The 144,179-nt window shown below is 35.5% G+C and overlaps 1 protein-coding gene and 1 pseudogene across 1 annotated transcript; one reads left to right on the forward strand and one right to left on the reverse strand.

Moving 5' to 3' along the window:
* The first annotated feature begins 56,165 nt into the window (after positions 1-56,165).
* Positions 56,166-106,837, forward strand: LOC122912791 (zinc finger protein 133-like). The gene is made up of 3 exons (XM_044258972.1): positions 56,166-56,477; positions 102,231-102,399; positions 102,625-106,837. The coding sequence occupies exon 3, from the start codon at positions 103,639-103,641 to the stop codon at positions 105,556-105,558; it is 1,920 nt and encodes a 639-aa protein (XP_044114907.1). The 5' UTR covers positions 56,166-56,477; positions 102,231-102,399; positions 102,625-103,638; the 3' UTR covers positions 105,559-106,837.
* Positions 73,937-74,496, reverse strand: LOC122913581 (annotated as a pseudogene).
* Positions 106,838-144,179: the final 37,342 nt, after the last annotated feature.

The following is a 144,179-nucleotide window of genomic DNA, read 5'->3' on the forward strand; positions in this document are numbered from 1 at the left end:
TATTCTGACTACCACAGTCCTGGAATTGTATGCTTTTACTCACCAATCAAACATTAACTGAGAGCCTATTAAAAGCAGAGAGCTGGGGCGCCTGGGTCGCTCAGTGGGTTAAGGCCTCTGCCTTCGGCTCAGGTCATGATCCCAGGGTTCTGGGATTGAGCCCCGTGTTGGGCTCTCTGCTCCGCAGGGAACCTGCTTTCACCCCTCTCTCTCTCTGCCTGCCTCTCTGCCTACTTGTGATTTCTCTCTCTCTGTCAAATACATAAAATCTTTTTTTTTTTTTTAAGATTTTGTTTATTTATTTGACAGAGAGAGATCACAAGTAGGCAGAGAGGCAGGCAGAGAGAGGAAGGGAAGCAGGTTCCCTGCTGAGCAGAGAGCCCGATGCGGGGCTCGATCCCAGGACTCTGGGATCATGACCTGAGCCGAAAGCAGAGGCTTTAACCCACTGAGCCACCCAGGCGCCCCTACATAAAATCTTAAAAGCAGAGAGCTTTGGGGAATTATAATAATCTATGCTATATTATTTGCGCAAAAGTAACTTCCAATTTATTTCGGGAGAAAGGGACTTCCACAGAGAGAACGGAAATGATGTAACAAGTATTTTCACATTTAGACCTGGAGCTATTCTTGACACTTTTTTTTTTTTTTTTTTAATCTGTCCCCAGCCCTAAGCATTCAATAACAAGTCTTATTGATTTTACCTCCTAAATGTCCTCAAGCTTATGTTGTTATGACCCTGACCTTGCAGTCTTTGGACTGCAAAGCTGTTAAGTGTAGGAGTACCATCTCTCTTCCTTATAGATTGAACACAGTGAAGCAAAAGACTGATCATTGATTAAGAAAGGGAGTTACAAAAAGTGCCCAGGCTAGCACAGCCATAATAGAAATGAGAAGAAAAGGCACGACTTCTTCCCATAGGGTATATCACATTACATGGTATATTTAACAGAAACTACTAGTTTTGTTTGTTTGTTTGTTTTGTTCCTGAAATAAATAAATAATTAAGTAAATGAATCATCTTTTGGAAAACAATGTCAGATGCGAACACCATAGTGATTCAAAAATAGATGTACTTTTATCTTAGCTTAAGAAATATGCTACAAAAACAAGCCATGTTCTGACGGTACTCTCTTTCATTTTGTCCTGGAATGATTTATCCAAGTAATTGTAGGCAAAGAACATTAATATGTGGTGTTTCTAATTTTATCAGCTGGGAACCGAGCCAGAGCAAACTAAAGTGAAATGCAAATCCAAATGCTAAAAGGTATGACTTTCTTAACAGGATGTTATGGGCAGCATTGCAGTGTCCCATATCTCCCAGTGTCCCCCACCTTTGCCTGTTTCTGGAATTTTAAAGTAATAAATATTGTGACTTTACTTTCTTTATGAGAATGTATTGAAACTGCACTTTTAGTCAAAAGGATCCCAGGGTTTCCCTTCCCCAAAGTGGGAGGTTTGATGCTGAGAGAGCTACCTACCAACAATGTGTGGGTACTCGTTCAGCAGGTCATAATCTGCACATTTTATTATACCAACTACAGGCCTTCCAACACACCCTGGAGCTCTAATTCATTTATTTCTATTCATTTTATGAAAAAAAAATTTTGTTAACTTCCTTACAAATAAATAGGTATATCCTGCTTTTTTCTGTATTACAAGCAATCCTATAATAAACATATTCTCCAGGTCCCACCATGCCCATATTCAAAATGTTTTCTGGAGTAGAAACCCAAGAAAAATTGCAAATCCTGCTCTGATCTTCCAGACCAAATAGGGTCACACTCTGAGCTACTGAGGGTTAGAACTCGGACATGTGAATTTTGGTGGGAGGCACAATTCAGTCCATAACAGTAAACAGGTTTGCTTATCTTAACTCCCTGTCATTGCCCTCCTCCCCACCAAGACCCGGAAGGATAGGACACAGGTTGATTGAGTTTGCAGACATCCACTTTGATAGTTACGGTGGCATTTATACCATAGCTCTGCTATCCATTCTGGGATACCTGCCTCTGAGAAAACCCCCAACCAGGGTACAAACTGAGATCAACAGGTAGGTGCCCAAAAAGAGAAGAAAAAAAAATTCATATTGATTTTTCTAGGTATGGCACAATTGTTGACTGGCATACAGCATTGTTCATTTGTATCTTTTTCACTAATTTTTAAATCAATCTTAAATAATCTTAATAGAAGTTTGGATACATTGCAATGAAAAATAAAATGAAAATAATTTTTGGGGCTTAATTTTTAATTTCCAGTTATGTGGAGTTTTTTTTTAAATAACACTTTATTTTATAGTTCCAATTTTACACTATTATAATATTTTTGTTATGCAATCTTATGATATTTACTCTTTGCTAGTTTTTGAAGTTTACTTTGTGACAATACCTTTTTCAGTTTTTATTAATTTTCATGGGTATCTAAGGATTAAATAAAATATAATTTATTCTTAAAGACTAATTTTAGTTTTGCCACATTTAAAAATTTTTCACCTTCAGTCATGGTGAAGCAATTATTAAAAGCAATAATAATGACATTGATATTTCTACTTTGGATCATCTTTTCCAAATATATCTACAAATAATACGGCTTCCTAAAGAAAGGCAAACCACTTGAGATGCCTGGGTGGCTCAATCAATTAAGCATCCAACACTTGGTTTTAGGTTAGGTCATGATCTCATGGGTTGTGAGATTAGGCTCCACGCTCAGCACGGAGTCTGCTTCATTCTCTCCCTCTTCCCCTCCCACACTCATGTTTGCTCTCTCTCTTTAAAAATAAAAAGGTTTATTTATAAAAAATAAACCTTAAAAAAGAAGGCAACTACTATTAATGTTTATTATCTTAACTGTAGTTTCAGTATTTGTCAATGATTGAAGAAGAAAAAGACCTTTTATTATTTGTCTTTGAAATAAGCAATGATTCCATGTTTGGGTTTATTTTTTATAAATCAAACTTTTAAGGAACAGAGCAAAACTTTCCTACTGGCTCTATACGAAGAAGAAATCATGGCTCCTATAGGCCAATTTCTTACTCAGAACATCCCACAAAGTTTGCTCTAGGAATTTTTATCACCAACTGGGGGATATTATTTATTGTTAAGCTAAAATAACCAGTATTATTTATAATATTTACTGAGAGCAAAAGAGACATAAGAATTGAGTGCTGAAAATGATTGAATTTGGAAATATTTCTATTGGCAAAATTCAGTAGTTCCATCACTAACCATGGAAGAAATGTCGTATTTTTCTCCCAGAAGGAGTCAAAGCATCCTGACACACAAAGTACCTTTGAATAAATTCAAACTTGAAAACACACTGGGTAAAAACTCCAAGTTAATGTGAAAACTGAATCTAAAATATCTATAGTACACTTCTGCCTACACTTACAACCTTTCCTGTTTTGATATTTGGGAGGAACTGCCTCAAACTAATTTGCTGTTTAGAAGTAATGAACTGTTACATATAATATTTTAAAGAATTGCTAATTATGCTGATAATTTACTCATTGCGCATGTAAGAATTTGACCTTTACAGTTGTCCACTTTAGGGTTAATTTTTCCCCATACATTGTTTTGTAGTTTTATATTCTGTGAATCATTATAATGCATAAAATGTAAAAATTAAAAAATAGTGATATTACAGTTTTTGTGAATTTTTAATTGTATATAAAATCTGGGAAATGGCTGCCAAGGGCTGATTGGTTTCCAAGGGAGTTTTAGGTCAGGTAGGAATTGTTAAGTGAATTTGATTTTCTGCATCTATAATTGATTTTTTCTAAACACTATAATAGGTAAGACATGCAGATTAATTACCTCAATCTTGATTATTTCCTATTATGAAAGAATGTTTATCTTTAACTCTAAAATTCAGAATGCACATTTCTAAGAATCTCCAGAAAAGCTAATCCCTGCATAATCCAATAAGCAACAGCACAGATGGTCGACATTAAAAGGATATTGAAAGCAACCATATCTACTTAGTTCATACTACCAAAACCAAGATTTGCGGTCCTTTATCAGAAAATACACACAGACAAAAACAAAAACAAAACAACAAAGCCAAGCGTATTTTATAGTGTTTGCTCTAGTTGAAGTGGTTAAATCCAGCCCTGACTATGGACTTGGGAACTGTGCGTGTAAGTAGCGATTCTGTACAACTGACCATCTGTTCTTGGTACAAATGTGCTGAGTAATGGAGGGGTGGATTGCAATGGATGTAAATAACTATCATTTGGAGATTTAGCTCTTGTAGTTTTTACACAGTAACCATCTTATAAAGTTCCACTGAAACCTCTGCCTAACATCTATGCCCTAAAAACATTCTTCACTTAAAAATATGAGAAAAAATAGTTAATAGTATATTTCACAGTACTAACTCTCTTCCTCAGGACAGGATTCCTGCACTTGGTGAGTTTGGATAAGTCTATGTAACAAGATCAGTGATGGATGGGGTGGTTCAAAACAGAATGATCTGGCAAAGAGCACCTGGGGGTCGGGGTGACGGAGATGGTAGGCAGAATTGGTAACTTGATTTGGAATGTAACACCAACTTAAATAAGTAACATTTCTAAGTATCAATTTCTTTAGGTTTGGGAAGGAAATAGTGTTACTTCAATAGTGTTACTTGGGATTGTGTTTGGAAATGTGCTTTGAGTGCCTCCTACAGGCAGCAGGTTAGATTGAAGGCTGATACCACCCATCCCGGGTATCTTCAGAAACACAAATTTCCTACCTAAAGTCACAAAACCTCCTATTATATTCCCTGATTAACAAGAGTTGCCACTGTGGAGAAACAAATACTCAAAAGACATTTTCAAGGAGGATTTCCAATGTGGTTAATGAGCGCAACTATAAATTTTACTTTTCGAACATCTGTGAAAACATATGCACCTTATCTGTTTCCAAATGTCTCTTTCACGGGTACCTGGGGTTAGGACTTCAGCATATCTTCTTGATGAACACATTTCAACACAAAACAGGTGATAATATACTCTTTTGTATTTGCTTCTCTCCTTCCATGCATTTCCTTTTTTTTTTTTCTTCTTCACTGTTTGTTGCCCTGGAATTGTACCTCCCAATAAAACTTTGTCATATGCAAAAGAAAAATAAGAGAGAGAGAGAGAGAGAGAGAGAGAGATGAATTTTACACATAAACATAAACTTTTTTTTTTAATGGCAAAAAGCACCATATGTAAATTCAAGACAAATGGTAAATTAGGAGAAGATTTTATAACAAATATTACAACAAAATAGCTACAATTTGCAATATATAAGTAGGTAGTTAAACATGGAGGAAGAAAGACCAAAACATGAGAAAAGTGGGAAAAGTGAAAAGACAATGAAATAATAAAGATGTAAAGAGGCAGATTCTCTACTTCACTCATAATAAGAAATATGCAAATCTGCACTTCTCTGAGAAACTTTTCTTAACTGGAAAAAAATAAGTTTGGCAATATTCTCCTAGTGAAGCTGCAAGAAACGACCTCTCATACATTGCAGGTGTTAGCGCAAGGTGTTTAATCCTCCTTTTCCTGCTGGCAGAACCAGCCCTGCCCCTGGGCACAAGATCGACCAGTGCAGTACAGGAGGGATTTCAGGCATCACTGGCCCCTTAGCAGGAGATTTTCTTCTGTGTACAACATCTACAACTATGCAAAGTTAGTCTGCTCTCATGACTTACTGAAAGTTATGAAATCTTTTTTTTTTTTTTTTTTTTTTAAATCTTACTTTCAGGGGCATTTGCTAATATCAACCACTGACCTGCTTGTGCTTCTGATAGCAGGATTTCCATAAAAGGGTGCTGGTAATCCCTTTCAATTGCATTGATTATCTTCTCCATCTCTCAATTCCCACAGTGTTTATTGACTATGGCTCTAAAACTTCATGCGCTAGCCTTTTGATATTACAGAGACTCATTTTATACTACTTCCCTTTAATGAAACTAACAATTATCAAGAAATTTTCTCTAACCCAACCTAAGCTATTCTTTGTTCTTGATCATAAATTCAATTAATTGTCAAATCATCACATTTTATGATACAGTTATGACTTTTATTTTCAATACTTTTCTTTAAGGTTTCCAATTATATTTAACAAAAATATTAGGCTGTTATAAAAAAAATACCAAGGTAGGAAATTATATTAATTTAATAAGGGCCTATTATCTTTCATATTACTCTATAGTTTTCTATAAGTGTCAGGCATAGTTCATGTAAAACTAAACTCATTTCCTTTTCTTCCCAGGTGCAGAGCTATATATATGATGCAATGTCCCTTTTGAAAAGATGTGGCCCTTTGACTGAGTATTGGCCCATGGGGTGCAAAGGAAGTAATGTGAACTACTTCCAGGCAGGGCCGACAAGAATCTCAGAATACATGATCTTTCTGCCTTTTCCTCTTTTGTGACTTAATGCCACACACACACACACACACACACACACACTAGCAGAACCATGAGTTCCTAGATGCTCAATTAACCTCTCAAAGGAGAAGAGCTACCTGACTATCAGGAAAACTTGTTTTAAAGTTAAGAAACATGAATCCATATTAAGCTATTACAGATTTGGGGCTACCATTAGAGGAACAATCATTAGCTGAACTTGTACATGGTCATCATGAAATGAAAACAAGAAGACAAGCATCTTGCCAGAAGATAGGCTGAAAATCTTAAACACTGACAGGCACTAGATTACACACATCTAATGGAGGACTTATTTGAATAAGGCTTTGTAGATATTTCATTGATCTGGATCTTAATAAAAATATTTTGTCTTTAAAAAAAAGCAAATGACAAAAGAGAGAGAAAGGAAGGGAAGTTACAGAAAGGGGAGTAGGAGTTAGGGCATATAAGCTGTCAAGTATAAGAAAAATATAGAAAAATTTGTGTAACTAAATGAATGAGAACTAATATTAAGTACACTCAGTTAAAATGCTTAGAATCATTGTGTTTCATTTTCACAAAATCTCCTCTGAAGTGCTTGTTATTACAGTTATAAACAATGAAGTCCTTTTGTTTTTCTCACTGGTTTGATGTTACATTTTCTTGATTCCATTTTTCTCCTAAGTATCATAAGTGTGGAAAGTTGTTCAAACTTTCCATGAACCTCCAAAACATTAACGTTCTATAGAGCATTTGATGTTAAGTCAACTTTTAGTTATTAGAAGTAGATATTCTGTCTCCAATGATTCTTTGCCACATTTACAAACTTTGCCTCTATAAGTACCATGAAAGAACTCTGACAATTTTCAAAAAATTTGAAATTTGGTGTGAAGCCTAGAGCTGTATTCTAATTTGGGGACTAATTAGTGTCCTGGAGCCAATTCCAACATGGGGAGGGGCAGTTACCCCAGGCCACCAAGCAATTCTCCAGACACCAGTTGTAACTCAACTGAGACAGCATCTGATTCCACAGGTTAAGGGCTCAGTCCTATAAGACTCCCCATCCTTGGGGCGCCTGGGTGGCTCAGTGGGTTAAGCCGCTGCCTTTGGCTCAGGTCATGATCTCAGGGTCCTGGGATCGAGTCCCGCATCGGGCTCTCTGCTCAGCAGGGAGCCTGCTTCCCTCTCTCTCTCTGCCTGCCTCTCCATCTACTTGTGATTTCTCTCTGTCAAATAAATACATAAAATCTTTAAAATGCAAACTATTAAAAAAAAAAAAAAAGACTCCCCATCCTCCATCAAACACCAGTCACAAGCCCAGGTTCACACCTGTGCTTCTGACCAACCAGCTATAGATTGGAATTCCAAAGACCCCTTGTTTGGACTTCAGAGGTCTGTTGCAAGTCCAGGTTCTTACCTATATTTTGTATTGACTGGATATAAATCCAAAGTTCCCATGATCTCCTCCCCCTTTGGATTCAATCAATTAACTAGAGCAATAGACAGACCTCTGAGATGCATTTATTTGTATTTACCAGTTTATTATAAAAGGATACAATAAAGGACACAGACAGACACCCAGATGGGAGGTACCTAGGGCAAGGTACAGGGAAAGGGTGTGGAGATACCCTGCCCAGTCTGGGTAGTCCACTCTCCTAGCACTTCCATGTGTTCATCAACTTGGAAGCTCTCTAGAACCCAGCCTTTGGGGTATTTATGGTGGGTTTGTTAGTTAGGCATAATTGATTAAGTCATTGGCCATTGGCAATCAATTCAACCTCCAGCTCCCATCCCCTCCCTGGAAGTGGGGGTAAGGAATGAAAGGAGGTGGGAATGAAAGCTTTAACCCTCTAATCACAAGGTTGGTTTTCCTGGCAACCTGCCTGCATCCTTAGGTGTGGTCTGGAAAAATAACTTTATTAACATAGATAGCTCACCTCATTAACCACCTCATTAACATGAGACATCTTTTTAGCTCTCATCACTTAGGAGATAGCAAGGGTTTCAGGAGCTCTGTACCAGATATTGGGATGAAAGCCAAACACATACATATATATTATAAATCATAATATCACAAGGACAAAGAGATGAGGATTTCTAGATAAAGAGTTGGCAAATAGATTATTAAACTGTTACTACACTTTAATGGATAGCTTAAAATAGTCTTTCTAGTTATTTTCAGTGCTAAATCATTTAAACACAATAGCAATCAATACAGATTTGTGTGATCTATTTCAGAGTTTCAGCTTTCTTCCAAGATTAGCCTTTAAATGCTTAAAAAACATTTCTATTCCATCTAACACTTTATGAAGACACTTTAACATTAACTTATCAATAAAATAAGTACAATATTTTCATGAGAGTATATGACTCTATGAATTGCATATACCCAATTATTTTAGAGAAATGGATAATGCTATAAACTTTAAAGGAAATAGTTTTTTTTTTTAAGATTTCATTTTATTTATTTGAGAGAGAGAGAGAGAGAGTACAGGAGCAGGGGGAGGGTCAGAGGGAGAGGGAGAGTCCATGCAGAGCTCCATTTTAGAACCTGGGATCATGACCTGAGCCAAAACCAGACACTTAACTGACTGAGCCACCCAGCTTCCCCAAAAGGAAATAAATTTTATTTTTTTACTGTACAAAATCAAGTCACAGCTATCTTTTCTGGGCAGTAATTAATGTTGGAGACAGTTATTTCTTCTTTTTTTTAATGAGAAAAAGTTTGGAGACAAAGTATCTGTTCTCAGATTCATTTCCAAGCAGCTTCTAGAAGGTACAATGGATTTGTAGCTTAACACACCATTAACCAGTCTGACTCCTTTCCTGTATAGATAAAATTAATACACTGCATATTTTTCATGCTGGATTGAAGACTCCTTTGGAGAGAAATAGGCTGGTCTCATTCATTTGACTGCTAATATCTTACTATCCTTTGCAATATTTATAAAGTGAAAAGCTCAGTACCCTTACACCATGCTGTAAATTTACCAAAGGGGCTAGGTGAATGGATGCCTTCTTCGTGGTTAGAGGGCAATAGGTTTTTCCAATCACTGAGATTTATGTTTATGAAAGACTAATTAAACTTATTCCAAAGGAAAAATATCTGTATATTTAGAAATTTAAAAAAAAATTAAAAAACGCTAAGCAAACTTGCCAGCAATAAATACTGGCAATATTTGTAGTAAAAGTAAAAAATATATAGTACATGACATTAGAAATATGAAAAGGCTATGGTTTTCAAAATTATTTTGTATAACTTGAGACATGTTCTAGTTTTTACTGTAATGTTAGTTAACAACTTTCTACACTTACTGAGTACCAAATACTATGTTACACATTATATAAAACATTATCCTATTCAACCTTTGCAACTATTAGCTCAACTGTTACAATGGAGAAAAACTTTTTCTTAAAAAGTGCTTTCTTTGTGCATATTATATCTCATATACTATAATCAGCATTGTATAAATATTAATCACTTAAACCTCATCACAATCCTTTAGAAGTAGGCACTTTTATTATACCCATTTTAAAGATGAGGAAACTAGGGGCCAGAGAGGTTAAATCATTTCCCCAAGGTCATACAATGACTCCTAGTGCAGTAAGAATATGAACTCAGGCAGTCTGACCCAGACTACCACTTAGGGCAGTGTTTCTCCAGCTTTAGTTTTCATTATTGCCCCTGTAAGGAGCTTTTTTGGCCTGTGTTTTTCCTAATTTCCCCCATTCTTTCCACGACATGTTAATAATATGTTTTGGGTACTGTAAGTATCTTTTACACTCAGAAGAGTAAAATTTGGTTTAACACTTAGAAACAAATTTTTACCTTTAAGGAAGACATAACCTCCATTGTGAATGTCTGACATAGAGAGATGGAAGATAGTTACACCAATGTCTTTTTGCAGTGTCACTTGGTCTCGAACAAAACAGACTTCCTTCCCTGCATCTGAATGTTCCAGGCTCTGCTTTAGTTCTCTGGCCAAGCCTTTTTCCAGGAAACAAGGAATTCAAGAGGCTCAGGAAAGCACCATCCCATGCTCCACTTTTGAATTGCACGACAGAGTCAGATAACTACTATTCCCAGAACGAATGGGCTTCCTCTTGTTCCTAGAATCTATTCGCGCCTCTTTCCTGGGGCTAAATTTGAACAGATGGCAGTATGTGCACCCTTGGGCTTATGTGCAGTTGTCACAAGATCTTTAGGTAAAAGTTTGGATGTATAAGCTAGGATATTTATATAAGCTTAAAACAGGTCTTCTTTGATGCAGGGCAGAGCAGGCAGAAGAAAAATTAGTGATCCATAGGCTAGAGGATGGCAGTCAGATTTACTTTTATGACCATTTTCAATGCATAATTCTAAGGAGTTTAAGGATTCTAAATTTGAATGTGGTCTTCAAGACTGTTGTGAAAGAATATGTATTAAAGTAGGAGGATAGACTATATTTTATTTAGCAGTTTGTTATCTTAACTGATGTCTCAAATATTGTGACAAATATTAGAGTATATAGACCTCCAATTATACTCTTACTTTGGAAAAGCAGGGGACTAATTTAACTCCAGCAAACACACATTGCTTATCCTTACACAGTGTTGTTTCTTTAAATCAAAAGACAAAAATATGTTGATTGAAATAGATGAGCACTGAATCTAGCATTCTTGTACTGAAGGAAAGAATTGTCCTCCCCTCAACTGCATTTTATCGATCATTAATTGGAGAAGTCTTTGTAAATTGTGTGTGTGCACAATAAATGATGGAAGGAAGGGGCATCGTAGAGTCCGAGGATAAAGTTCAAAGAATAGCATGTAATGAAGCATGAGGGACTCTCTCTTTTTTTATTATTATTTTTTTTAAATGAGGGACTCCTTTGCAAACTCATCAATGATGCCTTCGGAAATAGTGTCCTAAAATGCAGTTCTTCTCACATATTTCTGAAACTATTGACTGTGTTTTGTTACCAGTATTTTTCTCCCAAGTATTTGTTGGTGGTAAATAAGTTCAGTGATTTCCATTTACTAACTTGTCTTTAAAGTGTTATTTGTGAGACTCGGCAACCATGTTTATGAATTTCTGCTATTATATTTTAATGGAAGGTATCAGAAGTTCTTTAGATAGTCCATCATGTTGGAAATCCATCTTGTCCAACATGTTGCTGTTAGAAATTAGTACATGGTTGATCTGAAAAATGTTTCTAGTTTCCAACAAAACACAACTTTAAAAATCAATATCTTATTAATTCTGTGGTTAGCAAGAACTTACGAAGAATTGAAAACAAACGGCAAAAACAGCCAGAGAGAATAGGAAAGAAAAGGTACATATACACAGGCAAACTTTTCTTGGTAAATAAAGATCTTCCAACCAAGAGAGAATAATATTTCCATTAGATGTTAATATACGTTCATTTTGAAAAATGATCTTAAAGCCCTCATCACACATGAATAGAAACCCACCCGCCAAATACTGTAGAAGGCAACAACTACATGCCTTGGGGGAAAAAAAAAAGGGTTAATTTAGAAATTTTCAGAAGTTTTCCATATTCCATTTAAAAAGCCTTCTATCTGATCATTTTAGATAGAGTTTTTTATTATAAGATTGTGATTTTATGAAGCTAATATGGAAAACCTGGTTACATCTCACTCTCTTAAAATTATTCTCAATTCTATAGGGGGAGGTCAAACTGAAAGATTTAGTCAGATTCCACCTTTTTCTTAAAATCTCCTCTCCCATTTGTTGCTAATGCAAGATTCCATCTCTTCCACTAATATGTTAAAACCTATTTTAATGATATAGCTCTGTATATATACTATGATACACCTTCTGAAGAAAACACACCTTTTTTTCTCCCTAAATCTCAGTCTTTGAAATAAGGAGACAGGATGCACATTTTTCTATTGTGTGAGAATTCATAGCTCATCCTCTCAAAACTACTCCCTGTATTTTTAGCAGTAAATGACCACGAATATTTCTTGATATTTAATATTGAAAGCACAGTTTTAAAAAAAACATAATCAACAAATATCTGTCTGATCAACCACAAACATCTGTGGGAGAATGGGTAAATGTAATCCATTATTTACATGGTAAGCTCATGTTGTCTTCAGAATCTGGTAGCTTAAACAAATGTAAGGTGATATAAAATTTTCTTGTTGTGTATTATGAAAACATTGGACAAGGAAAAAGAAAACTACACATGTGAAATAGTGAGTAAAGTGAATTTTGTGACTCAGCTGACATTTAGGAAAACAGATGGTAGTAGAAATGCAGCATACTATTTTAAAAGTTCCAGGTCTCTGAAAGCATTCTGATTTGGATTATATTATGAAGAACCATTTGAAAAGTGAAAAATTTGTAAGTTTCTACCTGTCTTGACTAACCTGGAATCTCCCCAGAATCTGTCAATTTGGGAGCTAGTAACATTTACAGAAATGCTATACTGCTGGTAAATAAATGATACTCAAAGGATAACTGAAGACATTTTTGTTATTACATGATAATAAATAAATAAATGATACTCAAAGGATAATTGAAGACTTTTTTGTTATTATATGATAATAAATAAATAAAGATACTCAAAGGATAACTGGAGACATTTTTGTTATTAACCAAAATGTCTGTTTCTTCTAGTGTATAATTTCACACCTGGGAGTGGCCTATATGCTCATGGGTGCCCACAGTTCGGTGGTCTGCTGGGACCCACGGGGAGGAAAAATCAGCTAATGAATACTACAGCTGCTATTTTTATTCCCTTGTTCTTTGTCAATGACTCATTTCAACAAATCTTTGAACACATGCTGGGATTTGTGAAGTCTCATTTTTAAATAGTAAATTAAATAAAAAAGAATAAGTTGAGATGTGCTTCAGAATAGTTTATTAAAAACCAAAATATGACCAGTTATCTTTCAGAAATAGTGCCATACTGACATTAATAGCATCCAAAATTACTTATGTTCATTAACTACTGAATTCCAAATGTAACAATAAATAGGACACCACCCTTGCCCTGAGTTCATAATTGATATTTTTCTAATGTAGTCATTTAGTTACTTTAACAAAATACTGGACATAGAATATCAGTCCCAAATCATGAAGCTACTGTTTCATAGAAAAATTTATGGCTTTGGGTTAGCACGTGATATCTGACTGAACTGAACCTATTGAGATACACACACACAGACACACACACACACGCACATGCACACACATGCACGGGACACAGGTAACATCCATATTTCTATTTTCTTCAGTTTACACTCAGATATCCTGAAGTCCAGGATTTGGGTTTTTGTACCCAAATTTAGGAACTGGAATGATCCTTACCACCTCTTATTTAAACTTACTGCTATTAACAAGAGCAAACACATACATAAAGTTTACGTTGTGTCTGACACTGCTCTAAGCACTTTACATATATATTACACATTTAATATTTTAACAACCAATGAGATAAATAGTACCATTATTCATTTTTTACAGATAAGGTCTGTTCTGTTTTAAGGCAATCAGTTCCTTCATTCTTAATTTAATTAATTTATTCCTTTGACAAGTATTTATTGAGAACCTATGTTTTGCAGGCATTGTACCAGGCACTGAGTGCACAAGGACAAATATATGCATTCTCTTCCTTCACGGAGTATAGAACCTAGTGGGAGTATAGAACCTAGGAAACTAAGGACCCCAAGATAATAAGTTCTGCTTAGATGTAAGCAGAGAAGTTACTAGAATTATTAAAAGGGGGCTCTCTAAAGCAGACCCACGAAGTTTCACAAAACTTTAAATCTGAAAGACCAAGCAGGAATTAACTAGTGGGAGAGGTTGGTATATGAAAGGCAAAGGGTGTGTGGACCGTGGTGGGTGGAGTGACCATTCTAAGCAGAGAGAAAAATATGTACAGAAGACATTTAATTATACTGAAACAAATTTTGACCTGTTGCAAATTGTAATTGTGATGAAATTTTAATTGGAAGGCTATTTAAGGGTAAGATGGTCAGCCAGGTTTCTAGAAAGTGTAGATGACTGACCCCCAGACCCACCTCAAAAAAGCATTTTTGTCCATTTCTTGTCTGGTTCACTATTAACTGCATGATGAGATGAAAATCATTTCTAAGTGAAGAAACGGTTAACATCAACAAGATGGTTAGTTTGGTAAGTGAACTTATATCCAGGAAATAGGATTCTTGGAGAAAGAGGGACAATAAGAGCATCATTCTGGTAAAAGTTGGGAATTTTTTTTTAAGATTTTTGAATTGAGGGATTATAAAGGTCATGAAAATTAATGTTCTTGAAGATTCTTTTTTATGATAAATTACATTCTCCAACTTGATAATGGTTTAGGGTCTAACTTGCTCTACTACTACCAATATAGTGTCTCTTTTCCTGTCTCCTGCTACTAAAAGACCTGGGGATATACTGCCATGGCTTAATAGAGCATATTTTTTAAATACCAATTTACATAAAGTTTTTACACTTCTATTACTCCATGACTAGAAATGTCTTCATACTAAATACATACAAAAACGCACACAACCACAAGTTTAGAAGCACTGGCTTTCTACTTGTAGGCTTTACTTTGTCCAATTCCAGAGACTGAAATCAACTCTGGGAACCTATAAAAAAACCACCCCAAAAGCTCTTCATAATGTCTTCTCTGTCTCCCTAGATTTCCCATGGCTGGTGGTAGTTACTGACACAATACATTTTAGCTTACTCAGGCATGTATAAGGCATGGTTCCCTGTGATCCCTACTTCAAAAAACACATTTTAAATCTATCCAAGTGGATTTCTTGATGTCCTGTCACTAATTGTGGAGGGCAGCCCATGTGGAGATTTACAACACACATACAGCTCTCTGAAGAAGCTTCTTCATTAATATATCTCTCCACCTTCATGACTCTCTTATATTCTGGAAGTGAGTAAAGGGGTTCCAATGTCATGGAACAGGCTTCTCTTCACTCCTTTTGTAAATAATGTAGGGAATTCTCTCTGTAATCAGAGAGACCTCGACTGATTACTTCCGGCAGGGCATGCTGATCCCAACACACTAGTCCTCTGTAGAAACCACTAACAAATTTCTTTGTCATATTATCTCATACTATCTCATACTCATTTTTGTGTACTGACATTTATTTCCTTGGTGGCAGAGTCAAGACTAAGACTAGAAAATTGCCATTCTGAATATCTTTCTATATAACAGTTCAAAATTAAGTAGGAATCATATTTAAATGTTCTTTTCAGAATTCTCCTTTAGTGTATATTTCTCAAGAACTATTAGATCATTTTTTTAACTGGGCAAATTATTTAGAAACTATTCTTCATAAATCAGCACTGAGTTCCAGACCCTTTTTCTTTGTACCTGTGAGACTCAAAGAAATGCTAAGTGAAACTGTTTCCAGTCAACTGAATAGGAAATTCATGAAAGGGAAATATATTTACTAGAGGATTATAGACTAATAAAAAGGCTTAGAAATCATCTATATTCTTCTGTTGTAACTTTGCTAAGATAACCCTCTAAAATTACTATTGAAGAATTACCCATGTCACTCAGTGTAACTAAATTACATAGCACTGATATTGAAATTGTTAAAAAACAGGAAAACCATAGCCAACAGAATATTTAATATTGTTACAAAAGAAATTTAATCATGGTAATATTTCAGCAGAAAACTTTTTCTTAGCATGAAGCCAATCTGAAAAATAGGGTTCTTTCTTAAGCAAATTCACAATCTTTATTGAAACCTTTGGAAGGAGATAGTTTCGGAATTCAGAATGTTGTTGTGATTTATAAGGTAAAAAGGGCAAATACCATATATTATATAACTCCCCAAAGAAGTTTGATATGTTACTCTGCAATCAATCATGAATAATATTAGTGTAATAAAATGTACACATAATCACAGTAAGTGGAGTAAGATAAAAAAATAATCTCATGAAACTTTGTTTGAAACCTAGCCATGAAATGAGTTTCAAAATCTTTGGTTAGAAGAGACATTTGTTACCTAGTATTAATATAAAAGTAGCTAACTGCTACACATAGGTATTGCTTGCCATAGAAAGAAAACACAAATCATAAAGAAAAACATATAAATGAAAAGCTAGAATACAAAATAGAAAAGCAAAATAAATATTATATTTCACACAAGAGGGCTTAGATAAACACCTCCAAAATTATGGGTAAGGCAAAATATGTGCTGACGATAATTGTCCTCCTGTCTATGTTTTAGATTTTTGTGAACTCTTTTCAGTGATTTTGAAAATTAGCATGAGGCTAAGTTAAAACATAAGCACTTTTGAGATTTTTTGTTTTGTTTTGTTTTGTTTTGTTTTGTTTTTGTTTTTGTTTTTAACAATAATGAAACATGATAGTATACATTCCTTACTTCAATAAGCTTTTACTAGTTGGGAAAGTCAATGTTAGGATTTCTTCCGGACAACAAAATAATCTGTAACACGGTTTCTCAATTTCCTTTAGGTAGTTTATCAGTGAGAAAGTTTTGGAGTTAGTGGAGGTGGGTCTTTGGAGTTCATGAAAATCCTCTTATAGATTTATTTTGGTTTAAATCACCAACTTGTTAACTTTTTAAAAGGTTTTTCTAATTAACATAAATGTTCATTGATTGAGTGAATAAATGAATAAATAAACTAAACTAATGAGCATCACATGGGAGAGCTGATCCTCAAAGTACCTTTGAATGTAAGAGAATGGAGACAAGGGGGACCCAACTCTACAAACCAATACATCGTAATAAAATGTTTATGAAAATGGGTATTTCTTTGTTTCCCCACTGAAACTATGCCTAAGGCTGTTGTAGCTTTAACATAATTTTGACAAGAACCAGCTAACAGTATGTTTAGTCACCAACGCATGGAAACTACAAACTGTGTGTAGGAGACACAGTATCTAACTAAAATATGGTTACAAAAATAGATTTGTTGGAAGCCAAAATTCTAGGTCCCTAGGAACTTTGTTGTAAAATTTCTACATTTAAACCTTACATCATGCAATTCATTCATTATTTCACAAGGTTTTATGAAAACATCTCTTGTTTTTCAATCTTGCTCAAAGAAAGGATGCTGTTACATTTTTGGGACATCCAAACAATCCTAAAGAATAACTTCTATGTACACTGATATTATGAAAAAGGCGTGTATAGAACTTGGAGAACATTTTTAGAATAGCAGAAGTCATCAGTGAATGCAATGTTTTTGTCTTCTCTATTTTGAATAATTTACAATATTTTTTATTTGGTATCATACCTAAAAATTGTCTTTGGTTAAGTTTACATTTTTCAAAATAAGTGATGAAGATCCAAAAAAAAAGCAAATATTACTCAATCTTATAAATTTTTTATTATGCCTAAACCAATAAAGTTCTATAATAGCTCACAAAAAGAATACTTTCTTATTTAGTGATAATGCTTCTGTCTTTTTCTCTCCTTTAGTCTTAGTAGAAAAACTGGCATTTATCCTTTTTATACTATTAATGGATATTTAGTCTATAAACAGCTTTAGCATATTTTTTACTTGATTTAAGTATCGTAAAGTGAAATTACATTTGCAATTTTTCATTCTACTTCTATTAGTTTTGAGGATCTTACTGAGTTTGTTAATGTGTTAAAATATTACAAATGCAGCTTTCATAGTAGTTAATAAAATAGGAATTTTATTGACATTACCATTCTTTTTTAATATCAAGAAATTATTTTTATGAAGCTATTATACTATATTATAGCTTTTTCCCATTGTAATAGAAATATACTTTCATAAAAGAATGCAACCAAGAAAATAAAATCACTCATAATTCTACTCACACACAGCTCCTCTTAATATTTTGTAGTATTATAAATGTGCATATAATCATCGTGTTTGTAATTTCTTATACAAAATTGGGGAGATTGGTATTCTTTAACATCCCCAACATGTCTGGTTTGGAAGTTCGCTCTACCTCTTCAAATTGTGTTTTTTGCCTTTGGTATGCCTTGTAATTTTTTCTTTCTTGCTAGACATGATGTATTGGGTAAAAGGGACTGTCCTAAATAGCCTTTAGTAATGCAGTAGTGGGTGTGGGGGCAGGGGAATTATTTTAGGCCTCCGTCTTTTAGTGAGCCTGTGCCTCTAAAATTATGAACTTCACAAGTGCTTCTCAGTTTTTTTATCCTCCTTAAGTGGGGAGAGGTGGCTAGACTAGACTAGGTTGGGTTTGGGTCAGTTAGGCTTTGATAATAACCTAGCAGGTTAGTCCCTCGTTACCTGGTTTCCCCTGAAGTCAGGACTTGTTAATAATGTGCCCAGGCATATTCCAAAATGGCTCCTTTTCCTCTATGTCCAAAAGCTTAAGGGGATTTTTTTTTTCTTGTATATTTACTGTGTGAACCTGGTTAAGTTCATAGACGTATATCTCATAAAACTGAGGACGTTATAATGGCTGGGTCTCCCTAGAGCTTTTCACTCTGAGTTGTCCACACTGAGCCTCCAGTAAATCCATCAATAACAGTGCAGGTTTTCCTACCTGGGCACTGGTTTCCATGAGTTTCTGTTCTAGTTAGCCAGCATTCTCTCCGTCTCTCCAATCTTGGGAAGAGCGGTTTGTCATGTGTGCTCCCCACTCTTACAGATTGAAGAGGAGTGGTCATTTTTCAGTCAGTTCAACTCTTTACTTATTGTAGGGTTGTGGCCCCTTCCGAGCTCCTTACATGTGGACCAGGTGGGCTTCTTTTTAAATCTTGAGTTTATGAAGGGTTGTAGTAATCACTTTTTTCTGGAATTTCTTAAAGTATTTGAATCCACTAAAATTGGTTGTTTTAAAGTTACATTTCTATTAATCTATACTAATTTTGTCTCTAACTTATGCAATTAAGACAACTAAAAAAAAAAACACCTAAGAATGTACATAAGGTCATGTATATATGGGAGTCCACAAATAAAGGCAGAGAGGAGAGAGAGAGATCATTAAACGTTAATTATTATTTAAAGAAACATTAGTAGATGTTCTTGAAACATTAACTCAAAAATCATTTAATTTAGAACTAGATAAAATTAGAAATAATCTACACCAACAATTTAATTTACAAAAGGAGAAATTGGAGAGCACATAAGTTAAGTGATTTATCCACAGTTAATATGAAATTAAGTAGCAGATTTGAAAAGAAACCCAACTCTTGCTGGTCACTCATTTTCTTTGACCTGCCATCTTTTTCTGTCTGTCAGGCAATGATTTTCGGACCTCTAGAGTTAGACATGGTTCCTACAAAGGCCATTATATACAGCCATGAAAGTGCTTAAAATCATAATAAAAGTACTCTACAGCTAATAACTTCTTTGATGTCAGAAAATATCATGTTGCAATCAAGCAGGGAATTCTGCATCTGTAACTGATAAAGAGTAGTATGTATGTGCATGGATGTGTGTGTGTGTGTGTGTGTGTGTGTGTGTATGTGTGTGTTTGAGCGTACATGTTCCCACATATCTACACCAAATATCTTTTATTTTGTCATCTACGTCTATTCTTTATTCTTTTCCATGTTGGTCTTTATCCTAGAAAGCTGACCTGTATTAAGTAGATCAATGAGCTACCATGCCTCTGGCTTCCTCTTGTTTCACCCAGTGGGTATTACTAGTAGGAGCTCAAAAGGAAAGGAGAGTAAGGTAGTATGTATTCCTCTGGTTGTGTAGTTCAAGTGGACTCTGTCTTTAGAGGAAAGATTTTTGTTCCTATCAGGGTGACCATTATACACCTCAGAGTTAATCAATATATATATGATTGTGTGTGTAGTTGTCCAGATCAAAGGGAAATGATTTTAGGACAAGACAAAAATAATGATAAAATAAAGGTTTTCAAGTGTTAAGTGTCAGGGAAGAGGGAGATGACTATTAAGAATAGGATATTATAGTTGGTATAATGTCTGGACATTTCTTAATTGACACATAAAAGCTGCAGTGGGAGGGAGGAGTAGGAAATAAAATGAGACTCACACTCCATGATAATTTCCCAGTTGTTAGTAGGAAAGATATTAATGGAGTTCCTCAGGCCAATGGATTTACTAAAGAGAAGAAATAATTAACAAGGGAGCTACAGGGAAGTCATCTACTAGGAGCTACAGGGTTCTGGTTTTTAGGAAAGTAGGGATCCCTCCACTTAGTTTCCATTAGGTTGTTGGATTTTTACAATCTATTCAGAGGCCCAAAGACCATAAGCAATTTGTAAAACCCGTGTTTTCAAAGTAATCAGAGTTTTTCATCTCACGCTTGATAATTAAATCTTTTATAATCCTGTATTGTCCTCTTCATCTTAGTTGCTAATGATTCTGCTCCCTATTCCAGTGTATGGAGATTTTTTCCACACCAGCAAGAAATTCCCAACACCAGTTGGATGTCCTACAGTACAATTCAATTTTGATACTATCCATGTAGCAAGAGCTTTAGCTCTCACGGGTTAAAAGTTCAAGACTCTCCCCACTTCAGATGCCAGTCAAAATTCCAGGTTGCCATCTATATGTCTATCTATAAGTTCCAACAATCTCTCCCTTGGGTTTCATTAATTTGCCAGAGCCTCTTACAGAACTCAGAGAAATGCATCACCTATTAGATTACTGGTTTACTATAAAAAGTTGTAACTCAGGAACAGCCAGAAAGAGCAACATAGGGCAGAGTATGTGGAAGGGCATGGAGCTTCCACACTGTCTTCTAGTGTACCATCCCCTCTCAATCTTCACAAGCTCTCCTGAACCCTGTTCTTTTAAGTTCCTTGCAAAGTTGAAGGAAGAAGGAAGAGAATGTGGCCAGACAATGGGACTATTAGGGCCATTAAATGGTACTCAATACCAACAGAGTCTCTTTTATCTACACCTTTAATTCTCTTCCATTTTCTCCAGCCTTCATCCCCTCATATGACACTGAATGGACTGCTCTCAGCTCTAAGCTATACCTTTAACCTCATTTCCCTAATCTTCCCATGAGCTCCAGCAGAAAATCCAGAAAAATATATAATTGAACCAGCTTGGCCTTAATTCCCTAATTCCCTTTCCAACCCAATCACTGTGAACATGAAGCTCCTTTTTAAAAAGAGAATAGGTCTTTCACAGAAACAATTTGTGAGGATTATGCCAAGTAAAATCAATAGCTAACACAGGGTCTTATTTTATTTTTATCTGAAAAATTAGATACTTTTATCCAATACATAAGTTTAGAATAAAGATAAATTAAATCATGTATGGGAAGAACCTGGTTTACTCTGGGGGTTGAATAACTATTACCCTTATACTTCTTTCTCCTTCTCACTGTCCTGGACAGTTGCTGCCTAAGACAAAGAATCATTAGAAGAAAAAGAGAAGAAGAGGAAACTTTGCTATTACACCTCTCTACTTTATTTTTCTGCCCTATGTTCTAAACATTTTGCAAATCACCTATGATAATGGAAATAGACCAAGATGATACTCCTCTCAGGAGTTTTACTTCATGCTTTCTTGTCTGTGTTTTTATTGCATTTTACATTTTGCCCAATTATAAGATTATAGTTTCGTCACAATGCATTATAGTTATTTGTTTGCCTGTCTTTATCCCCTGGTACACAGATAGGTGGTAAGAAGCATGTTTTATTCATGCACTAATCCCCATTAGAGATACACATGATAAATAGTCAACAATGAATAAATGAATGAGCTCTACATGCATGGAGTTTATGCTGCAATTATGTATCTATTGCATTGTTTATAGCAGATGCATAATAATCACCTCTGTTTTAAAGGTGATGTGTTACTTATGAAGAGATTACTATATGACACTTGGTACTAATTTCTTTTCATCTATTGATTCACTTAATTCTGATAACTCTATAAGACATATAGTATGATTTCCACCCACCCTTTCCTACTCTTACCCTATCCTTTAATTTTTCAAATACAAAAACTTAGAATTAAAAAGGTCAAGTGATTTTCCCTCAGTACCAAATTAGAAAGAATCAGAGTCAAGATTCTGGAATATTTTTCAGTATAACATTTGTCTGAATGTCATATACTTCACGTAGGGAAATATATAAATAGAAAGTACTGAATGCTACTGCAGGTTTTGTCAGGGAACATCATCTGTAGTTCATGAACTGAGAGCATTCTTCCCCCCGGGGCTGGGGTGGGGGTTACTAGTTACTTAAAGGATATAAAGCAATTGTTCTGTTATTGCAATGCTTCTACCTTGTTTTCCTGTTTTGTTTTGTTTTCATTCTTTACTGAAATATACACCTTTATGAAAGTACTTTTCACCTGATTCTTTGGCTTTGTCCCAGGAAACACTTTAAAACTCATGTCATGTAGCCCATCTTGAAGGATCTATCTTAGAGAACTTGCAATTCAACACAATTATGACAGCTGGTGAAGTCAGCCTTAAGAGAAGAATAGCTACAAATCAGAAGGAAATAATTCTGAATTGATGAACCTCTTTCCATCACGGCAAATGATGTTCTCATTCCTTCTCAGATACAATAATGTCCCAGTATGGCCTTCCACAAACTAAATTCATGTGAGAGACAGATAAACATTATTCCATATGTTTCTCTTTACAGTAGGAAATACTCCTTCTCAAAGATGAGGAGGTCTGAATGCTGATCCAGGATATCACTTCCAAGTAGGAAGTTACATAGGTAGGAATATATATACATACATATATATATATATATATATATTTTTTTTTTTTTTTCCCATCTGAGCTTGTACTCAGTAATTCCAGAGTTAGAATGGTCTGGGAAGAACACATCCCAGAAGATCAGAGAGCACCTGTGTCTCTAGATTGACACTCTGGACCACAGAATGGGTTTTGTTTGTTTGTGCTGTTTTGGTTTTATGTGATATCTTTTATTTTTCCAATGAGTGGATTCTATCTTGGGCAGTATTAGATTCAATGTCAAAGTTTCTTCTCTGCATTTTACTTTTCTAAAATGGTGAAATCCTATCTGTTCACCTTCCCTTTTCAGTTCAGACAATGCTAAGTTGATGTTATATTTTGGCCCTTTGACCACAGCTCACAGTAAAAATGCATTTTGCATTTATATGTATCTCTACTCTAGATAAATGTAACTCCAGTGGAACAAATTTTCACTTAATAACACTTACCATGACTATGTGTGATATATTTAGGTATTTTCTATCTTATCCTACTCTCCCTTTCAAATATTATAAAATAAGTTATAACCCCTCAATTGACTTCATCATCTATTAAAAGGTCTTGACCCTACCAAAGCAAACTTGAAAAAGAAAAGCAAATTTGGAGGCATCACAATTGACTCTTAAAGTTATATTACAAAGCTGTAGTAATCAAAACAGTATAGTATTGGCACAAAAGAGATACATAGATTAATAGAACAGAACAAAAAACCCAGAAATGAACCCACAACTATGTGGTCAATTAATCTTAAACAAACAGGAACAAATATCCAATACGAAAAAGATAATCTCTTCCACAAGTGGTACTGGGAAAACTGGACAACAAAAGCTAAAGAATGAAACTGGACCACTTTCTTATACCATACACAAAAATAAATTCAGAATGGATTAAAGGCCTAAATATCAGACATGAAAACATTAAAATCCTAGAGGAGAACACAGACAATAACCTCTTTGACATTGGCTATATAGCAAGTTCTTTCTAGATATGTCTCCTGAGACAAGGAAAATAAAAGCAAAAATAAATTATTGGGGTTTCATCAAAATAAAAAACTTCTACACAGTGAAGGAAAAAATTAACAAATCTAAAAGGCAACCCACTGAATGGGGAAAATATTTGAAAATGACATATCTGATAAAAGGTTAGTATCCAATCGGATAAACTCAACACCAAAGAACCAAACAAACCAATTAAAAAATGGGCAAAAGACATGAATAGACTTTTTTTTTTCCCCAAAGAAGACATACAGATGGCCAAAAGACACATAAAAAGATGCTCAACATCGCTCATCATCAGGGAAATGTAGAGAAAAACTACAGTGAGATATCACTTCACATCTATCAGAATAGCTAAAATGAACAATGCAAGAAATAAGGGGTGTTGGCGAGGATGTGAAGAAAAGAGGAACTTTAAACTGGTGCAGCCACTCTGGAAAACAGTATAGAGGTATGGAGGTTCTTCAAAAGGTTAAAAAATAAAACTACCCTATGATCTAGCAATCATACTACTTGGTATTTACCTAAAGAATACAAAAATACTAAATCAAAGGGATACATGTACTCCAATGTTTATAACAGCATTATTTACAATAACCAAACTATAAAAACAGCCCAAGTGTCTGTCAGTTGATGAATGGATAAAGAAGTGATGCACACACACACACACACACACACACACACACAGAGGAATATTATTCAGCCATAAAAAGAATGAAATCTTGCCATTTGCAATGATATAGATTATGCTAAGTGAAATAAGTCAGCCAGAGAAAGACAAATACCACACAATTTCACTCATGTAGAATTTAAGAGAAATAAATGAGCATGGGGGGCAAAAGAGAGCAAACCAATAAACAGGCTCTTAATTATAAAGAACAAACTGATGGCTACTAGGGGGGAAGTAGGTGGGGGGCATAAATAGGTGATGGAGTGCACTTGTAGTGAGCACGAGGTGTTGTGTGGAAGTGCTGAGTCACTAAATTCTACACCTGAAACTAATGTTACACTGTTTACTGACTAACTGAAATTTTAAATAAAAACTCAAGAACTGGAGGAGATTATGCTAAGGGAAATAAGTCAAACAGAGAAAATCAATTATCATATGATTTTGCTTATTTATCGAATGTAAGGAATAACATGGAGGACATTAGGAGAAGGGAGAAATGAAGGGGGAGAAATTGGAGTGGGAGACGAACCATGAGAGGCTATGGAGTCCGGGGAGAGTTTTAGAAGGGAGGGGGGCGGGGGGAATGGGTGAACTTGGTGATGGATATTAAGGAGGGCACAGATTGCATGGAGCACTGGGTGTTATAGGCAAACAATGAGTCATGAAACACTACATCAGAAACTAATGAAGTACTATATGGTGACTAACATAACATAATTAAAAAAAAAAAGCCTTGGTGGCTCAGTTGGTTAAGCAGCTGCCTTCGGCTCAGGTCATGATCCCAGGGTCCTGGGATCAAGTCCCACATGGGGCTCCTTGCTCGGCAGGGAGCCTGCTTCTCCCTCTGCCTGCCATTCTGTCTGCCTGTGCTCGTTCTCTCCCGCCTCTCTCTCTGATAAAAAAAAAAAAAAAAAGCCTTAAGAAGAATAAGTTGAAGATTAGGAGTTATATGAATTTGGTTCCATCTCCCATTTACTATATAATACAGTAATATAGTATATATTATACATAATATATAATATAGATATATAATATAATATATAATATAGTTATATAATATAACCATGCTGTTTAAGAAATCCATCCACAACCATCTCAACTGTGAAATAGTAATTAGAATAATGTCATTGCAACTGCCCAATAGAATTATTTTGACAATTAGATGCAGAGACATTTTAATATTAGCACAACAAGCTTCATAACTTACTGAATTGTAAATTGTTTCTGAAAAATAATTATGCCCTAATAACCAGAGTCACTCATTGTATATAATTAATTAATTTCTCTTTTATGTATCTTGAATGGTACTAATTACCATTCTTTTTTGAGGATTGAGAAAATAATTATTCAAACCCTTTTTAAAAAAAATTCTGTGCTTAGATGGGAAACCTCAGTCATGCCTGTAATTTACTTATATCCAGATTCACAAAAGATCCAGTATCTCTTAGTCAATGCATCTTTTCCAAGATAAAGGCAGAAATCCAAGTACTTACTTTTGTCCAAAGATTCCAGGTCTGTCCCTGCTTGCCACTGCCCTCATCCAGGTGCCCACCCCAGGATAAGGTGCATGATGAATTTACCAGAGAGAATGTCTTCCCTCTTATGCTAACTCACCCAAACTAACCTCAGCTCCCAATGTTACAGTGATGTGGATTCCCTCATTCAGCCACTTCACAGGGCACAACCTGTAAAGATAACAGTCAGTCATAATAGATTGTAGAAACAATGATTTTGTGGTCCCAGACCCTCTTCTTTATCTTAAGTATATATCTTGCTTTTTTACAAAAATAGAGCTTATATCTGAAATTAGTAATGATTTTCCTATTTCCTCACCATGTAGAATAGTGTAACTGAATGAAAATACTCAGTTTTCACCGTCTAGGAATTTACTATCTAGTAAGGGAGATAAATATATACTATAACTTTCCAGCAAAGATACATTTTCTTACATTTAACCTCTCTTTAATCTGAGTCTCACAATGTTTCAGTATTTATTTTTCCCTTAAAAAGAACAGTTATTAGATGCATGAAGTGTTTTATCATCAGTTGCTTCTCAGAATCAAATTAAGAAAATGTATTACTATAATACAATTACAATACAACATTTAGTTTGCACTGTCTAGATTTGATTTAGTTTATGAATCTAATGAGAGAGACTTTGAATAATGGAAGTCATGAGAGTTATGATATAGATTCTTCTCCCGTTTTACCCTGCACACATACTATCAGCAAACAAAATTTACAACTGTGGGACAGAAAGTAAGTCATCTTTGTGTCAGTCTCATTTTTTTCATCTATCTGTACACACTGGTAAAAAAAAAGAACACTTCAAATCCACTTTGAAACAATTTTATAAGGATTTAATATTCCCCAAACAATGTTGAAGTGGTAGGGTACAAATGATCCTCAGTGAAACTCCAACGATCCATGTTAAACAGACATAAAGCTCATCTCCATGCTCTTCAATTAGCATCCCCATTTCTTAGGTAAGTAAGGATTTGACTGATGTATTGAAACCCAAAACTGAAACTTGAAAATATAAGGCCAAGCCAGAGGAGGAAATTATGAAAAAATATTTTTACTTAATTTATACAAAAGACTAATGCTGTCTAAAAACATGAGTGCAAAAAATTGGTAGTCACTCTTGTAGAAAGATTAGCATATAGACTTACCAACAATCATAGATTTTCCAGATCCATAGTCAAAATAGAGTCTACTCTTGTGGTTTACAAATATTTACTTCCAAGTAACACATGTTTAGATATAATTATAACTCTTTGAAAATGATGCATGAAATTATCTATATTCTTTTATAAACACACACATTCAGAATGCTATGGAGTGATGAGGAGTTAAAACATCAAGCAACTTGAAGATACTCTTATGACTGCATTAAGAGGAAAAATCTAGCTTAAAGGAAAGCCTGCTTTTTACTGTGTTTTTATGTGGTTTCATTCCCAATTTCTTTCAAATTTGGGGGAAGAATTCAATTTTTTTAAGTGGTGGCTCTCAGCAGGGAGCTGCCCTTGGGATTTTGGAGGTCACTGCCATTTTCTGCCAGAGAACCCTTTCTATACGTAGTTCACAACATGGCCATTTGCCTCTTCAAGACCAGCAGGTGGATCTTTCTTTCCAGTCTGTTAAGGTGGAGTCATATAATATAATGAAATTATGGAAGTGACATTCTTGACATTCTATCACCTTTGCCATTATTAGTAGTAACTTACAGATACTGACTACTTGAAGAAGTGGGGAATCACAGGGGCAAGACTGATGATGGGGTGGGGTATGACTCCTCAGAGTTCACTTAGTGTGTGTCTATCTCAGAAGACACACATTTCTCCTGTTTCCTTTCATCATATTTGGGTTATAACATAAAGCAGGAGTGACTACAGCAGCAGCAGCAGAGCTGGGACATAGACACAAAGGAGATGAGTCACACCAGTATATTTTTCTGCAGGTTCCTGGATCATGGCAGGAGAAGGGTGAATAATGCTTGGGGAAACAGATGATCCAAAGGCAGATGTAAAGCTTGCTTTGTGTGGGTCACTTAGCCATGAGAAGTCTGTGTGTGCACGGTCTATGGTAATAAAGGCTAAAAAAAAGAAAGGGATTTAGGTGGAAACTATTCTAATTGCACCACAGAAAGTGCTGCAGATTTACTGGGATATCTGCTAAAATGAAAGATTTTACAATAGACATCTAAAATTGAATTTATCACAGTAGTGAAATTCCTCAATCAATGTCAATGCCCATAACACTTCAATTGCCTGTGTGAACAGAATAGGTTAGGTTGAAATAATCCCCACAAAGTAGAAATTTCTTTGTGAATTTTCTTTTCTTTTTTTTTTTTTTTAACTCTCTTGTCATAACATCTGCTGCAGAAAACAATCTCAAACCTAAGTCTCCATTTTTGTTTCATCCTTAACAGGTGCATTTGAAAAATCTAAATGTATCATGATCATAGCAAAGTTAGTATTCATTGAGTTTTAAGGTAGATAATTATGTAGTAGTAATAACCTACAGGAAAATATATTGAATGTTTTATTCATCAGACTGGGTGAAATAGCTGTTAATACCATACTCAACATTTACTCTTAAAATATTGACTTCCTATGTGCTAAATACCTTGCATCTCATGTATTATATCTGATGGCAATGACTAAAGTGAGAGCACATAATTTTCTCAGGCTATGCTACCAGGAAGAAGTAGAACTGGTCTTCAAAATCCAGGTTTGTCTGAAAAACTAGTGTTTGCCACAATACCTATTATACTTTGAACCCATGTAAGATAGATGTCTTCCTTCAAGGATGCTAGAAATGAGAGAGAGGAAAAGGGACAGATACAACAAAGAAGAACTACAAGTCTTGTCTCAGCAGGGGCTAAAAAGCTGGGCAGAAGGCTGAAAATGTCTCATTGGCATGAGAAATTACAGTTGAGAAATGTTGTACTTGAATAGCAAGAAAATCTAAATGAGGGTAAATTAAAAACTGTAATATTTTTGCTCCTCAGTCTTAATATTGGCAAGATTAGTGAAGCAATTACTTGTTATATGGAGTACTATAGATTTTCCTCAATCAAGTTAAATTATAAAACCATCTCAAAGGATATTAACATACTCATTTACTTAACATCTAGTAAATGCCAGACCATATGTTAAAATCTATCTAAAAGGCTATAAAGACAATTCCTTTCCTCAAGTGGCTTACAGTCTAATGAGTTGAACTAGAAAAAAAGTCATGGCTATGTAAACAAGTAAATGAGAACACAAATAATTGCAACCTCTTTTTTATCCTTAACTTCAATATTATCCTGGAGTCTAGTCACCATTGTCTCTTGGTTTGATGAAGAGTAGATATATACTCCATTTCAGCATTTATTGGAATATTGTCTATTGTTTACAGATAGTTCCTTACCTGCAATAGTAATATTTACAAAAGTTTCCTCATAAGTAATGCTAGGTCTTTGGAAATGTAGAGCATGTGTGTTAGGAGAACAAAAAATAAAATTTTCAAAAATAGTTTAATAAAGTTCTTCTAGTAATTATGTTTACATAAACAATTGGATATCCAAACATAAATACGCACCAAATAGAAATGTGGAGTGGGGGATAAAAATACCCTCAGGGGATAAAAAGTATCATTAGTTCATTATTCACAGGAATAGTGAGAAAATAATGTCCTTTTGCTTGAGGCCTGCGTTCTAACACCTGTGATGTTAAAATTGTGACCTTGAGACTATTTCTTATATTTGAGTCCTAATCCTTAATTTTAAAAATAATCATGCTAAATCATGATAAGGGCTTCTGTAAGGATTAATGGTGACAAACTAAACTATTCATTAAAGGCTACTTTCAATATTTACATGTCATTAAAAGCTCAAGAGAATACAGGAGAACTTTGTCACCTCAAAGTTAGAAGAAATACAGTTTTATTTTTGTATCTCCTTATTTTCTTTGCATTGGCTTGTGAATTGCTAGCAAATATGAAATGTGTTTCCAGACCACTCTCCCATTGCCCACCATCTTGTCAATTTATGACACTAACTTCTGTTTTTGAAGCAATTGTTGAAAAATAACACGAGATTCCTTTAAGAATTTCATGTCCTCACTAATCAAGTATTTGTGGTCTTCCAGAAAACAAATAGATTATTTCTGTGGAAAATAAACCAAAAATCTCTTAGGAGAGTCCATTGAATATACAGACCTAACAAGGTGAAAAGACTAAAGCAAAACAAAACAAAATAAAACAAAGAGGGGCATTTGGGTAGCTCAGATGATTGAGTCTGACTCTTGATTTCACCTCGGTTCGTGATCTCAGGGTCCTGGGATTGATCCCTGCATCAGAGTCCACACTCAGTGGGGAGTCTGCTTGAGGACTCTCTTTCCCTCTCCCTCTGCCCTCCTCCCTCCATGCACTCTCTCTCTCTAATAAATAAGTAAATCTTTAAAAAAATTCATTGTGTACCCGACCTTCGCTCTTGTCATTATTCCACTTCTCCAAGAAACAAAAGGAAAGACATCCTTACAGATAACTGATGTGATTAGAAAACATTGCATCCTCTGACTCTGGTCAGTGATGGATTTTTTTTTTTTTTTTAATATATTCTTTGGTTTCTTCTAGAAAGCAATTCTCAGATTTTGACAAATATTTCTGAGAGCACAATATTAAAATAAAGAGAGAGTAAGACACTAAAAATCAGACTTGGGACACTTTTCACATATAAATTCATGGAATATAGGTGATAGATGAGCTCTCTCCTGTCAAATCTCTTCATTTTAGAGAAATGGTACCTGAAATTCAAGAAAACTAAGTAACCATCCTAATATCATTCAGCTAGAAGGAAAAGAGCCTAAACCCATAGATCTTATTTCTGAGACTATCATTCTCTTGCTTATCTATTACCACAGTTTATTTACAAAGGTTGGAATGGTAAAAAATTGGAAAGAATAGAAAAGTACAAAGTATAAAACTGAAGTGTGTGTTTTCCTGAATAGGTTATATTATTTTTCTTTTTCACATGGTCCTTTTCATTATGTAAGTAGAAAACACCTTCCATATTTACACACTTATCTCCTTTATGTTGGGAGCATGGAATATGTTGTTAAATGCATTTTAATTCTCACATATGCTTTTCAATATATTTTTATTATGGAATATTTGGAATACACAAATGAATATTTTAGCAAACATCTGTATGTGTAATACTGAAATGAACACTTGAGATGCCGGTACCAAGTTGAAGAATTAGGATACTACCAAGAACCTGTTTCTCTTTCTGCCCCTCAGGGCCCCAATTTCTTCCTCTGTCTCCCTTTACTCAAGAGATAATCTTTATCCTGGGGCACCTGGGTGGCTCAGTCAGTTAAGGATCTGCCTTCAGCTCGGGTCATGATCTCAGGGTCCTGAGATTGAGTCCCACATGGCACTTCCTGCTCTGTGAGGAGCCTGTTTCTCCTCCTTGTGCTCTCTCTCTCTCTGTGTCAAAAAAATAAATAAAATCTTAAAAAAAAAAAAAAGAAACAACTTCATCTTGAGGGTTTTTTTTTATCCTGTTGCTTTTCTTCATAGATTTATATACCATTTATTTTTACTTCTTTTTAAAATCTACATAGTTATTATTCAATGTTCTATATTGTGCTCCCATTTTAGATTCCTTTTACACAATAATTTGCTTCTAAGATTAACCTGCAGTCATGTTGTATGGTATTTAAAATATAAACTAGAAACAGTCATTTCCAGACCATATATGCTAGATGAAAACATACTTTAAGACCAAGGTTTGTTGAGATATGCCAAATTTAAAAAAGTGAAATATTAAAATTATTTGCAGTGTTACATCTTCAGATTTCATAAAATTGAAGTAATCTCATAGCAAATAAACACTTGGAAGCTAATGCAATAAAATTGAACATAATATTGCAGTTATTATGAGACAAAAATAATTTCTTTGTGTGAATGCATGTAAAATTCAAAAAAATACTACATTCTTTTTTTTCTTCATTGAGATGAAAAAATCTATATGAAATTTACTCTATTCACAATTTTTAAGTGTACAGTACAGTATTGTTAGCAATATGCTCATAGTTGTACAGCAGGTCTCTAGAGATTTTTCAGCTTATGTAACTGAAACTCTGTACCCACTACCCAGTGATGGCACTTCTCTACTCCCTCTGTCCAGCATCTGGCAACTTGCATCCTGATTTCTCCTTGAGTTTTACTACTTTAGAAAATCATATGGGGGTGCCTGGGTGGCTCAGTCATTATGCCTCTGTCTTCAGCTCAGATCATGATCCCAGGATCCTGGGATCAAGCCCCACATCGGGCTCCCTGCTTGGCGGGAAGCCGGCTTCTCTCTCTCCCACCCCCTTTGCTTGTGTTCCCTCTCACTGTCTCTCTGTCAAATAAGTAAATAAAATCTTAAAAAAAAAAAAGAAAAAAGAAAACTCATATAAGTGGAATCATGTAATTTTGCTCTTCTGTGAATACCTTATTTTACTTAATATGATGCATTTGTAGTTCATCGAGATTGTAGCATATGCCAGAATGACCTTCTTTTTTTTTTTAAGGCTGAATTATATTCCTTTATATCTATATAATACATTTTTCTTATACATTCATCTATTGATGAACACTTGAGTTGTTCCCACCTCTTGATCATTATGATTAAAGCTGCAGTGAACATGAGGATGTTAATATCTCATTCAGATCCCAGTTTCAGTTCTTTTGGGTATATACCCAGAAGTGGGATTGCTCCATCATAGGAAAGTTCTGTTTTTAATTTTTTGCATCTTCTCCACACTGTTTTCATCTGGCTGTACAAGTCCTGATTTCTCCACATCCTTACCTACTCTTGCTATAAAAAAATTAAGAAATTAAAAGTTGTTTGTGAGGGTCAGTCATCATTGAAATTAACATTTCTGGTTAGTTGAAACAAGTCTTTACTTTGCAATTTGTACCTTAAATAAATACATGAAAAAAAATCAACAGCCTATACACATAGCAATCCTATGAAGCCAGGATGCGTGTATGTGGGTACACATTGGCTGGTGCATTTATATGGAGGTATGTTGGATTTATGTTAGCAATTAATAGTTGAGTAGTTGCATTGATCTTTAGCAAGTTAATAGTTATTTAACCTTATCTGTTGTAAATGATGTATTCTTATTATCTGATCTTTGAGTCTCTCCCACGTTTACACTTTCCCTCCACACAATGAAAATAAAGTTTTTCTGCATATAAATCATGATAATTCAGAATGAACAACCAATTTTTGGAATCCTTATCCACAGGGAATTTAAACTGATTTTCTTGGAGGAAAAAAATACCTATATTATACAGAAATTTTCTAATAACCTGCACACCTGTTATTCAAATGACTACCAGACTTCAATTTCACAACAATCTTGAAGACTGATGTCTAGGAATGAACTCAGCGAGACTAGACAATATGATAGACAATTACTTGTCTTCACCTACTACATGATATGAAGGGGGTTGATGCCTATAACATCTGAGATTAATATGAAGAGTATCAGCTCTGTCTGCAACATGTGAAGTCTCTGGATATTGTTAAAGACCATGTTTAAATGTTACAAATTAACAACACACATCCAAATATATTTTACTAGGTGGAAAAATGTCAAATCCTGTATATAAAAATTTTGGAGGGTAGTATTTATCTTATCTGAATTAAAGTTCTTTAAAATGATTTGCATAAGATGTAGTAAGCATAAGTACGTTGCATAGGTTCAACCACTGTAGGCAAGCTAATTGAATGAACTGTCTTTGAACACTGAATATACATGAATCCCAATATTGACACTTACCAGGATTGGGACCATGGACCATTTATGTAATCTTTCTGAACTTTGTTTCCTAAGTTCTAATAGGAAAATGGTAATATTGATTCTACAGGGTTGGCATGGAGTATTCAATACCAATTCATACAAATTCCATAGCATATGTCCTGGTATTTAGTAGGCGCTCCAATATAATACAGTTATTTTAATGTCAGATAAAAATATGTAAGAGTTAAGCCTTTTAAAAGTCAGTTATTTTGCAAAATAATCTACACCCTAAACTTCTTTTCTATGGTACTCTGAAAATCACTTCAGTTTTATATTTTGATCATTAGGGTCTTGAGAAATTATGAGAAATTTAAAAAACGATAGGAAGAGCTCTTTTCCTCAAGAAACTCATAATCTGAGTTAGACTTTTATATAAATACTCTAAAACAAAGAGCCACAATGGAGGTGTGATAGTTGGAGAGATTATTTCTGGCAGCCTGATCTAGTATAATTTTATTTTAACAACACAGAGCCAGCCAGTGGAAAGATTTCTGTGATTGATCAACTCCTGCACTAAAAGTCTGTTTTACTTACAGGAAAAATCAATATAAAAAGATTGCTGTGTTCCACTAAATGTCTATAAATTTTTCAATGCATCTTATTTAAAGAGAGTCATGCATGCTACATTTGACTGCATTTGCTATTCAAAAGAATAAAAAGAAATAAGCTTAAAGAACAGATGACAGATTCATGCTCCAGTGAAAATGGGCAAAAATCTCAGTCTCATGAATATAACAAATTATTAAGAAAAATTGTACTTCGAGGACTTTGCATGTTGGAGTCAAAGCACTTGGGGTGAGGTGATGAGGCAATTTATGCTTGGTGCTGACTAGAATGAATCACGGTTATGTGGCTTTCGCTGAAGCCGAAATGCTTATTATTTTTCCAAACCTGGCAACATGCTACTCTTCAGAAGCAAAAGATTGTGGATTTGGATTTTTAAAGTGGCAGTTGACTTCTGAGAAAGGACTAGATAACAATTTTAAAATTGTGTGACACCAGAATACTTTAAGGTTAAAATATGGCTGTTCTTTTAAAAGGAAATGCTTAGCCAAGATTTTGATTATTGAATTATTTTAAATTACCTCAGTTTCAGTTACTGTACAGCATGGGGCAAATTTTGACCCTATCTCTGAGTTTTAATTTACCATCTGTGAAATGGAAATATATAAGTCCAGTTAAAATCACAATGTTTTCTAAAAATCAGATAACACATCCATTTAAGAGCCGGTTGCTGTCTTCCTCAAAGATTATCTGGTCAATGTATTCCTTGACTCATACAGCTTAGAGTTTCCTAAAGAGCCATCAAGGCCCAGAGGTGGGCTGGAGTGAATAGTGAGCCATGTCATTTGGAAAACATATTGAGATCTTAAATGTGCCAATATTGTCCTTGAGGTTTTACCATTATATATTATTAAGAGTTTTCTTTCAGTCTTAAATCAGAAATTAAATATGTATTCATCTTTTTAATTAACCATGATTATGTTTCATTTTACCTTTTCTCTCCTATTTGCAAAGTTAATTTTCCTAGTTTCATTACTAATTAGTCGAGTCTTTCCCTCTGTTAATGTCATCTCTTTCTTAATTTCAAATCAATCTTTCAATCTTTCTGAAAAGTTCTTTTATCTTAGACAACTCATTTTACTTCTCGCAGATCTGGTTTTATCCAAAAATTCTGGGATTGAGTTAAAATAATCTTTAGATCACTTACACATCTAAAATTCAGTGATTCTAACTTCTCTGTTTATTCTTCAGTTCTCAAAATGGAAATGTATGGGGAGTGGTGTTACAGGCTGAATTGTATCCCTCCCCATCTCCTGCCCCCAATTCACATGACCTCAGTACCTCAGAAGGTGACTATATTTCGATTGGGGCACCTGGGTGGCTCAGTTAATTAAGAATCTGACTCTTGGTTTCAGCTCAGGTCATGACCTGAAGGTCCTAAGATCAGCCTTGTGTAGGGCTCGGTGCTCACCACCGAGTCTGCTTAAGATTTTTTTTCTCTCTCCCTCTCCCGTCCCCTCTGTCTGTCCCTTCACTTGGGCTCTCTCTCTCTCTAATAAATGGAGAAAGAAAGGAAGAAAGAAAGAAAGAATGAAAGGAAGGAAGGAAGGAAGGAAATATTTTAAAAAAGAAAAGGAGACTATATTTGGAGACAGGACCTTTAAAAAGGCAATTAAGTTAAAATGAAGTTATTAGGGTAGGCCATAATCCAATATGGCTGGTGTCCCTATAAGAGGAAATTTGGACACAGGTATGTACAGGGGAAAGACCATGTGAAGATACAGGGAGAAAATGGCCATCTACAGGCCAAGGAAAACAGTTCGTTTCAGAAGAAATCAACCCTGCAAACACCTTGACCTTGAACTACTAGCCTCCAGAACCTTAAGAAAATTCATTTCTGTTCTTTAAGCTCTCAGCGTGTGGTATTCTATTGCGGCAGCCCTAGCAAACTAATACAGGTTGCATACTTCAGAAATGCTAAAAATTTATTTTTCAAACTATCTAGTGGTATAAAAATGTAAAGCAGTTATGTTTAATGCAGTGTTGATAACATTCATAAAACTACTGCAATATTTGGCCATCTGTTTTATTTCTTACTTTATATTTATATAGAATAAAATGCAGTCTGAAAACTGGAAACTGAATCCCTCCCTTTGGGATTTTTTGGACTCTATTTTTATAGCCTGATTTCTGTCCTCCTACCTCTACTGCCTGCTGCAGTCTTGAGCTGACAAAAGAGCCACCTTTCTTTGTTTTCAGGTGATTTCCCTGTGGACTGGGGAATTCTTTTATCTGCGGCCTTGAAAAGCCTTCTGTCCCTTCCTTTTTACAGCTCTACTCTCAAAGACATTTGGTTAGTGCTCCATTTTATGACCCATCTGAAGTCCTGGGCCTATGCAGCTCAGGGTTATCCCTGCTGGCCATGGTAAAATATGATTGGAAGTTCACATAAAATAAGAATTTGTAAAGTTTGGAGGATCTCCTGAAATTTCCCAAGCTTTTAGTCTCCAGAAGAACTGCAGTTTAACACAAATTCTACCTTGGTCATTCTGTGTGCCTATGAACAAGTTGCTTGGCTTCTCTGAGTCTCAAAGTCCTTATTTATAAAACAAGAATTTAAAAAATTCTCCTCTAGGAGTTATGAGGATTAAATTAAAAAATGAACTGAAAACACTTAACTACTTGCTTTTTATATGTGCTTGATAATTTTATAAAAAACAATTTCTACTCATCTTTATTCTTTAATCTTATACATTTCTAATTTATTATTTATTTTCTTCATAATTTTTTTATTTTTTATTTTTATCAGTAACTGAAATTATATTAGTTACGTTTTTAAAAACCTATATATTATTTCAGTCTCCCATGAAATCTCCTGAGTAGGGACTTTGCTTTTTTTCTCTGTTAGATTTTCAGTAACAGGGACAGCATCCTTTACTATGTTTGAAGTAAAAAATTTTAAACAAAACAATAAAAATGGTTTTGTTTAATTTTAAGGATATACCTTTGAAAAATAGAATATAAATGATTATAGTTTGCTATTTCTCTGATTACTGCTAATATAGCTAAATGTTTAGAATCTGTTCTGACCAATATTCACAGAACCAAAAATAATGAGAATCAAGAGACCCTATAATGCTTTATTCTATTTTTATTCTATTTGGTATCCTGTGGGTACTGGTACTGTAATTATGAGCTAGCTCGAGTTTTAATATGGGGAAGACTTGACTATGGAAAGGAAACTATAATGTGTTCTAGTTCCCCAATTTTTTTTTGCATATAATCACATTAAAATCATAGAATTTTAGAGCTGGAAAGGTCATGAATTCTTTTTTTCTCACCATCAATGATATTGTTAACCATTCAGGTATTTATTGAACACTTACCTTAAACTGATAATGGTAAATTAAAAAAAAAAAAAACACTTTTTGTTGCCCTATTGAAGTTTACACTTAGAGATACTCATTCCTTTATCTAATATACATCTATTGAATGCCTATATATATATTTTGAATCTGATTTTTCTCCTAGGTGTTTGAGACATGGGGATCAAAGATCTCCATGTCTGTCTCTCTGTCTGTCTCACTGTCTCTCTATGTAAAGAGCTCACAGTCTGAAGAAATAAACCAAAGATGATTCTACCATCTAATGGAAATAATAATAAGATGTAGTTTTGAACTATGTAGTAAATTGGCAAGGCAATGAAAGGTTATAATCAGAAATGACATAGTAAATTTGGTGATGGATGAGCTATGTCTTTAAGCACATGCAAACCCAAAAAGAAACTTAACGGGGAAAGCATATTCCAAAAAAAGAGATCACCACATGTGAAAAATACGAAGCTGAGAGGGAACATCAGGCATTTGCTAAACTGCAGGTTGATTTGTAGGCTTTCAGAAGAGTGATGGATACTGGATAGTGATGGCTGAGTGTAGAAAAGTGGAGACCAATGGTCTCAGTGCCAAGCGAATTCTAATTTTATAGCCTGTGCTAATGTAGGGTCTAAGAGCAGGCCATTCCAAGATGAGCCACTTTGATGTAAAGATTATTATGAGCTGAAGGCAATGGAGACCCTGTGGCCTCAAGAGAAAAATGTGCTCCTCCCTTCACCCAACAGAAGAATCTAAATTGGGAGTCTTGCCCAGAATAAAGTTTATTAGCATAAATAACTTTTATCAGAGTAATCCATCTATATGGCAGGACAAATATCTAATTATCAAACATATGCTTTTCACTTACTGCCCTGTGAATTGCATTCTATTCCTCTGGAGTCCCACACCCCCTACTCCTTTAGTTCTGGATGAAATACATATACATGTGTGTGTATGCATATGTATATGTATATGTACGTGTGTGTGTGTGTGTGTGTAAAATTTTGCCTGCCTTTGGAATTTCCATGTCTGTGTGGATTTTCTACATGTACACTATTAAATTTGTTTTTCTCCTGATAATCTGTTTCATGTTGATTTGATCCTCAGAAAGATCCTTGAAGGGGACAGAAATTCTTGCTCTCTGACACTATAGGGACATGTAGAATATGACACAATCAAATCAGTATTAGAAAACAAAACAAAACAAAACAACACCACCACCAACAAAAAACACTTAACCAATGTAGGGGAAAGGATAACACAATTCATGGGATTACAGGCAAGATAATCTAGATTCCCTAATGAGTATAAATCATTCAAAACACAACCACAGACAAAACAACATTTGAAATTAAAAATACTTATTTGTAAAGATCACATTTGGAAAATAAATTATGAAATATATTTCCCATATTTTCCCTTCTGTTTGCTGTTTCTTTTTATTTTCAACCAATTCAGTTTGACTCCATTGACAATGTTCAAGTTTTTTAATTCCTCATTCAACTTTCAAATGGAAAATTTGTAAATGTTGATGCCATAGTATTGATGAAAAATTGACTCAGAGAATAGGAATACTAACATGTGTGTCACTGTATTCATGGTGAATCTAGATTATCTTGATTCTATGGCGCCTAAATAATGATTCTTTCATTTTACTGTCAAAATGTAACAAATAGAGGAACGTGTCATATTTCAAACTTTTAAACATGATTTATGGTGCTTAAATTCTGTATTTGAAATAATGATAGTAATAAAGAGGCTCTGTATAGAAGTAGACCATATCTATAATTATTAAAATGTTGAAGGCACCAAATAAACTTAAAATTATACTAATCACTCTTTTAAAGATTCTCATTCCTGGAAACATTACTGAATACTTCTGCTAAAACCTAAGAAAACTACAATTACATTGTCAACATGGTAACAAACTTCTAAAAAAGTATGCAAAATAATAAACTGTATCATACAGATAGTATATCAATGTACAATTTGTGTTATATAACCCAAATGGGCAATCATTGATCTGAGTGCATTTCTAATTATTTTCATATTATAGTTTTTACAAAGTAAGTATTTACAAAGTATTATCAGCTTTTACAAAGTGAGTTTTTATTAGGATGAAGGAAAAATGCTAATGAGGTTGTATTTTCTATGTTCACTACATTAACATTTCAGATTTGAAAAAATTCTAGTGCTATGGTAACGAGTACACAAAATTATTGTATTTTTCTGTATGTTAAGTAAGTTATTAAGCTTATCTCTTTCTCAGTACCTTCATCAGGGACAAGAGTATAATTTAAGTATATTTGGATTCCTGTTTACCTATGATTGAATATGAATTTCTAGAATATATTGTAATATTCCAATATTTATTGTGTTCAAATTACATAAGGAGCTTTAAAAGAAAGAAAAAAATAGAACTTTTCCTTGAAAAAAGCCCAGAGTGGAACTTAGACTTCCAAGGCTTTTAATTCTTCATGTTTTAAAACGATGACTCTGGAGATACTGTTAAAGTTGGATTAGATTTGGGATAGCTAGAGGTTGAAAGACTGGAGGCAAATGGGGAAACTTGAATATCCTCCTGAGAGATAATGAACATCATTCCTAATCATACCCCTTCAGCTACATACACTTAATCCATCACACACAATCTGAAGAAAAATAAGGAGAACAGACATCAAATTTAAGAAACATTTTTTAAAACACCACAAAAGTTAAGAAAAATAGTCAAGAATTGCATAAGGAAAACTTTGGGCCTAGCTGAAAAACATACCAAATTCTAAACTAGTAGCAATCTGGGTCTTAGAATGGAACTGATGACAAAGTCAAGCTGGGTTATTTTGGTAAGTTTTAAAAAAAATGATTATTTTCAGGGCTCCTAGATGGCTCAGTTGATGAAGCATTGGACTCTTGATTTTGGCTCAGGTCATAATCTCAAGGTCGTGAGATCAAGACCCATATCAGGCTTCATGATCAGCGGGGAGTCTGCTTGAGATTCTTTCCCTCTCCCTCCCCCTTACCCCAATCTCTCCCTCCCTTCATCCCTCCCTCCCTTTCTCTTTCTCTCTCTCTCTCTTAAATAAAAAGAATAAATCTTTAAAAAAATGATTATTTTCAAATATTTGGGAGATGAAGGAAATAGTAACAAAATAAGAGCATTGCTCCCAGCCTAGGAACATGGGTAGAAAGCAGTTACCAGATTTAAGAGGGAGATTTACAGGGATAGTGGGGCACAGAAGAACTCATAGACAAAGGATAAAGAAAGTCTCACTTTCTTCTTATCCCTAGTGAATTCATTCTGGTACCTAATTGAATTTTAGGAGAAGCTGGCTGTCAAGGATGCCTGATACTATCCTTAACAATCAAAATTCTGGGGCACAGAACATAGTAAGGAAGGAGGATAAAAGTATTAAGGGTTAAATGGAAAATACTCAAAAAAATCACATAGAATAGTCACAGAGAGAGGATATTATTGGTAATAGAGTCTTCTAGCAATTAGGGAATGAGAGATGAGCAATTGCCTACACTATATTACATTTTTAAGATCATAGCCATCAATAAATCAGGCTATCCATCATAGAATTCCAAATGCCTGATACTTAAGAAGTATACGATGAGTGTTTCATGAATGAATTAATGGAACAATGAGTGATTCAATTTACCTTTATCTTCTAGCCAATGCTCCATGTCTTATATAATACTACATTGTTATCTTGTGGACTTGGTGTTTTAGCATATTACACACTACATATATGCTTCACATGTATATAAAGTTGAACATATTATATATAAAAACATATATTTAATATATGTATATATTTTATATATATATATATATATATATATATATATATATATATATATTTTTTTTTTAATCCTGATTGAATTCTGGTGCTGTAATCTCTGCTTTCATCTCAGTACTCACCTGAAAAGTAGCACTTACATAGAGTGGGACTCACATTAGAGCAGTGGGAAAGTGATCCAGAAAATCTTTAAGATTTTAAGAGCTGTTTAACAGATAGAATCAGTAAGATTTAACAACCAATGGGATTAGGCCATATGGGAGACATAGGAGTCTTAATTAATGTCACATGAAAGGAGCCGCAATTTGCAATGACAAAATATGTCTCTTTGACAAAAAGATTATCTTGAAGACATTATTTTTTAAGAAATACGAGGCATAAAAGAAGCTCTGACAACTGAGTAGAAGTTACCCTTTCCTAAGGGATATTTACATCTATGAGGAAAATCTCCATTTGTAAGGGTCTCTCTCTTTTTCTATTTCTCTCTCTACCAGAAAGAGAAGGATGACTCTAAATGTCTTAGGAAGTTATCAGTGGAAAAGGCAATGACTTAAGTCTGCATAGCAACCTCACTTTTATGCACTGTGCTTTTCCTGGTGACTTCCTATAACTGCACACCCCCCATCCCCCGCCCTCATTTTTTGTCTTCAGCTGGCCATGGTATTTAAAGTGATGTGGCTGGCTTTGGGCATTTCAGAGAGTTACTCAGTTTTCTTGGTTAACTTTTCTTTCCCATGTGTCATTAAACTTTTGTTTTTCACCTCTTAATCTGCCTTTTACTACAGAGGTTGTCTCAGCCAAGAACCATTTTCCTCCCCTAAACATGGATTGTGGCTTAATTAAACATTTCTTTTGGTTAATTAGAGTCCTATAATAAACAAGCCCACAAACAACAACAGCAGCGGCAGTAAGAACACAAAGAGCAAGAAATAGCTCCAGTATGTTTTTAACCAAACCACTTAGTGCATTGTTGCCTTCAAGTGGTCTGCGTGAGAACAGCCATCAGAGCCCCACAGAGAACACTGCATGACTGCAGCGAGTGTGTAGTATACAGTCATGTTATTTAAGGATGCTCCACCAATTCTGGAGCTCCTGATGGTTAACTCCTACAAAATGAAATTTGTAATCACTGGAAAAAGTGATGCGCATGCTGTGACTTAAGGGACTCTGAGATGTTCTAAATACCATCTTCCCTCCTTGAACCTCTCTTGTAACATTTCTCCACTTTGGATTATAGCAATCCCTGTCAGTGTCTTCCCTACCTCCTTGTCAACGTAGACTATGCAATGTCAAATGCATCTGTATTTATTTATATCTGAATCTCCTTCAGTAATGAGCATAGAATCTAACATAATATTCCATATATGTTTATTTCTATTCTTTTTTTAAAAGATTTTATTTATTCATTTGACAGAGAGAGTACAAGCAGGGGGAGCAGCAGGCAGAGGGAGAAGCTTGATCCCTGCCAAGCAGGGAACCCCATATGGGACTGCATCTCAGGACCCTGGGATCACAACCAGAGCCTAAGGCAGATGCTTACTTGGCTGAGCCACCCAGGTGACCCTTTATTTCTATTCTTAATGCAACAATTTAAATTCTGTTCTTTTGCATCTTTGAAATGGATTTTAGAAATGGCCTCCTATGTAATGTTCCTGACCTTTATCTTTTATCATTACAATTCTCCATTATGCCATTTTAACCTCATTATCATCCCCAAACACACCTTTCTAGCCTCATTAATTTCTATTTTGCCCAACCAAGGCTGGTATAAGCACCAAGAACAATGACACTTGGTATTTTCTCTGAAAAATATACCTGCATTCTTGCCTTTGCCTTTAATCATGATTTTTCTTTTCTTTTCTTTTTTTTCTTAAGATTTTATTTATTTGACAGAGGGAGACACAGTGAGAACAGGAACACAAGCTGGGCTGAGCAGGGAGCCTGATGCAGGGGCTGGATCCCAGGACACTGGGATCATGACCTGAGCTGAAGGCAGAAGCCCAACAACTGAGCCACCCAGGCCCTCCTACTCATGATTTTTCAAAGGCCTAGTCTCACAGTTATTATTTTTCCCCCTCCATCTATTAAAATCTTCCTAGTCTTCAGGAACTATGTCAAATAAAAAATACAAGCTTTTAATCACATAGCATATTGGTAATAATTAGACTATAGTTTTATACATGGGATATATTGGATATTCAATAAATGCTGGTTGTACTAAATAAAATTGTATTATTCATTTCATTTAGAACTGTTCAGTAGTTAGGTGTTTATTTGCCCCTGAATCACAAGTCATCACATTTTCCCCTGAATCACAAGTCATCACAAGATGACTGTGGTCAGAGACCAAGTCTAAAACATATTTGCATAGAGAACGATGTTGTATATGTAACAGTTTCGAGATACATTCTTCTTATTAAATTTAAGTATTTCTTTTTTCTTTTTTTTTTAAAGATTTTATTTATTTATTTGACAGAGAGAGATCACAAGTAGGCAGAAAGACAGAGAGAGAGAGAGAAGGGAAAGCAGGCTCCCTGCTGAGCAGAGAGCACAATGTGGGGCTCGATCCCAGGAGCCTAGGACCATGACCTGAGCTGAAGGCAGATGCTTTGACCCACTGAGCCACCCAGGCGTCCAACAAATTTAAGTATTTCTTTTTTTTTTTTATTAAATTAATTTATTTATTTTCAGAAAAAACCTATTCATTATTTTTTCACCATACCCAGTGCTCCATGCAATCCGTGCCCTCTATAATACCCACCACCTGTTACCCCCACCTCCCACCCCCTGCCCTTTCAAAACCCTCAGATTGTTTTTCAGAGTCCATAGTCTCTCATGATTCACCTCCCCTTCCAATTTACCCCAATTTCTTAAGCACAGGGAAAGACATGTGACTCAGGGCCTTCCAAAGATTACTGGAAACACATCTTTAGTTTAATAAAATTGGGTATAGGGACGCCTGGGTGGCTCAGTTGGTTAAGCAGCTGCCTTCAGCTCAGGTCATGGTCCCAGCATCCTGGGATCAAGTCCCACATCGGGCTCCTTGCTCGGTGGGGAGCCTGCTTCTCCCTCTGCCTCTGCCTGCCATTCTGTCTGCCTGTGCTCGCTCGCTCTCCCTCTCTCTCTCTGACAAATAAATAAAATCTTTAAAAAAATAAAATAAAATAAATAAAATTGGGTGTATTGGTTTGTTCAATGAGGGAAAACTCAGAGCTTGAGGAACTATGGGAATGTCTTAAAGGCATTACTTGAACTTGTGTTTTAAGCTTTTCTGTGTATTGTTGCTGTCAGGAAGGAAGGATAATTCTATGATTCAATACTCTTATAATTCTGATCTAGTAGTAAAGAAGCATGAGGTAAATTTAAAACTGTAATTTGTGGGGCGCCTGGGTGGCTCAGTGGGTTAAAGCCTCTACCTTTGGCTCAGGTCATGGTCCCAGGGTCCTGGGATCGAGCCCCGCATAGGGCTCTCTGCTCAGCAGGGAGCCTGCTTCCTCCTCTCTCTCTGCCTGCCTCTCTGCCTGCTTGTGATCTTTGTCTGTCAAATAAATAAATAAAATCTTTTAAAAAAAAACTGTAATTTGTAAAGAAATAGTAGTTACTCATAGTAGAAATGAATTATGGAAGTTCTTTGTGGTTGGTGGTGGGTTGCTTTGTTTTGTTTTGTTTTTGGTTTAGACAATGTTCTCGTTTTTTATTACTACATGATTACTCAGAATCTTCTTTTTGTCTTACTTTATCATGGTCATTAAGTGGCCTTATCTGATGTGGTATCTTTGGTATTTTTATGTTCAACAGCAGTGCATGGTTTAGCGTGTTCACTAGACCGAGTCAGAAGCTACTTTCCTTCTCACGAGTGAGTGGGACAGGCAAATCCAATCCAGACCTCTATCAAGTAGTTGGTTATAAAGGAATGTTGGGGATCACTGCCTGCTATTGTCAACATCATTGTCTCCAGTAGAGATTATTATTGTGCATGTACTGTGTGTCTAGCCCTGTACACAGAGGTCTGCAATCGTCATCCCGCGTCATCCTCACAGCGATGCTACAGAAAGTGGCTACTAATCATGCTCACTTCACAGACCAATAAATTACCCCACCCAACCACATTGCTAACAATTCTACTTCTTTCCCTCAATCATCTAATTTACTTCCTCTCTATTTTTAAATCCCAGCTCCTCCAGCAGTATAAAACATTGAAGAGCTGTAATTCCTATGAAATTTCACAAATGTCAGGAGGCTATGTCCCCTTTAAGATATTTAGAAGATGTAGAAGATTTGGTACACCACCGCAGAGCAGAGCTCAACATACTCTGATTTACTTTCTTTTCCCTCAACAACAGAATATTTGCAGTCATGTGGCATTTAAGCTTTCTTAATATATAGCACTTCCTACCAGAACATTTTAGAATTAAAAATAAAGAAATGAACTAATTTTAATAATACATATTTTTCAGGGAATAATTTATTCAATACTTTGTCCTTCTTAAGGCTGATTTTACTGATACCTAAGATAGAATTAAGGAAGGAACTTAAAAGCAAAAAGGAGACATCTTCCTGCTACCCATAATACTGAAGTTACCTACATTATCTCAGTCTTTTGGGACCATGATTCTGAGTCCACTTCTACTCTCCAGTCTCCCTCTAGAGTTTTTCTAGTCTCTTTAGAAAAGTGATATCCCGGGGCGCCTGGGTGGCTCAGTGGGTTAAGCGGCTGCCTTCAGCTTGGGTCATGATCTCAGGGTCCTGGGATCGAGTCCTGCATCGGGCTCTCTGCTCAGTGGGGGGCCTGCTTCCCTTCCTCTCTCTCTGCCTGCCTCTCTGCCTACTTGTGATCTCTCTCTGTCAAATAAATAAATAAAATCTTAAAAAAAAAAAAAAGAAAAGTGATATCCCTTGCATATGGTTTTTGAAATCAGCTGTAAAAACAGCTCTAAAAACATTTCTCAATTACAAATAGCATGAGGAGGAAAGTAGAGCCTAATTATTACAATAATTTACAACTTTATGGGGCACCTGGGTGTCTCAATCAGTTAAGCCTCCGTCTCTTGATTTGGCTCAGGTCAGGATCTGAGGGTCCTCAGATCTAGTTCCGTGCTTAGTGGGGATTCTGCTTGTCCCTCTCCCTTCCCCGTTGTCCCCCTTCCCCTCCCCCTTTGGTTCTCCCCTTCACATATCTGTGCTACCTCTCTCTCTCTCTCTCTCTCATAAATAAATAAAATCTTTAAAATCATTTACAGCTTTTAAGAAATAAATAGTTCATGCTTGACTAAGTAAGGAAGGGGAGAGGGAGGACATAAGCAAAATATCCCAGATAGCCACAAGGTTATGAGTTATCACATTTTATTAATCCTTAACACCTAGTACAATGCTTAACACACAGGAGTACTCAATAAAAAGAAAGCTTGCAGAGGACTTACAGCAGTTAGACGAGTAAATTGGATTTTGTTCCGTATCACAATCCAGCTCACTGATCATCATTCAGGGTGACTTTGGGAACATTACTTTAACTCCCTGTGCTCCATTTTCCACGCAGTATAATACTACCCGGTTTTATGTTCTGCATGTTTTGAGGATGTCAGAGTGTTATAAGAATGAAGCTTTATTTTCAATTACGTTTGTGTTCAATTTTAACCAAAACCTCATCCAATCAGTTCTTTTCAGAGACACATTCCCAATTTGAACCTTCGGATTTTTCCATGAATGGCTGGAGTCTCAGTGTCACTCCAGGGAGCTGTTTATGGGCGGCCTGACTTCCTTAAACAGCACAGAAACAAAGTAGATGCAATAGTAAGACTACAAAATAAACACCTGATTTAAATACAGATTTCATATTTCAATGTTTCATGGCTTTTAAAATCACCTGACAGGCTACAATACCATAAAACAAAATGTGTCTTTGATCATCCCATGGGGCAATGCATGGAAACATACAAAATCCCCGTATTTAAGGGGCGCCTGGGTGGCTCAGTGGGTTAAGCCTCTGCCTTTGGCTCAGGTCATGATCCCGGGGTCCTGGGATCAAGCCCTGCATTGGGCTCTCTACTCAGCAGGGATCCTGCTTCCCTTCCTCTCTCTCTGCCTGCCTCTCTGCCTACTTGTGATCTCTCTCTGTCAAATAAGTAAATAAAAAATCTTTAAATAAAAAAACAAAATCCCCATGGGTGCCTGGGTGGCTCAGAGGGTTAAGCCACTGCCTTCGGCTCAGGTCATGATCTCAGGGTCCTGTGATGGAGTCCCGCATCGGGCTCTCTGCTCAGCAGGGGGCCTGCTTCTCTTCCTCTCTCTCTGCCTGCCTCTCTGCCTACTGTGATCTCTCTCTGTCAAATAAATAAATAAAATCTTAAAAAAAAATCCCCATATTTATAATCTCAAACTGAAGATCATGAAGAGGAAAACTAAACAGCACGACAAGGCTTAGTATGGAACTGAACTTTGAAGACTCATGGAACTGAATGAACACAAGGTTTGCCATCGAATGAAATCCCATGTTATAAAGAGAAGAGGGAAAGTGAAGTGGGTCAGAAAGCTGCCATCACTTTCACAGAGGCCAGAAAGAATAAAGTAAAATGGAATTTCAAATGTGGTTTAGAAAGTCCTCAGAGGTTGATGGGTTACTTTGTGTGGGCTTTTGTACTATAAATCGATCCTCATGAAGGTCTGTGCCTGACTCTTTGTGACTCGAGGGATAAAATCCCAATCGGCCACGGTTGAGGCACATGTGGGCTTCTAAAAGGATTTCTCGTGATGAGCACTGAGTAATGATTAGAAGTGTTGAAATACTATATTGCGCACCTGAAACTAATATAAAACTGCATGCTAATTATACTGGAGTTAAAAATAAATAAATAAAATCTTGAAAATAACAAAAATAAAATAAAGTGAAATAAATTAAAATATGTAGTATTTTTTAACCCTATTTAAATATAAGAGGTTCTGCCGGCAACACAGTGATTATAGTTAATGTTGTACTGTATATTTGAAAGTTTGTAGGAGAGTAGATTTTAAGTATTCTCAGCAGACTCACATCATGAGGTGATGGGTATGTTAATTAACTTGATTATGGCAATCATTTCACAATGGATATGCATATAAAACTGTCACACTCTACACCTTGAAAAGTCATATTCTACAATCTAAACATATAAAATTTTTGTCAATTTTACCTCAATAAAAGTGAGAACAAATAAAGAGCCAAACACAAGAATGAAGAAAGATGAGGATTATTTATTTCTCAAAGGAAAATCAGTGTTTATTTTAGAAGTAAGATAATGGAGATAGGATAAGCAAAAGAAAAAAAAAGTTCTAATATTTATATTACATTTGCATTTATATTTGTATTTGTACATGCATTTAGAGTATATTTATTATATATAAAGAAATACACAAATATACATGTTTGTATAAATGTCTGTGTGCATACACATACATACACTACAATAACTCACTTCTTTCTTACTCAGCTAGACTATTTGAGTCCCAGGTATTTGTTGATATTTGTGTGAGGGCACCTTTGGGTGGCATTTTGCGTGAGATCTTGGTTTTGCTTAGTATGTGCAGAGGCACATTTGGGTGATCTGACTTCACGAGTCATATGACCTACAGTTTGAGTCAGACACCTTACCTTTCTTGGAGTAAATGCCACAGAGATCTATAACACACTCTATTGTATTTCTAGGTTTTGTGGATGAATTACAAGAAGTAATGAAGCAATTATATAATTCAATCTATCAATGGAGACTTAATAGAGTGATTTTTTTTTAAGATTTTATTTATTTATTTGACAGAGAGATCACAAGTAGACGGAGAGGCAGACAGAGAGAGAGAGAGAGAGAGAGAGGGAAGCAGGCTCCCTGCTGAGCAGAGAGCCCAATGTGGGACTCGATCCCAGGACCCTGAGATCATGACCTGAGCCGAAGGCAGCAGCTTAACCCACTGAGCCACCCAGGCACCCTTAATAGAGTGATTATTAATGCCTTTTTTAATGCTGTTCTAATACTGCAGGTTTTCTAAGTGAGTAAATTAAAACAAAACAAAACAAAACGCAGCATAGTATCTTCAGTAAAACCTGAAAATAGGCAGCTTTAAAGATGGGGAAACTGGTTAAATCCCATATCAACATATTTCATTACAAAAGTTTTATTTTATTTTTTCATTGTAAAAATTTTAAACCAGAAGAGCTTAAGATAAGCCCTTATCATGTGTTTATTGTGTAGCTTTCTCATTAGTAGCAGGTATTATAACTCTAATACAAGGCATTTATAACATTTGGTGAACATAATTAAGATCCTTAAGGAAATAAGCTTAGGTCACTAAACTATGTATTTAGTTTACATATATATATATATATATATATATGCATATACATTTGTACCTACATATATGTATATGTGTGTTTGTGTGTGTGTGTGTGTCTATATATATACATATAGTGAGTAGTGTACGTTGAAAGAGGCAGTTTACTAGTTTACTATATGGTGTGAGACATACAAAAACAAAAATAAGACTGGATTTGGATTGAAGTCAAACCTCTACAATTAATACACTATTGTCTTCAGGCTTAAAAATACAAAAGTGAAAACCAAAAATATGTTGAACTGGGTTAAAGTCAGATGTTGTTACCTTTTAGCTGTATGACCTCTGGAAACTTACGTAGCTTCTGAGTCTCTTTTCTCCAGTCCACATAGTCAATAAATAATATCCTATACATGAAAAGAATAATATAGAAGTTACTGCTCCTTGTAAAGGAGCACAATTAGCCCTTGAAAATTAATTATAGATCTCCAATTCAGTAGAATTTAGCCAATAACACAACTGGTTAAATTCTATAGGCTAAGTAAGCTATGACTTATGTTATAAAGGGCATAATACATAGCATGTTTTAAAAAGCATTTATTAAGAGAATGAATAATTCATTTTAAGAGAAGAAATAAATGAAAAGAATAGGTGTAGCAAAACCAGAGCCAAACTTAATTATGTATGCAGACATTCTGCAAATTAAATCATACTCCCCAGATGGAATTATTTACAGTGAAACCCTGATGGATATAATTGTCTCCCAACCCTATTAGATTATGGAGAGTGGGTTCTCTGTAATTTTTTTTTTTTTTTACATTTTCCAAAATCATTTATCTAGGTGTAGGAAGAGAAAACTTTTCCCTTCTTCCCTTCTAGATTCTTCGCTGGTCTAATAATTAAAGTGATATAAGACAGACCAGCAGGAGAAAAACAAATTGAATTTAGTACTACAGGAGTCCCAAAGATATAAGACTCCCAGAAGTGACCAAAGCAGATGGTCTTAGTACTTTTATACAAGGAAACAATGTATTTGTGAAGAATTGGCAAAGCAAAGGCATTTGGGCTTGGGGTAGCAAGTTAGTGAAGAAGTGACAAGGTTTGTTTATACAGCCTTTTGGTCCTGAATTTGATATCTCTGACATAAAGAGACTTCATTTCCTGCTTTCAGAGGGAAAAGCGGGGGGTGGGTCAGAGTGTCCTTCATGCACTGGTAATTTCTAAAGTAACTTTGATTCGGAATCATTAATATGTCAAAATGGCATATTTGAGGGTGACGTATTCTTTCTGTCACAAACTGATGTGCAGGTTCTCCAAAGGGCTCCTGCTCGACTGTGTTGGACTCAACAGAGTAGGGAAGCTATCTGCTAAGTATCCGAGTAGCAGGTGGATGTTTGAAGCTTAAGTACGAGTCCTTTGCTACTAATATGTCACTTATGGATTTGAGTATCCCTGTTTCTGGTGACTTATTGTATTTGATGATGACAAGTTATGGCCTTATAGGTCCCCAAGAAGAGAAAACTTCCCCTGAAAGGAAGAGTGGCATTAGAATTCAAAATATTTCTTTGATCATCTAAAATTGCAGGGATTTTAAAACCTTACCTAGGCCCAAATTCCAAGAGGTGCTTTCCTAATACTCCTATGGCCTTCTAAATTAGATGACTTTTATTTTTCTTGCTGGAAATAGATAATGGGCCAAATAATTTCAGAGTTACTTGAAGACATCTGATGCAGTAACATACTCAAGACTCACTTTGTATGAACAAATCTAAGAAAAGTTCATTTTGATATTTCTTGGGTTAATATGATTGATAAGGATTGTTGTTTAGTGCAACAAACAATATGAACAGACATTTATCATATTGCTTTCTACTAGACAGTATGTCTAGTAGACATATTGTTCTTTGGGTGTTGAGTTTGATAAATTCTTTACAGATTTTGGATTCTAGCCATTTATCTGATATGTCATTTGCAAATATCTTCTCTCATTCTGTCAGCTGTCTTTTGGTCTTGTTGACTGATTCTTTTGCTGTGCAAAAGCTTTTGATCTTGTTGAAATCCCAATAGTTCATTTTTGCCATTACTTCCCTTGCCTTTGGCATTGTTTCTAGGAAGAAGTTGCTACAGCTGAGGTCAAAGAGGTACCACATCATCTTTATCCATTCATCTGTTGATGGACATTTAGGTTCTTTCCATAGTTTGGCTATTGTGGGCATTGCTGCTATAAACATTCAGGTGCACATGTCCTTTTGGATCACTACAATTGTATCTTTAGGGTAAATACCCAGTAGTGTGATTGCTGGGTCATAGGGTAGCTCTATTTTCAACTTTTTGAGGAACCTCCATGCTGTTTTCCAGAGTGGCTGCATCAGCTTGCATTCCCACCAACGGTGTAGGAGGATTCCCCTTTCTCCTCATCCTTGCCAGCATCTGTTGTTTCCTGACTTGTTAATTTTAGCCATTCTAACTGGTGTGAGGTGTATCTAACTGTGGTTTTGATTTGTATTTCCCTGATGCTGGGTGATGCAAAGCACTTTTTCATGTATCTGTTGGCCATCTGGATGTCTTCTTTATATACAATGGAATCCTACGCAGCCATCAAAAGAAGTGAAATCTTGCCATTTGCAATGACATGGATGGAACTAGAGGGTATTATGCTGAATGAAATAAGTCAATCAGAGAAAGACAATTTTCATATGATCTTCCTGATATGAGGAATTTGAGAGGCAAAGGAATTTGAGAGGGGGCTTGGGGGTTAGGGAAGGAAAAAATTAAACAAGATGGGATCATGAAGGAGACAAACCATAAGAGACTCTTAATCTCATAAAACAAACTGAGGGTTGCTGGGGGGAGGGGGTTAGGGAGAGGGTGGTTGGGTTATGGACATTGGGGAGGGTATGTATTATGGTGAGTGCTGTGAAGTGTGTAAGCCTGATGATTCATATACCTGTACCCCTGGGGCTAATAATACATTATACATTAATAAAAATATATTAAAAACAACCTTAAAAACAGAAAGTAGAATAAGTAAATGTGGGGGCAAATCTTTAATTTCACAAGTAACAAAAAGATGATACTTTTTAAGTAAATGAAAATTTTGAAGTGATGGAGATTAATGTTGAAGGCCATTTACCCTATGTTAGCGATTTAGTGAACATGAGCGAATTACTTGATCTTTTTGTGATAATTTCTTCTGGAAAAGAGAAAATTGGTAAAAAATGTCTGGAATACTTGCCTTGCATTGAGTACAATAAGATACCAACATAAATGTGCCATACAGTAAAAAAATGTACACATTTGGTGTTATTTCTTCTCATACACATTTTCATCCCAGATACTGATCATATGCCTTTGTAGAGAATGCATTTCAAATGATTGCTTTCTAAATGGCCATTAAGAAAAGCTATCATTAAAAAGATATATATATATATATATATATATATATACCATAGAGATCTACTTCTGTTTAATGTTTTGTTTTTACTTTTTTATTCTGAAATAATTATATTTTCACACCCACTGGAAAGAGTACAGAGAGGTCCTCTGCACCTATTACCCAATTTTTCCCAATGGCTTCTTCTTACATAATTATTGTAGAGTATCAATATTAGGAATTTGATATTGCTACAATGTATGCACATAGTTCTGCAGTAGGTTTTTAAAAATGGCCTCCCAAAGACTTATTCAACTCCTGATCCCAAGAATCTAAAAATATTACTTTAGATTGCAAAAGAGTTGAATATTAACTAAGGTGTGATTAAGTTAAGGATCTTGAAAGAAGAAATTCATCCTGGATTGTCCAGTTGGGTCCTAAATGATATCATAGTTGTGGGTGACTATGTGGGTGACTATGAGAAGTTGTGGGTGACTATGGACAAACATAGAAGAGAAGGCAAAGATGGAAAGAAGCAAAAGAGATGCAATCGCAAACCAAGAAATGCTTCTAGCCACCAGAAACTGGAAGAGGCAAATAATGAGTTTCCCCCTACAACTTGTGGAGGGAGGGTTGCCTTGCCAACATGTTACTTTCAGCATAGTGGTACTGATTTGGGACTTCTGTGCTCCAGAATTTTAAAAGAATAAATTTCTGTTGTTTTAAGCCATTCTGGTTGGTGAGAATTTGTTTCTGCAGCCACAGGAAACTTATACAAGTTCCATCTCATTTTTATTATATGGAGAGATTGGTATAACTACAAATGCAATCCAGACAGAGAACTATTTCATCACAACAAAGATCTTCCTCTTGATAACCCTTATAATCTCTGCTTTTAAGAATTTTTAAATTAGGGGCACCTGGGTGGCTCAGTGGGTTAAGCCACTGCCTTCGGCTCAGGTCATGATCTCAGGGTCCTGGGATCGAGTCCCACATCGGGCTCTCTGCTCAGCAGGGAGCCTGCTTCCTCCTCTCTCTCTGCCTGCCTCTCTGCCTACTTGTGATCTCTCTCTGTCAAATAAATAAATAAAATCTTAAAAAAAAAGAATTTTTAAATAATTTTTTGAAATATATACAAACATAGTGATCTGAAGGGGCACATGCACCCGAATGTTTATTTATAGCAGCAATGTCCACAATAGCATACTATGGAAAGAACCTAGAAGTCCATCAACAGATGAATGGATAAAGAAGAGGTGGTATATATATATACAATGGAATACTATGCAGCCATCAAAAGAAATGAAATCTTGCCATTTGTGAGGAGGTGGATGGAACTAGAGGATATTATGCTTAGCAAAATAAGTCAGTTGGAGAAAGACAACTATCATATGATCTCCCTGATATGAGAAAGTGGAGATGCAACGTGGGGGGTTTGGGGGGTAGGAGAAGAATAAATGAAACAAGATGGGATCAGGAGGGAGACAAACCATAAGTGACTCTTAATTTCACAAAACAAACTGAGGGTTGCTGGGGGGAGGGGGGTTAGGAGAGGAGGGTGGGGTTATGGACATTGGGGAGGGTATGTGCTATGGTGAGTGCTGTGAAGTGTGTAAACCTGGAGATTCACAGACCTGTACCCCTGGGGCTAATAATATATTATATGTTAATAAAGAAATTAAAAATAATTTAAAGAAGAAATATAATGTCCGGGTTTTTATTTGTAGTTAGAGAAAACTACACCTAATTGTAATTTTAAACATAAAGGTAATTGAAGATGAAAGACCCAATCTCTTATGGCAGTAGAAGTCTCCAGAGTCTGTTGTTAAGAAAGTGTGCTGTGGTTTCCCTCCCAAGGAATATGCAATTCACATGCAAGTCCAATTGTATATGCCTAGTTATATCTGTTGTGAATTTTACTGTTACCCAAAGGCAGGTACACAGCTTGCAAAACTACTCATATATTTTAATGGCTATTAAAGACATTATGTCTACTCTGTATTTATGTTTTAAATTTAAATCTCATTAAAAGAAGACAGTGGGTTAGCAAAACTGCTTCTCTTCAAAATAAAACTTTGAATAGGAGAGGATATGCATTTGTTCCAACAAATAACTAGAAACTAGACATTTTTTTAAAAAGAAAATGAGATTTTTTTTTTCAAAATAAAAGTTATCGAGGGCTGCAGTTTTATAGGAAACTTGAAACAGATAAAAAAAAAAAAAAAAAAAAAAAAAAAAAAACCAAAAGCATAATAACCCTAGTCCGGCAATCCCACCTCTCTGCATTCATTACTGATCTATTTATTATTTTATTATTTCTATGTGATGAGTCTCGCCAAAGGGAAGGAGCCCAGGTATGGGGTTGGCACATGCCATTTAGCCTTAGTATCCATTTCTGGATGCAGTTTACTCCTCCCTAAATCCCTTTCCCCCTTTAGAGTTTGCCTCAGATTACTATGCCTTTTTAAACACAATAATATTTTAGACAATCTCTTTGGAACACACTGGTCTTCCAAACACTGGGTAATCAGGTGAGGGACACCTGCCTGTGACTCTAAGACAGTCCTTCCCAATGAACTCAGTGTCACCTTCTACGGCGCACTCAGGTTCCACTCCTGGCCGATTGGAGTTCTCTTCCCCCCCTTCATCCCCCCCCAGCCCGACCCTCCCCATCCTCTAGAGAAGCGGGACTAAAGAATCCGCCTCTTTGGGTGTGCAGCGGGAGACCCGAGCGCGCGGGGCCATCGCTGGGCATCCCCTCCACTCTCCCAACTCGAGAGACAGCGCACCCTCTGGCCTTGGGAGCAGCGGCGCCCAGCGATCCCCGGCAGGGTTCTCCTAGGCCGCCGGTGACATCACTGGCGAAACGGATTCCAGGCGCCCGGCTCCTGGTTTTAAGAGACATAGGTCGGTCAGTCCGTCTCTGCCTGTCGGCCGCGGAAGAGGGCTGCTCATCGTGAGTTCCTGGGACCCGGAGGAGGAGGGAGAGCGCAGGCAGCGAGGGAAGGAGGACCCTGGGCAGGCGACAGCAAGGAGTTCATCCCCGCGCACTTCCCTGCTGCCTCCGCTGCCCGCGCTGGGCCTCAGCACCAGGTGAGTCCGGGGAGCCGAGGGGCTCTGCCTGTGTGAGGCTCGTCCTAGGGTGAGTCACTTACGGGAGCCAAAGGCACACAGTTCAGCTCTATGCATCTCCTGCCTCTGTTAGAGAGTTGCTGGGATCAGGATTCTGATCTGCTGGGGCCGTAAAGGCCTTTTGGAGGACAAAGGATTTTTCTTACCAAAGACATGTTTCTCTCCAGCCCTAAGAGTAATGAGCACACAGTCTACAAGTAACAGAGACCAAAGAAGTAGGATAGAATCAAAATACAGGCAGGAAACTGTTACCAGGGAATGTCCCTGCAGCAGCCTCCAAACTCAGGTGCCTGGGTTTGGGGTATAGAGAGCCAGAGAAAGACGACTGGTTCTAGGATACCTGAAACCTTGTACCAAAAAGAGAAGAGAGAGGGAGAAGGAGGGAGAAGGAGGGAGGGGGGAAAGATAGTAAGAGGGAGACAGAGACAGAGAGAGAGAGAGAGAAGAAGAAGGGAGAGAGAGAGAATGAGAAAGAGAGAAAGGAAAGAAACAAAAAATGCTCAGAACTCTGAAATGACCAGGTTTAACTTCTGGAGGAAGCTAAGTGGTGTGGAGAAAGAGTGCATACACTTTCATTTGTGTGTCCTCTGACCTGAGCTAAATAAACAGCAACAGGGCCAATTATAATTAGAAACATTTAGAATACTAAGGCTTTCTCACTGACTCCAGATGTGGCCTTTAAAAGGTATTATTTATAGGTAAGAGACTATGCAAATTTTAAGTCAACAGCCAAACTGAGTTTGGGCAAACATATGCAAATTACGATACAGGATATTTATGTGCATCACTCCAGAAATTCCCTGAGTATCCCCCTTCAGGAAACATCCCCTCAAATGTAAACACTTTTCTGACTTCTGCCACCATAGGTTAATTTTGTCTGTTCTTTAAATTTTTATAATTAGAATTATGCAGTATATACGCTTTGTACAGTTTCTTTTACTAGTAAAAATGTCTCAAATTCATGTGTATTTTCGAATCAGTAGATTGCTCCTTTTTAGTGCTGAGTGATATTCCATCGCATGAAGAAACCACAGTATGTTTTAGCCTTTTACTTACTCTTGGGGCATTTGAATTGTTTTCAGCCTTGCCTTATAAAATAAAGTTACTAAGAACATTCTTGTAAATCTTTTTTCAGGTATTTGGGAATCAATCTCTCTCTCTCTTTCTCTGTAATTGCTGGGTTATAAAATAGGTATAATTAAACATTATGAAACAGAGGCCACCTGTTTTTCAAAGTGCACCATTTTTTAGTGTGGTCAGCAAGGTAAGAGCAATCTAGCTGTTCCCCATCATGCACAACACTTGGAATTTTAATCTTCTTCATTTAGCAACTCTAAATTGTAGTTTGCCTTTTCACTTTATTTATCATGCTCTTTGCAAAGCAAGTATTTTTTCATATTGGTGAAGTCCAATGAATCATCTTTTAATGATTAACGGGTATTTTTCCTTATCTAACAAAAATTTTCCTACCACAAAGTCTTAAAAATATTTTGCATATTCACTTCTAGAAACATCACCATTTTAGCCCTTATCTTTATGTCTGTGATCAGCTCTAATTTTATGTGTTTGGTAAGAAATAGGAGTCAGGGTATTTTTGGTTTGTTTGTTTTATTTTTCCAAATGGATATCCAGTAAGCGATTTCAACATTATTTGCTTAAAAAGCAATTCTTTCCCCATTGGAATGCACTGGTGTCTGTTGAAAAGCATTTCACTGTACTTGTGTGGGTCTGTATCTGGTATTGTGATTTTGTTTCATTGACCTACTATCTATATTTATAACTTGAGATTATGTACTTTAAGATATTTTTATAGAACTTCTTAAAATCAGGTGATGTAATTTTCAATTTTTTTCTTTCTCAAAATTCTTGTTTATCTACAAATATTTTAAAATCAGTTTATTAGATCTATAAAATGTCTACTGGAATTCGATTCAAGTAACAAAGCATCTTCAGGAAAGATTGAGGAGAATTGACACTCTAACAATTATAAATCCTCCAAGCAATAAGTCTGATATATCTTTCAATTATACGGATCTTTTAAATTTCTTTCCGCAATGTTTTATAACTTTTAGTGCATCAGACTTGCACACTTTGGTTTAAATTTAATCCAGTGCAATTTATGTATTTTGGTGCTGTTGCAAGTGGCAATACATTTTCCAATTGTTTGTTGCCAATTTTTAGAAATATGATAAAATCTTGAATATTTACTTTGTATCCCTCAACTTTGTGACATTTGCATAGTATCTCTACATATTTTGTTGTTGAGTCCTTAAACATATCTTATATACACAACTATTTACTTTGTATCCCTCAACTTTGTGACATTTGCATAGTGTCTCTATATATTTTGTTGTTGAGTCCTTAAACATATCTATTTGTCTGGAAATAAATATGGTGGTGTGTTTTTCTTTTCAATTATTATGTGCTTTTTTTTTTCTTGTCTTATTTCACTAAGTAATTTCATTTGACTAGGTTCATTAGCACATACTGAATAGGAATATGAACACCCTTACTTTTCCTCAATCTCAGGGAGAAATTATTTAATATTTCACCATTTAGTATTTTGATAACTATAAGGTCCTTTTACCAGACGAAAAAGTCCCTTCTTCTCCTATTTTTGCTGGGAATTTTACACATGAGTGTTAACTTTTGACATTTACTGCATCTATTATAACAACATATTTCTTACTTGTACTGTTATTATGGTGAGTAACAGTTTCATATTTGGTTGTAGAAACAATCGTGCATTCCTGGGATGAACTCAATTTGGTCATAATATTTTGTCATTTAGACATTGCTAGGTCCTATTTTAATTAATTGATTAATTAAGACACAGAGACAGAGAGAGTGGGGTGGGGGAGGGCAGAGGGAGAGGGAGAGGGAGAGACAGAATCCCAAGCAAGCTCCATGCCCATTGTGGAACTGGTCCCATGACCCTGAGATCATGAGTCAAAATCAAGAGTGAGACATTTAACTGACTGAGCCATCCAGGCGCCCCATTAGTTTTTATTTCTAATGTCCTATTGATGAATTTTGTGTTATGTTCATGTATGGTATTGCTTTATATTTTCTTCTGTTGTAATGTTCCTTCCATGCTTTCTTACCAGTTTATATTGGTCTCAGGAAATAATTTGGAAAATTATATATTTTTCTACTTTCTGAAAAAAATTTTGTAAGATTGGTGTGATTTCTTTCTTAAATGTTTGGTAGCATATAGCAGTGAGCTAATTAGAGCCTAGTTTTCTTTGAAAGAAGATGACAATAATTCAATTCCTCATAGATATAGATAACAGGTTTTCTATTTTTTAAATTCATTTTAGTAAGTGTGCTCTTTAAAGAGTATCAATTATATCTAAATTGTTGAATTTGGGGAGTATGAAGATGTTCATATTTCCTTTTAAAATTATAATATTTATAGATATAATAGCCATATCCTCTAATTCATAATTTTAGTAATTTTATTTTCTTGATCAATCTTACTTGGGATTTTTCAAGTTCCTTTTTTCCTCCCCAAAATCTTCTATTGACTATGTTAATTTCTCTTCTTGTTTGTTATTTTTATTCCCATTCTTCTCTTTATAGTCTTTCCTGTACCTACTCTGAGTTTATTTTGCTCTTAATTTTCTAGTTTCTTATGGTAGAATCTTTTAAATTGCTTTCAAATTGTTTTATTTTTTAAGTATTAAATCTAAGTATACATTTTCCTCTAAAACTGTTTTAACATTTCCTCATAAATTTGGGGGGTTTTATTGTTTTTTTAAATTCATGTTGAAATATTGACTAATTTTTTGTATGCTTTCTCCTTTGACCTATGGTTATTTGGGAGTATTCTACTGAATTTCCAACCACTTGGGAATTTTCCCAGTATCTTTTTGTTACTAATTTCTGCATTAATTCATTTTTCCTGGAATGTACTTTATGATTTTAATCACGTAAAATGTATTGAAGCATATTTTATAGTCCAGCATATAATATATCATGGTGAATATTCCTTGTGTATCTGAAAATAATGTGTGTGTGTGTGTGGTTTTGTGTTTTTTTTTTTTTTCATTTGTTGTGCAAGGTGCTTCATAAATGTAAATTAAGTTAATTTCTGTGGTAGTAATTTTCAAAATTTCAATATTCTTATAAAAATCCCAAACTATGGATTAAGGATTTAGTACTGTCAACTTTTTTTCACCATGTTCTTTGAAGTGCCTTTCTGAGAGGCAAATACTCTTAGGTTTTTCTTCTTGATGAATTGACCATTTTATCATTAAGAAACTTCCTTCATATCTCTGGTAATATTCTTTCTTTTTCAACTAAAGTCCACTTTACAAGCTATTAATATATCAGCTCCATTTTGTTCTTTTCTTTCCAAATCAGTAACACTTTATTTTCAGTTTTTCTTTACCAGTAATATTAGGACAGAGCCTGTTCTTCTCTCTAAGATAGTTACTTATTTTATGTATTTACTCCAATCATCTGTAAGCATTAAACAGGAAAAAAACTTACATAATGCACCTTTATGCTGGCACTTACTGCTTAGGGTTGGGGAACAGGGGCACAAAGGTACAACGGAGAAGTTCTTACCCTGTGCTTCAGGGATCTGAAAGTCAGAAGATGGGCTGGCATAAGCCCTTTGAAATTGTTTGCAACTTCAAAGATTATGTATGTGTACATTTTTCTAGGTAGGAGATCTGAGCTTTCTACAGAAGATTTCTTACTTTCCCAACTAAGAACAAGACATAATTGAGGCAGCTTTCTTAAATCTGTAAATAGCATGTGGATAGTTTCTCTCAATCAGAAGATATAACTCTAGCCACTTTGTGCCTAGCGCCCTAGCGTTACTAAAACTAATTTGTGCTAATCCCTTAACAATGCTTTATCATTGAAATTTCGGTTGCTACAGTTTATGCCTCAGCAGTTTTTACATCCTTAATTAGCCTTTTTTTCTATTATGAAAATTTTAAAACACATTTGAGCAAAAGAGATTTTAATAAGGCCATAATTATCTCATGCATATAGATACAAATTAGAAATAAAATACATTAAAAAAGACAATGATCATTACATAAGGAACTATTTCTGCAGAAAGAGTGCTCAGGCCCTATGAAACACTCTCCTCTTTCATGTTCTTTATAACTGTATGTCAGAGTACATAGTATATGTGCATCATTGAATTGGAAATCATCATTGAAGAACAAGAGGATCCCTGTTATGGATGTGGGGGCAGGTAACTTGAATTTGGTATCAGCCCTTGCAGTATCTCCCATAGTGATTGTGGACAGGTCGACTTCCTTAAGACCCAGTTTCCGCCTCTCTGGGACCAATGCTATCTATTGGAAATAGGTATGTGTGAACCACACATGCAAGCACATAGGAATTTTAAATTTTTATAGTAGCCATTAAAAAGAGTAAAAGGATAACAATGAAGTCAATGTTAATACTATATTTAGCTCTATATCAATATTATTATCATTTCAATATGTAATCAATATAAAATAATATCAAAATGTATAATATTTTATCAAACTAAGTTTTTAAAATCTATTTATACTTTATGGCACATATCTCAATTTGGATTCGTCACCTTTCAAGGACTCAACTTTGACATCTGACTATCTTCTATTTTATTGGCTTATAGGCTTATATAAAATTACTGCTTTAATTCTATGAACATGGAAGTTAATGAGAAACAAAAATTCATCTTTAGAATTTTGATTTATGGTTTTATTATATCTCCTGTGTCTGATAAGTATGTTCTATGATTTCTCTATCTTTTTGAAGACATGTAATAAAATCATACTAATTTAATAACCCTATCTACTAATTCAATCATTTGCTACTATGGTTCAGTTTGGATTGACTGAATTTCTCATTATGGATTGTGCTTTCCTGTCTCTCTGAATATCTGGCAATTTTTAATTGGATAGCATTGCATTGTAAAGGTGACATTATTTCGTACTGCATATTTTTAGATTTTTTAAATGTTCCGAGTCTTGTTCTAGAATGCTGTTATTTGGAAACAGACTTATCTGTCTAGGTTCTGCTTTTATGTTTAACTAGCTAGGACCAGAAGGATGTCCAGTCTAGGGTTAATTTTGTCCACCCCGAAGGCAAGTTCTTTCTTAACACACTGCCATGTGAATTATTAGATTTTCCACTATGGCTTATGGGAACTGGTGTTATTCTAGGTCTCCTGTGAGTGCTAGAAACTTTCCCTTGTAATGCATTTGGTTGGTTCTTTCCTCGACCTAAAATGGTTTCCTTATATGCACATAGTGATCAGTACACCTGAGAGGAAGCAGAATCTGCCCTTCTAAGTGAGCCACATTGACTTCTGGATTGTTCTGAGCTGAAGGCAGTTAAGACCCAGGAGATCAGGAAAGCTTTCTACCTCTCCCCTAAACTGCCTACAAGAATTTAGATAGGGGGCTTGAACCAGGAAGAGAACTGTTACCAGTAAAAAGACTTTTTTGCATGGTATAGGAACCATTTGTTCATCAAACTTTCGCTCTTCTCATCTTTGTGTAAACTGTCTTCCTCTCCTTTGTAGTCCCAGTCCTCTGCCCCTTTCTCCTAAGCTCAGATTGGTATATAAAGCTTAATTACTTACCAGCCTAGGAGTCTCATATTTTTACAGGACTCCCATAGGTATGAAATTAAATTTGTTTTTCTCTTGTTAATCTGTCCTTTTCAGTTTTATTATTAGCCAGCCAAGAACTTAAAAGGAAATAAAGGAATTTTTCACTATCCTTCAATCTAGTGTAACTGGGCTTTCCTTTCAGTGTGAGGATTGTTGGATCATTCTCAAGTTTTCCACTTTGTTTTTCTTTGCACATGAAAATATTTGATAGGATACCGCTAATATACATTATTTTCCAATAAAGTTAATACAATATGGACTGTTTTAAAGAAAGCAGTTCCTCAGTATCATTATATCTTGCTCCATTTATAGGTATTTTATTATTTTTCAATTGATTTTATAAAGAAACAGCCAAATTTAAATCATAGTTATTCTGTGGAGCTTTCTGCCCCTTTTTCTAACTCTCGAGCTGAAATTTAATAATCACATATTTATTTTTCTAGAAAAAAAGAAATGCTCATAATGATGCACTTAGGCAGATGCTTCTCAATATATGCTAAAACTTACTATAAAAATTATATATTTATATATATAATTTATAAACCCTCATGATGCAATAATATTCAAGACAGAAGAAATAACATTCCTAGAGTTGCAATGGTATATTTGCCTTTTGAGCATCTTATTATTTATTTATTTATTTATTTATGATTTTATTTATTTATTTAACAGAGAGAGATCACAAGCAGGCAGAGAGGCAGGCAGAGAGAGAGAGAGAAGGAAGCAGGCTCCCCGCTGAGCAGAGAGCCCGATGAGCATCTTATAATTTAAGTGTTTCAGAAATCTTTGTCGTTCCTGGCTGCCAGAATAATAATGATGGTTAAATTAGGTGAAGAAAACTAACTACAATTACTTTTTACTGTAAATTTTTACAAGACAAAGGATAAAGTCTTTATTTCAAAAATTTGCATGTGTATTAGCACAAAAGAGTAGACATTCCTATTAGTGAATTTGGGCAGGAAGTTTCTGAAATATAAATTTATCTGGAGGCTGTGATAGATTCTTCTTAAATTATCCTCCCCTGTCAATTCATCCAGAAAACAAAACAAAATAAAATGCAAGAATGGTCTTGAAAAACAAAACCCAAAGAATCAAAGTATAACTAGTTGGTATGTTACTGTTCAATTATTTTTACTACTGAAAACTTATGGTGCTCCATCCCTGTGGGCCAATTTGAAAATGAATATGGTGCTATTCATGGTTCATTTTGCAAAAGAGGTTATGATTTAACTGACTCTAATACAAGGCCACTCTCTTTCCCCCTCCTTCCCTTCTTCCTCCTGTTCCCCTCCCTCTTTACATTCAACAGTCCTTGTGCACATTTAGTTATGATGCAGACAAGAACCACTTGCAAAAACTGCTGTAGCACTGAGTGGCAAGTTCATCTTTCTGCCTCTGAAAACAGCTTACCTCCTCGGTAACAAAGGATTTTCTAGTTCAAAACTTCCTGTAACCTAAGTTCTATGTAAAGCAGTATCTCTAATACCCACTTTGCTAGTACTGAGTTCTTTTCAAATGTTGGGGAACGTGAGATTGAAGACATTGATTCAAAAATGTATTATTCAGTATTTGCTGTTTTTTATTTAGTAGATCAAAAGAGCAACATTGTTTTAAGGTAATGTATGCAATTAGAAAAATGATAGTCCTTGTATAATATAATGACAAAGATAAAAGGTCTTCATTTAAGTATGAAATCTTATAAATTTTATGGTTTTGTCCAATCTCACCTTTTCATGAACAGTTTTAGTAGCTGAAGCACTGCTGCACTTATTAGTCCATAATTTTCCCCATGTTGAACATATATTAGGGCCCTGGTGAGACTTTCTTTACTCAGCCTTCAGGAAAAAGCCAAGCATTTTGCTTTTTTTGAAGTGGCAAATCCCATAGACATAAGAAAGCTATTTAGTCTTGACAATTGGCTCTTCCCTTCAGGAGGTGGCAGGTAAAGTCAGTAAAAAGCGATTTAATGATACGAATAATAACCAATATAGAAGCTCATTTAAGGTATGCACAAATAACCATGGTCAACGAAAGTAAACATGCGTTGGTTTAATGGATACAGCATTGAATGACTGCACTTTTTAAAATGCCTTCATTCTGTCGAAACGTTAAATTGCTATTCCAAGACAGGCAATCATTTACTTAACAAGGAAAAAATGTTTAGATATTCAAAGAAGAAATGTGAAGTGTTCTTTGGTTCTTGGTGAATAAAGGACCAGTGGGATGCTTGAGAAGGCTTGTGTTTTATTCTGCAGAAGCTTTTTGTTCCTTTGCGCTGTGGTTCTGCTGTTGGTTTCTTTGGTTTGTTAAGTATGAAATGACTTGTTAGGGAGAGGGACTTCACAGGCAAGGGGGAAACTCTACCAACTTTTGGCAATTTTTGCTTCAAGCAAGTGAGTTTAGCAGATGGTTGATTGTTGTCCTTCCAAAAGGAGGCAACTTGGGGTTCTCTACTGGGCCCTCAGATCTGTAGCCATCATACTACACATTTATTTATTAAAATATTCTATTTTAAGAAAATGTTATATATTGATGGCTCTTCGGCCGCCTCTTTTTCTCTCCCATATTCTCACCTTAGTATCAAGCAAATAAGTTTGATGTTGGAAGCGGTTCCAGTTTAACTTCTCTGAAATACTCTCAAAGAAATTTGAGCTACTTTTCCTTAGTTCTGAGGTGGCAGAACTGACACTCTTTTTTTTTTTTTTTAAAGATTTTATTTATTTGACAGACAGAGATCACAAGTAGGCAGAGAGAGGGGAGGACGCAAGCTCCCTGCTGAGCCGAGAGCCCGATGTGAGGCTCGATTCCAGGACCCTGGGATCATGACCTGAGCTGAAGGCAGAGGCTTTAACCCACTGAGCCACCCAGGCGCCCCCTAGTTTTCCTTAGTTATATTCATAAAATAAGATTTCCACAACCACTTCATATGACTCTCTATGCATTCATTTATTTGTGATCAGTTCTACACCATTCTGAAGAGTCAAACTGTAGAATTTTATTCCTCCTATATTTAGAAGATATTAATATGCCAGTGATTTTTTTTTTGGGGGGGGGGATGCTACTTTCCTGGACAAAGAGTGTAAAATGTTCCAAGGAATGAACAGTTTCCCTCTGCCACTCATCTTTCATCTCTGCCAACTGAAGTGCTAGAAATATTGTTTTGTTTTATATTATTTCAAGAAAAAAATGGAAGCAAAATAATTTCACATAATAGCTTTGAGTACCTAATAACTAGTCCACTGTGTGTTTTGTTTTTGTCTTATAAGGATGAAAAGTAACAGGTTTTAATAAAAGGTCATCATTTTTCTGGAAAAGTCTGACATGGAAGAAGGTACAATGGGAGGAAACCATAGAACCTCCTTGCTTTCCCTCATGTCATCAAAGCAAGAGCATCACCTCCAGGGTACTGGCCTTTAAATTGTGTCAAAACATATATCATCTTAAGAGCACTTGGGTGGTGCAGTCAGTTATATCTAGCTCTTAGCTTCAGCTCAGGCAGCGATCTCAGGCTTGTGAGATCCAGTCCCCAGCTTCTGCTCCCCACTGCCGTGCACTGGGCTCCACACTCAGCATGGAGTTTGTTTGAGATTCTTTCTCTCTCTCTGCGCCCCGCCCCCCCACTCATGCTCTCTCTCTCTCTCTCAAATAAATAAGTCTTTAAAAATGAAACAAAATATATATATCATCATATAGAAGAAAATATAGATTGTAGCATGAATATCAGTATGTTCCACTTACTTAATTCTAGGAACTCTTGTCAAGCATCTTTATCAAATTGTTGGGTGTTTCTCCGTTTTCCTAAAAATAATAAAAACTGAACCATGCATCTAATCATATGATTTAAAGATATTAACATACCCCTGATAATGTTAAGTGTGTCTCTCTAAGCAATCCCAGACATGAGAAGTAAGTAGAAAGTCTTTTGAGGGCAGGGTCCCAAGTCTTAGGATTCTCGATGCCCTGCATGGATCATTTTTGAGTCTGGCAAGTGTGACATATATACGTGCCATATATATATTTGAAAAAAACTTCAGATTTTTTGTATTCTCAGCTGACTTCTAAGCACTATTCCTACTTTTATAAGATGCTATGTCTTTTGGTGTTTATATAATACACTGGGAGAATATGATATGTTTTAATTGAGTCCCATGAGTGTTATGATCATACTTTTGACAAGAAATTCTGTTTCAGTTGTATTTCTAGTTTTAGTCCTGCCCATATAATTATGATACTTTTCAAACAAATTTATAGAGTCAAACTATTCCAGATTTCTAACTTCAAGAAGTAGACAACATGCTTTTTAAAAAAATATCTTCTGGTTCCTCCTAATTTTGCACTTAGGAATTACTTCATTTATATTTACTATGTTCTTTTTCTCTACCTTCTCTCTCTGTCTCTTTCCCTGTGAATCACACACACACACACACACACACACACACAATCAAACTGCAACTTCCTACCTTGTTTCTTTCATCCACATAATAATAACCTGACACGGATTCTTCCTATACTTCGAGGTGGGAAAGCTGAGAGGGAGTCCATTTTAGAAAAGTTCCTTCTCTGCTGGTTTTCTGCTAGGTCCCACTGACTCATCTTCTATATTTTGCATGTGAATAAGCCACAGAAGCTAAGCTCCCACTCTAAGTGGGAAGCAAGAAAGTTAATCATTCTTTGAGTTTTGTCCTATGCCCCCAAACACATGATAACACCTAAAGAGAGCCAGATCCCAAATACATTCCAGGTCATCAGCTGCCAACAAATCTCAGCTGATCATCAGTACTCCTTAAAGAATACCTGTTCTTTATCTCTCACTCGGCTTTGGTCAGAACCTACCCTGGATTCCTTCTTAGACCTTCTTCTAATACAAACCCCAACCCCAAGCGATGGAGAGGCTCACTCTCCTTTCCTTCCTGAGTCTCCCAGACACTCCATCTGCTCTACTCTATCACTTAAGCTGTTTAACAAAACTCTGTTTTCACTTTCTCTGGCTTACATATGATTTCTATACTGCGTGAAATCAAGGAATATTTTGGCTGGTATTGCAGGACACCCCCGAGTTCTCAGACCCAGCCTACCTCCATCACTAACCATCCAATTCATACTTCCTCTTCCTTTCAAGGCAGATCATCTGATTGTCTCTAAGAAGTCTCTTCCTGACCAGCTTTCAGCTAGCATCAAGTTATAGGGTGAATCTGCCATATGCTTGCATATGTATTACCTTCTATTTATTCTTTTTTAAAATCTTACTTAAAATCAATTAATTAACATATGGTATATTATTACTTTCAGAGGTAGAGTTTAGTGTTTCATCAGTTGCATATAACACCTAGCGCTCATTACATCAAATGCCCTCCCCAATGCCCATCACCCAATTATCCAATTACCCCATTCCCCCATCCACGCCCGTCCAGCAATCCTTAGTTTGTTCCCTATAGTTAAGAGTCTCTTATGGTTTGTTTCCCTCTCTGATGGTGTCTTACTGTATTTTTCCCTCACTTCCCCAAAGTTCATCTGTTTTGTTTCTTAAATTCCAATTATGATTGAAATCATGTATTTGCTTTCTCTGACTGACTTATTTCGCTTAGCATAATACTGTCTAGTTCTATCCACATTGTTGCAAATGGTAAGATTTCCTTTTTTATGGCTGAGTAATATTCCATTATATACATTAATTCTAATGTTGAACTTTTCAGTATATATATTTCTCATGTAATTCTATTTATTCTTATATATAAACTCTTTAAGAAATATAATTCTGGTCTAAACTATATGTCCTACTGAACTACACCTTATATTAGTAAACCTTCTCAAATATACAACCTTAGGAAGTAAGTTCCTTCTTTTTGAAGAAACATTTCATTTCCAGCATACCACATTATATATACTCATTTTAAATTAAAGAAAAGTATAAAGACAAAAATTAGAGCCTTCTATAATCCAAGTATGTGAGCACTGTTGCCATTTTTTTAAACAATAATGAGTTCAATATATAAGAAAAGTTGAATAATGATTTGTGATTACATCAGTTCACTTAATAAGTTCCAAATTCCTTGATATAAATCAAGCTCTGAATTTAGATTAATTCTAAAAACTGATTAAGAAAAGATTAATTCTAAAAGCTGAACTAATTTTGATAGCTCGTGCTTAATAATACATTATAATGCAGATTTGGTCATATTGCTTAACCTATCAGATTAGTAGTACATTTAGATCATTTATTTGGTTGCAATTAAGGATCTTAGTAAATAAGATTTATAAGTAAATTACCCAAAGGAAATAACTTATTACTTTGATAGTTCAAATGAGGATTTACCTAATTTCTCTGAGTGCATAATCTTTAGTAGACTTGTTTCTAAGTGTATGTCTGCATTAAAACTTTAGATCTTAATAAACCATCTCAAATCTTGGCCTTTAGAAGCAGGGCATGAGAAAACATCAGCTAAAATTGTGGCTATTATTTATGCGTGTGTTTTGTTTAAATAAGGTAAAGATTTTGAAATTTACTCTGTGTGAAAACTTATCAAAATGCTCGTTAGGTGGAGCAAAAGGAGAGAGATGGGGTGAACTGATTTTTTGTTGTTATTTATGACAAGAATGAGACAATGTAATTTACATTTTAAAAAAATCCTGTTGGATATATAATTCTGGCCCTCAAATTAATGACCTTGGATTCTGGAAGTGCTTCCAGAGTTTAGCTGGCCAGTTTCATTGTTTTCTGCCAAGTGATAGAGGTTTTAATTGCTACATTTCATTAGGAAAACAAAATAAAGCATAGTTATTACAGGCTGCACACTGTAATTTAAGTCCTATCTGTTGGTCTCTTCCAGCGACCGCCCAATCTAATGGCACGAGACTGGTTTAACCAGGCATGGCCCAACTCAAATGCCCTCTTCTATAGAAAGATTCTATCCTATCAACTATTGTGACTTTTAGTTTCAAGTTTATCTATTTTTTTCTTTTCATTTAAATTCAGAGTTTGAATTTTTATATAGACTTTAAGTAACTCAAGGTGAAACAATAGTCCTTTTCCTGAGATCTGCTATGCATAATACCACTGATATATTCATTGAACAGAAAATAGCATAGTTTGCACATTAGTCCATTAACTGCTTCATATTTATTGTTTTAGCATCAAGGGAGAATGACAACACGGTTCTAAAATTAAATCAACCCACCATGTTAGATACATAGCATTGAAAAGTTGTTTTTGAAATTAAAATGATGGGCAGCAAAAGGTTAGGCTCCTGAAAATGATCTGAAACCTTGTCTCAAATATCATTCAATATATATGCATTCTTCATTAATTTGTAGAACCAAAAAAGAAGCATTTCACCCTTTTTTGTTGTTCCAAAATTATGATCTCAAAATCATTCAGTTTTGAGCATTTGAATCTCTATAAACGAGTTTACAAAGCTTATGGAGTAAGTTGAAAGTTATGGAGCAGGGACTAGAAAAAAAAAAAAGAGTACAGAATCTTAGTGCCTTTGCTAAACTGAAATAATCCATCTCTTAGCTTTCAAGATTTTTATATGAAGCCACCATGAATCATAATCTTTGCTTCAGGGAAAGTGTCCAAAAAGTTTGATTTGTTAAATCAAACTCATCCTTGATTTGAAGGAGGCAATTGTAATGATGTCATTTCCTGAATTATCTCAAATAACTGTAGAATCTGAAAGAACCATAATGATTAGTGACCTCATACAGATTAAGGGCAGCCACAAATACAAGCAAGGGCATCCCCTCCCATTCTTCATCTCACAGGCAATGCTCCTTCTGCAGAGTAGTTCAACAAATATTTTAATTTCTTTATGCCTCATCTGTCCCTAAAATTATATTTTATAAGATAGCAGATGACTTCAGTAGTAGGTGAACAAAGGCATGGATAGATAGGTTGGTAAGTAGGTGGGTAGATAGAAAATGTTTGCTAGATGTGGTCCATAAATTGTCTTTAAAAATCTGAGGGGCTGGGGAGCCTTGGTGGCTCAGTGGGTTAAGCCTCTGCCTTTGGCTCAGGTCATGGTCTTGGGATCCTGGGATCTAGTCCCACATCGGGCTCTCTGCTCGGCAGGGAGTCTGCTTCCCCCTCTCTCTGTCTGACTCTCTGCCTGCTTGTGATCTCTGTCTGTCAAGTAAATAAATAAAATCTTTAAAAAAATAAAAACTGAGGGGCCCTCAAAGATAAAAACATTCCAACTCTCACTCAACTAAAATTGATACTATCCTATCCATAACATTTGAAATCACTTTCCTTAAAATGTTGTGCTACAAAATCTGACTTTGAAATTTAAAATCCAGAGTTATTTTAATATGGAAAGTTCAGTGAGTATGATAGTGGAATCTCCTACTACTTTGACTTTTTTTGATTTTCAAGCACACACACACACACACACACACACTGTTCTTTTTCCTGGTGCTTGATTTGACACGTATTTTTCCTTATGATTTTAAGTTTTTTTTTTCTTTTCAATTACTCAGGTTTCAATTAACATCTCAAAGATTTAACATTTAGCACACTGATTTATAATAATTATAATACTTAAAGTTCTTGTCATAAATGTATGAAACTAGGTTATTTACTGACAGTTTTTTTAAACATGAACACAATTCACAATACAGATGGCATTTTCTCTTATTTTCAAAAGTTTATAGATTAAAATACAGAGCTTTTTAAAAAATCTTTTAGCTTTATTCACTGTATGTGTTTTTCTTAATCCCACTGAGTGAAAGGATTCAGGTCTAGGGATGTCTAATTCCAAGCTGATGCGTAATTGCTACCACTCTACCATTACACAGAAAATTATATTATTTATACTTCAGTACTCAGTCAATTTAACCAAAATCTTTTAAAAATAACACTTGACTGAGATGAAACATTTTTCACACCTGAAAGTTTTCCTATATGTTAAATCCTGTTCTTTCATTGAACCATTTATATTTCTTGCCTCTAAGAAATTGTGACTGTTGGAATGCCTTAAATTAGATTCCCCTCAAAACTTTTATTAGTTAATAGAGCTCAGTTTTATTAGTTCTAACCAAGATCCCATTTCCTCTTTACAATATTCTCCCTGGTTTCTGATAATATTCAAATCATTATCTGTTTTAGTTCTATGTTATTTTTTTTCCTGATATGCATATTTAACGTCAAGTATTGCAGAGTTTCTTCTACTAATCAGTGAAATAAATTATGGCCTTTTAAAAAAATAGATTTTGTTTATTTGAGAGAGAGAGAGTGCATGCGCGTATGCCCTTCAGCCAGGGAGGGGATGGAGGGAGAGGGAGAAGTAGGCTCCCCACTGAGCAGGGAGCCTGATGTGTGGCTCCCTGGCATCCCAGGACCTGAGCAAAGGCAGACAGTTAACTGACTGAGCCACCCATGCACCCAGTTATGGCCTTTTAGTTTTGATTTCAGACTACTAGAACATTTTTTAAAGAGGTGAGGATAAGAAGACTTGCTCACACATTTAGAAATGCAGGTGTATCACATCAATGCTTATGGAAAACTTAGAAAAAAAACTTAAGCAAACAAAAAAGAATAATTTAAAATAATATGGTATATTAGGGAGCATTAAAAATGATGATATGTACTGAAATGAGACTCCACAGTTTAAGAAGCTAAATAAAAGTATACAAAAACATGCATTTGACATATTTTACTGAGCATTAACGTGGTATATTATAAAAATATGCATAAAATAAAATTTGCTCATAAATATAAAAAAATTCAAAATTGTGTTCATAGTCTTATGTATATTCAGTAATTAACTTGTCTTTATGCATAATATAACCAGTAAATATAAAAAATTAAAGTAATTTTCTTTCATTCTAGAAAGCTTGTATTATGCAGAAAAATTCAAATAATAAAATTAAAATTAACTGTAATGTGTAATGGTTTAAGATCGCTTTTTGACTTTTATTAAAAATTCTGCTCCAGATTTTTAATATTTCCAAAGAACTTCAAAACAGAAACAGGACATACGTCATCAAGTCTTTCTGGAAAAAATCTCAGTCAATGTAGTAATTTCACCTTAATTTTTGAGCAAATATGGTAGGAATTCTAATTGCTAGTTTCTTTGTACCACATTTGAAAGTGTGTGTTTACCAATTCTTGTTTAAGAATTCCAGCGTTCTTTGTAGATGACCAGGTCAGCCCAGTGCCATGTCTCCTTCACATTTGATGTCTGTTTCTCCGTCTGTTTCTCCTGCTGGTCAACAGTTAGTTGATTAAGATTTTCCCATTGATTATTTTACAGACTTTCTTGCAGCTTTTTCATCTGTTTCTGGATGTGGATATGTCCATACATTTTTCATTACACCCTGAGGAATTAGTCCCAAATTCCAAAAGTGATTTCTGTTCTTCTTCTATGTCAAACAGCTGTCTCTCTCAGTTAAATTCTTTTTGTTGGACATGTGTGTGTGTGTGAGAGAGAGAAAGAGATTATTGCTTGTCTACTTATTTTATCTTTTATTTTATTTTTGAGTTTTCCAAAAATTTACTAAAGCAGAAACAAGTTGGCCATATACTTTTTGGTAAAAAGTAGTTGTAATGGTATTCAAAAATACTTTTCAAAAAGTATTCTAGCACAGGTTTTCTTCACAAACTAGATTATGCTGAAAACTTTTTTTCCTAAATCTTTCAGGAGTGTTGGTTCTTAAGACAGAGATTACTCCTATTCTGATCTATCTTGTGCTCCTGAAAAACTGCAGAAAGGCATCTGAAAGCTGTTTCTTTAAGATATGGATTTCTTTTTTATTCTTGCCAGTAATCTATTGCTGCACTAAGTGTGTGTAATTTTCACTGAAGGTCATGGTGATGCTGAGAAGTTTCACTGATAACCTGCCCATCTCCAGTTTCAGCCATCTTAATCAGAAATATCCTTTCTGATTGAGGGTCAACCAGATGGAGCGAATACAGATTGGTTTCTCTCAGGTTCAGGGAAGAAGCGTTTGGAAGGGGCAGAGCCATCCCTCTCTCCTGCCTTCCGGCAGCTACTTTTAGGTGTAATCTTACCGTCAAGAGCCATCTAGACATTCTGCACATCTTGGTATTCCCAAAGGCGACCTTTTTTCATGCTCTGAATATCATCCTGCAGGCGGCCAGTAGTGTCTTGATAGTCAGCTTCAAGGGCATTCACTTCCGTTTCACTCATCTGGTGTTCAAGGGACTCCGTTCCTCTGAGTGCACCCACTTCACAGGTGAGGGACTGCACCTGTACTCAAGTAACTCCAGCTTCTCCTGGCGCAGGGCATCATTTTCCAGTCCACAGCCTCAGAGAGGTCAGCAGACTGGGACGTGTACCTCTCCGCAGCCTCTAGAAGCTTCTCCGCAGCCACTTTCACAGGGCTGGTGCGCATCACTCATGGCTTGCCTCCTTATTTTAAATTTAGTTTTACTTACAATGAACATTTTGAGATCCAAATTTATTTTCTTTCCAAGCAGTCTTTCTCTATTTTGTTGATATCCTTTTAGAAGGACATGCTTGGGATTTAGATAAATGTTTGTTATCTCAGTCTCATCAGCTCTAGGTGAGTGTTGTCATACATCTCAGGAACCTAACCCTCATTCCTTTGTGCTGCCAGAACATTTCATGGGGCCTTTTACAATATTTGTTTAAACAATGACTCTTTGCTATCGTTTTATTACTGATGTTTGCCAACTGTCTATGGTAATTTATTCAAACATCATCCCTCACTCATAGTATGTGCATATGTAAAACTGTATTTAATAAAAGCCACATTGCAGGGATTAAGATTTTATGAGGTATGTGTATGGTACTGAATCTGTTGATAGTTCCCTGAACACGTTTATATCATTTATCCGTGCTCTCTCTCCCTGTTCTTTTCACTTACCTCCACCCTTTACCATACATAAAATTTTCCTGTTCTCTTTTGTAAGATCTTCCTAAACTTCTGTATTTCTCTAGTACATAGTACATGGAAGGGAAAGTTCTGAACTAACATGCATTTATTTAGATTTTTAGAAGTCACACCTTTATTCAATGCAAAAGACATTAGGATTGTGGGGGAGATTAAAAATATCCTGTACAATAACCCCCCTTTTTTGTTCATATCTTAATATTTTCCAAACATCAGCCTCAAGTTAAAGATTTAAGAAGTGATTTTACTTTTTTAATTTTTATTATAAATATATGTACATTTAAAATATATATATTTTATTGTATATGACATATTTTTGTAAGAAGGATTTAAAGGGCAAATTAAATAGACCCACACATGTGTATATATATACGTGTGCACATTTATGTATTTGAAGAATTACCAGCAGAAAATAAAGATCATAAAAAGGAAGAGAGAGAAACATCCCTGAAGGGTAAAGTAACTGAATATTAAATTCATTTCTGGGGCACTTGGGTGACTCAGTTGGGTAAGAGTCTACCTTCAGTTCAGGTCATGATCCCAAGGTCCTGGGATGGAGCCCCTTGTCTGGCTCTCTGCTCAGCCAGAAGTCTGCTTCTCCTTCTCCCTCCACTCCTTCCTTGCTCATGCTCTGTCTCTCTCTCTCAAATAAATAATTAAAATCTTTAAAATTTTTTGAAAATTCATTTCTGAAAATTATAGACAGGAACATTCAGTAATCATTTGGATTAATAATCAGAATAAAGGCATATTGATTTCTACCAAGAAAAGATATTTTCATAGCATCAAGTTGTAAAAGAATTATTTTGTAAGACTGTCTTTAGTCAGTTGAGCAACATGTTGGTTAATGTCATCTGGAGAGTGTTAAAATATGGAAGTGACTATTTTTTTGCATGAGCTTTGTTGATACAGACCGTTGGAAGTAGATCAACTGAATTTCTAACCATCCATTTAAGACATTTCCCACCACAAATTACATAAAGATTGACCTCGGCTCTTTGATTTGTTTGTACTAAGCTCTATGAAACAAGTCAATGTGTTGATGTTTTCAGTGCTACCAGTTAGGATACAACCAAATTTCTGGATTTATAATGATATAGCTAATATATAAATGTCATTGACAAATTAAATACAAGCCTACTTTCTAAAATTAAAATGCTGCTTATTTCTGAAAAAGACCTTTGCATATGTATGTAAAAATCTTTTTATCATAATTTTTAAATTGAATGTCTTATTTTCTTGGAATGTTTTTAAAAAACGTTTGTAAATACTAATAATGACTTGGTCCCAAGATGGCTATTTTATTAGGGATATGTTTTATTTAAGTTGAAGATATATATATTGAAATTAGAGGTATATTTATATTGACAAAGAGAGAGTAGATACTAAAAGTAAAGTGGTCATTTTTTTCTTAGGGATGTTTCAGTCTTCATTGTATGGACATATTTGCTAAGGCAAGCACCATGAAATAAATTTTCTTCCTTCTATAGGTAGGATCTATCTCAGTTTTTAGCTTAAAACTTGAACTTTTATTTTGCTGCCTAGCTTTATTTTTAAATAAGGCAAGCTGTGTTAGATTTAAAAATATACATAATGTTGAGCTACCTGTGTATTTGCTTTCTTCAAGAGTAATAATTTATATTTATCACAAATACGCTAATATAGTTTTATTATTGTTCATGTCTTTACAATTCTTCTATAAAATGTAGGAAAAGGCCTTACACATATTCATCCTGTTCTAAAATAATTAAGATAACATATATTATTATAAGAATTATTAGAAGAATTATTAGAATTAAAAACATGAAGAGAAAAATCAAAAACATAATAAAAATCAATCAGATATATGAATATGTTCTTAACCTTCCTAATAATATATGAAGTACAAATAAAAACAATAGTACAGTCGTTTCTAATATAATAGTTTTGCAAATTTAAAAAAATCAGTACTGACCCAATAAGTAGTCAAAAGTCAATTCTTCCTTTTTTCAAGATTTATTTATTTAGGGGCACCTGGGTGGCTCAGTGGGTTAAGCCTCTGCCTTCGGCTCAGGTTATGATCTCAGTGTCCTTGGATGAAGCCCTGCGTTGGGCTCTCTACTCAGCGTGGAGTCAGCTTCCCATTCTCTCCTATGCCTGCCTCTCTCCCTACTTGTAATCTCTCTCTGTCAAATAAATAAATAAAGTCTTTTAAAAATTATTTATTTATTTATTTTGGTGGGGAGGCTCAGAGGAAGAGGATGAGAGAGAATTCCAAGCAGACTCCCTTGGAGAGTGGAGTCTGATGCAGGGCTTTATCCCAAGACCCCAGTATCGTGACCTGAGCAAAATCAAGTTTGACTCGCCACGACTGAGCAACCCAGGTGCCCCCAAAATTAATTCTTATACATAGTCAAGGAGGAGTATGAAATGATACAACATTTGAAAAGATAAATGGTAAATTATAAATGTATCATTAAATTTTAATGCATATACTATACCAATTTTATTTTTTGCAATTTATTCTATATAAATATTTTCATGAAAGAGAAATTATATAAAATATTCTAATATCTCTAACAATAGGAAATAATAAGGTAACAGTACTTTCCTTCTCAGAAAATTTGTTTTATTTATTAATGCTAGATTAATAGTTCAAAAGAACTAATCAAATGGTGCCAAGATGATAAATACATAGAAAACGTATCAATATATGATCTTCATGAGATGAATTTGTAAATGTAGCTCTATCTTTTTGTTTATATTACCATGACCTCTGCCATGTTACCCCAGATTCTAACCATCTTCTGCAAAGTGCATGCAATCTCACATGAAGTTAATCTGTAGCAATTGCTTACTGTGTGATATAGGAACTAACTCAATGAAACTTAGCTTTCATGTTGTTATCATCATCACCATTATCAATATAACTTTCTTGATCATCACTGTTCGTACACACACAGATACACACACACACACTTAAAACTAAATGGAACTTTTATTTATTTATTTATTTTTAAAGATTTTATTTATTTATTTGACACAAAGAGAGATCAAAAATAGGCAGAGAGGCAGGTGGCAGGGGTCAGGAGGAAGCAGGCTCCCAGCCGAGCAGAGAGCCTGAAGAAGGGCTCAACCCCAGGACCCTGAGATCATGACCTCAGCCAAAGGTAGTGGCTTATCCCATTGAGCCACCCAGGCACCCCTAAATGGAACTTTTAATATTTTCCAAAGTAGAAGGAAGTATTACACCTGTAAGACACGCTTAGAATACTTTGAAAGGTAAGTAAGATGAGTATGTTAAGTAGTCTTACCATAAGAAATGTTTATCTTTGAAATAGTGTGATTAAATTTTGTATTTTTAAGATCACAGAAAGATAATGTTACAGACACAGAACTGCATAAATCATGCCTATTTTCATGCATCAGTTTTACATAAAGCCCAGGCTAAGTACTCTGGTTGTCTTCCATCAGAGTATCTTGTTCAGTGAATAGCAGAGGGATGGAAGCTGGGGAAAGATAAATGTGAAGATAATGTTTTTCATTATCTTTGTAGCATGGTTATTGTCCCATTCTACAATCTTAAATGGATATAGTTGTCATAAAGACAAAGCAAAAGAATAAAAAATAATCTGACTATAAAATAAAACCTGTGTAGCTGTCACAAAGTAAAAACAATGAGCAGTGAGTTGGAGGCATCCTCTTGTGGATAGTTTAGTCCATATGATGACTACATTAGAAAAGAAGAGTAAATAAGGAATATCTTGGTTTGAACTTTGCAGTGTATCTCAGTTAACCTAGTACTTTACTGGTGTACCATGCTTCTAATAATTCCCAATTGAGACGTCATGAAAAAAGATTCAGGAAAAGCTCGCTTCTCGTGAGAAGTTCATCAACTTTTTTTGTCTTTTTTTCATCTCTATCTTTGTGCTACATTTATTCACTAAGGAGTGTGTGCCTATATTCACTTTCACATTTTAGCTTGAGGAATTTAAATGTCAATAGATCTCTACATTTATCTAGTGATCTACATGAGACTGTGACTCTATATTTTCATGGAAGGGGTATGTGTGTTTGTGGGTGGGGTGGGGTGGTTGGAGGTGAGGTTATATAATTTGGAACCAGACAGATTTGTGTGTAAATGTTATTTTTTCATATATTACCTATTTCCTTAGTGTCAACGGACAAACATAAAGACAAAGACCAATGTATTAAGGACTGCAGAACAAAACTAAAGGTAGAACTTGAAATATTGAATAGATTCACCAACCATGGATTTCCTGCCCTTGCATATTTTGAGACGTAGGAAAAATAGTACTTTGTTTAGCTTAAGTCTAATGCTTCCTTTAGAAACATAATAGGCTATTACATAGCATTATTGACCTATCAGTGATGTTAATTTGACATGCATGTTTCTTTAGCTACCTAAATATTATACAAAACATATTCTAATATGCACTTATGATGTTATGAACAAAATGAAAATGCACTAATATGTATAATATATGGTTGTGTGTGTGTGTGTGTTGCTGCAATTCATGAGTATAGCTATCTTCCTGAGACACAGAGGTGAACGTTAAAGGACTAACAGGAAAGGGACAGGCACTAAGGAAGGCAGGAGATAACATTTCTTCTTGGAAAACACTAATCCCATTTAGATCTTATGGGGCAGTTGGGCAGAGGAAGTGGGATGAGATAATAAATTTCCAAAATTAATGAAAATATTTACCTAGAGACATTCTGGAAGAGTGCTCTTTGTAGAGTGTGATAGATGACAACATAAAACTGTTTCCATACAATATTCTAGTTAATTAGCTTAATAATGGATTAGGTAATAGTCACTTCCAGTCATAAAAGGATTTGGTCCATGGTTCTGATGAATGGCTGTGTCACGTTTAGCAGTTTAGTAGTTATTTATAGATCCATGCTGAAGATTAATGCAGATTACAGTTATTTGTCCCTGACTATTTAAGAGGTTAATCTTCAGTTAGATTTTCCCAAGCACCATAGGAAGAAAGACCTGGAATAGGAAATCGGAAAAGGTATAAAGGATAATACCATCAAATGTCTGCTCCAACAAAATTAAAATAAAGATTAATGTATTTCCTTTATGTCCCCATTACTCCTGGAGTCTTAAACAGTCATCAAAAATCCAAGTAATGGCATTCTCAACAGCTTGATACTTTTGTCGGAAAAAAACAAAAAAAAAACTCAAAAACAAAACACACTACCTTTATTTACTTTGTTTTATAATGGGATGAATTTATTTGTTTATTTCCCTGTACCCCATCTTCTCTTCTAAGAGAAATAACATACTAGATGACTGTGAAATAGTTGTCCAAGAAAACTGATTAAGAAGAAGAAAAAAAATTCACTTTGCTCATTTTATTTAAGTAACGCAGTTCTGAAGGGAAGGTTTTGGACTACTCTGCTTTAAAAAGCCTGCTAGAAACCACTCCAGACTATAAAAATATCTGATAAAGATTAAATATACTTTGTTTTATTTTCAAAATGGAATAACTGTATAATTGGCCTTGTCTTCAGGTAACAGATATGTCAGACCCTGAGGACTACCCTGAGTCTAGTTGGAAATGTGCATAGGTGACTCAGCATTTCAGTTAGGAAGCAAATACAGGCATAGCCACAATAATAGCAATTATTTCTGTGCCCTTCTTCCTTCTTCTACTAAAGCAGATGCCTTTGAATGAGATCAATTATAGGACTTTATCTAAAATTTCTGGCTAAAATACTATTCATATTGCTGTGGATGGCAATTTTATGTGTTATCAGTTGGGAAATTCAGAATAACAAAAAAGAAACAAAATTGCAGTTGGTCCAAAAAGAGATCAGGAGAAGAAATCTAAGCACTGGTTTAGAAAATGGTTTATGAATACTATTCTAATGACCGAACTTTTAAAATTGTGTCTGCATGATTTCTTCTTAATATTCAAACTTCTATATGAAACATTTTCAATGATTTAGGATTTATGAATACCTATGAATCAGTTTCATTGCTTTGATGTGCAATATATCTGTTTCATTACACTGGCTCATATATGTTATATTTTCTATTTTAATTCCTATAAAAGTCACTCTGGAGTAAATATTTAAAAATAGAAGCTGCAGCATACATTCTATTTTAAAAATATATGAACGAAATCATCCCTAGGATGTGTCATTGAGGAATAATTTGGGGGTTTTATTTTGTGTTATTTCAAATCATTTTCCCAGTACTAAGCTAAAAAATAAATCCACTTTTCAAATTCTTTTAGAATTAGATTAAGGGAATTATTGGCAAATTTCATTTTACTAAGTAGACAAAATTAAGTAGTGGAAACAACTTTGTTAGAGTGACATATTTAGACTCAAGTAGAAATTTTTTTGAAGATGTATTTATTTATTTGAGAAAGAGTGCATGCACGCATATGCAAGTGGGGGGAGGGGAAGAAAGATAGATTCACCAGGCAGACTTCTTGCTCAGTGTGGAGCCCCAGCATGGGGCTTGATCCCATGGCCTACCCCTGAGTTCAGGACCTGAGCCAAAACCAACCAACTGAGCCATGCAGGTGCCCCTCAAAACAGAATTATAGTTCATTGTACTCCAACTTCCTACCCATTATTCAGTTCCCTCTATGGAAATTAAATATCCACCAAACTGCTATCTGAAACTTCTGGAGAGTTTTTAAAATAAGCTGTTTCTAATCAGCTACAAATTCCTCTATAACTGTCACTAATTTGTTCTTACTTTGTCATTAGGAGAAGGACCAACACTACTTCACACTGTGTGTGACCTTTCTCCAGTATATACATTCTTAATTGGACACTGTTTTTCTTTATAGATAACTCCAAATTAATCTCAGGATCCATTAATACATAAAACTTAGAGGTCTTTTTTTTTTTCCTCATTCAGTGAGAAAACTGATACAAAATTAGTTTCTTATCACTTCATGGTCCCTTGAATCTTTGGATACAATTGTCCAATGAAAGTCTACTTCCAAAATTACAAGTTTATTTTTATTATGACTGGATACTTGAATTGAATCCAAAGACTTATATTTGGGACAATTTTTAAAGATATGAGAAAGAGTGTGCTCATTTGCTCCTTTCATATAGGAAGTTTAAGATTAGCTCCTAAGTTAGGTTATAAATGTGTGGCATGCCTCTGTTGCTTCTGTAAATACAAAAACTAAGAAAATTCAAAGCTTTTTTTTTTTTTTTTTACATGTGAAAACAATGAAATCTTTACTTGTGTCAATAATATGAAAAATTTTTTTTCCAATTTATTTATTTTCAGAAAAACATTATTCATTATTTTTTCACCACACCCAGTGCTCCATGCAAGCCGTGCCCTCTATAATACCCACCACCTGGTACCCCCACCTCCCACCGCCCCCCGCAACTTCAAACTGGAAGGGGAGGTGAACCATGAGAGACTATGGACTTTTTTTTTTTCTTTTAAAGATTCTTTCTTTATTTATTTGACAGAGATCACAAGTATGCAGAGAGGCAGGCAGAGAGAGAGGAGGAAGCAGGCTCCCTGCAGAGCAGAGAGCCCGATGCGGGGCTCGATCCCAAGACCCTGGGATCATGACCTGAGCCGAAGGCAGAGGCTTAACCCACTGAGCCACCCAGGGGCCCCTCAAAGCTTTTTTTTAACTGTTGTATTCTACAGTGACTTATCTGACAGCTGATGTCACACTATTACTGAAATTGACTGAGCTTAACTCTCTCCCCACTTTTAAGTAGGGAAAAAAAAAAATATATATATATATATATATATATGATGTGAACACTAGAGTTAACTGGGGCAATTGTCACAGTAACAGAAAGTGAATTGAGATTTTCAGACCCAAAGTAACAAAAAACTTTAGAAATGATAAATCACATCTATATTTATAGGCTTGTACCTAGAATTCTTTTAAAGAATAGAGAAGTTCATGCCAAAGTTTATTTTTATTTTTTTAAAGCCTTAGAAATGACAAAAATAGAACTGATGATAATAATAAAGCAAAAACTTTGACATCGCACATCAATTTGAATGGCATGTTATGTTGCTTTCTTGTAAAACGAATCCTAAGGTAAAAAATATTGCTTGTTGGATTCAAATAGGCAATTGTGTGTATTTTTTGATATTTCTGTTTGAAGAGGAAAGATCAAGGTTGCAAAAAAATTGATTTTTCACAAAAAGTAATTATGTTGGCAAGGATGAGAAAGTTTTTTCTTTTATTAGACAGGTCCTCTTTAGGGGATAGGTGTTACCTCAGTATATAGGACCCCTAATTTCAACATTTTAATTTATGGAAACACCAAATAACAAAATATATGAGTAAAGGCTGACATAAATGGGCAAAGAATTAGTTATCCCAACTGCTTTATACCCAAATGCTCTTTTATGTGTGCTTGAAAAAACATCATTTTTATATATGAAATGCATATCCATGTAGGTTCTCTTGGGAAAAAATAATTTAGTTGTACAATAAACTTAAAAATGAATAAAAGCCTTTATAATGATGGAAAAATTTAAGTAATATTTTTATTTGTTTATTCTAAGTTTTTAAAAAGCTGTCCAAGGAAAAATTCCAAAATATATTTTGCATTTAGGATTAATTGAGTTTCTTAAATCTGTGGGTTTATAGTTTTCATTAAACAGAGAGATATTTTTGTACTACTTCTTCAAGTATTTTTCCTGATCCTTTTAACTGAGGGATTCCAGTTATATGTATGTGTTATTAGGCTGTTTGAAATTATCCCATGGCTTTCTGATGCTCTATTTATTTTCTAATCTCTCTCTCTCTCTCTCTCTCTCTCTTCTTGGTCTGTATTTTATTTTAGATAGTTTCTATTGTTATGACTTCAAGTTCACTAATACTTTCTTCTGCAGTAACTGATCTGCCCTTAATCTCAGGTATTGCATGTGTTATTTCAGACAATGTTTATTTTTCTATTTGTCTAAAGTTTGATTTAGATTATGGTTTGGATTTTCTACATCCTCCATTCAAAATCTCAGCATTCCTCTACCTTCTTGAGCCATATATAGTTCAAGTTATGGTTATATATTTATAATAACTGCTGGCATGCTCTTGTTTATTAATTCTATCATTTGTGCCATTTCTGAGTCTCTTTCTATTGATTAAATTTTCACCTTCTTATGGATTGTCTTCTTCTTTGCATACAGATAATTTTTTATTGAATACCAACTGTTGTGAATTTTGCTTTCTTGTGTATTGGATATTTTCATATGCCTATAAATATTCTTTATCTTGTTCGGAAGAACATTTATTTTTAAAACATTTGATTCCCTAGAGGCTTGCTTTTAAAAACCTGTTAGATGAAACCAGCACAGCCCTGAGTTTATGACTAATCTTGCCCCACTACCTAGCCAAAATCCTTCTGACAACTCTACTTGAAGCTCTCTGAATCATGAGTTGTTTTCCATTTTGGCTTGTGACAACAAGAATTATTCCTGACTCTAGTTCTTCTTCAGATTAAGTGGTAGTATAATCCTTATCAATTGTCCTTTCACTGGTCTGGGTTATTTTCCTCATGATTACATGAATCGTTCCTCGGCTAGGAGCTCTAGGATGACAATTTTTACAGATCTCTGGAGCTCTCTTGTGTAGCCCTCTTTTCTATGGTATTCTGCACATGAGAGTACAGTCACCTTGACTTCTACAGATACGCAGTTCTCCTTCCAGATAATTGCATTTTTACCATGGAGACTTTTGAGATTTCCTTTCTGCATATTGGTCACAGGTTCCTGACTTTTTCTGTTAAGTTTCTGTTGCTTTTCAATTTAGCTTCTCTCTTGAAACCTGCATAAAATATTTGGAAATATTCGGAAGAATTTCGATTGTTGGTTATTTACTCCTTCTAACCAGCCACTGTTATTTTTCTCTTGCTTTTTAACTTTGAATTCTATCATATGATTTTTCCTTGTTACATTATGTTAACATATCAATTATTTTTCATGTTATTGTGGTAGAAGGTTAAAAACTTATTCTAGGTTTTGCATCATTTTAAGCCAGGGGTAGGCAAATTACCACTCATAAGCCAAATCTGGCCTTCAGCCAGTTTTGTAAAAAAGTTTCATTGCTCATTTGATTATGCATTGCTCATGGTTGCTTTCCTATTATATTGACAACACTGAGTAGCTGTGACAGAGCTCACACATTTAGCAAAACCTAAAATATTTACTTTCTGGTACTTTACAAAAAATGTTTGCAACCCTGTTTTAAGCTTTATGTGTGTGTATGTTGGGGGGCACTTGTATTTACCTAGTGTTTATATATCAAAGCCAAAAGTTTTTCAGACTTAGTATCAAAGCATCAGAGTTAAAATTCATCTGTAAAGCTTATCAACTATTTAATTTTATCCAGGTTACTAGACCTGCTTAAGATAGCCTAATTTCAAAATGGGAATATTTATACATTTAATACTTATAATTAGGAATAAATGATAAAATGCACTGAAATTACTTCATGCATAATGCACATTTAGTAAAGCCCCTTACTTCCCCCCTTACTAAAATGAAGCTCATGAAAAACAAAATAGGGACTATATACATTTCCTATACAAAATAGAAGTGTGCATATCTGAAACATCATTAGATTGGAAGTTTGTTCTCTTTCATTTTTGTTTATGTGTCAGTGTAACCTCTAAATTCAGAAATTCTTAGAAGAGGCAAGTACTCATACACAATCTTTAACAAGAACCTGATTTTTAGACTGAAGTCTTTGGGTAAATTAGATCATTTCATAGCTATGGGATAATATAAAGTCTGGACATGTTTTACAGCAAAACTCTTTTTCTTTTTTTTCAAAAATCCTCTTGTTGAAAGACAGTTTTCTCCCTCCCTTTTTCTTTTGGAGGTTTATTTACCATTTTATGCATATTGTTTGAGATACCCAGAGACCTAAGTGAGAACCTCAGTCATGAGCTGGGCACAGTAGATATGCGCCCACATCATTTCTGTGTCATCCCCCACTTTTACATTTTAAGTTCTAAAACATCAATTTGCACATTTTAAGTTATTCAAACAGGCCACTTCCCTGCATGGAAACTCTTCCTCTCTCTATGAGAAGAGATGAGTAAAACTCCCAGAGTCATGACTTGTCCTCTGGCTCTCCGGGGACTGAAAAGACCTTGAAAGTGTTTTTGTCTATAGTTCTGGAGAAGAAAGATTTTGGGCAGGCCACACCGGAAACTGTTTTTCCTTCTGGCACAACTGCTCTGTAGTGCACAGAAGACTGGGAGTTTGATGTTTGGTTTCCTTTGTAAATGTGACACCAAAGTGCCGATGGCTGTGCTTTCGCTTCTGTATCCAGTCTAAAGTGCCAACAGGGAGAACATGAAAGGCTAAATTGAGAACTGCAACTTCAGAAAACTGAAATCTTTTGGGTAGGCAGAGCTTGATTTTTCTACTAGGCTGATTTATTTCCTGAACATTCTAAAAATAAATGTATGAGATGTCAGACATGTCCCGTGAAATATAGTCATAGAAGTAAAGAAAATATTTTAAAATATGTGTGCATATTATTCATGTATTTGGATCAGGACTAAGAGAAAACAAGAAAATAATAAAAAAAATAAGAAAATGAAAATACTGAATTTTTCATCATAGGCTTGTAGCACATTAAATAATTTTGCTTGTTTTGAAATGTCTTGCTAGGTTTCATAATAAAAAAGGGGTTTTTTAAGAAGGTGCACATTTAAGATGAAATGACAAAATGTGAAATTGTTTTGTGAGGAAATATTATGCTTCATACTGTGTATATAACTTTAAACTATTAATTTAATTTTTATTCATAGTATTTATTAGGAAAATGTTTTCCTTTTTATGTGTTTCAGTTTAGCCTATTTTTAAATCCCTTGAAAATACAATTTGATCCCTATTGTTTTCACTAAAGTCGCCCCCTCCAAAAAATCTTGACTTTGTTTCTTTAAAATGTTTTAATTAACAGAGGACATGTTATTGATTTTATGAATGCCGGGTGAGATATCGGAGTTTGTGTGCCAAAATGCTAAGTCTCAGTGTTGGTTATTCATTGCCATCAAGGATTATTAGATTCAGAATCTAAAAGGCTATCGATAGACTAAAGTTTACTTTATCTTGTATCTGATGTGGCTCTGCATGTAGCATATATTGAAAACATCTTGGGCTTTTTAGTTAACTGGTAATTTGGCTACACATGAGTGGAATTTAGTTGCCAAGAAAATTAGTATAATCCAACTGGGAATTAATAGAAAAACAGTATCTCAGAAAAGATACTGGGACTCCCAAGTGGCTGGCCAAGGGTACATCTTTAGGATCCTATTCTGTTCTGGCTGTTGAGTTATAAGGAAAAATAAAACCCAAACTGAACCCATTCAGGGCAATGAGGACATTTTGAAAGCATTTTGAATAAGAGATGAGGGAACTGGATATGTCCACCTTGAAGAAGATTAGATGACAGGAGAAAGATGTTGTCAGTCTCAAGTATTTGAGAGATATCATGTAGGAAATTGTTGTAAACTCTTCTCTTTGGCTTCCTAATGGTATAATCTAGATCAAATGCCAGAATTTAGGGAGATGAGTTTGCATTCAATAGGAGGCAGAATTTTAGTGCTACCCGGAGATAAAAATTGTTTTGACAGGGAGCAAGTTCCCCATCTCTATTAGATCATCTTTTGACAGGCATATGTTCAAGAAAATTGAAGGATTGTCAGCTCAATCAGATATTTTAAGGTTCTTTCAAATTCATAGAGTATGAAATCTATAAATTTGTACACGCGTGCACACACACACACACACACACACCCCAAAAACAAAACCACTTTCTGCACCAAGTTACAGGTTCGTAGTCCTCAGATTTTATACTTTCCTTACTTTTGTTAACGTGATAGAAAGAACTACATAGGATATATGCGTTTAGAATAAATTCCAATCGGACTGGATTTTTATTTTTAAAAAATATAATTTCTTAAATTTTCAAAAAAATCTGGTTTTTGGGACGCCTGGGTGGCTCAGTGGGTTAAGCCACTGCCTTCGGCTCAGGTCATGATCTCAGGGTCCTGGGATCGAGTCCCGCATCGGGCTCTCTGCTCAGCGGGGAGCCTGCTTCCTCCTCTCTCTCTCTGCCTGCCTCTCTGCTTACTTGTGATCTCTCTCTGTCAAATAAATAAATAAAAATCTTTAAAAAAAAATCTGGTTTTTGTTATAGTAGAGGATGAGAAGAAAGAAAGAAAGGAAGGAAGAAAAAGAAACTGAAGGGAAGCTGGAGGTTCTAAAGGGACCGGAGACAGACAGAGAAGTGCTGCTGTTCCCTGCATGGCATGGTGGAGCCCAAGGTTACAGCACATATTGGTGACGAACTTGGATTCTGAAGTCCTGCTGATATGAGTGCACATTCTAGCTTTGCTCTTTTCTAGCTGTATGTCCTTGAGCAATTTATCTCAGCAGTCTTGGCCTCAGTTTTTATTCATCTGCAAAACTGAAACAGCAAGAGTACATAGCTCTGTACAGTTACAAGAGAAACACAAGATAATGCTTGTGGAGGGCATGGTACTTTTAGGACTCAGTGATTATAATTATTACTGTACTGTTACACATGAAGTACACTTGCCTTTACACTGATAAATTCTCAACTTCGATGACACAGTATATGATTCACATTGGGGAGAGCGTGTGTGTGTGTTGTGTGTGTGTGTGAGACAAAATCAATAATTACAACATAGTGTTTAGAATTCTATGTTTTGTTATATGAAAGGGGAATCTGACCCTCTGCTAATAAACAAGGAATGATAATTATCTAAAGCTATAATCTCATCTAAATAGAAAATAAAATCATTATTATGTTCCCAAGATATGTTGAATGGTTGTTTTCAAATTATTTTAAACCAGTATGTTCAGATTAAAGAAATGAATTCAAATATGTGGCTAAACTCATCTTCCTGAGAAAGAAATGCTGTTCAAAAGTAGATACAATTACTTTTCTTTGAGTCTGTTCTTCCATTTAACCCATCTGTAAGTCAGTGTTCTCTTCAGTTTTTTTAATCAATGGTGAATGGTGGTTCTCTTCCAACTGAAAAAATGCATTCCATTATACATTATAGTTTCAGTAGTATCAGCTAAACTGACAGTAAGAATCAGATGATTGTTTAAAAAATAAATTAAATAGCCTTCTGTGAATTTCCAACCTCCCCACCTCAAATAGGCTTCCACATTTGGTGAAATAATATTTTGATTTAATGTATAAGTCTTATGAAAAGCCATAACTTCTCTTTTTTAATGTTTTCCCCATACCTAGTGTTATTTAATTTAATAGTTTGTGATTTAATAATAAAAATATGAATGACCATATTATAGGGGATTCTAAGATGCTTAAGATCTGTCCTCATCTAATGGGAGAGGAAGATAAGTTTACAAATATATACAGCTCATGAATATGTGTTGAAGATATTATATAAGAGGGAAAAAAACTAAACAGAATTATACAGAATCAGAGAAAGGAGAAATAAATTTATTTGGTTAATTCAAGGGAGGCTTCATGAGGGAGGATACATTTGACGGCTACATAAGAGAGGGTGTGAAATTTGGAGAGAGATGAAAGAAGGCACCTTAGAAAGAGTTAAGAGTCTGAAGAACACATTCCTGTGAAGAATTGTGTTTATGTTCTATTGACCATTTCCTGTGGCTGATGTGTGGAAGCCTAGAAAATCAGAGGTCTTTACCAGACCCCTCTTCTGACTTGAGTCACATCCATTTCTATTATTTACATTGTTGACCAATGCAGTGCCCTCTGAAGTTTTCTTTCACCTCATTACGCCAGCCTCTGTTCGAGTTTCCCTCCTGTGCTCACTCTTAAACGTACAACCAGTCTCTCTCTCTCCCAGGACCTATGGTATTCATTTCACTGTCTCAGATCTGCTAAGCTCTTTCTGATCCTTCTGCCTAGAATGTTCTGTATCCCTATCTGCCCCACCACCCAATCTTTCCCTAGTTAATTGCTCTTTATTCTTCATTCTGTAGCTACTATTTCCTCCAGGAAATCTTTCCTGACACCCCGCCTTGCGTACCTCCTGTGTGCTTCAATCGACCAAGAATTCCGCTGCGGCACTACCACACTTGTTTCTAATTTCCTATGTTCCTGTCTGTATTCTCTATCAGCCTAGCAGTGCATGAGAGCAGGAGCCGAATTACTCGTTTCTCCATTACTAGCACCGTGGTTTCCAGGAGTGTATATGAGCTCAGCGGTTATTCTTGGTTCAGTGAATGAGTAAGCAAGTGAGTGCTAGATTCATTAGCATCTAATGTGTTGAGAATTATTAGAGTGTGAATATAGACTATCCAAACTAGTGGCATAGGAATCGCAGGGCTAGAGACCCTGAGTAGTCTGGGGCAGCTGAAACATCATCTTGATTAGACACTGATGACTAGTCAGTGAGACAACATCTCTTTGGAATTCACTCAAATAATTAAAATGTGAGAAAAAGAGATTAATATCAAGAGACAAAAGATCTTTCTATATTGTGTGTCAAATATAGATATATTAAAAGTATAAGACACTGACAAAAAAAGTATCAATTATACAGCTAAGAAAAAAGCCAATAATGGAACATTTATTAATGGAACATATTTTTAAATAATGGTTATGTCAGGTCGAGTGGCATAAAGTAATGGCTGTTATTGATTAGTGAAATTTTAAATAAACATGTTAACTATGGATGGAAAAATTTTAAGACCAAGTTCTATTTTATGCTTATGTTTTCATTTTCGTTTTTGTTTTTAAACATGAGTAAATGAAACATACATGTGAAGTTATAAAGATAGTTGATTTAAAGCTATACTAGAAAAGCTCTATTTCTGGGGATGCCTATATGTCTGGTTTTTTGACTCTTGGGCAAGATAAGGGCCGTTAAATTAAAAATGTAATGTTTAGGGCAGCTGGGTGGCTCAGTGGGTTGAGCCGCTGCCTTCGGCTCAGGTCATGATCTCAGGGTCGTGGGATCGAGTCCCGTATCGGGCTCTCTGTTTAGCAGGGAGTCTGCTTCCCTCTCTCTCTCTCTCTCTGCCTGCCTCTCTGCCTACTTGTGATCTCTGTCTGTCAAATAAAAAAATAAATAAAATCTTTAAAAAAAATGTAATGTTTAAGATCAGAAACTCCCTGAAGACCCTCTGGGTAATTTCTTTACTTATGGTTTGCACCTGATCTAACCAGTTTGACAAACTTGGCTTGATCCTCTCCCCAAACCAAGATTCCTTATACAGATGTTAGTGGTTCAAACCACAGACACAATGACCCTTGGGGAGCTCGAACATGGGAAATCTCTTAGACTACAGATGGAAAAAGTCTGCACTCCTAAATACACTTATAGTATTGTGCCTTTCTAGAGTCTTAAAAAAGCCAAACACTTATTTAAAAGACATGGAAACTGAAATTAAACTCATAATAGTGTTCCTCCCTTCCTCTCTCCTCTATTTTCCTTCCTTCCTTCCTTCCTTCCTTCCTTCCTTTCTTCCTTCCTTTCCTTCTATCTCTCCCTCCCTCTTTTCCTTTTTTCTTCCTTTCTTCCTTCTTCCCTTCCTCTATTTCTCCCTTTTTTCTTCCTTTCTTTTTTCTTTCCCTTTTGTTTTCATGATAGCTTTAGCTCATCCAATTTTAATGCAATCCCCCCCCCAAAGTATCTTGAGATAAACAGGTAAATGCATTTAAAGGCCTAAATTCAGTGCAAGTTTTAGAAAAATAAACTTTAAAAGAAGCATATTATGTATGCTGGTCAGTGCATCCAGCAAAATGATTTCTTTTATAATTCCTATAATTTATGGTTATTTGTATGTTAGATTTAAGAACAAAAAGACATGAGGGCACCTGGGTGTCTCATTTGGTTAAAATGTCCTACTCTTGGTTTCAGCTCAGGTCATGATCTCAGCGCCGTGAGATCTCAGCGCCGTGAGACTGAGCCCTGTGTCAACTCCACGCTGGTCATGGAGCCTGCTTAAGATTCTCTCTCTCTTAAGGACTATTCTTAACAGTCCTCCCCTGACCATCTCTCCCTCTCTGGAAGGGGCGGGGCTGGGAGAAGATAAAAGGCATGAGAAGAAACACAATTATATTTATCTTAAAATCAAGTCATTAACTATTTTATTGCCTGATTTGTTTCTTAGGTGTAATATAAAATGAAAAAAATTCAAAAAAAATAAAAGAAGAAGAAAAAAACACTGCTTCTCAGATAGCACATAACAATAACTGTGGTGATTTGCAGGCTACAAATTTTGACTGGCACTGAGATGAGTCCCCTACCATTGTGTTCTTATTTGATCCTCTTACTTATTAAAATAATTATTACTACTCATTTATGAATAAAGATTTTTAAAATTTTTAAAGCAAAATCCTGATTGAATTTTATATCATACCCATGAGGGTAAAGCTAATATATTAATAGCAATTGCATTAAGTAAACAACAACAACAACAACAACAACAACAACAAAACCACCACCAACAACAACAAAGTTAAACAGTAGCTTAAACAAAATGAGAGAAGTCTAAAAGCAGGCATTTTAGGACTAGTATGGTGGATCCCTGATGAAATCAGGATTTTGAATTTTAATATCTCTATACACCTAATCCTTTACTCCTGTGTCCATTGTTTCCCTAGTGAAAATAATAATAATAATAATAATAATGTTGCTTAAATTCTATAATCTGGTTTTCCTTTTAGAAAGAAAAAGGAATAGCCAGAAGGTGACAATTTCTTGCCAAGTAAGTCTATCTCACCATTTAAGATGCTTTCTCAAACCCCTTCCAGAAACTTCCACTGAAGTATCAATAACCAGAAATACATGACTTAGTCAGTTTTAATTGTAAAGAAGTCTGGGGAATAAAGCTTTTTATCTGAGCACTTTGCTATTACATCAAAATCAGAATTCTAGTAAGAGATAAATTTTTTAAAAAATGGGAGAATATGTTTTGCAGTAACCAGAAATCTCTATTTATAAAGGGGCAGAGCTAAAATTCGTAGCCAGATTTTCTAATCTCAAACCCTCAGCAAATCATTACTACATTACAGAACATCCCTTAGTTGATCTGGACTCAGTCACGTGCTAAAACTTGGAATGGAATGGAATGGGATGGAATGTGGTAAAGCACTCTTTTGGGAATCTGGTGAATGTCACAAATCAGTCAGTATATCAATAGGGAAATGGAACTGTTGGGGAATGCCATATAGATAATGGTGTGGATCACAAAAGATACATTTATTTTCTAGTTTATTTCTTTTCTAGTTTATTCTCCTGATAATTGAAACCCTGTAAAATATTTACTATTTGCCAGGCTGACCTTACTTGATTGAACTAGTTTAACTGTCAGAGAACATTATGAAATTTCAAGAATAAGAGAAATATGTTCTGTTAGTGTAAGATACAATTTATTTTAGGTGCTTGCTTAAAATCTAAGACCAATATAGCCATGCTGATTTATTACTCTTTCCATTCCCCATTTTTCTAGGGCATAGAAGCATATTTCTGCAGAATTATAGGAGCAAAGTTATTATAAATACTCAAACTGCTCCATTTTAACATTTGATTTGTTTGTCTTACAAATCCATATTCCTGACTCTGATCAAACCTTAAATCATATTGGTACTGAAATTATTACAGGATCACTGAAGATTATTTTTTTTTCTTGGCCCTTGCTTGAAAAATCAAGGCATTTTATATGATATATTAATAAAATATACTCAGTAGCAAATCAAAGTCATGTGAAACTGAGTTAGCTAAGTATATTCTAACTGCTGAAAAATACATTAAAAATAAAATCACTTTTTAAAAAAATCCAGTTGTATGTTAAGAATATGGCCATTCAGAAAAACAACTTATGATATTTTAAAAATATGAAGAAAATACTTTAATGAATGTGGACAATTCTAAAATTAATTAATTTTGAGAGGAAACCTCTTAAGCATATGCTAAAAAGTAAACTTAGAAATCTATTATTGGTATTTATTTAAGCCACTGATATTAAGTATAATTTCTCTGCCAGTCAAAATAGACTCATATCCTAGCAGAGCCAGATTCTAAGTTACATCCATAAATTTGTATCTGTCCTACTTATATTCAAAATTCTCAAAATTTTCCATAAAGTACAATACAAGGAAAAATTTGAGCTGACAGATATGTGCTGTTCCTTGTATTTATGTGTGTAGCATTTAACATTGTGGCTGGCATTAAATGGAATTCAATAAATATAAGTAAATTAATAAGTGAATATATTAAAAAAAGTTGGTGAAATACTTTCTAGGATAGATTTTTTTTATATTTAAGAGAAGCACAGGATGCCCTAGCTGTTTCAATTTTGTGTCTGTCTTATAATTTGTTACCATACATCCCTTGGTGTTTAATCATGTTTGAGTAGAGCTTATATATGTTTATGCATAGACCTTGAAGATTTTTCTTTCTTTTTTTTTTTTGATTTTATTTATTTATTTGACAGAGAGAGATCACAAGCAGATGGAGAGGCAGGCAGAGAGGGAGATAGAGGGAAGCAGGCTCCCCGCTGAGCAGAGAGCCCGATGCAGGACTCGATCCCAGCACCCTGAGATCATGACCTGAGCTGAAGGCAGCGGCTAAACCCACTGAGCCACCCTGGCGCCCTCTTTTTTTTTTTTTTTTTTTTAATTTAGTTCAATAGCACTACTCAACTTACTGAAATGAAACTTACTTTAGGTTTTATTATATTCCAGTTCACTTTAAAGACAATAGTATATATCCTTTTTTTTTTTTTTTTGCTTCAGACATTCTAGGTCAGACAGTTAGAAGGAAGACAACAATGCATTTGTTGCCTACAACACTGGGAAGATTCATTTTCTTTACCCATTAACTGTCATATCAGATAAATAGGATGCAAGTTTATTTGTGATAAATGCACTCTGTTTAATGCAATGAGACAGTCTTTTAATTGAGAAGTTAGCATAGTGTCCATTAAATCTCCTCTGCTTGATTTAATTAGCAAGAACTCAATGTTAATTATTTTGCATTTAAACCTTAGGAGCCTTAGAGATGAAAAAATATATAATCCTTTTTGAAAATGAAAAAATAAAAGCCCAGTAATAAAATCAGTTTATATGGTTTTTTTAAAGGGTGTGTAAATGTGTTAAACAGCTAATGAATTTTCAACACTGTACATATTTGGAAGATGTAGAAATTTTAATGAGCCTCCCTAATTCTACTTTCATACCATCTTACATTCTTTTATTGCAAGTTGTTTTTATTGGATAGTGTTCATTTGAAGAAATATTCATCAATTTACCATATCTTGAAAATGAGGAAAGATAAAATATTTATTCATCACAAATTCTTATCAACTAACTGATTTTACTACCTGATATAAGGTAAGCAAAATATAAGCAGAAATCTCATTTTGATTGTTTTTACCCGAAAGCTATATGTCAAACAATTACATGAAGTCTAATTTTAAATATGTGTCAACATTCTAAACCATTTTGTTGTGCCTCACTTTTGAACTCCTGACTCAGACAAAGCTCAGAAAGAGAGACTGCTAGATAGACTAAACCTTGCTTCATTATAATTTTTTCAGAGGAACAGAAAACATCTCTTAATCCTTTTACTGACAAAGTGACATTGGGATGTACTGGGATGGTTCTAAACACTTAATGCTAAGAAGAAGTGTGTTGGGTTTTTGTTTTGGTTTTTGTTTGATTTTGAGTGGAGAAAAACTAAAGACAGTCTCAGCATAATTGTGTTTGAGTGTGCAAAGCACTGTCATGATTCAGAGAATAGAGGACCCAATTTCACATCTAAGGATCTAGAAATCAGTGTACCAAGGGGTTAACAATGGATGTTTCCAGAAGGAAGAGTCTGGAGGGTTTCCTTGCTTTCTTCTTCTTTTATATATATATATATATATATATATATATATATATATATATGTCCCCCTGCAATAAACATGTTCTGTCTTTTGGAATCTTACAATGAAATTTTTTAAGAAGCATAGAGAATTCTAAGCTAAAGGGTCAAGGAAGAGTAGGTGAATATCTAAAAACTGTTATTTCAGATTTCAAAATCTCCACGTATTTCAACCTCAAACCCCCATTGGTGGTTACATATCTGTGCTGGTTGCTATTCCTAACCTATTAAAAGGTTAACTGATACCACTTTATGTCCTAGTCTATCCTGGTATTGAACATGGATCTGTAGGGAATGGGGTACTGAAACTTAGAAGCAGGAACTCAGAGAAGTCTTCAAGAAAGAATATAGATCTATGAGGGAAAGGATGATCTAATATGGAAAGTAAGCAAATGCCAAACTTTGTCCACTTAGTTTGGCTAAATTCAAAAGAATTTCCTGATCATTTCCAAAAAATTCAATTGTACTTAATGTTAATCCATGATATTATACTCCAATATATTTTATTTTAATTTTGGGATTTGGCTTCTTGCAGTAGTTTGGGATTCCTGTCAGGAACACAAACTCACTTTGCATAGCCAGAAGAATTATTGTGAGGGAGTTAAGCACATGGGTTCAGGAACATGACCTTGGGAAGGTGGTTTTATTTCCCCAGATTTTTTTTTAATCCAAGTGGACTTGTGTTTTGTAACTATTAAACCACAGATACATAGAAGTGGTGAGAGATTCACTAATAATACTTAAGAACGCCCTCACTGTGATTTATTGAAAGTCAGTCCTCAATACAAGGGTTTGCCAAACTGTGGAAGGAGCCAAAATACCCTTCAGCAGTTGAATGGATAAAGAAGATGTGGTTCATATAAATAATGGGATATTACTCAGCCATCAAAAAGGATAAATAGCCACCATTTGCATCAACATGGATGGAACTGAAGGGGTTATGATGAGTGAAATAAGCAGAGAAGGACAATTATCATATGGTTTCACTCTTATGTGGAACACAAGGAGCAGCACTGAGGACCATAGGGGAAGGGAGGGAAAACTGGATGGAAAGAAATGAGAGAGAGAGAAAAACGTTGAGAAACTCTGGGTTCCAGAAACCAAACAGGGTTACAGAAGGGAGAGGGGTGAGAAGATGGAGTACCTGGTTTATGGGTATTAAGGAGGGGATATGTTGTGATGAGTACTGGGTCATATACACAACTAATGAATTTTTGAACACTACATCATAAACTAATGATGTACTATATGCTGGCTAATTTAACATAATGAAATAAATTAAGAAAAACAAAATGCTAAAAAAATTAAAAAACCAAAACAAAAGAAAAAAATATATAACACAAATAAAATAATATTAGTAACCACTGTTGGGCACTTTCTCATTTTATTTTCCTTTTTAAAAAGCTATTATTGAAGTATAGTTGATACAAATATTGCACATATTTACTATATATAACTTGATGGGTGGACAGATGTTTACCCCTGGTATACCCATCACCACAATCACAATATCCATCACCTCCAAAATTTTCCCTGTGTTCTTTTGTGGTTTTCTTGGGATTTGTTTGTTTGTTTGTTTTGTTTTTGTTGTACTTGTTTGGAATGAAATCTATCTCTTAAAATAAATGTAAGTGTACAAATGCCATATGGGTACCTATAGAAACTATGTCATACAATACTATCTCCATTTCACTGATGAGAAGTTGGTGTGTAGAGAAGGGAAAGGAACTTGCTCGTCGCTGAACCCACCATTTTACGAGCAGGACCAGGAGTCATATCTAACTGCTACCATCTGTAAACCATACTGGGAGTGCATCCCACTGAGTTCAAGCCATTATTTAATTCCTGATTGCTTTACTTTAAGGGATGTAAATCCTGTGTTCTCTAACACATATAAAAATCATCATGTAATATTCATCAGGATTCTTATTAACTTATAAAATGTTGGTTTTCTCACAAACTCTAACTATAGCCTATTTGAAAGTTCTGAAAGTATTTTTTCTTGAAAAATTTTCCAAATGAGTCTGAGGTTGGCAGTAAATACAATTATTAGTGTGATTTTTGCTCACTTTAATCCTGAATTTATTTTCTATAAGAAGACAGATTGGAGAGAAAACAACACCAATAAACTGATGTTATTATCTATAAGGAGATGTATCTGATATTTTATTTTTTATTTTTTAATTTTTTTAAAATATTTTATTTATTTATTTGACAGACAGAGATCACAAGTAGGCAGAGGCAGGCAGAGAGAGAGAGGAGGAAGCAGGCTCCCCGCTGAGCAGAGACCCCGATGTGGGGCTTGATCCCAGGACCCCGGGATCATGACCTGAGCCGAAGGCAGAGGCTTTAACCCACTGAGGCACCCAGGTGCCCCTATCTGATATTGTACTATAAACTTCTGGCTTTAGCATTTTCAAGAATTTGAGATAAAGAACTGAAAGTCTTTTTCCTTTTTCATCAATCTGATTTTTAAAATTTACGTAGGTTTAAAAACTGACCTAATCTTAAAAATGTATTACACTCTTATAAATAATGAGAGCCCAATACACATTGGTTTCCTCAGGCCTTCCTCTAAAACTTTGCTAAAGGTACAAAAGTTTCGTGTATATGGTTGGTACTGTCTCTCTCTCTCTCTCGGTACTGTGTTCCATATTACATATAAGAATAATATACATAACATAGTTCTAGAAAAATGTGTTTTCTTCCTCAGGTAACAGAAAATCTATGAGTTCACTGTTCTACTTCTGACTTTGCTGTTACAGTACAGATATATATTTAAATGTCCTTTTTATTTATTAGTGAATTGGCAAGATGGTACTATAAAGACCAGCTAGCTATTTAATTATAAGGAAGTTAAAAAAGAATATATGAAACCAGTCCAAATCCTTCCCTTGGATTTACAGCGGACACGTGGTGAACAGATGAGAACATCTGGGAAGCCTAACCCTATGCAACTATTTCTTGGATTTGACCAAGGAAGGAAAAGCCAGTAATGGCATGAAAGATAGCACTGGGTGTGCTTTCATGGAATCTTCTGTGGCCAACTCTTGGCTGTCTTCTATCCTTGATCCCTGGCCTTTCTTTATACTTGGCATAATAATAGTTAAGCAAATGTCCTTAAAAGACACTGACTGTGACTGGCTACTTATTCCTACAGATATAGAGCTAATACTATATCAATTCAAAATTAAAACAAGCACATAATCAAACAGGTTGTTATTTCTTAGTGTTCTTTTTGTTTGTTTGTTTGTTTTGTTTAGGAAATGGCTTACTCTGTTCCCTTGTTCTCGACTCTGCTTATGGGCTCAGTTTCTTCTTATAAAGTCGTCTGGACCCATATTAGAGGGTTTATGTCCAGAGAGTGAGTAGATCATACTGATAAGGGCTCAGATGCCAAAACTAGATTGCTGATTGAATCCTTAGCTCTTTTAATTTCCATATAACATTTTTAAGTATATATATTTGAAGTGGTTAACAATTGTCCCCAATATTTCCTATATTTTCAGAATTTACTATGTTAGACACTTCCATGTTGAGAACAGCTTATTGTGACTTGGTAAATTGGAGGGAAATTTGCCCATTCCATTTCCATTTCTCCTTTGTCCTTACCATTCTCTGATAATCTTCCCTTGCCTTAACAATGAGTTTAACTTCTTTCTCATGTTGGTTCTTTTACTCTAACACTTTGAAAATTGACTTAACCTTACCATGTCAGTGCCTCATTCCTCGGATGAGGAACATGAGAACATTTACCTCATATTTTAAATACACACACACACACATACACGCACATAGACACATTATTATTTTTATAGAAAACGTAGAATGATGGATTTTTCACAGAAGGCACTGTGTATTGCTGTTACCAAGATCATTGTCCAAGATAGCTATGACTCATTCTTAAATATTATTAATCTTCATTCTTTTGCCAATGCACTATTATGAGAATATGAACCCTTATTTCACTCTTTTAGCTTCTCTCACTTTTACTCTGTTGCCATTTGATCTAACTTAATCTACTTCCATTCCCACCCTCACTTCCCTCATGGTCTTGCCTTTATTCATGCCCCCACTACTGACCACCGCAGTCCCCTGGCTGAAATTTTGGTATGACATTCAGAGGTCCTCTAGTACCTGAAATATTTATAAGTTGCTCTTTATAGTTAATCCCTTAGTCTTATGCTGAAATTGACATTCATTTTTTTTTGTTGTTGTTCACCTGGAAAGAAAAGCACTAGTCTATATCCATTCTCTAATTATACCTCTGATTATTACTTTTCCAGGTGGTTAAGGGTGTATGGATACCTTAACTTCTCTTGATCAAGCAGCGAGCCCTCTAGTAACCTAAATACTATTGCAGTTGTAGCTTCTTCACAGCTGTTTAGGTTCTCTTAATTAAAGTTATTAAGCTCAAACACCTCCATATTAGGAAATAAACTGTGCTCTAATTTTTTTAGCTCCTTGATAAATGGGCAGTGGAAATTGAAGAATCCTTAGCATGTGACCTATATCACCTGGCCATATTATACACTTAATAAATATTTATTGTTATGTATCTTAGGAAAATGATCTTGCAAACTGTAGATTGCAAAAGATACCAATTTTTAAAAATTTTATTTATTTATTTGACAGACAGAGATCACAAGCAGGCAGAGAGACAAGTAGAGAGAGAGGAGGAAGCAGGCTCCCTGATGAGCAGAGAGCCCGATGCAGGGCTCAATCCCAGGACCCTGAGATCATGACCTGGGCTGAAGGCAGAGGCTTAAACCACTGAGCCACCTAGGTACCCCGCAAAATACACCAGTTTGAAAAGAACCTACATGAAGTGGTTTAATTACATGAAGTGGTTTACTTCAAAGCTTCTATTTGTTTTATAGGCACAATTTAGTTTTGAAAGACAAAAATGGTAACAGCTGGTCCTTTCCCTTATGGAACTCACTGTTTAGTTTCATTGTGTTCTAAAATGCACAACACACACACGTACACACATCTAAATCAATGGCACAACACAACACTACCTCAAAACCTTCTGATGAGGATATGAAACACGTTGCACTTAGAAAATATGGGAGGAAAGGGTTCCTGTTTAATGATTACTTTCCTCGAGCATTAACCTAGGACAAAGACCAATCCTTTATGAATGTTATACTATATACTTTTCTCCATATATCTTGAGTTCCTCTGGTTTATTCCTATAAAATAAATGATTCAATTTCCATAAAATTTTCTAAAGAGCTATGAATGAAATAAAGCATTCCTTTTGGCCTTTTTTTTTTTTAAAGATGCTTTTTAGAATGGTTGTCTCAGAAGATATTTTTGGGCAAGGAATGTCTTCATCAAATATGTTTCAGAAACACTACATCCCATGTCTTTATCTTGGTGCCTGAGAGTGAATTTAGACATATAAAAGTATCGGAGAAGATTTGTAAGTAAGAAACATGTATAAATGGATTAACCAAATGATTTTCAAGTTTATTGGATCAAAGAATTCCCTTTATTTTCCTCTTCCTATTGGCAGCTTGAGTTACACTGGTATTTTGAGAAGCATCTTGCTTGGGGCCTCAAGTCTGAGGCTCAAATGCTGAGAATAAACATTTTATCTTTTCATATTACCCATAGAGAATTCTACAGTGAGCAATTAGATTCTTGAATGATCTTTGCTTATATTTGTGCCTACAAGCTGACCTCTACATGAAACATAAAGAAATCTCATTTATTATTATCATTCTTATTATTAACCATTATTATTATCATCTAATCATGCCCTTCTGTGTGAACAGAGTGAAGTGTGCTGCCACTCAGATAACCCTTCCTGTGTAGTCTGAATGCTGAAACATTGCTAGGGGAGGGTAAACATGGGAAAATAAGCGAAAAACAGGGAAAGCACACAAGGAGACTCTTTTCTTCCTTCATATTGTCTCTTCACTTTTCTTACATGCCTTGAAAGACTGTAGGGGTGCCACAGTGAATGCTGTCTTTAATAAAACAAAAACAGTTTCAAACAGTCAGTACATCTAGTGAAGCTGTGTTTAACTGGATTTGTGCAAATGCTCCCAGCTAGAATCCAAGACCCAGGCTTACTTGTGAATCAATAACCAATGCCAGACCCAAATAAATGTTCCTGTTATCAGCTTCTTGTGTCCTCATTTTAAGCCTCACTGTGTCACTGTAACCAACAGGGATGATTTCTCTAACTTACTTTTAAAAAATTATCTTATTTCTGCACTTGATAATGTCATAGTCATCATTCTCTTTCTTATTTAAATGATATATATCCTGCTGCTTTTTCATTGTGAAATAATGAACAAACTTCTGACTTTACTCCGCAGTGTCTGCTGAAAAGAACTTTCTCAAGGGTCATTGAGAAGGCCTTTTTGGATAGTATATTCAACAGCCAAATATAAATAACAGGAGAAAAAATTACAAAGGTGACTCCTGTTCTTTTGATTGTTATATGGACCTCTATCATTCCATTTTATCTTCCATCACAAAAGCAAGGTAAAACTTTGATATTTGATCCTAGAATAATGTTACTAAAGTTAAATATTAACTGTAAAGCTTATGAGTAAATTTCAGTGGCTGAGGACAAAAAATAGCCATTTTATGATAACTATGATAAGAGGAAGAAAAAAATTGGTAGCACAAAAGGTTCAAAATGTGAGTTCTTTTTTTATTTTCCTGATAAACAATTCTAATCTCTCTCCCTTTATTTTTCCCCACCAGGAATACTTCTGCTGTCAGTTAGACTATAAAAGAAGAGAAAGACCTTTGTTCCAACGGTAACAACAAGAAAAACATTAAAAAAATAAAAATCACATTTTTCTATAAAGTAGAGAAGAGTGGAGGATTGGAAGAAGCTAACTGAATTTTATAGAGAAACAAACACTTCAGAGAAGAGAGAGCAGTAGCTACTTCTTTCTGGGGGTCATTGCCAGGTCATACCATGGTAGGACTGAGAATGCCAAGATCTAGTTGGAAGAGACTGTAGATTGAAGGAACTTCAGCTCAGACAAGCAATTGTGCCTCTCTCCCTCCCCACCCCACCCTCGAGAAAAACAAACAAACAAACAAACAAAAAACAATGGATAAAGACCTGGTAGGCAAAGAGAAGTCACCCAGTCTTGGCCATTCTCTAAATGACTGGATTCCAGAACTTTGTGAAACTGAGAAACTAAGCAAACCTATCTGAAAGTGTAGCCAAATCTTCTAGCTCCCGTATGGACACCATCAAAAGCTAGCAGAACATAGCAGAGATCCGACTAGAGTCAAAAATGAGACCCATACTTATATAACCCAATGGTTTCAACAAATACGTCAATGTACTTAAAAGGGAAAAGAGAAGTCTCTTTAAGAAGTGTTGGGAAAACTTCCTTTCCATATGGGGAAAAAAAAACCCAAAAAACAATAACCCCGATCTCTATTATACACCAAACAGAAATGAATTTGAGATAGATCATACCCTTAACATAAAAGCTAAAATTATAAAACTTCTTAAAGAAAGATATGTGTGATATAAGGAGTCTGCCTCTAATCTGTTATCCCTTACAGTGTCATACCTGCCATGGGACAGACATTGCAACTGTGTCCCCCCTGGCTTTAGCCTCTCAGTGACAAGTCCCCGCATCCAGGGTCAGACATGTGGACTCTGTCCTGGGGGTAGCTACTGCACAGGAGCCAAAACTGAGCAGAAAGAAGACCTCACCCTTCTTCTAGGAGACCATTCAGGTGACCAGAAAAATGGCCTCAGGGCTAATAGCCAGGAGAGAGGCAACCGTTGTGTCATTCCAGGATGTAGCTGTGGACTTCACCCGGGAAGAGTGGTGGCTGTTGAGCCACACTCAGAGGTTGCTGTACAGGTGTGTGATGTTGGAAAACTATAGCAACTTGGTCTCCCTGGGAATCCCATTTCCCAAGCCAACACTTGTCATTCTGCTAGAGCAAGGGGAGGAACCCTGGACAGAAGAGGTGGAAGCTCTGCCCAGCTCCTGCTCAGCAGATGCAAAGCCAGAAATTCATCTTGGTTCCTCCTCTGCTCTGGACTTCTGCAGTTGGCAACGCCAACACAGGCTACATGATCATTGCCTTCCAATCTGCCCAGGCTTGCTAGCAGGCACTCTCTGCCCAGCCTACCAGAAACAGCAGCAGCAGCAATCACTCTCTTATGAAAGCTTCTGCAATGACAGAGTGAAAGACAATGACAGAGAAGAAGGCTCCAAATCACTTTTGGAGACGACAAGGAGAAGGTTCACCTCCAGAGCTTTCCTCAGCCCACCTGATGGACAGCTAATAAGCTTGAGGAAAGGCAAGACAGTGGTGGAAATAAAGCTCAGCTCAGCTGAGAAGGCAAACCATTTAGAAAAAGAGAAAGTATTAAAGTGGGTAGATTTCTCAGGATTTGAAGTAACGAATTATGGAAATTGTGGGCTAGGCTTTAGCCAGAAATCAGCCCTCTTTATTCATCAGAGGACCCACTCAGGAGGAAAGCCTTATTTTTGCAGTGAATGTGGTCGAAGCTTCAGCTATAAATCAGCTCTCATCACACATAAGAGATCACATACAGGGGAGAAGCCTTACATCTGCACAGAATGTGGGCAAGCCTTTAGCCAGAAGTCTAACCTAGTCACCCACAAGATGGCCCACTCTGGGGAGAGGCCTTTCGCATGTGAGGAGTGTGGACGAAGCTTTAGCCAGAAGTCAACTCTCATCAGACACCTGAGGACACACTCAGGGGAGAAACCCTTTGTGTGCCAGGAGTGCGGGCGGGGCTTTCGGGATAAATCAAACCTTATCACCCACAGAAGGACCCACTCATGGGAAAAACCTTATGTGTGTAGGGATTGTGGGAGGCTTTTTAGAGACAAATCAACTCTCAGCAAACATCAGAGAATTCATTCGGGGGAGAATCCACATTTGTGCCCCGAATGTGGCCGGAGCTTTAGTCAGAAATCGTACCTCATGAAACACAAGAGGACACACTCAGGAGAGAAGCCTTTTGTGTGTCAGGAGTGTGGACGAGGCTTTAGTGATAAGTCAAACCTTACGACACATCAGAGGACACACTCTGGAGAGAACCCGTATATGTGTGCAGAGTGTGGTCGAGGGTTTAGTGTTAAGTCAGCTCTCATGACACACCAAAGGACACACTCTGGAGAGAAGCCTTATGTGTGCCAAGAATGTGGGCGAGGCTTTAGACATAAGTCAACTCTTGTTGCACATCAGAGGACACACTCAGGAGAGAAGCCTTTTGTGTGTGGGGAATGTGGGCGAGGCTTTAGACAGAAGTCACATCTCATCAGTCATCAGAGAACACACTCTGGGGAGAAGGCATATGTCTGCCCTGAGTGTGGACAAGCCTTTAGCCAGAAAGCAAATCTAGTAAGGCACAAGATGGCCCACTCAAGGGAGAAGCCTTTTGTGTGTAGGGAGTGTGGGAGAGGCTTTACCCAGAAGTCAGCTCTCATAAGACATCACAGGACACATTCTGGGGAGAAGCCTTTTGTGTGCCAGGAGTGTGAGCGGGGCTTTAGTGATAAGGCAACTCTCAGCACACATCAGAGAACACACTCAAGGGAAAAACCTTATATTTGCAGTAAGTGTGGAGAAGGCTTTAGGCTGAAATCACTCCTTGCTAGACACCAGAGGACACATCTGTTGTAAGCAAGCTTCATGCACAAGATGTGTAAGCAAGGCTTTAGTAATAGATCACAAATCGTACCTCGTCATGCAAGAAGAGATAACTTTAGGGGAAATCTCATGTTGTCAAGGGTGGGACTTCAGAGATACCAACTTTCATCAGAGGATAGAGAACCTACTTGTGTGAAACAATGGTTTTCGATTAGTAGCAATTTCATCCCCTGCCTCTGTGACAGTTGGTGAAATCTAGAGACATTTTCTTTTATCACAACTGGGAGGCTGCTACTGGGGTATAAAGGATAGAGGTCAAGGATGCTTCTAGACATTCTATGGTGCACAGAGCTGCCTCCCACAATAAAAGTCTCCCACCCTGTAAGACTTGGATCTCTTCAAGGCTAGCTTTGGTTCCCAAATCCCCACAATTGGCTCAGAGGAAAATTTCTTACTCTCTTGCAGCTGAGTCTTCTGCCTAGACCTCCATCCTCCCCACTCCTTCAATCCAGATCTCTCCCTGCCTCCCAGCCAGATGCCTCTCCCTGCCTTCTTTAACCCTTTCCATTTGTTTTCTCAAATATGGTTCTCCCAAGAACTCCTTGCACACCTAATCCCATCCTCTTTTTCAGAAGACTCTAACTCACACAATCACAAGCAAAGAATGGTAACATCATAGTGAAACAACTAAGCCTACCTACATCACCTTAACAAAATTAAGTACTAACATTGAGACAGATTGCCATCCTAAGCCCCCTAACAGGATTCATTGAAAAAGATAACATGTATTTTCAAAATATGTTTCTGCCAAAAAACAAAAGCTGTTACTTAAGTCTCATCTCACAAGAAATGATTAAATTAAGTAAAATTTTATAAAACAACTTTTCTTAATTTTTAAAAACATCAAAGTCAGGAAAAACACAAAAAGGCTGACAAAGTGTTGCAGGTTACAGGAGACTATGGAGACATGGCCATACAATGCTTGGTATAGGATTGGCTTGTGGACTTTATATACTTAAAAAGTATATATACTCTACTTATACTTTATATAAATACTATATAGATGTGTGTGTGTGTATACACTATAAAGTATATATACTATACTTATACTTAAAAAGTATAGCCATGAAAGACTACAGTCTAGACAATATTGCTTAATCAATGTTAAATCAATGATAAATGCAGCATACTGTGGTCATGAAAGTCATCTTTGCTTTGAAAATACACAAGTCAATGTTTAGGATTAAAAAGGTACAATGACTTCAACTAACTCACAAATTGTTAGAAAAAAAGAAGTGATCTGAAAATGTTCATAGAAAACAGCATAAATATAAAAATATAAACACATTCTCCAGGAGTGGGAGGAAGAAAGAAAGACAGACAGACAGATGGAGGGAGAAAGAGGACACAAGTAGAACCAATATGAACTCCTGGTAAATCCAGTTAAAAGGTACACAACAGTGCCTTATAGTCTTCTTGCAAATTTCTTTTCTTCTGATATTTTATCAAAGTAAAAACATAAGCAAAAAAGAAAAAAAAAATGAAGAAGGAGGAAGGAAGCAAGCTCCTGGGATGGTGGGTTGGTTGGTGGTTGGAATAATTACTGTTAGTATTGCACTTGTAACACAGCCTAGAATAACTCAACTCCTGAAGAAATCACAAAGATTAGCCCATATTCTAACTGACAGATAAAGGAAAGGCCTCGCATTTTTTGAGAAGTAACCATATATTAGTCTCCAGCATTTTTTAAAAAATACACAGTGTTCTGAATATGATTAAAAAGGACCAGGTATGGAATGAAATAGAAAATGTAACCTTAGTCAAAGGAAAATGGTAGAAGCAGACCAACAGGTCACCTAGTTACCGGAAATCACAGCCATGGCTTTAAATCAATTATAACCACTTTAAAGAGTTTATAAGAAAACTGGCAGGTAATTTCAAAAGGAAAAGCAAAAGTTAAAAAAAAAACAAATATGAATACTAATATTGAAATATGCAATATCTGAACTTTTTCCATGCCTGCCAATGCAGTAAAATTAACTGCCATTTTCCTTCCATTTCTTTCTGAAATCACTTTCATGAAGATGTAAATGAGTGATTTAAATAAACCCAGAAATAACATTAGAAGGGAGCCATTGCTTTGAAAGTTATTCATCGACTCATTCTTTAGAACCAGGAAAACCAGTCAATAAACCCTGATCTATTCAACCATATTATGAAGAGGCACTACATTTAAAATTTGTTTTTCATATTTTGAACTCTAAAAATTATGCTATTCCACTCAAATCTGTCATTTGCTTCTGTGATCCTTGTTTAGAATTGTTTTTATTTCCAAATTTTAAACAGGATATTTGCTTTCTTTTGAAGCATCTGCCCATGAGGCACCTGGGTGGCTCAGTGAAAAGCCTCTGCCTTCAGCTCAGGTCATGATCCCAGGGTCCTGGGATGGAGCCCCACATTGGGCACTCTGCTCAGCAGGGAGCCTGCCTCCCCCTCTCCCTCTGCCTGCCTCTCTGCCTACTTGTGAACTCTGTCTGTCAAATAAATAAAATCTTAAAAAAAAAAATAAAGCATCTGCCCAATTAGTTTTCTTTTTCATAAATAAATGTTTTAAAACATATATCCTGTTCCAGATGAGCAAGAATCTTCGGTCTCTTTCTCTGTCCCTCTCTCACTGTCTCTTTCTCTTACTCTGTTTCTGTGTCTATTACATTTAGACCAACCCTGTCCCCTAAGTTTTTGTAAGTCTCAGTTTTTGTAAGTCAATTTCAAAGGAGCAATAGCAATTTTCCTGGTTGAGTTATTTTCATTAATCAACATTCCTATATTAAACATGGTATAATAACAATGGAATGGCTGGATGTGATCCACCTACTGTTGGAATCAAAGTGGGTGAAATTTCCAGAAAATGATTAGTGTTTATTATGAGAAAGTGACCTTGCAATGAATATAATATAATGAAATGTTTTGGGCAACAATGATTTGTGTTCTTTTCCTCAGATTCTTTGACATCAGAGAATGATACGAATCAATTTCAGTTCACTATGTTAGTATGAAATAAGACTTAACAGTTTTGGGTTATTGTAATTTATCTGTTTTCCCCTTTTGGCAGAGAGTATGAGCTTATGTTAGATGACATTATTATTTCTTTATATCTCAAATAAACCTTTTTGAAACTGAAAGGATTTTCCTTGTCATTACACACACACACACACATACACACACTTTCCAACCACAAAACTTGATTTTGTACATGATTATTATTAACAATAATAATCGGAGAGTCTGGGTGGCTCAGTGGGTTAAAGCCTTTGCTTTCATCTCAGGTCATGATCTCAGGGTCCTGGGATGGAGCCCCGCATGGGGTTCTCTGCTCAGCAGGGAGCCTGCTTCCCCCTCTCTCTCTCTCTGCCTGCCTCGCTGCCTACTTGTGATCTCTCTCTCTGTCAAATACATAAATAAAAATCTTAGAAAAAAAAAGAGTACTTTCTTTGGAAAAGTTTGGAACAAAATGAGCAGCAAATGCATAAGGATTGATTCCTGTAAGTTTTATATTATAACTCAATTTGTGTAATCTTGGACCTTTCGAGGTTATCTGCTTATGCTCAAATACATATTGCCTTATGAGTCCAACATGTGGAATTAAAAACAAAATGTGAAAGAGAGCCATGGATGGTGTTAATCTGGAACTCTGACATGAGAAGTAGGTAGTAAGTTTGTCCACAATATCTCCTTGCCAGACATTTCTTTCTAGTCTCCTCCAGCAAGAACAGAAGGAATCTAGATAGAGGAGTTTCTTTCTAGATATTTAGTCCTCGGGGGAACATTTCTACGGATTCCCCATTTGCTAAATCTGGGTTGGGGGACAAGATCCTCCGTCAACTTCAAAGTACTAGCTGTGATATATAATAGTTAGAGGGCCAAAGGAAAATACTCAGAATGATGAAAGCAAGCGATAGATTCGGATAGATTTGGATATTGATGCAATCAATTACCTCCTACTTCCCTCACCTTCTTATACCCAAGTAGCTAAATCAAAATTGCTGTGTCTATGCTGTAATCTTAGGAAACACAGACAAACTGTCCTAGTTATAAAGAACAACCTGCAAAATACAGTGAGAAGAGGCATAGGAAATCATCTGCATTCACACTCGGGCTCTACCCTTGAATTTGCTCCATGAACATGAAAAAACATTGGGTACCTCCAAAAGCTTCATTTTCTCATCTGCACCATTATCAAGATTAAATGATAATATGTAAACCAGGATCATGGTAAGCAGTCCTTTAAAAAAAATACCCTCTTTCTTCTGTTGTGCCCTATTTAACTAGAATTACTAAGAAACGGAGTAGGTCAGGGGCAGTTGCAGCTTCAAATCATTTTATAACCTTGATCGAATCACGGAACTCCTGAGTTTCTTTCGACCATCTGCAAAACCAGGATAATCAGAGTTGACACCTGTTTACCATGCTGTGAAGATAAATGTAGTAACATCCACAAAGCGGGCTGTACTTCAGAGGAAGCCAAATGCCACTTCACTAAAAATAACAACAATCGTAACATTAAGAAATATTTATTTCCCAGATACTCTCTGAAGAGATTTAGGCATCTGTTGTCCAGGACATATTGGCCTCTAATTAAAAACAAATACTTGCCAGTTTTCATTAAAGTCCATTTTAGCAAATTGTTACTGTCCTATAATATACCTATCGAGTTTCTTGCAGATTAACAAAGAATGGTTGGGAGAGCCGGCAGCCAATGGAAAACCCCGCCAGGGCACGTTCTGTGCACAGTTACCAGTCAGCCAGCAGCATTTTTCATTCAGATTTTACGTGCCTTCCCCTGAGCATATATAAAGCTTTTTAACTGAGAGATTTTACCAGAATTTTTGATTCTATGTTGCCTAATATCAGTGTGTGACAAAAATATATGATGCCATAAATCTTTGTATTACATTTAAACAGATCTAGTCTTGTTTGGGCTCTTAGTAATAGCTGTGGGATCTTTCTATATTTAATTTGAGGTTTTGATTTTTCACCATATCTCTAGAAAAAGCACTGTCAACATTAAACTGTTTTTTTTTTTTTAATGCAACTGTGCATTTAAGAGATGAACAAAACAATGTGTTCAAAAGCTTGACGTGTGCTTATTAAGGAAGCCGGCATGTTTTATAATATGTCTTTAGTTTTCAAAATTCTTCAGCTATCATTGTCTAGATATGGTTTTCAACATATGGCTTATGGAATTATATATGAAAGTCTTTCTTCTAGACAGAGTTGATGTCCGAACATGTTCTATTGAAAGCTAAATGATTCAATGGAGTGTATTTAAAGCACAGTCCACACATTCAGGGCTAGTATGCTGGAGAAAACCTTTATCTGAGTGTCATTCTCTGGACTGAAAGAGAAATCATAACATAAATAACCTTCTAGATATGTTGGTGGTCAAGTCATTACCTACTATGTGAAGAAGGAAAACATTTTTTTTTTTAAAGTCAGCGCCAGATAATACTACAAGTAGAGAAAGAGAATAGTGGAGAAAGAAACAGTCTTTCAGAATTCCTTGTGGTTTTCAGAACAGAATCCATCGAAGATATACATCACTGATGCACAAAATTCAAGCCATGGTTATTCTTCAGTTTTCTGCTGACTTAAATGGACTTTTAGCCTTTTCTCTGTAGGATTTCAATGTTACTTTAAAATAGACTGATTTACCAGAGTCTGTTTTTCTTGCTGAAGAAAATTAAAAGGATGAGAGAATAAAAGGAATCCTGTTTATAAGGCTGAGCACGTTCAGAATTGGAAAGGCTCCCTCAGACTCCGTAACCCTCAAGGAATCGGAGAGATGGTCTCTCAGTAGGACTGTCAGTTTCTTTCATGCTCCCCATCCATCCTCCACAGAATCCCTAGGCTGATCTTCCTGAAGCCTGCTGACTCCTGATTGTTTTACAAATAAATGCATTCAGAGCCTTCCAAGATTTTATTCCTACCTGAGTTTATGACCTCTTCTCACTGCTTCCTGCTACTTCCTTGACTTTGTGCCTAAATGACCTACAGATTGAATCATGTCCATGGTTTCTGACTTTGATCCATGCCCTGGACACAGTTTTGGATTGACTGTATTGACATGTAATGTGTGTTACTTCTTCAACTACTACTCTTTTTCTACCCCTTAAGCCTTAACTAATTTGACTCCTTTTAGAACTTCCACAGTACTGTATCTGGATCTTTCATGGAGGGTTTCATCAGATCCTCTACTATGCATTAAACCATGTATGTAGATGCCTCATGGCCTCCACTAGGTCTAACATTTTGATCCATATATGATATAATCTCTCTGGGGTCATGATTTAATTTGTGATTATATCAGGGTGTGCATCAACCTCTGAGCATGCACTGTATTCAGTGAAAAATATATAACTCATTGAATAGATACAAACGGGAATATTTTTATCCTAATTTCATCATTCCTTATTTCATCTGGTACAATGTTGTATTTTGTTCACGTTTTTCTTCATTTGTTTTGTTGAGAATGACAAAGTTGCTTCAGTTCACAGAAAGAGAAGATAAAATAAAATACCTTAAAGAAACTCCCGAAGTCCGAAAAAGCAAGCTTTAAAACCACCAGGATTATTATTATTAAGGGACAGGGATCCAAATGGCACTTTCACAGCGGGAAAAGTCCAGTTAAGATACTCCTGTCTGAAGAAATAGAAACCAAACTCTTTTCTATCCAATTGTCAAATTCTAAGAAAGGAGCATGTAATCGGTCTAATTGGTCATGCAAGGCTTGTATTGGGGAAGATGAACTACTGTTTATGGTCTGTGTCTGAAAGACTTCTTCCAGTAGTGATAACATAGGTTCAGGAAAATAAATGAGAGCACTATTAGCAAGGAAAAATAGAAGTTGTCAAAAACGGGCACACATCTGCTGCTAAAGATTCATCATGTGGAGACATTAGGTGAAGTGTGAGAGATAATTGTTATTATTTTTTATAATCTGTAATTAATGAACATGTACTTCAAATATTTTACTATACATCATTGTGATGCATCAGACCGGGGCTCTGTTTGCTGTATAAAGGGACTATATTGCATGATTGCCACATGATTGCCACAGAATGGCTTTATTCAAAATACCTCCAGATATGATACAATGCCATTTAATTTTCTATAATCAGATTTCTGGGCTGGTATATAATAATAGGTGCCAAACATTCTGATTGTATGCATAGTATGCTGGTGGGCGTGGCTGGGATATCCTTAAGCACAGAAAGATTTAAGGAGATAAAGGGCAACTAACTTCAAAAGAGGATAAGACTTGATATCCTTTAAAGGAAGTGATTTCTTCTGTGCACATCTAGTTAAAGCAGTAGATTCTACATGAGCCCTACAGGCTGGTCCTCATGGCAAAAACATCCTATGTTGTATAAAGCAAAATAACAGTACCTGTCTTGCAATATCATCTTGGATCTCTACTGCCTGTACATCAGAGAGCTGTTTAGACAAGAAGAAATAGTATTGACTCATTTGTTGCCTGGCTAAAAACATTCACCAAGTGCCTATTCTGTCTTGTAAGGACAGGAGTATTGGGCAAGATTCTGAGAACAAAATGAGAAAAGCTAGCAGCAGTCTTGTAGGAGATGAGTAACCTGATGATTTCAGTAATTATAGTAAGGGGTTATTATTCCCAGAGTTTTTAAGACCCTAGAGGAGGGCTAGCAAGAAGTAAAGGAGAAACACAGTTATGCCGTCATTGACTTCTAGAGATGATGCTTGAGTGCCATATTTAAGTAGGCTTTAAAATCATTCAGATGAAGAAGGTATGTATGTGGGTAGGGTTGGGGAGAGGATGGGTAGAGACTAGGAGTTGGAAGTACACATCTCTCATTTGTTGATGAATGAAAAATAAGTTCTGCCACATTGTTCCTGAAAATGAGCAACATTAGTTAAAGCCAATGAGTATATTTTTTGAAGATAACTCTCAGGCTGGTTGTTATTCATCTTTAGAAAAAGAGCTTTGCAAAAGTAAAAAACAAAAACAACCTAGTTGTTTCCATCTAAAATGATACTTGATGGGATATGGGAAGGCTGCAGCTGTTGATAACACAGTGGGATATTTTTGCCTCCAGAGAAACAATCCCAAAGATAGATTTGTTGCCAAAACAAAAGGGTCGGGAAGAAATAAGAATTTGGTGTAGGAATCATGGTGAAAACACTGATTCTGTACAAATGGTCAAATGATTGTTTTTCTGTTATGTAAGCCAGACTGTGGTTTTTGGAATTTTTCTCTTAAGTAGGCTGTTTAGAGAGTTTATGAACAAAGATTTTTTTTTCTTTTTTAGTTTTATACTATCTGGGTTAATAACTAAGATTTATCAGCCTCCATCCAAGACAGAAAAAAAAATTTTTTTAATCCATCAACAAAGCAATGAGAATATTAAGACAGTCATCTCTTTGTCTTTGAGACAGTCTGGTGGAAAGAAAGGCACTAACATGTAGACACCAAAGGAGTTAGCTTTACTAAAGTCGAACCAGGAAAAAAAATACCACAGTTATAGATTCACATCTCATATTACTATTGTCACCCCAACTCTGAATTTATCAGTGAATCTCTACCAGGTCTTCACGGGCAGCAAGTCAGCTGACCTCTCTAGTTATTTCCCTCATAGAAGACAGCCTCTTTCATCGCTGGGACACTCGAATTGTTAGGAAATCCTTCTGAAGTTTGTTTGCAATAGAACCTACCTTTAGTATCTTGCCTATTGTCTAATTGTTCTGCCTGCTGACCCTTCCAATGTCCACATATAGCAAACATATTTCACAATATTTTACTACCCAGGCTAACCAACACCCCATTCCTCAAATGTTTCTCATGTGCTATCAAATGTGTTCTCCTCATCCTTCTCTTCTAGAATATGCTACATTCCTTTTACATCCTCCTCAAAAGGCAAGATAATTTGTGTATCTCACTAGTATCAGATCTGTGTCAATAATTCGTTAGAGTTTTGGAGACCTCAATGAATTTGGGAAGTAATGAAAAGATGAAGACTTCTTTTCTTTTATTTCACTTATATTGTTTTCCTGCAGTTGTAATCTGCAATAGCCCAAATCTTTTCCAGTCATTTGCACACCAAGTGTGGTTTTCTATTTATAGACAGGGGAAGGGATATTCAAATTATAATACTCTTGCCTCCTTTTTCTACAGAGTTTTAGGGTTCCCACATTAGGAAATGTTTCCCTGATGTTTGAGAATTGGTATAATGTAACAGAAAGGCAGTCCTCAGAAAGATCTATGTGTAAATCCCTGTTCTGTCACATTTAGCTATTACTGTCTCCGATTCTCAATGTTTACATCCTTTACTTGAAGACCACTTTCAAGAAGTTATGTTGGGGCCCTGGGGGCTCAGTAGGTTAGAGCCTCTGGCTTCAGCTCAGGTCACGATCCCAGAGTCCTTGGATCGAGCCCTGCATAGGGCTCTCTGCTCAGCAGGGAGCTTGCTTTCCCCCACTCTCTCTCTGCCTGCCTCTCTGCCTACTTGTGATATCTCTCTCTGTCAAATAAATAAAATCTTTTAAAAAATAAAAAATAAAAATTTAAAAAGGAAGTTATGTTAAGATTTAATGATAGTTTGGTGCACCTGGGTGGCTCAGTGGGTTAAAGCCTCTGCCTTTGACTCAGGTCATGGTCCTAGGGTCTTGGGATCGAGCCCCACATCGGGCTCCTTGCTCAGCGGGGAGCCTGCCTCCTCCTCTCTCTCTCTCTGCCTGCCTCTCTGCCTACTTGTAATCTGTCAAACAAATAAAATTAAAAAAAATCCTTTAAGATTTAAGGATAGTTTATTTGGAAAGTATTAAGAGTAGAGAGTGCCTTGTTCATGGGAAATGCTCTATGAATGTTAACAATGTTGGGGGAAGGACATCTAATTCACCTCTAATTTAATAGTAAAGGCATATTTTCTAGACATGACAAAGAATGAGACCTTCAAAACCAAAATATTTTGCCCAAGTTTATAGATCTACTTAAAATAAGACTAAAGACTAAAGACCTTAATTCTTCATGGTGTTTTCTTTCCATGATACCAGAACTATTGCAGATTATGACCTTGCTTCTGCTGTTATATATAAATGTAAATCTAAGAAAGTAGATATTGACTAAAAGAACAGATATTCTATCAGACTTACTTCAAAGTACCTCTGTGCAATAAAAATCTAAAGCACTATTATATTTAAAGTGAAAATGGTGTTTTAAAGATTAATATGGGCATAACACTAAACTACAACTGTATTAATATAGCAAATATCAGATGTAAAGATATCATTTCTGGCTTGTAATTTGTTTCCCTGTGTCTTAGCCGGATTTATCAGTCCTTGATCATGACAGTAATGCTGAAATGTAAGATATGGATAGACATGAATAAACTCAGGTAAGTATGCATCTCTACAGCAGTAGAAAAAAAATTAAGATACTATGGGCCATTACTTATTGGAACATTCCAGAATTGTGACGATTATATTTTAAAAATATAATATATACACATTTTAAAATGGCCTTTATTAATGATTTTGTGGTTAAAGTTTGAGGGTGATAAATTAAATTCTCCCCAAGTTCCAAACTTGAATTCAATAAAAAAAATACGGAGCAGGAAATAGAGACTTAACCTCATTTTTCGTTTACGAAATAACCTGATCACAGGTTCTCTGCCATTTTGTTTCCCAGAGCCAAATAACAGACTTTCTCCTGTCCTGACTAAAGAAGAAGTGTCCTTCTTAGAATTGGTCTAACAGATAAATCCATCACTTATTTTTTTTCTTCTCTTCAAATAAAAAATTTAGATGGTGCTCTGATATAATAACAACATGAATAATAAAAAAATTTATTAGATAATTATTATGTAAACACTTTATACAGGTTAACTAGTTATTCCTACATATTTTATTTCTAGTAGTAGTACTGAGGTGGCAAAAAAAAAAAAAAAAGAAAAAATAAGTGAATTAACCAGAACGCCCTGTCATTCAGCCACACACATACAAACAAAAACAAAACAAGCAACTGAATCTCATAAAAAGTATCATTTCCCTAAATGTTGCATTGAAAGGTCCTTTTTTACCTGACACATTGACATTAGTTCTCATAAGACATCTTCCTAATGTCAGAACTGAAACCATGTGTAGACTGATGAAAGGAGAAGCTTAAGCACCAGTCCAGTATACTTGGGGAAAACCCTTGAGAAGGAGGGAGGGGCACAGATTTCAGTTCTCTCCTTGCCACTGACTTGCCATATGACACTAAGTGGCTAAGTTGCAAAGGTGGAGCTCTATCTCTCACTCTAGGTGTATCTCTTTCTGTGTAAAACATTGATAATACCCTCCCTGAACACTACATTAGATTATAAAAATGCTCAACTACAGTAGAAAGAAAATAGAGCTATAGAGAACTTTAAGGTACCAATTATGCCTATGAGGTGAATAAATACAAATTACTTAACTTGAGCTCCATTTTTTTCTTCTGCCAAGGAAGTAGTTGAACTAAATCTCTAAGTAACTCTTATGCCTAATGCAAAGTATATAACCCTTCCCTCAGCACACACAGATTTATTTCCATTTGCTCTGTCTAATAATGAGAGATATACTTGGGTTTTTTATAAAATTTATAGGTTAACATATGTTGTACTTTAGAAATATGCAGATAACAGGTGTAGTGAAAAGAAGGGCCATATGCACTCCAATGTTCATAGCAGCAATGTCCACAAAAGCCAAGCTGTGGAAGGAGCCAATACGTCCTTCAGCAGATGAATGGATAAAGAAGTGGTTCATATATTCCATGATGGAATATTCCTCAGCCATCAGAAAGGATGAATACCCACCTTTTGCATCAACATGGATGGAACTGGAGAGGATTATGCTAAGTGAAATAAATCAAGCCAAGAAAGACAATTATCATATGGTTTCACTCATATATGGAACATAAGAATAGTGCGGAGGACCATAGGGAAAGGAAGGGAAAACTGAATGGGAAGAAATCAGAGAGGGAGACAAACCATGAGAGACCCTGGACTCCGGAAAACAGAGTTACATAAGGGAGGGGTTTGGGGATGAGGTAGCCAGGTGATGGGTATTAAGGAGGGCACGTGTTGTGAGTACTGGGTGTTATATGCAACTGATGAATCATCAAACAGTACATCAAAAACTAATGACGCACTATATGTTGGCTAACTAAACATACTAATAAAAAAGAAATAACACATATCAGCATCAGTATTATATCTTATTGCTTAGAAAAAAATGTGAACTCTTCTGAACTTCAATTATAGTTAAGTGTATGATATGGTACAAAGAACATGAGATATGGAATAAAGCCCAAATTTAAATACTGTTTCTGTATTCACTTAACCTCTTCAAGGGTTTTCTTCCTCTTAAAATAGGCCCAAATGAGTACTTGATGTTTTCAGGGGGATTTGATGGTGTCACATTTGCAACACCTTTCTCAGGTAAAAGTACTTGGCTATTTAAGGTAACAGCTAGCTAATCTTATTTAATGTTTGACATGGATGGATGCCAGAAACCTATTTCTTCTCTCCCTTTTCCTAGAATGAAATCCAGAGGAGCCATGTGAACAGAGAAGACTAGGAAATTCAAGCTGGATCAGGTTAAAACTTTAAGACTGGGATAAGCCAGAGTGACTATAAGCAATCTCCCAGGGGGTAAAATACAGAAACGTGGTAAACATTGTGCTCAAATTGAGTCATCTGTGAGGGCTGCTCACCCAATATATGGCTTTGTGGGTTTTTTTATTTTTTTTTTGCTTTTCTGTCTTAGTGTTATTTTAAAACTCTATAGGGACTTTTCCTCTCCATCTGGTGGGTGATGTGTGCTGTCACATTTTAACAGTGGTCTTCAATAAATCCAAAGCAGAGGGAATTTTAATGAGATACGGGACAGATGCATTCACACAGAAGATGGTGGCCACTTCCTTTTCTAAATTCAGGGTAGAATTTGGTGCTGCAATCAGCTCTGGTGAGCAGTAAGTATATGTTAGGGGACTCTTCAATCTTGCCTGTGAAGATGGTTTCTCCATTACTTTCTGTGTACCATGTTAAAGCTTGACAGGCAGGTAAACTGAGATCATTTAAGAGGCTGTGACTGGCTCTCGTGTATCCATTTTAGGAACATTGAATTCTTGAGAACCCACATTCTTTCTCAGCTGTGAGAGACTTCCCATGGACAAGTTAAGTACCACGAGTGAAGGAAAGTCCTCTCTGCAGCAGTGCTATTATACATGATCTGGAAACGGAAAACTGGGAAATGCAGGCTGAATCACTGTAAGACTGCAGACAGTGACTTGAGTTCATTGAATGCTGTATTTTTACAGTGACAAGTTAGGTAAAGGCCATTGGTTAACCTATTATGTTTGAAGGTCATTTTAAAATCTGTCCTGTTGCTCTCAATTCACTAAGAGGTTATCAAAAACTTAACATATCAACGGCATCACTAAAGCATCTAACAGTCCATTTTCAGGAACTACAGGACATCTTAGAATGCTGTTTGTGCAGCTTTCTGATGAAAATTCTGTACTTGGCTAAATGGAATTGGAAGGAAATATAAAATGGGGGAACAACCAAAAGATAATAAAGGACAGATGGTAATGTACTTTCTATGAATATCTACCTTTTTAATGTTTTGGTTTAAGAAATAGAAGTTAAAAAAATAAAACAAAACAAAATAACAAACAAACAAACAAAACCCCAAACAAAGAAACAGTTGTAGAAGTAAGAGCTACTCTTACTTAATGTTTCTCTTGCTATAGACTCAGATCTCCTTGTGAGGAAAGATCACGTTCAATTTTCATTAGCCAGGGTACCAATGTCTAGCACAGTGCTCTGCATGGAGTTGACTCACAATAAATATTTGTGTAGTGAAAGAATGCTGCTAGACCTCCTTTTTTTTGGATGGAGACATTTTTTGGTGTCGTCAATAAAGATTATTCGGAAGGTCACAGAATTCAGTGATTCTGCTTATGAGGTATGAGGCGGTTACTGTTAATTTAGCATACTGAAATTCAGAGCCTTTACATATCTAGAATTGTATAGTATTTTGAAGAACTACACCAGAAGATGAACTTATCATTGTGGCATTGGACTGTGGACTAATGAACACTTTTTTGGGTACTATTTTGTATTGAGTCATGGTCTATGATTTAGAAGTATTACTTATCTAAACTACAACATCCCTAATGTTTCTAAATCCTGTTTTAGGGAGCTATCAATGCAGTAAAAGGTCTTAATTTGTTTTCATTTAGATCTTGGTAATTTGGAGCATTCATTCATAAGTTAATGAATGTTTTTTCTCCAGCTTGAAATATGGCTGCCATACAAAAATTGTATATTTCTAAGATGTACCAGATGATGTTTTGAATTATGTATTCATTGGGAGATGATTACCACAATCAAGCTAATTAACATACCCATCACCACACATCGTTGCATTTTGTGTGTATTGCATGTGTGTGTGTGGAGAGAACACTTGGCACCTACTCTCTTAGAAACGAGCCAATTTCACATATAAGGTGCATTATTGGTTATGGGCGCAGTGCAGTTAGGTCTCCAGGACTTACTCATCTCACAACCAATGGAGAGCCTGCACACTTTGGCCAACATCTCCCCGTCTCATCTACCCTCAGGGCCTGGTACCTACACTCTACTCTGTTTCTGGGTTTGGCTCTTTTTTACATTCTATAGATGAGTGAAATCGTGTTTAGTGAGTGTCCTATGTGGTGGGTACAGGAGATGTGATAATAAATAAAACAGTCTCCTCTCCAGGGAACCCAAAGGTTATAAAATTAAAAATATAAATAGCAACCACAAATTAACACTGGGATGTTGCTCATGTGTGTCAGACACTTCAGGAAGAACTTGACATAAATATATCACTTAGCCATCATAAAATCTTATGATGTAGGAAGTATCATTCTGATTACTTTACAAAGACATACATGTATTTATACCACATAAATATTATATGCAATAACATAGCAGTAAATATTATTAACATATTAATAATATTAATTAATTAATATGTTAACATATTAACATAGAGTAAATAGTATTCTAGGGTATGCTCTATCACAGATACTTGTGAACTCAGGCAAGACTTGTTTTATAATGTGAGATGTTGCCTCTGTGAGGAAAGATGATCAGGGTTTGCCAGGCCCAAAACTAGAGTGGAAAAGATGGTGTTTCTGTAAAAGAAAACATACATTACAAATACACCGAGGTTTGCCTCTGTGTCAGCATTAGCGCCATTATCATAATTGTACCAGAACTAATATTTACGGAGCTATTACTCTATTCCAGGTGAGTCCCTAAATTTTTAATTAACCCTTTTAAAAGCCATTTACAATGTAAATACCATGTTTATCTCTATTTTACAGATAAAAAATTGAAGATGCAAAAAGAGTATCCAACATCACATAGCGATAGATGGCAAAGCAAAATTTAATCAAGATATCCTCTCCCTAGAGCTAAGCCCACACTCTCAACTATTAAATATGCCCATTTTCACAAGGAATGTGATATTATTGCTAATTTAGCCCATTGTATTTAGAGCCTGCACATATCTAGAATTGCATAGTATTCTGAAGACTACACCAGAAGATGAATTTATTATAGTGACATTGGATTGTGGACTAATGAACACTTTGGGGTACTGTTCTGTATTAAGTCCTGGTCTATGATTTAGAAGTATTACTTATCTAAAGTAATTACTTATCTAAAGTAAAGACATTATCTAAACAACAATGTCTCTATATATGAAATAGCAAATCATTAATATGGTTGTAATGTTTAGGTAATTATAGGAGATAAAGGATATAAAAGTCTTAGATAATACTATCTAATATATATATAATATAATATATTATATTATATATATTATTATATATATATATATAATATATATAATGCCAATATATATAGATTTGTGGAAGTATTGAGTTACTGATAATTGCGTGAAAGGACTGGTTTTCAAATAATCAACTTTTGTAGAGTTCATTCAGGTATTGAAGATATTTTGAGGAAGAGAAACCAACTTTCAGGAAAGTATGAGAGTCTAAGCCAAGCAGGATGAGAGTTTAAACCAAGGGAATGGGAATGAGAATAGAAAAAGAAGAAGTAATTCAAAACAATAAATTAAAGATAGAGTATGGCAAATGAGATCATCAGTTCGTGTCAAAGAGTTACGGAAACAAACATTGCGCTGAAACAAATATTCTAATGAGATGAGTATAACTTTCATCAACAAATCCATTTTTCTTCAGAAGTGTATTACAATGTTCAATTTCTTGTGTGTACACAGCTTATTACGACAAACTCATTTTTAAATTTAAAGCTTATAATATAGTTGAAATATTCATTTAAGGATAAAAACTGCATGTAGTGTTGCTCTAATTTCCTTCATTGGGTTTGATCCTCTTGTGTTTAATCTGTAGAGGTACTATATATATATATTATATATATATATAACATATTTATATATATTTATATATATTATATATATATAATATATTTAAGATTTGTATTTATTTATTTGACACAGAGAGAGAGAAAGCACATAAGCAGGGGGAGCTGCACGCAGAGGGAGAGGGAGAAGCAGGCTCCCTGCTTAGCAGGGAGTCCAGTGTAGGGCTTGAGCCCAGGACCCGGAGATCATGACCTGTGCCGAAGGCAGACACTTAACTGACTGAGCCTCCCAGGTGCCCCAGAAGTACTATATTAAATGCTTCAATCTGAAAGGAACTTATATTTACCATATAAGATTATTGTGTATTCTCCTTCCTTAGTTTGTCATATCCATTTTGTCGCTTCTGCCACAGTATGATTTTATTTGCATTGATAACATTGATTCCTTTGAAGTATGCTGACTAGTTACTTTGCACAACGTCTAACGATCTGGGTTAGTCTGATGTTTCCTTGTGCTTAAATTCAGGTAATACATTTTGGGCTAAATTGCCATAGGGGTGATGCAATACCCTTTTTAATGCATAGCATCGGGGGTACATGATGTTGAAATTGCTTTTTTATGATGTTAACTTTGATCACTTATTGAAGCTGAGTAGTAAAATGTTTCTCCACTATAAAGTGACAATTACTCCTTTTATAGTCAACAAGTTTATTGGAGAAAAATCTTTAAAGCTCTACACGTACATTTTTTTCTCATCACGTTTGCTTACTAATTTTGGTATTCATTGATGAACTTGGTGTTTGTCACACAACTTCCTGTGTTCCTCAGACATGTGTTAACTCCAATTCTGATGTAAATAATGCTGTCCTTTTACCTCATTTATTAATTAAATTATTTAATCACTACAGACTTATTTATTTTATTCAGTGGGCTCTATTACTGTACTTTTTTATTTTTCATTATATTGCTCCAGACCTGACCACTGTCTTCTGCATAATCTCAACATAGCTCCATCATTTTTTAAGTACCTCTTTTACTATCTGGCACAGGATATTTAGACTCATATTGTACTTTTTGTCTGCCCAACTCTGGAATCTGTCCATCTTCCCAAGGAGTTCTCCCATCTTTTATGTATCAGTGATATTTACAAACCAAAACTGAGTGTGCTCTTTACCACTGAGATGCCATTGTTTCTACACCCTTCCAAGGACATAGCTAGAAAATACATATATTATCCATGTACAAATACACATATTTATCCTATTAATACACATATATTTACTATTTCAATGCCTGTGTCTAGATCTATGTTATTCTTACAATTCTGATTCTAATCCAACACCAAAAGTTTCATTCTAGTCTTTTCCTTTTCCCTATTTTTAAATTCTTTCTTGGAAATAGCAAGTTTTACACAATTTATGTTTTTGTTCAAACCTAAAATAGACATAGTTTCAGAATTGTTAACGCATAGTCCTATGAAGAACAAATTTACCAACTAGAGTACAGTATTTGTGTATAGTTATTTTGCGTTTCTGTCAAAATCTTGTTTCTAGAATTAATTTTATTCCACACCACCTAGTGAGGTTTTGCTAGACATGCAAATATATACATCTGTAATACATTTAAGATTATTTATTGCCATTAGTATTCTAATTTATCTTCCACCCCCTCCCTGGTTAAATTTAAATTATTTATTTTAGGGGTATGTAAAGTTTTTCTATGGTTTGAAAAGTAAAAATATACAGAAATTTATCATCACAGAAGCGGCACTCCTTCCATAGCTTGAAACCTGTTTCCCTTCCCCTGTTCCTTCTATCCTATTCTATCCTATGCCCTGTAATTAACATACCTCTTTAGTCTCTTAATTTTCCTCCTTTTCCCCCATATATTTATTTTTCTTTCTTTCTTTTTTGCACACATGTATATTATCATACAGGTACTTCTTTCTGACTTGAAAGTAAACCTTATAGATGCACTTTGATTTTTTTCATTTAACAATATATGCTAAAAATGACTCATGGAAGGTTATAATCTTTCTCCTTCGTTTTTAAAAAAGATTTTAGTTATTTATTTAGAGAGAGAGCACACACAAACGGGAGAGGTGCAGAAGGAGAGGGAAAGAGAAATCTCAACAGACTCTGCACTGAGCATGGAGGCTTACACGGGACTCGATCCCATGACCCTGAGATCATGACCTGTGCCAAAATCAAGAGTCAACTAACTTAACAACCAACTGAGCCACCCACGCATCTCCTTCATTTTTTTATAACTACACAATATTCCATCATGTAAATATGACATAGTTTATTCAATCACTTTCCTATGTATGATATCCAGGCTATTTCAAATGTTTTGCAATTACAGACTTTAGTACACTGTTGGAGGAAGTTATTGAGAGGATATGACTACTGGAACTACTACTACTACTACTAGTACTAATAGTAGTGTGACTACTACTGGTGTGATCCTGGAACTGGATCTGAGAATTAGATGCTCCTCATCCTCTCCCTTGTCCTTGTAATATGCTTTCTACCCAACATTTGCAAAGTAGGAGCTGTTTCAAGCCTTGAGATGGTAACGTGTTATTGAGACCACCTGGTTTGTGTATATGGCTAAACCCCATTAAGGTCTATATGTAAACTTTTAAGATTCTGGCAGGTAGATGCAGAGATTTGCGCATTTTAAGACCACCAGAGGCAAGCCTAATATTTAAGTTCCCTTGCGTATTAAATCTGCCACCTATCAGTCTGGAGTGGCCTGTATCTCTCTTGGTCTTTTCTAGCCCTCTATGTACAAGAGCTGGTTTGCAAATCAACACGCGTATATATGAGTTTACATCATTGAATCTTTAGGATATGCTTCTAGAAGTGGGGTTGCTGGGCCAAATGGCAAGCATCTACATACAGTTTCCAAATTTTCCACCTGAAGGATTGCAAGAGGATGTGTTCTACCAGCAATGTGTAAGAATGCCTGTTTCTCCAAAGCATTCATCCGAATATGTGGTCACTTTTAATTTTTGCCCATCTGATATGTAAAAAAAAAAAAAATAAAAATAAAAAAAAATTGGTGTTTCAATAACTATCTGATTTGCATTCTTTAACTATGAGTTCGAATGATTTTTCATATGCTTCAGGACCATTTTATTTCATTTTTTATGTGAATTGTCTATTCATGAGTTTTCTCATATTTTAATCATGCTTTTGTCCTTTATTCCCCATTTTGTATCTGTGGAATATTTTGCAAGAGTTTTCTCATTTTGCCAACTGTCTTTTGACTTAGTTTATAGATATTTATCTGACCATGCAATTAAAAAATTATATATTTATATGTATCAAAATTTTATTGCCTCTGGATTTTAAATCAAGTTTAGAAAGACTTTTTCTACTTATATATTTTTGTAGGGCTTTTATTATTTCAATTTCTAATATTGAATCTCTGACATATTTTAGTTTTATTCTTATATATAATATACTAAAGGCAACATTTCAGATTACAGGAATAAGTATTGAAATAAACAATGCCTAGACAATTGGGTAACTTTTTATAAAAAGGTGAAATTAGATACATGCCTCATACAATTGAAACTGGTTCATGGATCAGTACTACACTATTTTAATTACATAGATTCTTTGTGATATGTCTTAATACCTGGTTCATGTTTTTTAACATCTTCATTTTTAGTTTTTGATCTTCAATATTTTGTTGGCTATTTTTGCCTATGTGTTTACCTATATGAACTTTTGAACCATGTAAAATCTTTATTTAAAAAAATAATGGATTAAAATTATAAATCAACATAGAGAGAAGTGATATCGTCTTAAGAGTCATTCAAACTAAAATGGAGGGATGTTTTACCACTTATTAAGGTCTACTTCTGGTTCCTTCAGGAATACCTTCGGATTTTTCACATTTAGGTTCTGCTTGTAATTCATCTACTTCATGGAACCAATCAATATTTCCTTTGTGACCAATTATACAACCATTTTCTGTAAGTGCTGCATGAATAGACAAGAAGAGGTTAGGTTCTCTCTCACTGGGGCATAAAGTTTGACATGTCTATAATATCTGTTCAACTTATATTTTTCAGGCTACTTACTACTTTATCTTATATCAAGATTGTTAGTGAAGAATGCTTTCATATTTTTTCCACTCATCTTGTCTATCAGATATTTTGGGAGATCTTTAGAGAGTTTAATATTTGTAATCTAGTGCCAACCTTTGTATTTATACCGTTTTTTTAAAAAAATAATGTCCTTAGTTCCTTGCTATCTTACTGAATGTTATACAAGCTGCTTGGCCAATTTTTCATGTAGTCATTTAACTTCCACTTATTAACTAATCATTGAGTTTATTCTCCTTTCCCCTTCTTATCTCCCTCTCCTTTTTATTTTATGACTTCTATTTTATCTCAACATATCCTATGTTTTACATATAACGAATTGTAGGTATGAACTCCTCCAGGGAAACTTGCCAAAGGTACTCTACTGGCAGGTATACTTCTGTATCTGAAATTTATTAACATTTTTTAACTTTAAAGATGTTTTTATCTAATCGAAATCCAATCTTTTCCATAAAACCTTGTATTCTTTATATAATACTTCTTTATATATATCATAATAGACTGAAGTTACTGTTTGTACACAGGCCATATCATCTGTATCCTCAGATCACTTCAATAATTGTTTAGTACAATCAACATTAGTAGTAGCTTTTACAGAGACTTTAAGAGTGTTCTGAAACACTTTTACTAGAAGTGAGGATTGTTTTACCCATCCTGTATGGTTGTTTTCATTTTTAATCCTTGTTGTTTCCTCTTATCCTACCAATAACATTTTGCGAATTCCAGTTTCAAGGTTTCACTAAATAAGACATATTTCAGTTACTGGTTCTAAAACCCAATTATAATTTTGTTAACTAACTCCTTATAAAAATGGCATTCTGAAAAGAAGCTTTTGAGATGAGAATCTGCTTCTAAAATTTATATGTTTTAGAGACTTTGGAGTAAAGTAATTTCCAGGCCTTTTTTTTTTTTTAAACCATAAAGACTGAAATGAGAACACTTGTGATAGTTCTTTAATTTTACATTTTTACGCCCCTACATATTTCTTTGGGTATTTCAGTCCACAGATTTGAAACTCATTTTCGCTGTCAAGATACATTTTATCTCTCTTGTCTCAAATTCCTCATTTAGAAAGGAGAGATGATGGGAATACTTGCCCACTTTTGCTCCCAATGGTATTGCAGCAATGAAAGCTAACTTGAAGAATGTTTGTAAATTATTGAATAGCTGCTGCATATCCTTAACCAAATTGTTATAAGAATTACATTTGATGTTATGAAAGTACTTTGAAAATGGCAAGGTTCTATACAAATGAGATTGTCTGTGATTTGTAGGTCAATTTAGCTGGATGATACTATGTGTGGGGCCAGAGTCATCAACTTAATAATATAAATTTAATTTAAAGTTGTAAGTAATGTGGTATTGTTGTTGCTGTTTGAAACCTGGACTATTTATTGATTACTAGACTGGATGTCCTGTGGAGCTTACACACACACACACACACACACACACACACACAAACATACACCCACACGGAATAGGAGAAGAATATTAAATTATAATAAAGTAAGTTCAAAGTAAAGATGAATTTAAGCTGTGATTTAATTTGTCTTTTAACCTAAATCTAGACTGACGTTTAGCTGTTACATAAAAGGATAAATGCTGAAATTTTTCCACAGTATTTTGAAATAGCTACGAGGCTGAGCATCACACTGCCCTGACCCTCCCTAGAACTTTCCATGATCCAACTCCTAAGGGTTAATCCTTTATCCAACAGGGTCTTTCTGGGCTCTGCACCAGTGCTGAAGCAGCTAGTGTTCTCAATCATTGGAACCTTAATCTTCACTCTTTCCTAGCCTTATGTGAAGCAAACTATGAATGCTGAAGATCTGGGTTGGTTCTAATCTTGATTAACATGACCTTTGCTTTCTCTCTGGCCTCAGGATCTGTCATCTACCAGGATCTATTGTTAGAGGCTGGAAGTGGCATACTCCAGTATGCCCTGACTCTGGACCACCTTCAGTTCACCTCGTTGGAGAAAGCTTTCCTGCCTCCTCTTTCACCTGACTAAAGGCATCCTTCATCCAGCTGAGATGCTGCCTCTTCCGGGAGTTTTTAACTCATACTCCGGTCTGTCTGGGTGACATTCCTGGGTGTTATTCTAGCACCATGTACTTTTTCTATCACGCTACCTTGCAATGCCTAATACCTCGCATATATTTACTTCTAAATTCATGTTCCTTGGGCCAGGATGTTTGTGGTCCAGTACTTAGTATATGGCATCACAAACAAATATAGCTAATATGTGGAAGCAAAGAATATATCATTAGACCTTCTTCTGATAGATTCCCTATACATTTTATCTTTTAAACTCATTCTTTTGATAAACCAGATAAAAACTCAGGGGGATAAGCTAACCTTCTCAAGTGTACAACGCCTGGACTACAACTCGAAGCTTTCTGACTCCAGTGTCCTTGCCTTTTCAGGCACATCACACTGCAAATATGTCCTTTCCTATTTATCTCATAAAGTTACTGAGTATTTCTGTGTGTCTCAATACCCAATTTGCTCTTCTCCATTGAAATCTGAAAACAAAACAAAACAAAACAAAAAACCTACCTTTTTAAACCATTTCTAAAGCAGTTTATCCTATATTTGTCACAGAACTTCAACCAGTCTCAAAAGTTAACTCGATTCCAGTTCACAGACTTGCTGACCTAAGTCCCTTGACCCACAGCAGGCAGACCATTGGCCTCTAGAGAAGGACAAAAATTTCCTCTGCCACAGAGGCCAACAAGCCAGCTTTCAGATTAGTCTATCAAATTTTTGCAAAATCTTTTTCTTTTTAAGGTCACACAGATGATTTTACTAACCTCCCTTTGTGTATCTATAGACCTTGTCCTTCTTTGTAGAACAGAAGACTCCTCCACATTATAAACAGGGACGGGACCCCCTTGCCACCCCAAGAACCAAAATAATGTCTGTCACTGACACGATGGAGCCTGCCCATAACAAGAAATGTTAGGGGTGCCTGGGTGGCTCAGTCAGTTAAGCATCTGACGTCAGCTCAGGTCATGATCTCAGAGGCCTGGGATGGAGCCCCATGTTGGGCTCTATGCTCAGAACATAGGCTGCTTGTCCTTCTGCCCCTCCCCACCCTTCGTGCTCTCTCTTTCTCTTGCTCTCTAAAAAAAAAAAAAAAAAGAAAGAAAAAAAAAGAAAAGAAAAAGAAAGAAGGAAATATTACCGACCACTGCACTTCCTTTACTGATTAAACAACTTTAAAAACCCCTGCGTACAGGCAGAAGCCGTGGCTGGGTTTTGGACAAGAGCCTGCCTTTTCCCCAAGTGGCTGGCCTTCTGAATAAAACTCAAATTCTTTTCCAGACAAAACTTATCTCCTTAGTATTGGCCTTTTGAGCAATGAGCAGTGTAACTTGGGGCTTGGAAACACTGAATTCTTGAAACACACATGGCATACTGGATTTAGCAATCAAAACAATGACTGGCTTAAAATTCCCTTTGTCAAAAGTTAAAATTCTGAGACTCTTAATCTTAAAATCTTTGTGCTTCTATATTCTATTTTTTATGGATTGATAGAAGACTCTTCTTTAAACATTTAACTTTTTAAAAGAATTTTACAATTTCCATTGCTCACATGGAAGAGTTACATAATAGAGTGGAATGCTATCTTTGTACTCTCCACTTTAATAGAATACTGTCTTTATAATTTGTCTCTTTAACTTGTTTTAACCAACCTAAAATCTAGGGGAAGAAATAGTCAATTAATGCATAAGGTGACTTATGATCTTGTTAATTATTTGTTATTTATCCTGCTTTTTCTAAAGAAAGAGCATTTTGTGAACATAATAAAGCCTCACACATTAGGCAGGTAGGTGTGCCGGCTGGAGGAACAACTGGGTTCATTCCAAGAGCTACACAATTACATGTCAATTTTAGGCAAGTTATTTTAATATTATTAATTCATTTTCTTCCTTATTAAGAAATATAAGAATAATGCATATGTAAATATAGCAAATATATAAATATAAAATACATAGAAATTTTATATAAAAGTATAAAATTGGGGCACCTGGTGGCTCAGTGGGTTAAAGCCTCTGCCTTTGGCTCAGGTCATGATCCCAGAGTCCTGGGATGAGCCCTCCATCGGCTCTCTGCTCAGCAGGGTGCCTGCTTATTCCTCTCTCTGCTGGCGTCTCTGCCTACTGTGGTCTCTGTCTGTCAAATAATTTTCTTTTTTTTAATCTTAAAAAAATAAAAAAATAAAAGTATAAAATATAATATCTATTCTTCCAAAACTATTCAAAAAAATAGAAGGGAAAGAAAACTTACAAATTCATTCTATGAAGCCAACATTATCCTGATGCCTAAACCAGACAAAGACACTATGAAAAAAGAAGACCACAAACCAATATCTCTGATGAAGATTGATGCAAAAATCCTCAACAAAGTATCAGCACACTCAATCCAACAATACATTTTTAAAAAATTGTTCACCATGATCAAGTGTGATTTAATCCAGTGATACAGGGCTGATTCAATAGTCTCAAATCAACCAATGTGAGACATCACATTAACAAGAGAAAGGATGAAAACTATATGATCAAATAAACTGATGCAGAAAAAACACCTGACAAAGTACAACATCCATTCATGATAAAAACTCTCAACAAAGTAGGTTTAGAGGGGACACACCTCGACAAAATAAAGCTCATAAATGAAAAACCCAAAGTGAATATCATACCAAGTGGGGAAAAAATGAGAGCTTTTTCTCTAAAATCAGGAATAAGACAAGGGTATGTCCAGTCTCACACTTCTATCTAACAAAATATTGGAAGTCCTAGCCACAGCAATCAAACAAGAACAAGAAAAAAAGAAGGTATCCAAATAGGTAAAGAAAAAGTAAAACATTCACTATTTGCAGATGACATGATACTATATATAGAAAACCCTAATGCCTCCACCAAAAACCTACTAGAACTGATAAATGATTTCAGTGAAGTCACAGGATATAAAATCAATATACAGAAATCTGTTGCATTTCCATACACTAATAACGAAGTAGGCGAAAGACAAATTGAGAAAACAATCACATTTACAGACGCACCAAAAATAAAAAAAAATACCTAGGGATAAGTTTAACCAGAGGTGAAAGACTTGCACTCTGAAAACTCTAAGACACTGTAAGAAATTGTAGATGATGGGGCGCTTGGGTGGCTCAGTGGGTTAAAGCCTCTGCCTTCAGCTCAGGGCATGGTCTCAGGATCCTGGGATCGAGCCCCTTGTAGGGTTCTCAGCTCAGCGAGGAGCCTGCTTCCTCCTCTCTCTCTGTCTGCCTCTCTGCCTACTTGTGATCTCTGTCTATGAAATAAATAGATAAATAAAAATCTTTAAAAAAAAAAAAGAAATTGTAGATGACACAAGTGGGAAGACACTCCATGTTCATGGGTTGGAAAAACTAATATCGTTATAATTCTCAATTACTTCTTCTGTTCTGCCTTCATTCTGAGGATTGAAAAACTAAATATTCACCCTTCCAGCCTCTAAAGCTGCATGAGTGGTCACATGAAATAAACCAGGTCAATACATGCTAGCCAATATGACCAAACTGGAAGTCTATAGGAAGTTCCTAAAAAGATGTGATGCACAAAGCATATCGACACCATGTGGCAAAAGCAGAATAATGAGATGCAGCCCTTGATCTTGTTAAGTGGACAAACCAATGACAGCAACTGTTTACTTTCAGATTTTTCTGTTATGTGGAAAACAAACAAACAAAAAAAAAAACAAAGCCCTCTATTTGTTCAAGTCACTGATAGTTGTGTTTTCTGTTTCTTGCAGACAAAGCATAAATAATAAGTAATTACAGGCACATTGAATTAGTGCAGATGGAAAGGGGAAAAATATACAATTAATAGATAAATAGGTTGATGGAGCAAGATACTGAGATGCTGAACTCCCAGGATATAAGTAGGAAGAGATACATTTTCTATCAGAAAAGGAAGAATGCTGAGAATATAAGTACAGGTTCATGTAAGAGGATGACAAGTGAGGTGGGGGCAGACTATTGAGAAATCTCTCACCTGAAACTTCAATTTTCTCCATGAGGTACGAGGTAAGATCATTTGCTGTGTGTGCATTCATGTGTGCGTGTTTACACATAGTTCTTTGCCAAGAGTTTTGAAGAGGCTAAGGAATAATAAAGTTTGAAGTGAGAGTTTAAATAAAGGAGACTAAGATTTGACTGGACTAATACAGATAGATCAGACAAAGTTGAGGACCAGCTGTAGTTTGAAAATGTGACTTGGTGGCTTTTCCACATATTTTTTCCCCCTAAGTACCCTTTTTAGGGAATTCTTTTTCCTGACTGCCCTCCCTATAAAATTTAATATTATGATATACTTTTCATGTACATATGCCTTTTGAAGGACAGAAAACCATTATAATACTTAATTTTTTTTTCAATCCCCTCTCCAACTCAAGAACCAATTTTTATTGGAGTGAATAATGATTTAGAGGTTGCTCTGTGCAGGACAGACGAGAACAGATGTGACCAAAAAAAAATATAGTGAGAGATAATTAAAGGATTGTATCCTCATTTTTCTAGCAGCATGGTGTAGTGGGAAAAAAAAATGACCTTGGAATCACACAAAAAGGAATGTTTCCTTATCCTAATTACATCATTTATTTCCTGTGTGAATTTGGATGCTTTGCTCCAGCTCTATAATCCTCAGTTGTGATAACATATAAAGTGCCTAACACATAATTGTTTAAAGACAGATGGCATTAGTTATTTTTGATGCTGTTATCATTTTGCTCTATTGAGATATTAATTGAAAAAAATAAGGGAGTTAGCAGATTAAGTTAAAAATAAAGTTAAGACATGAAAGAGTAATGATGAGGTAAAGAAAAGAAGCAGTTAAAGTAATAATGATGGAACCACTTGTGTTATCAGTGAAATGTTGAAGTTTTAGTATTTCACACATCACGTGTTTGGGGTTAATGACAATGTCTAGGAACATCCCTGGGTATAGTTTGCTGGACTGGATCTGCAGTGCATTGGAGAAGCTAACGATAGATGCTAGTATTAAGGTATAAAGTAGATTGTCAACAGGAACATTGAAATCATCCAAGGCCAGGTAAAAGGCTCAGTATAAATAATGGGATTAACCAGGAGTTTCAGAGAGGATTCAATAATACAATGGAAGTTTAGCAGGATGACATGAGATTAAAACAAAAAAACAAAAAAAAATTCTTATACAGGAAGGTGGAGGTATAGTAAATAGGAAGTGGTAATAATGGTCTGGAGAACCCTGATGTTCCCTCCACTTGAAGGCATTATGCTATGCAGGGAGAGAGAAACTCAGGGCTAAGAGCAAGTATTACAACTCAAATGATCTGATGTGTTATGTTACAAGATCAGACAACTTATCAAGTGTTTTGAGTCTCAGGTTCTACAAAATTGGGGTAAAATGTCAAAAATTGGGAACTGTTGTTTGATAGAAGAGGCAATGTCTATGAAATGCTTAACAGAAGTCTGGACACTAGTAATCCCTCAACAAATGGCCGCTACCTCCATTCCTACCTTCCACTGAGGGGGGAAATAAAGATGGACATGCATGGGGTCCAAGGGAAAGGCTGGATCCAGTTAAGAGTAGAAGAAAAGAGTCTATATTCCTTCAATTGTGCCTGTGAGAAAGAAATTTGGGAACTGTCATTGGTGCAGCCTTGCAGTGATTACCTATGGTTTAAGCCACTGGTTTATAAGCAGGAGAAAACAAATGAAATTACTTCTCAAGTGTGAAGTCTTAAAACAGATTCCCAAGTGGAATTTCAGACTAAGTCACAATTGCATTTTCCCCCTTTAGACATTTCATCGATAGTTTATATCGTCATGCCTCCTGGTAGACTTCTCGTCAGTGAGAAGGCAAGTTTTAGCCAGCTATAGAATGAGTCAGGGAAGCGGCAATCAATGAAACTTATGGGTTCTGTAAATGACACAGCCAATTTCGTAGTTTCTAATCTGCTGCTCTTCTCCCAATTATTTGAAAAGAAAAGACTACTGAGAAAAAGAAACTATTGTTATTAAAATAATGACAGTAGGAAATATCATAATAGAGATAGAAAATATGGTTTTTATTAGGTCTTATAATCATTCAATAAAATAGAAGTTGTTACAATGTTGGGTAGGTTCTTCAGTTTGTCATCCCAACACACTCAAGCCTTGATTCAATATCCATGTTGGTGTATGGCAAAACACCATGGGAAGTACTGATCACGTTATTTCATGAGTTATATGAAATATTGTTATAAGACCTTAATTTTTACTGGTCTATGAAGATAGTCATTTACTTTTATATCTGTGGTATTGTGACTTATGGTAAGAAATACATATTTATTCTTTGTTCCCATTCCTTTAAATTTCCTAAATGGTAACAGTGATAAAGATGTCCTGATACTTACAACAATCCCCTTTCAACTACACCTGAGTTTATGTTAATGAGGTGTCTTTTGAAAGGCACCTAAGTGTGAGGGTTTGTTGCCAAGGAAACCCATTATGTGATTCGAGATTTGGAACTTTTTTGTAATAAAGCAGCAATCTAGTAAGTAAACTGCTTTCCTGATTTTCGTGAGCTGCTCTAGCAGCTTAATCATACCTAAGAAGGAAGTCATCAGAACCTCCAATCCATAACCAGGAAGTCAGAATCACCTAGATTCGTGATTAGTGTAGGGCATGTGTGTGTGTCGTGTGTGTGTGTGTGTGTGTGTGTGTGTAGTCTTGTAAGATTAAGCCCTTAACATGTGAGATCTGATGATATCTCCAGGTAGGTAATGTCATAATAGAGATCAATTGTTAAGACTCTAAGCTGGTGTTAGACAAGTGCCTGGTGGCATGGAGGGAAAAAATAACATTGGAGCTGGGGTAAGAATCATAATATCCAAACTTAGGATGCATCAATTTCTATCAAATGATTATTAAAATGGCACCTTATACACACTACACCTTATAAATATGAGTTTTGTTTTACCTCAGAGCCAAATAATCACTTTAGAAAAAATCAAATTCGTACTTATTAGTTTATATGCAGTTGATCAATTTTATTATTACATGTTGACACTAAAATTTCCCAAAGCAATCTGATCTCTAAGAAGCGGAGAAGCACAGAAACTCATAGCCTCGAATTAAATAGCAGTTAGAGACTTTGGAACATTTGTGTTGTTTAATAAACATAAAGGGAAAAAGAAGATAAATCACCTTTGTACACAAGAATGCCAAAGTAAGACAGCCATTTTAAAACACCCTTAGTGCAAGTTTTTAGTATACAGAAACGACAGACAAGTGCTTCAAAATAGAAGAAACATGTGAAGTTTTATTATTGGGGAATATGATTTTTCAAAATTATATATATATATATATATATATTTTTAAAGATTTTATTTATTTATTTGACAGAGAGAAATCACAAGTAGATGGAGAGGCAGGCAGAGAGGGAGAGGAAGGCAGGCTCCCTACTGAGCAGAGAGCCCGATGCGGGACTCGATCCCAGGACCCTGAGATCATGACCTGAGCCGAAAGCAGCGGCTTAACCCACTGAGCCACCCAGGCGCCCCTCAAAATTATATTTAATGCCTTAGAGCAGACATTAGCAAAGGCAAATGGCTGTTATGCTGGCAAGATGTGACCATGATCAGTTGATAAGATATTAGAGAAGCCTCTCTAGAAAAAAAGGAAGTTTTAAGACAGGTAATAGTACAACAGAGAGCTTTTGTATAGCCAGAACTGGTAGTGTCCATTAAGGCACTCACCAATGGTGAAAGGGCTCCAAGGGTGCTTTTTCTTCTCTATTACTAGACCTTTCTACTCTGGTGGGATAGAATGCCTGGACTGACAGTTGGAGATATTACTCTATTTTTTTCTGATGCAATTAAATCAGGGTTTCTCAAAGTCAGTACTATTGGCATTTCTGGTCCAATACTTCTTTGTTATGAGAGGCAGCCCTGTGCATTAGAAGATGCTAAGGACCATTCTTGGTCTCTACCCACTTATGACTACCCAAAAGTCTCCAGACATTGCTAAATGTCAGGGGAGGGGGAGAATGGGCAAAATGACCCTTAATTGAAACCACTGAATTACATATTTGTTATAACTGCTGTGATAATCTACTATTTTTAATATCAGCTTGTCAATTTCTATAAAGTAGCCATTATGAATTTTCATAGTGTTTGCAATGAGTTTATACATCAAATTGGAAGAATTGCCATTCAATAATGAGTCTTAACAATCTATGAACATGGAGTATCTCACCATTTAGTTAAATCTTGTTTAATTTTTCTCAGGAATGTTTTGCAATTTCTCAGATAAGATTCTTATACTTCATTTGCTAAATTATCATTTATGCATATTTTATATATATTTATATTTTAATATATAGTATACATGTATATATTGATTTTTATGTGTTTATACATTGTATTTTTTCATGGAAGAGCCTTGACCTTCCTTTGCTAAATTTATTTGTAAGAATTGCATTAGTTATGTTGCTATTGCATCTTGATTTCATTTTTAGAATGCATTTTTCTAGTAAAATAGCAACCTGAAGATGTTTTCATATTGATCTCTTATGCTGCGCAATCACTAAACTCATGTATTAATATATTTTTAAGGGTTTTATTTATTTATTTGGCAGACAGAGATCACAAGTAGGCAGAGAGACAGGCAGAGAGGAGGAAGCAGGCTCCCCACTGTGCAGAGAGCCTGATGTTGGGCTGGATCCCAGGACTCTGGGATCATGACCGTAGCCGAAGGCAGAGGCTTTAACCCACTGAGCCACCCAGGCGCCGCATGTATTAGTATTTTTGTAAATTCCTTGCGATTATTGCTTAAAAGATCATGTTTCCCTTGAGTAAAGACTATTTATCCTCTTCCTTTATAATCATTATGCCTTTTATTTCACTTGATGGCCTTATTTCGTTGGATAGAACATACAGTATGAATGTTGAACAGGAGTTGTGAAAGAAGCAATTTTTATCTTAGCTCTGAACTTAGAAAAGTTTTTCACTATAAAATATGATTTTGGCTGTAGCTTTTCTATAGAGGTTTCTTTTGAGTTTAAGAAGTTTCTTTTTATTCCTGTTATGTTTATAGTATTTATCATAAATAGATGTTGAGATTTTTCAAATTTCTTTGAGTTAATTGAGATTTTCATGTAGTTTATATCATATGTTCCATGAATACAGTAGATAATATCCTTGACATTCAAATATACTTTACATTCCTAGGGTATACTATACTTAGTCATAGTAAATAATTCTTTTTATGTGTTGCTGGATTTAATCTGTTAATGTTCTGTTAAGGATTATTGTGCCTATGTTCATGAAATATATAGTTCATGTTTTGTGAAATTTGTCATTTAATATAAACGAAGAAATGGTTCTTCCTGCATTTTCTGATACATTTTATGTAGTGTTGGTATCATTGCATCCATAAATATTTGTTAGAATTTACCAAAGACACAATTTGGGATGGAAGTTTTCTTTGTGGAAAGATAGTTAATCACAAATTCACTTTCTTTACATGTATTATTCAGGTTTTCTATTTCTTCTTGAGATAGCTTTTATGTTTTCGTTGGAATTTCTTCATTATATCTAAGTAGTATCATATGTTGGGTTAAAGCTTTTCATAATATTCCCTTATAACCTTAATTTTGGTAAGAATTTTAGTAAGGCCTTCTCTTCATTACTCATTTTGCTGACTTGCATATTCTTCCCTCTTATCTTACTCATTCTAGCTAAAAATTTTTCACTGTAGTTTATGTTTTCAAAGAACTGGTTTTTAGTTTCATTGATTTTCTATATTACTCCTCTATTTTCTATAATTTTGATTTCTGCCCTGATACTTATTATTTCCCTACTTACTTCAGATTTTATTTGCTTTTTTTTCCTTTCTGACATTTTAGCTTAAATTATTGATAGTAAATATTTCTTGTTTTTTAATATAGGTATTTATAGCTATGAATTTCCCAGCTTCGTCTTTTCCTTGATGTGTGATTAGAAACAAATTACTGAATACTTAACATGTCCGTTATCTTTTTTGTATGCTATAAGGATTACTTGAATTATTGAAGAGTTAAAAATGTTAACTGCTATTTGGAGAGTGTCCTATATGTGTTGGTTTTTAATATTACTGTTACTTGGATGGATCTTAGGTAACATGATAAAAACAAATTGTTTGGTTGACATGATAGAAGGGTTTCAAAACTAGTTAAAGTTACTGTTGACACACTAAAAATACTACAGATTTAAATCTTGAGAAAACACAGTATCTTTACTCAGTCTTCTGAATTCATTGATTAAAGCCAGATCTTACTTCTTACATTATCCAAATGACGTTCTTCAATTTAGTCAACATCTATAGCTGGGGACTTAATTCAGTAATACGGGAGGCATTCCCAGAGCTCTTCAGCATGATATGCCACAGGAACCTAGAACAGATTACTTTAAACAAACTCAGTAAATAAAATTTTTCATTCCTTATGGATAGATGTTTATTTTTGAAAAAGAGCTAATTGTTTTAGTTGCTAAATATGTCAGGTAATGAAGTTCAGCAATGCAATTTATGGTTTTAAATGAAATGAGATAGAAACAAAAACAGTTGTTGGTTTTTCTTTTTACATGACTGAATGACTATACCTTATAAAATGGAGTTTTAAAAAAATGTCTTGGACATGTGTAAAGTCTTGGGAGGTGACTAATTGATTTTATCTGGGTTTGATGATTTATTTAAACCAAAATCAAGAAAATAACCTAAAAATATCTAACACTACAGTGAAATTGCTAGATGTGAACATCATGGATTTATGGGCTAATCCTTTAGAAATACACATTACACTGTTTGTGTTCTGTTTGATTGAAATAGTATTTGAATTCTATCCACAATCAGATATTATTGAGCTATATTGTCCAGGCATCCTAAAGCTAACTAAAATCACACTGGGTTTATTGAAGTCTGATCTAAACAAAATAGCAATCCACACTATAGAGGTTGATGTTTTTTTCTGGATCCAAGGCAATCAGAGGCATCTCAACAGCGGTAGCTATGTGGAGTTTCTGTTCAGGATTTGCCACATGTGGTAATAAGTAACTCTAATTCTGCTTCTTACTCTCTTTCCTGATCAATCCTCTTCATCTACTAGTCTACACATATGTTCTCTCTGTGTATCTTGAGTCATTCTTTCTGCCACTTCAGTTTTTTTCCCCCTGTCTTTCTTAACTTCTTCTGTTTCCATTCTTACTTGCCGCTAAATTTCATAATTTCTTTGGCATTTCTTAGTAAAAATATTTGAGAAATAGCATCTGATTAGATAAATCATGTTTTTATGCCAGGTTTGTAATCAATAGGTCAACCTAAGGTTTGGCTATGACTGAGCTCTGTCCTCAGTTTACCTATTCTACTATGGCTAGAAGTGGAAATGGGATGAAACCATGGCACTTGGGAAACTTTCTAACAGTGGAGATGGTGGGAGGTTCAGGCAGTCTGACCAGAATCTGCTACACTAAGTAGGCTTGATACTATTTATCTAGCTGAATGCAAGGAGCCTTAGAACTTTTTTTAAAATTTTTTTTATATTTTTTAAACATTTTTTTAAAGATTTTATTTATTTATTAGAGAGACAGAGATCACAATCAGGCAGAGAGATAGTCAGAGAGAGAGAGAGAAGGAAGCAGGCTCCCCACTGAGCAGAGAGCCCGATGCGGGGCTCGATCCAAGAACCCTGAGATCATGACCTGAGCTGAAGGCAGAGGCTTTAACCCACTGAGCCACCTAGGCGCCCCACCTTAGAACTTTTGTATGTGAGAAATCCCTAGCCTAGGGGATCTACTGATTTCTTCAAGTGCTACCTATTGCCCCAAACAATGGCAGAAACATTAGCTTATAAATGTTTTGACACCTCCTTCCCCATCCCCCAACCAGCGTTAGCACAGGACCAGCTCTGACTTAGTTAAAATAAAGACAAGACTCTTCCAGTTCAAGGCAGCCACCAGAAAGGCCAGATACGTAGCAAAATAACTGCAATTCTTGACAGTGGAGGTTGGTTCAGAATCCTCTAGCACTGGGAATGAGGGCCATTATCTTCATGGCTAGTGAAGTTGGTGAGTGGGAGTGGATTCTGGGGTGACTTATAATAATACAAAATTTGCTGTTCTTAGAGAAAAATTAGACTTTTTTTTTTTTTTTTTTTTTTGGTAAGTGCTCTTGGGTTGCTTTAAAATTGTTTAGTTTCCAGAGTTCCAAAAAAGTTGATTCCCATAGTTAATACAAGTTCTTTGTTGTTTTTATGGAGAAGAATTTCTTACTCCTCCACCTTCAGTGGCATTACCAGAATATTAGAACAATTACCAAACTATAAAATGAGTATAAATAAATCTGATACCTTTTTGACATTTTTATCATAGCCTACTATGCAGACACTAAAATAGTTTACCCAATCTCTGTTCTCTCTAATCTTTCCTATGAGCAAAAGCTTTATTTTGTAGGTGGTAACTGATGAACTGATGAACTGATGAAGTTCTTGAACCTAGGTGAGATTCGGTGGGGTGAGGTTCAGAGCTGACAGCTAAGAAAGAATTCTTAAGACGTCTTTGGTGTAAAAAAGTGGTTTATTAGAGCACGGGGACAGGACTTGTGGGCAGATGGAGATGCTGTCCCGTTATCCTGAGGAGTGACTGATTATATATACAGGACTTGGGTAGGTGAGAACAAAGGGGGTGATGTTAGTCTCTAAGGAATTTTGGAAGCAAGGTCTCCAGGACCTTGAGGGGCTAGCTATTGTTGGAAGAAAGGTTATTTATTACTAGTAGTAAAAATCTTCTTGTGAGACCCTTTAGATGTATATCAGTGGGCCATATGCTTGGGAATGATTCTCGACACTATCTTGGAGATCTAGAGATAAAGTTTCACATTTCTCCTATCAAGTGTCCTTGTTAGTAAGATTTGGGTTTAGAAGAAATTTAACTTTATTTAGGGCTTGAGGAACTGAGTTATTTGCCTCTGGAAATTGTGCTATTTTTAAGATAGCTTCTTTGTTGTAAATCTCTAGGACATTGGTAAACCAAGGATTGTGATCTCTGCAAGTTAACTATTTGTTTTTCTTTTAGGGCAGTCAGGGGTGCCTGAGGAATGTCACACATATTACCAAGGAGAGTGGGTGGAGAGGGGGTGCAAGGTGCCAGGTTTTGCTTTGTCCTCAGCCACCCTCCTGCTCCCTCATCAGTAACTGTTAGATCCCCCAAAATGGGTATCCCAATATTGGGTACATGATTAAAGGAGCGAGACTGATATAAAGCGAAGGTCAAACAAAGCTTTTTTTAGTGCCAAGCATCAAGAATCAGACAGACCGTCAAACAGACCGACTGGGGCCTCCCCTTACAGAGGATGACCCCTCCCTGCTTTTCAGACTAACTTTTATAGAGCAAAGGCCATGTGGATGGGCCTGGCCACACACAGATGGCTAACTGAATTACAGTTCATCCCACAGTAGCCATGGAAACTAGCCCATCACCTTGGTAGCTAGGAGACAGTATGCAGCCCCACTGTTCTGGTCTCCACCTGGCCTGACCCATCCTTGTATTTGAGCTTTGTTACCTGAGGCTGGTTTCTGGGACTTGTTTTTTGTTTTGTTTTGTTTTTGTTTTTATTTATTTTTTATTTATTTTCAGCATAACAGTATTCATTATTTTTGCACCACACCCAGTGCTCCATGCAATCCGTGCCCTCTATAGTACCCACCACCTGGTACCCCAACCTCCCACCCCCCCCACCACTTCAAACCCCTCAGATTGTTTTTCAGAGTCCATAGTATCTCATGGTTCACCTCCCCTTCCAATTTCCCCCAACTCCCTTGTCCTCTCTAACTCCCCATGTCCTCCATGCTATTTGTTATGCTCCACAAATAAGTGAAATCATATGATAATTGACTCTCTCTGCTTGACTTATTTCACTAAGCATAATCTCCAGTCCCGTTCATGTTGTTACAAAAGTTGGGTATTCATCCTTTCTGATGGCGGCATAATACTCCATAGTATATATGGACCACATCTTCCTTATCCATTCGTCCGTTGAAGGGCATCTTGGATCTTTCCACAGTTTGGCAACCATGGCCATTGCTGCTATAAACATTGGGGTACAGATGGCCCTTCTTTTCACGACATCTGTATCTTTGGGGTAAATACCCAGGAGTGTAATTTCAGGGTCATAGGGAAGCTCTATTTTTAATTTCTTGAGGAATCTCCACACTGTTCTCCAAAGAAGCTGCACCAACTTGCATTCCCACCAACAGTGGAAGAGGGTTCCCCTTTCTCCACATCCCCTCCAACACATGTTGTTTCCTGTCTTGTTAATTTTGGCCATTCTAACTGGTGTGAGGTGATATCTCAATGTGGTTTTAATTTGAATCTCCCTGAGGGCTAGTGATGATGAACATTTTTTCATGTGTCTGATAGCCATTTGTATGTCTTCATTAGAGAAGTATCTGTTCATATCTTCTGCCCATTTTTTGATATGATTGTCTGTTTTGTGTGTGTTGAGTTTCAGGAGTTCTTTATAGATCCTGGATATCAACCTTTTGTCTGTACTGTCATTTGCAAATATCTTTTCCCATTCCTTGGGTTGCTTCTTTGTTTTTTTTACTGTTTCCTTTGCTGTGCAGAAGCTTTTGATTTTGATGAAGTCCCAAAAGTTTATTTTCGCTTTTGTTTCCTCCTGGGGGAAGGGGAGCAGGGACTGGTTAAGGGTTAAACAGCAAAGTTATTGTTTAACCTCAATGGAAGCCCCTGGCTAAAATAAAAATATAAAATAGGTCCTTATAGTAGCCATTTGCCCAGCTAAACACTTGCTATCCTTTGCAGCTAGAGCTAATAGTTGGACTCAGATATAGACAATAAAATATGAGCAAAACTCTTCCGGAGATGTGGGAAATCATCTTTTCTGAAGAAAAGGAGCAGAATTAGTTGTTTCTCACATATGGCACACATCCTCACTTCTTCCTATATTGAATATAGATCTGGTGGGTCCAGCAGAAACAGTCATGGTACAAATATGAGACTAACAACAGAAGAACAAAGTTAAAGCCAAAAATAGCAAAACTTTACAATAGAAAATCTTGAGTCTCCGGTATTATCCCCGAGCAAATGAGCCACCAGAGCTGGTAGTAACACACTTCACTGCCTCCCCTTGCCTGAGAAAATGAAACACTTATAGGTAAAGACACTAGTGGTGGGTTCTTTGTCTTTTATAAATAAGCACTTTTTGTAATTGTTACGACCTATCTGATACTTATTTGAAAGTCAAATGTAAACCATTCAGTTTCATTTTCTCTTCTTTGGCCTTTGGAGACCCTATGCTCTCACTACACAACACTCATGCTGAATCCAGTTAGTCTGAGCTTAATGGAGGTGAACGGGAAAGTGTCTGCAGTCACTGAGCTCGTACTACCTGCTGAAGAACTGAAAGCCAGCTCTTATTCCTTATCCTAGAAACTTTATGGATACAGTGTTTTTGTTGTTCACAGTTTATAGATAGAATCTGAGGTTTGAAATGATGAGATAGATAGTACAGGGTTACGCCCCTAATGAATGCAAAATGTAGATTTGAACTCAAGTTTGTCTTGCTCTTACTTTTATTAGTCACTGTGCAATATTGCTTCTAGAATTAATGATCCATTTTACCATATAAAGTGAAAGGGATCCAAATGTAACTTAATGTGCAAGCCCTGATTTGCTCAGGATTGATGGATAAAAGAAGAAAGTAGGAAAGAACCTTTCTATGAGGACATCTAGTTGTATTGTATATAGTCAAGTTTATTGTTGATGCATACTTCTATAATATTCTTTAGAATTATTTCTTTATCCTCTTTCAAGAAATAGTTACAACCAAAGGGCCAAAAGGTGTCGTTAATGGAAGTGAATATGGCCAAGTAATGCATGTTTTAAATTTTTTGGAAGACTACTTCAGGGAAAATACTAGCAAGTGGTTAGGAGGCCAATTACTGGGAACTTTGCTAATTAGTTTTATGGAACATAGGGTGTTTCTGTTTGTTTTGAAAACTTATATTTGTGGAAA

This window comes from Neovison vison, chromosome 7, assembly GCF_020171115.1.
Source record: "Neovison vison isolate M4711 chromosome 7, ASM_NN_V1, whole genome shotgun sequence".
NCBI classification, from domain to species: Eukaryota; Metazoa; Chordata; class Mammalia; order Carnivora; family Mustelidae; genus Neogale; species Neogale vison.

Excerpts from the sequence above, each read along its gene's own strand:
- LOC122912791 (XM_044258972.1), top strand. The coding sequence starts at position 103,639 with ATGGCCTCAGGGCTAATAGCCAGGAGAGAGGCAACCGTTGTGTCATTC.